Here is a 144,179-nt window from a genome sequence, read left to right on the forward strand (position 1 = left end):
GAATAAAACCATGTTCGAAATCATGTCACAGCTTGGGAGACTCCGCTGAGGCATGAGCAAGAGGTTAGTTATAATGTCTCCCCCACCCACAATCTACAAATAACTGCTGTAATGTCACTTATGTTCAAATATCAAGAGCGTCTCACGATTGTTCTGCTGTAGTTTTCAAACCTAGTCCCCCTATCTATTCTATCCCCCGTCTGCCCCCCCAAAACCTTTTTCTGTCTGGCTGCATTTTCGATCAACTTCAGAATAATTAAAAATTTTAAAATAAGCAGAGTGAGTGATTCAAACTTCCCTACAAAACTGTTCCAGCACAAAAGTATTACAGATCCACCAATCTCCAAAGCCAGGCAGCTGAACAGGTTATCAGAAAAAAAGGCTGATCTCCCCACCAATCTCCATAACAATGTGTTCCATCAGTGAAAAGTTAACATTCAGTGATTTCCATAACAAAATAAGGATGTTTCACAACATGGAAAACTAATGGACGATAATTCCCATTTAAACAAATTATTATTTTATTACTGTATTTTTGTTGCAGTTGCGCTAATGTAAAATATTGCATTTTGTTGTGAAGTTAGAGTTCAATGGAAAATTTAATATTTTTAATTTACATGAGGAACAAGGATGTTTTAGTAGTGCATAAAGGGTAAAATGAAAATAGTCCATCAAATATTATATGTTGTGTCAATGGTTACATAGAAAAGAATGTTGACACTGGTAGCTTTAGGTTCAGTAATCCAAAATGTGCTGAAACAAAATTTTCCACAGAAAAAAAAAACATTTTATATCTTCATCACTAGCTACCAGAACAAAATATACAAATGTAATGACAGTAAAATATTAAATATAACTGAAAACAATGTAGTCAATGTCTCTTTCAATGAGAACTTTTGAGACTTAAATAAAAATGCTTGGAAAATATTCAGCTCAAACCATTTTTGTGTCAACCCTAATGCATTATTGAAACTGCCAGTTGATACTGCAGATGGCTCTTTCACATACAGTAGTAATAAAGGTGTGCCTTTTACAGTCTGCATTAAGGAGAGAAGCTTTTGTCTTCAAACATCCTCTGGCAACCGTCCAACCTGTTGAGATAAAAATCACAGAAATAAATCGAAACAAATGCCCCCAAAAAAAAAACCCATTTTCATCAGTTCCAACATTAACTATCCTGTCTTTGTAGTGTATTCACTTGTACATCGTTTCAAAAGGCTTTTCAAATCATTGTATTTTTATTTTTACTCAACATCCCAACTGAATTAAAATTTGGGTTTGTACACATTTCAATTTAAAATTTTGGTCCAGATTTGGTCAAGAATCATATAAGTAATTATATATGATTTGCCTTTGCAGGCTACGTAAAATGATGTGGCAGACCAGAGCCGGCCTCGAGTTTGACACCTGTGTTATGAGGTGACCAGCGACCGTGGCCTTATGGAGTGTATAAGCCATTTTCAAATAATTTGATCAATAATGGTTAAGACAGATGGAATACATTTTAAATCAAATGCCTGCAATTTTTTACGTTAGTTAGTCCAATATGGGTAAATGTCTCCCATGATGAAACAGCCATGCTTCAAGTCCTATTTTCACAAAGTTATGGAAGTGAATAAAATCATAAAAGATATTATTTAAATATTTTAGCATTTCTGCAAAAGGCAATCCTGACTGACAGAGCAAATGGTAGTGTCCCACTAAAATACACTTCTTGCACGATAGATAGATAAAGAAGTAAAAAGCTTCTAAAAAATCATGCCTTGCTGTTCCAATCCTGCAAATACAAATGCATAAATGATCCTAACTTCTCATTAAACCCATTATACTCATCTTCGTATCGTGAATTTAATAATACCTGTGAAGACAAGCAATAGTTCTGACATTTTCACAAACATATCGATATTCCTTTATATCCCAGAAAGAACATTTATTTTGCCCTTTGCTATTGTGTGAATGCAAAATGGAGGCCTCATTCTGGCACTTGAACTCACAGAGATCCCTCTGATGTATTGCTAAACCAAAATGAGGCTCTCTCCAGTGGCATTAATGGTAAAGGCAGGTTAAAAAAAATGGAACTTATAAGACATGAGATGCATTTGTGTTAGTTTTCATTGAAAAGGTACAGTATAGGGTTAGGGTTAGTCCTCTTGTCATAGTTTAGTTGTTGCATTGTTTGGATTTTATTATTTGACCGATGGTACCCTCCAGTGGTGAAATCCATGGTGTAAGTCACCTCAGTCTTGTGGTGACACTTGTGTTCAAAGATATGTTTGAAGAGCAACAACAAGGCTGTTAGAACAGGTGAGTAGTAACGTGCTATATGCCATTACATTTACTCACTTAACAATTTTCATAAACTATACTTGTCAGAGGCGGTATGGTGGCACAGCTGTAAAGCGTTGGCTTCACAGTTCTGAGGACCAGGGTTGAATCCCGACCCTACCTGTTTGGTGTTTGTATGTTCTCCCTGTGCCTCCAAGGGTTTTCTCCAGTCACTCCCACATACAAAAACATGCAAAAATAACTGGACACTCTAAATTGCCCCTAGGTGTGATTCTGAGTGTGGCTGTTTGTCTCAATGAGCCCTGTGATTGGCTGGCAACTAGTTCAGAGTGTACCCCGCCTGCCCGTTGACAGCCGGGATAGGCTCCAGCACTCCCCGCGACCCTTGTGAGGCTAAGCAGCTAAGAAAATGGTTGGATGGATGGATGTACTTGTCAGAGTACTTTAAATGCACCATACATTTTACTATTAGTTGAGTATTTATGTGAAATACTGGATACTTTTACTCCATTACCATCGACATAGCGTTCCCTAGTATTATTTATTCTTGAGTGCGTGTCTATTTTCAATGCATCTTTGACTTCTATTGTTTCCTGCATGCATCAATCAAACAGGATCACTAATGCAATTTGAATTCAATTCACCAATCAGACAAAACAATGCAGTCAAATGGAAAAATTGAAACGGTTACAAATGTGTCGACTCACATATACAGGTATATAGCCATCCATCCTTTTTCTGAGCAGATCACGAGGGACGCAGGAGTGCTGGTAACAATTCCATCTGTCAATGGGCAGGGTACACCCTGAACTGGTTGCCAGCCAATCACAGGGGACATGGAGACAAACAACAGTCACACTCACAATCACACCTAGGGGCAATCTTGAATGTCCAATTAATGTTGCATGTTTTTGGGATGTGGGGGAAACTGGATTGCCCGGAGAAAACCCACGCAGAAACGAGGAGAACATGCAACCTCCACACAGGCGGAGCTGGAATTTGAACCCCGGTCCTCAGAACTGTGAGGCCAGCACTCTACAGCTGCGCCGTAAGTTAAAAGTTACTTTTGTAGTTTTTTAATTGAATGCTTTGTTACTCTTTACTCCAGTAAAGGTTTGGATTACTTTTGAAGTTATTATTCTAAAGTACCAGTACTCTTTTGTGAGTACAATATTTGGCGATACCCACCTCTGGCTGTGAGTTATTCTGTGAACCTTCAAAGTGCCCAGCTGCATTTGACAGCAGCGAGTCAGAATTTACTGAACCAGAGCATGATCCAGAGATTTAACCAGAAGTCAACGTTTGTCACAAAGTCAGCATTACACCTCCAACCTACAATGACTCAAAAGATTCTCATTCTCATCCAATTCGAGGTATGTCTCAACTTATAAAACTAGCAAGAAACAAGTCCAGCGCTTCATAACAAAACACTACAGGCCTTGAAGAACACTAGCTTGTCCCAAATTTCACTTGCTTGTCATTTTTTATATAGTTTAGTGGTTTATTCTTGCTGGAGGCATGAATATCTGTCAGTGCTGCAACCTAGAAGGAAATGGAGTCAAGACAAAGAAAATGTTCAAATGATAATGTCTCGTTAAAAGATGACCAAGCTAAAGTTAATGAAGAGCTGATTGGACTCAATAAAAACATCCCTATGACAAGACAAGAAGAATTTATTTCCTTGTAACAATTCTGACGTGTTGATGATGACAACTGGTAATTGTTGTCTTAAAAGTAAAATATCGTAATTTCTTGGGTGTAATGGACAAAATGTTCTAAAAATATTTATAAGATAGGATGGCGGCCTGCACAGGTGCAGCGGCACTTAGCTCTCCAGTTTGGTCCATATTCTTTATTATTATTTTGGTGCTACTTGTGGATTACTGTAAAGCCACAGTCAGTCACACATAGCTTCCAGGACCTGACTAATCTGGGACTGAAGGATAATTTATCAATAACAAAGAAATACCAAAAGGTAAACAATATTCTGGAGGACATCGCGAGACCACCGGGATCTCTGTAGATAACCGCTCTCAGCAAGCAACAGAGAAGGCGCAGGGAGCGTAAAGCAAAAACGAGGATGTTGGGCAAGCCTGGCTGCTAAGCTAAGGAAGCAACCTCAGAGACCTGGACTTCCAAGCATCTTTATAACCAATGCAAGATCCATCACCCACAAAATGGACGAATTGGAATTATAAATAGCCATGAGCAGTTTTGTCCGGAACCGCAGTATTATTTTCATCACGGAGACATGGCTACACCCACGAATCTCCGATACTGCTGTTTTGCTAGCATGCCGCATGCTACATCGACAAGACAGAACCAAAGACTATGGTAAGACCGGGGAGCTCTGTGTCTATGTCCGCAACGAATGGTGTTCTAACAGCAGAATCATCGACACACACTGTTCTCCTAATTTAGAGGTCCTTGCAGTCTTATGCAGACCCTTTTATTTACCAAGGGAGCTAACAGTAGTCATTGTGGTAGCTGTCTATATCCCGCCGGACGCTAACATTAGCGCAGTACTTAGCCATTTGCTCGTGCCTGTAAACATACAGCAGCTCGCCCACCCTGATGGAGTAGTGATTGTTGCTGGTGACTTCAACCAAGCGTGCTTAAAGACTGTCTTACCGAAATTCGTCCAGTATGTGGCGTGTCCCACCAGAGGAGACAAAACCCTGGACCATGTTTACTCTAACATTAAACGTGCATACAGGGCTCCTCCACTCCCCCATCTTGCTGGAACTGACCATGTCTGTGTCACCCTCATGCCCACATACATCCCCCTGCGTAAACAAATAAGGCCTTAAACAAAGACAATTAAAACATGGCCTGAGAATGCACGCAGAATCTCAACTGCAGGACTGTTTTTCATGTACTGTTTGGAAATTATTTGAATACCAGAACCTCCAGGAACACACAGATACAGTTCTGTTTTACATCAAAAACTGTATAGACAATGTGACTTTAAATAGACAGAACTGGGTTTTCCCCAACCAAAAACCCTGGATGACGCAAGAGACTAAGGCACTCCTGAGACACCGCAACACCGCCTGCAGGTCTGTGGACAAGGCACAGTGCAGTGCAGCTCGAGCAGACTTAAAGAGGGGCATCAGAATGGCCAAGGCGGCCTACAAAAGAAATTTTGAGGAGTGCTTCACAGAAAACAAACAAAAAAATGTGTGAGGGATTACAACACATCACAAACTACAACAGTAAGAAAAAGATGTGTGCTGGAAACACAGACGCCTCGCTGGGAGAGAAACTAAACCATTTCCTTGCCCATTTTGAGATGGACAGCTCAAACCCTGGCCCATCACAACCACCTTCCATCAGCAGCACACTGAGGCTTCAAGAACATGAAGTGAGAGGTGTGCTCAGGACTGTAAATACTAGGAAGGCTGCTGGCCCAGACGGAGTGCCGGGGGAAGGTACTGAAGGCCTGAGCTGTTCAGCTGACTGGTGTTTTCACAAAAAAAAAACAGATCCCTGCAACAATCAACCATTCCCTACTGCCTAAAATCTGCAACAATCATACCCATCCCAAAGAAAGGCTGGTTTTACGCCACATGAGGGGTTCACTTCCTCCCTCACTCCACCCCTACCAGTTTGCCTACAGCGGAAACCGGTCCAAGATGAAGATGCTATCACAATAGCTCTCCACACTGCACTGAGCCACCTGGAACGCCAAGGGAACTATGTCAGGATGCTTTTCATAGACTTTAATTCAGCCTTTAATATCATCATCCCAGGTATTTTGGTTGACAAACTCTCTCTCCTTGGACTATCTCCTTCCATTTGCTGCTGGATTAAAGACTTCCTCACAAACCGTTCAGAATCTGTCAGACTTGGCCCACACCCCTCTTCTTCAATCACCGTCAGTACTGGGTCCACCAAAGGCTGTGTACTGAGACCTCTGCTATACTCTCTGTACACATATGACTGCATACCATCCCATCCCAGCAACTCCATTATCAAGTTTGCTGATGATACCACCGTTATTCGGCTCATCTCAGAAGAAGATGAGTCTGCCTACAGAGACGAAATTGGTAAATTGTCAAAGTGGTGTTCTGCAAACAACCTTACACTGAACACCACAAAGACGAAGAAAATCATCCTGGACTTCCGGAAGTAGGGCGTCGATCCAGTCCCACTGTTCATCAATGGGGAGTTTGTGAAGAGGGTCCACTCCTTCAAATTTCTGTGAGTTTACATCACGGACAAACTCACTTGGACTGTAAACACAACTGCGGTGGTGAAAAAGGCCCAAAGGCGACTCCACTTTCTGAGATTTCTCAGGAAGAACAATTTAAGATAAGCCGCTGTAGACCTTCTACAGAACCACCGTGGAGAACATCCTCACATGCTGCATAACAGTGTGGTATGCTGTATGGACAACAGTGGACAGGAAAGCTCTCCAGAGAGTTGTCAACAGTGCCCAGAAGATCACTGGCTGCTCTCTGCCCTCCCGAGAGGACATTTCCATCTCCCGTTATCACAGCAGAGCCAATAATATTGGAACGGACTCTTCACATCCTGGTTATCACCTGTTTAACCAGCTGCCCTCTGGCAGGCGGTACAGGTCCTAAAAACACGGACAACCACATTCAAGGTCAGCTTTTTCCCCAGAGCTTTCAACTCCTTGAACTCAAACCACTGAAAAAACAGTACTGTAATAGAATATTATGCAACGGCACCTTTGTGCATTTAGAGTAAAGAAAATAAGTACAGTATTTGAACACTCTATTGCAAGTTCTCTCAACTCTCAGTCTGCAGCTCTTATGGTGCAACATGTCACTCCTTTTAATTCCTCCGTCAAATCAAATCAATCAAATAATAATCAAAAGCCGTTATTGTCATTATATGACAATACAATGAGATAATGAGCGCTTCTCCACAAGGTTGTTGAACCAATAGAATAAAATAGAACATCCAAAATATGAGGTAAAGTAACTCAGATTAAAAAAAAATATTTACACAAAGGCACAGTTATTGGTAAAAGAACTTGAAAATAGTCTATTTTGAGTCTTATTCCCCATGTCCAGGCATTGGTAACATTACCGTATTACCTACAGTAAAGAAAAATGAGTATTTGAACACACTGCTATATTGCAAGTTCTCCTATTTAGAAATCATGGAGGTGTCTGAAATTTTCATCGTAAGTCCATTTCCACTGTGAGAGAGATAATATAAAAAGAAATATCTAGAAATCACAATGTATGATTTATTTGTGTGATACAGCTGCAAATAAATATTTGAACACCTGAAAAGGTTAGGGTCATTACCATGTTGAAAGACCCAGCCACAACCCATCTTTAATGCTCTGACTGAGGGAAAGAGGTTGTTCCCCAAAATCTCACAATACATGGCCGCGGTCATCGTCTCCTTAATAGAGTGCAGTCCTCCTGTCCTATGTGCAGAAAAACACCCCCAAAGCATGATGCTACCACCCCCATGCTTCACAGTAGTGAAGGTGTTCTTGGGATGCAACTCAATATTCGTCTTCCTCCAAACACGGTTAATACAATTATGACCAAAAAGTTCCATGTTGGTCTCATCTGACCACAAAACCTTTTTACATGACTCCTCTGTATCATCAAAAAGGTCATTGGCAAACTTAAGACGGGCCTTGACTTGCGCTGATTTAAGCAGGGGAATCTTCCGTGCCATGCGTGATTTTAAACCATGACGTGTATTACCAACAGTAACCTTGGAACCGGTGGTCCAAGCTCTTTTCAGTTTATTGATCACGTCCTTTCGTGTAGTCCTGGGCTGATTCTCACTTTTCTAAGGATCATTGAGACCCCACGAGGTCATATCTTGCATGGGGCTCCACTCTGATTGAGATTGAACATCATGTTTAGGTTCTTCCATTTTCTAATGATTGCTCCAACAGTGGACCTTTTATCACCAAGCTGCTTGGGAATTTCTCCGTAGCACTTCCCAGCTGTGTGAAGTTGTACAATTTTGTCTCTGGTGTTTTGGACAGCTCTTTGGTCTTGGCCATGTTACAAGTTTGAGTCTTACTGATTGTATGTGGGGGACAGGTGTCTTCATGCAGCTAACGACCTCACACAGGTGCATCTGTTTCAGGATAATACATGGAGTGGAGGTGGACTTTTAAAGGCGGACTAACAGGTCTTTGAGGGTCAGAATTCCAGCTGATAGACAAGTGTTCAAATACTCATTTGCAGCTGTATCACACAAATACATCTAAAAAAAAAAAATCATACATTGGGATTTCTGGATTTTTCTTTTTCGATTATCTCTCTCACAGTGGACATGCAGCTACGATGAAAATTTCAGACCCCTCCATGACTTCGAAGTGTGAGAACTTGCAATACAGCAGGGTGTTGAAATACTTAATTTATCCGCATTATTTATTTATTTTAGCAATAACTGTGCCTTGATGTTTTACCTATTGCTTTTACCAAAGATGCTCTTTGATTTTTAATTCTATTTTATTGAACCCAGCACCTTCTGGAGAAGCACTCATTTCGTTGTATGCTTTTGATTTTGATTCAAAAAGTCAATAGAGCACATTATATTTCGGTATAGATTAAAAATAAAGAAATAAGAAAATAACATTCTATAGTTGTATACAGGTACATAGTGTGGTTAAAAAAAGGTATACGTTTACATTTCAATATGATATTCAATGTCTTATGGTACACATTTATGTGTATTACGGTAATGTGCACCGCCAACCTGAGCTTCCTAACCTGGTCGCGGGAGAGCCCAAACTACGTAGAAACAATGGTCATGGGCACATTTGAAAAAAGCGTGAGGGTGCACATAATTAAAATGCTTGCTTTTTTGTGGCCATTCCGCTCAGTTATATGTAGTATGAGCTCATTGTTTTGATAGCGAGCTGACGCGATGGAAGCGCTGCTATAGATTGTCGGCGGGCAAGAGGGTGCACTATTAGCACTGTGGATTTTGTGGAGCTTTGCCTCAAAGTGCTGACAAGAATGAGGAATAAAGAGACCAAAGACTTGGGGTTAAAAAAAAAATGTTTCCTCACAAACACCATGGATGGCACAGAGGATGACATGCTGGGATCACTGTTCATGATGCAATGCAGGAAGCACAGGAACTGGACCAAGTCATCAAAGATGAGTTCCACAGCGATGCACCAAAGGTAGCTACTATGTATCTTTTTCAGGTTGGAGATGAGTCAGATGGTTCTTTGAAGGCTTGGCCAAGGACCAAATTAAATCAAATCAAAAGCCTTTATTGTCATTATATGCTGTGCATATAACGGAATGATGAGTGCTTCTCCACAAGGTGCAATAAAATAGAATAAAAATTAAAGAACATAGAATGTAAAAAAAAACAGATAAAACATCAAGGCACAGTTGTTGCTAAAACAAATAAATAAATGCACAAACATGCAGTTCCAAAATACTACATTACATTGTTATTATGTTCAGTGGTCTGAGTTCAATGAGTTGATGGCTCTGGGGAAAAAGCTGTCCTTGAATCTGGTTGTCCATGTTTTGTAGGACCTGTACCGCCTGCCAGAGGACGGCAGGGTAAACAGGTGATGACCAGGATGCGAAGAGTCCTTTACAATATTAGTGGATCTCCAGTGATAATGTGAGTTGGCAATGTCCTCTCAGGAGGTCAGAGAGCAACCAGTGATCTTCTGGGCACTGTTGACCACTCTCTGCAGAGCTTTCCTGTCCCCTGCTCTCCATCCAGCATACCACACTGTTATGAAGCATGTGAGGATGTTCTCCACGGTGGTTCTGTAGAATGTCTACAGCGGCTTAGCTTAAATTGTTCTTCCTGAGAAATCTCAAGAAGTGGAGTCGCTGTTGGGCCTTTTCACCACCCCTGTTGTATTTACAGTCCAAGTGAGTTTGTCTGTGATGTAGACTCCCAGAAATTTGAAGGAATGGACCCTCTCCACACACTCCCCATTGATGAACAGTACATGTGTAATGTAGTAGATAATCGGCACTATATTACAAACGTTTTATGCACAGATATTTGATGAAAAAAATGTTTTTTCAACAAAGTTCAAGTTAAACAGTGTTAAATTGTTGATTGTGGGAGAGAGATTTTTTTTCAACAATTAAAGCACAAACAAAACTAATAACCCAATAAAATAGAAATACAGCATATTGGTGGTGAACATTGTATATTGTATTTTTTTTTTTAGGTCAATTTTGGGGGTGCGCATTATACTTCAGGATGCATTATAGATGAGAAATTACGGTAATTGATTTTCATTGAGTCGTCTTTTTTACTGATGACATTGTATGAAATTGTCCCTATCACAGATCAACTAAAAATTTGTTTTCAGCAAGAACAATTGTGCCTTTTTTCTTGAAGAACTTGTGAGGTAGCAGAGCATGAATAGATTTTATATTTGACCTAAAGCCACTTTGCCCATCTTTCAGTGGATACCATTAAAAATGAGTAAGGAGGGGATCATTATTAAAAAAACAAAAATCCTTTATGTGACAGAAGAGTCTCTGCTAGAATGAAGGGCAAAGTTTATTAAACAGTGGTGAGGCCGGCCATGATGTACAGACTACAGACGGTGGCACTGAAGAAACAACAGGAAGCAGAACTATATTTAACAGAAATTAAGATGTTGAGATTCTCGCTCGGAGTGAGCAAGTTGGATAGGATTAGAAATGAACTAATTAGGGGGACAGCCAAAGTTAGATGTTTTGGAGACAAGGTTCGAGAGAGCAGACTCCGATGGTTTGGACATGTCCAGAGGGCAGAGAGTGAGTATATCGGTAGAAGGGTGGTGAGGATGGAGCTGCCAGGCAAAAGAGCGAGAGGAAGACAAAAGAAAAGGTTGATGGATGTTGTTAGGGAGGATAAAAGTACAATGGGTGTTAGACAGGAAGATGCATTAGATAGGCTTAGATGGTAAAAGATGACATGCTGTGGCGACCCCTAACGGGACAAGCCGAAAGGAAAAGGAGAAGTATTGTGTGGAAATAAAAATCTAAGTTGAAGATGGAGGATGGAAAAAAAAAACAAGTTGAGACAGCTGTTAATCATTGACTTTGTCATACAAAGTCTTTGTACAAGCACTAAAGTAGGAAAATATAAGGGTCATTTTCCAAAGTTAAAGCAAGAACAGTAAACACACCATTGAATTCCATTTTGAAAATGAATAACTTTTTTTCATAAAATTAGAGAAACTATGAATATAAACATGTTTGCATTCTAATGCCATGAAATTAGTGTATTTTCAACTTTTGAACAAACTTTGAAAATGGTGTTGAAGGAAAACATTTTATAGATATAAAACCCAGGCAGCATGACATTAAGTTAGGAAAAAAACATTTTATTAATCGAATTCTATGGAAAATGAAAGCGTAAAATAAATTAAAACACACAGGTTCTGTGGAGTTGTTGTTGCTTTTTATTAGTTAAACAACCACACACTACATACAGTCCTTTAGAAGATACTGTAACTGATGCCTTGTCAATGATGCTGTAAAATAATTTAAAAAAAGAAACAAATGTGTTTTTCTGCTTGCTGTGTCTGTAGACGTGGTGTCTCTGAGAAAATTAAAAGAAACTATTCTTGCCAGACACTCACGCAGCTCTTCATCACACACAAACACACACGCACGGATGCACACACACGCACGCACACACGGACACACACACACGGACACACACACACACACCACACACACACACACACACACCACACACACACACACACCACACACACACACACACACCTCTTCCTACTCTCACCCCTTTTCACCAGCTGCTGCTGTCTGACAAACTGATGATGACAGTGTTTTTCCTCTCCTTGTTTCAAAGTATGCTGGAGCAGATGGTTTGGAGAGCCAGAGTGGGGGAATGTGTTGGAAGGGCTGCTGGGGAATGTGCCAAGTGTGTTGTATGTGTGTGCATGTGTGGTTTCAGTTCGCGTGCCTTTTCACTGCCCTCTGCCCTTCATGGCGCCAGCTCCACTTCCCTTCCACTCTAAACATCTGGTGTCTGGGACTTTGAGAACACACGTGCTCACGCTTTTTCTCTCTCTCTCTCTCTCTCACTCACACACTCACACACACACACACACACACACACACACACACACACACACACACACACACACACACACACACACACACACACGTACATAGCTATGCACGCAGATACACTCCTTGGAGAGTTTTTGTCTTGAGTAAAATATGAAGCTCAATACTAGAGTGGACTATGTGATAAATTATCGGGATTTTGTCTCACATATTGGTAGTTTTCATATAATTTGATACATAGTAGTAAAGGCATGGAGTTTCCTTTCGACAATCAATTAATTTCACTTATCTATCCATCAATCTACTGCTTATACGGGTCACGTTGTGGGGGAAGTAGGTTTAGCGGGGATGCCCAGACTTCCTTTTCCCCAGCCACTTCATCCAGGTCTTCCGGAGTAATCCCAAGGCGTTCTCAGGCCAGCCGAGACATGTAGCCTTTCCAGCCTATCCTGGGTTGTTTCCGGAGTTGGTCTCTTTCAGGTAAGTAGTGCCCAGAACACCTCATCTGCAAGGAGCTCGGGAGGCATCTGAATCAGATGCCCCAGCCATCATCAGCAGCTCCCTTCTGATACTCTCCAGGATGACCAAGCTTCTCATCCTATATCTAAGGAATTGGCCAGACACCATGGGGAGGAAACTCATTTAGGCTACTTGTATCCGGGATCTCATTCTTTCAGTCATGACCCACAGCTTGTGACCATAGTAGGAACATTCAGGGTAGGAACGTAGATTGACCGGTAAATTGATAGCTTCGCCTTTTGACATAACTCCGTGTTTACCACAATGGACTGATACAAACTGCATCGATCTCCCTGTTGATTTCCTGCTCCATTCTTACCTCACTTGTGAACAAGACCCCAACATACTTGAACTCCTCCACTTGGGGCAGCAACTCATCCCCAACCTGGAGAGGGCACGCCACCCTTTTCAAACTGAGGACCATGGTCTCAGATTTGGAGGTCCCTTTTCTCATCCTCAGCCACTTAACACTGTGCTGCAAACCACTTCAGTGAGAGCTGGATATCACGGCTTGATGAAGCCAACAGAACGACATCATCTGCAAAAAGCAGAGATGCAATACTGAGGTGACCAAACTGAACACTGTAAGCCTCAGCTGCGTCTCGAGATTTTGTCCATGAGTTATGAACAGAATCGGTGACAAAATAGGAAACGAGTCCGATTTACTGGTGGAAATGCGAACCAAACTCTGACATCGATTGTATAGGGACCAAACAGCCCATATCAGGGGATTCGGTACTGCATACCCCCTACGCCTTCCCCAAGTCCACAAAACACAAGTTGTTAGGCAAACCTCCATGCACCCTGGAGGACCCTGCCGAGGGTGTAGAGCTGGGCCACTGTTCCACGGCCAGGAAAAAAATAAATGGCTCCTCCTGAATCTGAGATCCGACTTCACAATGGACGCTTCTATCCAGCACTTCTGACGAGACCTTAACAGGGAGGGTGAGGAGTGTGATCCCCCTTAAGTTGGAACACACCTTCCAGTCCCCCTTCTTAAAAAGGGGGACCATGACCCAAGCCTGCCAATCCAGAGCCATGGTCCCCGATGTTCACATGATGTTGCAGAGGCATGTCAAAGAAGACACCCCCAAAACATCCAGAGCCTTTAGGAAATCTGGGTGAATCTCATCCACTCCCGGGGCCTTGCCAACGATGAGGTTTTTAACCACATGGTGACCTCAACCCCAGACATTAGAGAGCCCACCTCAGAGAAACAACACTCTGCTATCTCATGGGAAGGTGTGTCGGTGGAATTGAGGTCTTCAAAGTATTCTCCTCACTGACTCACAACTTCCCGAGTCAAGGTCAGCAGCACCCCGTCCTCACTATACATACACAGTGTTGACGGTGCACCCCTGAGACGCCAGATGGTAGACCAGAGTTTCCTCAAAGCCGTCTGGAAGTCTTTCTCTATGGCCTTACCGAACTCCTCCTATGCCATGCTTCTGCGACCATCAAAACTGGATTCCTTTTGGCCAGCCAGTACCCATCAGCTTCCTCAGGATTCCCACAGGCCAAAAAGGCCCAATAGGACTCCTTCTTCAGCTTGACAAAATTCCTCACCGTTTCATATCCACCAACAGGTTCAGGGATTTCCAACACAAGAAGCACCAACCGCCTTACGGCCACAGCTCCGATCTGCCACCTCAACATTGAAAGCATGGAACATGGTTCACTTGGAGCCAATGTCCACCGCATCCCTTGGATCATGTGTAAAGTACTTTCGGAGGTGGGAGCTGCAACAGGGGATTCTCTCAGACATTCCCAGCAGATCCTCACAATACATTTGGGGCTGCCATGTCGGACCAGCATCTTCCCCCACCATTGGAGCCAACTCTGCCCCTCCCTTTACTGAAATGTCCAAGACATTCGGTTGCAAATCTGCAATGTCAATCATCGAGCTGCAACCGAAGGGGACCTGATCCCGAGTGCACATGTGGACACGCTTATGCTTGAACATGGTGTTCATTATGGACAACCCATGATGAGCACAGAAGTCCAGTAACAGAACACTGGTCGGGTTCTGATGTGGGGGCGGTGAGGGCATTCTTCCCAATCATGCCCTTCCAGGTCTCACCGTCATTCCCCACTTTAGCATTGAAATCCCCCAGCAGAACATGGGGTCACAAGTAAGAGCCCAGAGTGGAAAAGAGTCCAACTCCTCTCATGAGGACTGGTACCAGAGCCCAAGGTGTGTTTGGGGTGAGCCCGACTATCTAGTCAGAACTTCTTGACCTCACACACCTCAACCTCCTTCCCTGCCAGAGAGGTGACATTCCATGTCAAAAGAGCCAGCTTCTTTAGCCGGGGTTCAGATCGCCAAAGTCTCTGCCTTTGGCCACTGCCCAGCTCACACTGCACCAGGGCCCTCCCACACTTGGTGAGCCTGTGGAATGGGGGACCCACGCTACCCTTTTGAACTGTGCCCGGCTGAGCCCCATGGGCGCAGGCCTGGCCAACAGGCGCTTGGCTTCAAGCCTCACTCCAGGCCTGACTCCAAAGAGGGGCCCAGTGACCCGCGTCTGGCCAAGGGAAACATCAATCCATTTAAGTCTTTCATCATTGGAGCCTCACAGCTGTGCTTTGTCTGGTCCCTCATCAGGGACCATTTTGCCGTGGGTGACCGTACCAGGGGTGTGAAGCCCCAGACACCTTAGCTCCTACGATCATTGGGACACGCAAACCCCTCCACCAAGATAAGGTGACGGGTCAAGGATTAGAACTCCACTGAGTATTTAAATGAATGACAGTCGTTATCCATCACAAGGGTCATACTTGTTTTGAAATAAAAAATATTCTAAAATATGTTTCTAACTTGTACTGTGTTACCTCGCTACAACGTGGTTCACTGTCAGCAGCCTCGCTATTCCACAAATTTTGTTGTCTAATTTTTTTACAATAGAGCAAGCTATTTTTCTTTAAATGCGCATTGTGATTTTTTTATCCTGATTCACATTCTGTGTGCCGATCCCAGCTTTAGTGGTCAAACTTAATCAAAGGGTGCAAGTCTGTTTCAAACAATATTCTCGCACGGAAGAAGAGCAGAGTCCAGAGCTGTTTTTCCACTCATAAAAAAGACCCCTGCACCAAAAACACTTCAGTAGAGCTTCACCAACTATGCTGCACTATTTTGAAAGTTTCTATATTGTGATTGCACTTCCGTTTGATCTAACCATATGAGACTTTCTTTTACATGTCTACTGAATCGAGGAAAAGTTCCTCTCCATGACGCGATAAAGTTGCACTTCCTGTTATACCTTGCTGTTGTTAAAAGAAACTCTCGCAAATGCACAATGTCACTGACATTATCTTGGTTAAAACAACAGCTGTTTATTAATTTTGAGAGTGAACGGAGTTGTCAGAATGCTAGACACAGCGGATTAATCATTTGTTCTGCAACAACTGCTTTGTCATTTCAACACTAAACCTGAGCTCCTCTGACTTTCAAGAGCTAGCGGCAAATTTGAAAAACACAGATATGTAACGGACACATAGCGAGGAGATGCAAGGCACAAACACCAGTTTAATATTTGGAACAGACCTTTATTTAAAAAACACAGAAGACCCCATGGAACTTTAAGTCAAGCGGATTAACCTGTGATGTATGAGATTGAACTGCATGCCATCATCGTGCCGTTAAAAACGCTTTAAACATGCATCCTCCCGAACACTCAAACACTTGTGTATGTCCACGACTCAGAGTAATAAACAATCCACCGTCAGTCTTATCGCATTCATGATCAACGCGTATCTCATGGAATGTTGTGCTAATGTTAGCTCACAGGCTGGCCCATGCTTCTGTTCTTGTTTATTGTTAGAGCAATACAGCCCCCAAAGGTCTGAGGTGTAAACTGATCCCTGAATATGGGTCTACGTGGACGGCAAAATAGCTTCGTCATGATAGCGCACTTTTTTTTTTTTTAAACGGCACAGAGATGTTCCATCGCCAAGTCTCCTTCTCTCCTTTCCTACCAGAAGCTACACAAAGTAATCTCCTGCATGTCTCTTTGATCGGCTTTTCTGTAGTAGTCCAGTTTTCCAGGAGCTCATCCTGTCCACGAAAAAGCCTGCCTCACCTCTTTCTTAAGAACCACACAAACACTCTTTCTTTCTAAGCCTCCATGGTTCCACATGGTTCTCAACTCTACCTTTGTCTTCTTAATGGTCCTCCCCACCACCACAGTCATCCTACACACCACAATCCTATGCTGTCTAGCTACACTCTCCCATACCTTACAGTTAGTAACTTTCTTCAGATAACATTGAACAAAATGTAATCCACCATTGTGCGTCACCCCATAAACTTCGAGCCTTACTACCATTCCACCTGGTCTCTTCAACATACATTATATCAACCTTTCTCCTAATCATCATATCAACCAACTCCAGAGTTTTTCCTGTCATAGTTCCAATATTAAATTCCCTACAACTGGGTGTAAGTTTGTGCTTTCCTCTTCTCTTTCTGCCGAAGAATCTGCTTTCTTTCTTTTTGTCGTCGACCCACAATAGCTGAATTTCCACCGACATCCTGCAGGTTAACGGTGACGGGGGTGGACATTGTTAACCCAGGCTACGATAAATCCTGTATGGGATTCTTTAGATGAACGTTCATATTTATTTGGCAACATTTTAAGATTGATGCCCTTCCTGACGCTACCCTCTTCATTTATCTGGGATTGTGACCAGCCTACAGACTGCAGTGGCTTGTCTTCCCTATGGGCTGCATTGTTAAAAACATATGGACAAGTCAGTAAACTACTGGGAGAATATAGTCTGGTTGTGTGAGATCAAAATTGAACTGTTTGAAGGCCATAATGCTTACCATGTTTGAGGAGAAATGGCACTGCACGTCATCCTAAAAACACCATACCAACAGTGAACTTCGGAGGTGGGAAGATGATAGTGTGGGGCTGCTTTTCAGCATATGGTACTGGTTACAATCACATGATTGAGGGAAGGTAGAATGGGCATATGTACCAAGACATTCTTGACAAAAATATGCTGCCATTTACAAGGATGATGAAAATTAAACAAAGTTGGATATTTCAGCAAGATAATCCAAAACATACTGCCAAGGAATCTCAATTTGTTTCAAAGAAAAAAAGATGGAAGAATGGTCCTGGCAATCACCTGAATTGAATCCAATCAATCTACGGACAGAACTGAGAGTTGAAAACTGCTTGTGTGCACAAATGGGCCAAAATCACACAAGAGAAATTAACTAGATTCTCCATACAGGAGGCATCTTGAAGGTGTCAATGCAAACAAAGGCTCCTATAGGAAAGTAATAAATAAATGTGTTGGCATGTTCAATAATTTTCTCCTGTCATTTCACATCATAACTTTATTATTTCTTTGTATGTCTTAGGTACTTGGATTGTTCCCAACATCTGCTGAAATTTTCATGCCAAGAGCACCTTTGGAAATATTTTTAATCTGAAATATTGTCAAAATTTGTTAAATATTTATTTCAGCCGCTGTATGATTCCCAAGATTTTTAGGAAAATATTATGAGGACTGCCGTGATGAAAGTGAGCTTTTCGAAAGGCTTGTGTCTCATCACATCTGGTGTAAATGTAGCACAAATGTAGAACGCCACAGTCAAACATGGTGGTGGTCGTGTGATGGTCAAAAATGACCCCATGACTAATCTAGAAGCTCAGAAAGGACTCAACACAATATATAAATAATTGCAGGCCTCCATTTTGACTATTTGGAGCTCAACGGACTTTGTATATAAGTCAAAATTTCATTTGAAAAACAAAAACCTTCATTTTGTCATCAAAGTGTTCAGGAAAGGGCACTCTGACATCCTTGACCCAGTTTTGCATCTGTCTTGACCATATTTGGCAAAGACCACCCCCTTTCCTCTGATTGGCTGCCTCAGTGTAAAAGACCCACTTTGAGACTCCAAGTGTTTATTTTAACAGCGCTCCTCCTGGAACAGAGAGGTACAGTGCAGGAAATAAGTATTTGAACACCCTGCTATATTGAAGGTTCTCCCACTTAAAAAATCATGGGGGGGGGGTTGAAATTTTCATTGTCGGTGCGTGTCCACTGTGAGAGAGATAATCTAAAAAGAAAATTTCAGAAATCACAACGTATGATTTTTTTATGATTTGTGTGATACAGTTGAAAATAAGTATTTGAACACCTGACTCAGCTAGAATTCTGACCCTCAAAGACCTGTTTGTCCGCCTTTAAAAGTCCACCTTCACTCCATTGATTATCCTGAACCAGATGCACCTGTGTGAGGTGGTTAGCAACATAAAGACACCTGTCCACCCCATACAATCAGTAAGACTCAAACTTGGAACATGGCCAAGACCAAAGAGCTGTCCAAAACACCAGAGACAAAATTGTACAACTTCACACAGCTGGGAAGTGCTACGGAGAAATTCCCAAGCAGCTTGGTGATAAAAGGTCCACTGTTGGAGCAATCATTAGAAAATGGAAGACACTAAACATTAACGGTCAATCTCAGTCGGAGTGGAGCCCCATGCAAGATATCACCTCGTGGGGTCTCAATGATTATTAGAAAGGTGAAGAATCAGCCAAGGACTAAACAACAGGACTTGGTCAATGACCTGAAAAGAGCTGGGACCACCGTTTCCAAGGTGACTGTTGGTATTACACAAAGACGTCATGGTTTGAAATCATGCATGGCACGGAAGTTTCCCCTGCTTAAACCAGCACGCCAAGGCCTGTCTTAAATTTGCCAATGACCATTTGGATGATACAGAGGAGTCATGGGAGAAAGTTTTGTGGTCATACAGTGAAGAAAATAAGTATTTGAACACCCGCTATACTGCAAGTTCTCCCATTTAGAAAACATGGAGGGGTCTGAAATGTTCATTGTAGGTGCATGTCCACTGTGAGAGAGATAATCTAAAAAGAAAAATCCAGAAATTACAGTGTATGATTTTTTTTTAAACGACATACTTGTGTGATACAGCTGCAAATAAGTATTTATTATTAAGTATTGGGGGTATTTTTCTGTCCATGGAACAGGACGACTGCACTGTATTAAGTATCTGCCACCTTTTTAGCTTTAGCTGAGATTTATTTTAGTAAAAAAAGTAACTGAAAAAGTATATTTTGGGATTACTCAGAAATTAAGATATTCGTCAATTATTAAATTGACAGTTTTACAATGTAATACAATATTTTTTTGGGATGCACACCTTTGTTTCATATTCTGAGCGCCCTATACATATTTAATGTATATTTTCCATTATATTTTAATTCTTGGAAAAGGTCTGTGTTACTGGAACCACTTCACAGTTTTGTTGAAGAATCAGATTATTTCATCATGCTTATCTGATGCTTGCTGATAGGCCACTGGGTCCTTTTATATTGATAGTGTTCATCTCAAAAGGCACCGGGGATCTGGGACACTTCAATGAGTTCACCCAGATTGTGTGGTGGTGAAGACAATTCGTTCGGCGGTTTTGATTGTCTGTTGCAGTCTGAGTTTGTCCATTTTTGTGGCAGCCCGAAACAAGACCGTGATGGAGGTACTGTGTACTTATTCGATCGTTGGTGATAACCACTGGCGACTTACAAGCTGAAAATTCCAATGAAGTTGGAGGTGTCATGGGCATGGCCTGGCCACTGCCGTGGGCGGCGCTTCCTGTGGAGGGCGTGGCCAGGCCACTGCTCTGGGCAGTGCCACCTTTGACAGCTGTCACAGCTGTGTTGCATTTGTGACTCTAATTGACCAAGTATTTAAGTGGTAAATGTGTCATCGGCATTTACCAGTTTGTTGCGAATGCTTTACTGCATTCTGGGATATTCCGCTACTGTGCGTAAATTAGTGTAGCGCAATCCTTTGTCACGGTGAGTCTGTGCCCTTTTAGTTTGACCACATCTTGTCATGTTTCTTGGTTTGCCTCATAGTCATCAGACCTTGTTTCATGTTTTTGGGATCGTGGCTAGCCTAGCGTTTTTGTGCCTCTACCTTCTTGGACTGCTTAAACTGTGTATGACCTTAGTTGGGAATTAACCCACGCTGAACATTATGCCGTTGCCTGGGAAAATCTGAATTTGGGACCGACCCCGTGCCGCTAGTTCATGACAAAACGAAATGGCCACAACTGGACCCAGCAGGGAAGACGCAGCGTCGCCGGCCACGCCATTTGCCTGCCTCCGAGCGCTCCAAGCCTGAGGACCAAGCTTCTCCTATCTGGGTGGTTTCCAGCTTGTTGTCCTCACTTAGCGCGCCATCTGCACCACCCACGTGTCCTGATTATTTTCCGACCACTACCCGCTCACCACCACATATTTTGTTGGATTCAGATTTTTCGGATTACGAGGACGGCCTGAATTCATACGACCGGCTGTGTGGTTCTGACGCAGAGACTGACTTGGGTTTTTCTCTCCCACTGATCAGTCCCAGTCAGTTTATTTTTCCGCCCATGCTTCCAGCCCTCTTCCTCCAGTCCTTTCTGGGAGACTCGTTTGGCCATCCATCCGGGCCCTCCGTGTGGTGGCCAGAGACCCCAAAGTAGGGTGCCTTCTTGTGCCTCCCGATGCTCTCCAACCAAGCCACACCAGACTATTGCTTCCGTCCCAGTGACGACCAAGCCACCGCCGACATCCGTTCACTCTTCGCTAGCAACTGAACCACAGCTGATTTCCATCCACGCCTCACCGGCAACAAAGCCACAGCGGACGTCCATACATGCCTCGTCAGTGACCGAGTCTCCGCAGACTGTCGCTCCCGCCGCAGCAGCAACCAAGCCACAGCCGACGTCCATACATGCCTCGTCAGTGACCGAGTCTCCGCAGACTGTCGCTCGCGCCGCACTGATGGCCAAGCCACAGCGGAATCCTGCTTCCGCTACAGCAACGGCCGGGCCGCGGCCGGCATCAATCCACGTCTCGCTGGCGACCAATCTGCAGCCGACCCACGTCCACGCCTCAGTGGGGACTGATCCGCAAACCGACCCACGTCCAAGCTTCAGTGGCGACCAAGCCGCTGCCGAGCCACACCAATGCCTCGGTGGCAACTGAGCCGCTGCTGAGCCATGTCCAATCCTCAGTGGCGAACGAGCCGCTGGCGAACCACAACCACACCTTGACGGCAACCGATCCTCGGCCCTCTGATGACCACGCTTCAGTGGCGACTGATCCTCGGCCACCCAATGACCACATCCATGCCTCGACAGCAACCGATCCTCGGCCACCCAATGACCATGTCTTGATGGCGACTGATCCTCGGCCGCCTTCCGCTCCTGTTTCGGCGGCGTCCGATTCCTAGACTCCTGATATCCACACCTCGATGGCGACCGATCCCCAGCCGCCTGATGACCACGTCTCAATGGTGATCAATCCTCAGCCTACTTCCACTCCTTTTCAGCAGCGGCCGAGGATCGGTTGCCATCGAGGCGTGGTCATCAGGCGGCCAAGAATCGGACGGGCAACCATGGACATGTCATCGACGAAGCTTGGTCATAGTCATCGGGCGGCCAAAGATTGGTCGCCGATGAGGCGTGGACGCGGTCATCAGGCGGCTGAGGATCGGTCGCCACCGAGGCCTGATCATCAGGAGGCTGGTAATCGGTCGCTGCCGAAACAGGAGTGGAAGGCGGCCAATGCTCAGTCACCATGAAGCGTGGTCATCAGGCGGCCGAGGATCGGACGCCACTGAAGCGTGGTCGTCGAGCAGCTGAGGATTGGTTGCCATCCAGACACTGCAGCCAAGAGGCTGCTATTCCAAGATGAGGTGCAAATGCTAATCAAGGAAGAATGAGTCAGCACAACAGTTGGAATGTTGCAACCTGGACAGGAAGGGAACAGGCAGGAGCAAAAATTCACACTGGCCAAGGTTTGGCCCTTGAGTAAAGGTTTGTGTTCATTCGCATAAATTATCATGATTAACCATATTACAAAAGTAACTGGTCCATTTTTAACAGGTGAATGCTGAAATGCTGTCTTCGTCACAAAACAATTATGCTGCTCGTTTGTGGATGGCACAGCATTCATTCTCTCGTGGGCCCTATTAAAATGTAGTGTGCTTGGCCTGGAGCATTATTTTATTTTTTTCGTCGATACTTATTAAAAAAATATTCCACCACCAACAAATAAAAAATATACATCCATTATCTGAAGCGCTTGTCCTGACAAGAGTTGCGGAGTGCTGGCGCCTATCCATGCTAACTTTGGGCAGGAGGCGATGCATCCCCTGAACTTGTTACCAGCCACTCGCTGGGCACATAGAGACAAACCAAAAACAAAATAAAGGGCAATTTAGAGTCTCCAATTAATGCATGTTTTTGGGATGTGGGAGAAAACCGGAGTGCCCAGAGAAAAGCAATGCAGGCACGGGGAGAATATGTAAACCACACAGGCGGGGGGTGGGATTTGAACCCTGATCCTCAGAACTGTGAAGTAGCGGCCGTAACCAGTAACCCCACCGTGCCGCCCCAATAAAAGCATCATTAAAAAAAACATTTAGTTTTCAGGATGTGAGACTAGAAAACTGAGAATATGAAGTCTCACCTTCCTCTTCTTGCTCCTGCCCTCAGCTTGCAGGGTCCTAGTGCACTGCTCCACACACTGGGAGAAGCTTTGACTACCGTGGTCAGGGCTGTAGTCCAGTTCAGCCAGTTGAGACAGGGACAGGATGTAGTTGCATGCTATTCGTAATATAGCCAATTTGGAAAGCTTCTGCCCATAAGAATAGCAAGGCACCTAGAATTAAATCATGGGAGAGGAGTAGAATAAGAGATTTCCTCATTTAGAATGGTACTTGTTTTTCTCACACAAAAAAAGAAGTGAACTAATTAGAAGTGAGGAAAATATGTTAACAGTTGGAAACTGGAAAATCCCAATTAAAACCATATACCAAACCATATATGTTCCAGAAAACCCCTGGAATAGATGAAACCTAAAAAGTACCAAACATCCATTATCTGAGGCGCTTATTCTCACAAGGGTCATTGGACTGCTGGAGCCTATCCCAGCTATCTTCAGGCAGGAGTGGGGATTGGTACACGCTTGCTGGTGTTCACATTGTCAGTACTCCAAAGCCTTCCTCCCTGTGCTGCCCGTAGATTCACACAACAGAGACACTCAAGGGAAAGTTAACTGTTTAGTAGTCACAAGTTAACAACCAAGCGAGTTAAGGAGCTAAATATCTCGGGCTACCGTGCTGATGTTATTTAAAACATCAGCGCTGTTGAAGTTGTTGTGTTAGTCCCAAATAACACAAACACAGGAAAGTTAAGTTTTTATCAACCATAGCCTTATTCCGCCAGTAGTTGACTCCAGTGAAGTTCTACGTATATTTGATTGACAGGTGACAGGTTCATTTTTAGTTGACCAAGCACACAGTAGGTGGGTTTACGTGGAGACTCTTTTGTCTTTCTGCTTTAAATCAGTCCGACTGAAGATCTCCAGTCAACTGTTTACATTTGATATGATCTATTCTGATTGGTTGATTGCCATATGATACGCGCACTTCGTCGTTAACATCTTGTTATTTATTAAGATGGAAGTCTGTCATCTATACAACACAGTATTTCGGATTATGTATTTATTTTTAAAAAACGCTTCACGAAAAACAACATAAGTAGTTGAAAAGCATATCTGCGTAGCACATGCGCTCCGTTCAGACCCACTATACTTACGCTATGCATAAACAATAAGCTCACTATACATTTTCGGCAAGATGCAACATGCACAGACAGAACGTTTCCTGGCTCTTTTTCCAAATGAAGGTTCACTTGGCAAAAATTTACTTCTGATCAGTCTGGCAAAAGGAATATTCTAACCCTGTGAAACCAAATGAAATTTCATTTGGATACAACCTTTTTATTCAGAGTAAGGGGTTTATATGGACCATTTTCATTTTGTTTCGGCTTCGATTATAATCAGAAAGAAGGCTGCATGTAAAACAGGCTTGTGCCGCAGCTCTTCATTCTTTATTTCAGACCCAGGGAAATCCATGTCACAGAGTGAAGAAAAATGTAATCCAGAAACGAGAGGGGAAATTATAACAACAATACTGATTCAAAAGCAAAAAATAAAAAATAATAGTCATGACAGGCAATGTTCCCCTAGGCGGTGCAATTGCGTAATTGCACACTGCTAATGTGGTCACTGCACAGACACTCTTTGCGCGTGCACACGACAAAAAAAATCCAACCCAAATTGAAGGTATAACATACTGTACAACTACGGTATTCAATTTGTTCCATTTTACATTGTGTTTCAATGACAGGCACTCTACACAAGCTAAAGCCTACAAAAAGCAGGTGTGGTCAGTTGCATGACATGAAAAATAACACATGCACATCCTATTAATGCCAATTTCCCAGATGAAGCATTTGGGACTGTGCTTCATAGTGACAGGCCCACCGGTGTAGTCAGTGCACCGCATGATGGAAATAGAGCCGGCAGATCCTGCTTCTTCAGAGAATACTTTGCGGTGCTGTTTTTAATTACAGTGATGTAGTTGCAGAAAATAAAGCTAAATATTGCTTTTTACTTGCTTTCTGTTTATAATGCAGCCCTATGGGGGCACAAACCAGTGCAATCTGTAGGCCGGTCCCAAGCCCGGCTAAATGCAGAGGATTGCGTCAGGAAGGGCATCCAGCGTAAAAAATGTGCCAAACAAATATGAGCGTTCATCTAAAGAATCCCATACCGGATCGGTCGTGGCCCGGGTTAACAACGCCCCCCCCCGGCACTGCTAACCTGCAGGGCGTCGGTGGAATTTCAGCTACTGTGGGTCGAAGACAAAGAAGAGGAGGAAACCGGATCCATCGTCAGAAGAAAAAGAGGAATGCACAGAGCCTACAACTGAGTGTAGGGACTTTGAATGTTGGGACTATGACAGGAAAAGCTCAGGAGTTGGTTGACATGATGATTTGGAGAAAGGTTGATATTCTGTGCATCCAAGAGAGCAGGTGGAAAGGTAGTAAGGCTAGAAGTTTAGGAGCAGGGTTTAAATTATTCTACCATGGAGTAGATGGGAAAAGAAATGGAGTAGGGGTTATTTTAAAGGAAGAGCTGGCTAAGAATGTCTTGGAGGTGAAAAGAGTATCAGATCGAGTGATGAGACTAAAATTTGAAATTATGTATAATGTGGTTAGCGGCTATGCCCCACAGGTAGGATGTGACCTAGAGTTGAAAGACAAATTCTGGAAGGAACTAGATGAAGTAGTTCTGAGCATCCCACACAGCGAGAGAGTTGTGATTGGTGCAGATTGTAATGGACATATTGGTAAAAGAAACAGGGCCGATGAAGAAGAGATGGGTAAGTACGGCATCCAGGAAAGGAACTTTGAGGGACAGATGGTGGTGGACTTTGCAAAAAGGATGGAGATGGCTGTAGTGAACACTTATTTCCAGAAGAGGGAGGAAAATATAGTGACCTACAAGAGCGGAGGTAGAAGCACGCAGGTGGATTATATTTTGAGCAGACGATGGAATCTGAAGGAGGTTATTGACTGTAAAGTAGTGGTAGGGGAGAGTGTAGCTCGACAGCATAGGATGGTAGTGTGTAGGATAACTCTGGTGGTGGGTAGGAAGATTAAGAAGACAAAGGTAGAGCAGAGAACCATGAAGTGGAAGCTGAGAAAGGAAGAATGTTGTGCGGCCTTTCGGAAAGAGGTAAAACAGGCTCTCGATGGACAGCAGAAGCTCCTGGAAGACTGGACAACGACAGCCAAGGTAATCAGAGAGACAGGCAGGAGAGTACTTGGTGTGTCCTTTGGTAGGAAAAAGGAGAAGGAGACTTGGTGGTGGAACCCCAAAATACAGGGAGTCATACAAGGAAAGAGATTAGCGAAGAAGAAGTGGGACACTGAGAAGACTGAGGAGACGTGAAAGTAGTACATTGAGATGTGACGAAGGGCAAAGGTAGAGGTGGTAAAGGCTAAACAAGAGGCATATGAAGACATGTACACCAGGTTGGACACGAAAGAAGGAGAAAAGGATCTCTACAGGTTGGCCAGACAGAGGGATAGAGATGGGAAGGATGTGCAGCAGGTAAGGGTGATTAAGGATAGAGATGGAAATCTGTTGACTGGTGCCAGTAGTGTGCTAAATAGATGGAAAGAATCCTTTGAAAGGTTGATGAATGAAGAAAATGAGAGAGAAGGAAGAGTTGAAGAAGCAATTGTGAAGGACCACGAAGTGGAAATGATTACTAAGGGGGAAGTCAGAAAGGCACTACAAAGAATGAAAAATGGAAAGGCAGTTGGTCCTCATGACATACCGGTAGAGGTATGGAAGCAATTTGGAGAGATGGCTGTGGAGTTTTTGGCCAACTTATTCAACATAATACTAGCGGGCGAAAAGATGCCTGAAGAATGGAGGAAAAGTGTTCTAGTCCCATTTTTAAGAACAAAGGGGATGTTCAGAGCTGTGGGAACTATAGACGAATAAAGTTGATGAGCCACACAATGAAGTTATGGGAAAGAGTAGTGGAGGCTAGACTCAGGACAGAAGTAAGTATCTGCGGGCAACAGTATGGTTTCATGCCGAGAAAGAGTACCACAGATGCATTATTTGCCTTGAGGATGCTAGTGGAAAAGTACAGAGAAGGTCAGAAGGAGCTACATTGTGTCTTTGTGGATCTAGAGAAAGCCTATGACAGAGTACCAAGAAAGGAACTGTGGTACTGCATGCGTAAGTTTGGTGTGGCAGAAAAGTATGTTAAAATAGTACAGGACGTGTATGATGGCAGCAGAACAATGGTGAGGTGTGCCTTAGGTGTGACAGAGGAATTTAAGGTGGAGGTGGGACTGCATTAGGGATCAGCTCTGAGCCCCTTCATGTTTGCAGGGGTAATGGACAGGCGGACAGATGAGGTTAGACTGGAATCCCCTTGGACCATGATGTTCGCAGATGATATTGTGATCTGCAAAGAAAGCAGAGAGCAGGTGCAGAAATAATTGGAAAGATAGAGGCATGCACCGGAGAGGAGAGGAATGAAGATTTGCTGAAGTAAAACAGAATATATGTGCGTGAATGAGAGAGGTGGAGAGGGAAGAGTGAGGATCCAGGGAAAAGAGATAGCAAGGGTGGACGACTTCAAATACTTAGGGTCAACAATCCAGAGCAATGGTGAGTGTGGTAACGCAGTGAAGAAAAGGGTCCAAGCAGGTTGGAACAGCTGGCGCAAGGTTTCTGGTGTGTTGTGTGACAGAAAAGTCTCTGCTAGGATGAAGGGCAAAATTTATAAAACAGTGGTGAGGCAGGCCATGATATATGGATTAGAGACGGTGGCAGTGAAGAGACGACAGGAAGCAGAACTGGAAATGGCAGAAATGAAGATGTTAAGGTTCTTGCTAGGAGTGAGCAGGTTGGACAGAATTAGAAATTAGCTTATTAGAGGGACAGCCAAAGTTAGATGTTTTGGAGACACGGTTCGAGAGAGCAGACTTCAATGGCTTGGACATGTCCAGAGGCGAGAGAGTGAGTATATTGGTAAAAGGGTGTTGAGGATGGAGCTGCCAGGCAAAAGAACATGAGGAAGACCTGAGAGAAGGTTGATGGATGTTTGTGAGGGAAGAGAGCACTTGGTGTTCGAGAGGAAGATGCAGGAGATTGGTGCACATGGAAAAAGATGACACACTGTGGTGACACCTAATGGGACAAGCTGAAAGGAAAATAAGAAGATGGTCTGCACTCCGAGGCCCCTCAACAACCGCAACCAGTTGACAAACTTATAAAAGGGGGCACCATACCTGTGATGCTGAATGAGTTAACTATGGGTTGTTCATGGGAAATCGAAGCCTCCCTTAACTTTGTGAGTCCACTTCACCCCTTCATCAATGGAACAGTTATGCCCTTCGAAACTTGTTCTGTGGACTCTCAGTGATCATGCAGGACTTCATAGTGACTTCTCGACAGAGCTGGCCCACTCCCTTGATGGCCGCTATGTCATCTTGCTTCTTTCATGACTTTCCCAAATGCATGTTGTCATCAACAAAAGACTTGTGGGTTTTGTCTCTTCTTGGAGATCTCGGACCTCTTGGGCACTCTGACACCAGAACTTGAAAAGTGCACCTCTGATTTTACACCTGGCCCACCCACCCTTTACTCCCTCACGCACCCAAGAATCTGCCCATAATGCACGATGCACGGAACTAAGGATGGCCTGGCCTATCAAGGAGGTCCACCTTCTGTGAAAGCATCCTTGCTACGCCAAGGACTACACCATGTCCTCCAACATATGTGCTCGACCAAGACTCATGTGAAACCGAATGTGCTGCTCCACCGCAAACCAAAAATATAACTGAAATAACAGGTACTTGCATCGCACCCACCAGTAAGTGACACTTGTTGCCTTAATACCATCAAAACGCAGCCTCGAGAAGACCAGTCCAAAGTTCTCAGCACATGAGAAAGCATGCCTGGCAAACTAACCAAGCCCTGGTTGCTAAGTAACACACTAAGAGTAGCCATATTAGTTCTCAACCTTTGGAGTGCAACCCTTAACCAAAGTAGGCAGCTCCTAATAGCTTGCTAGCATGGAATCGTCCAGTGTTCTGTTTTTTTAGAAGAGGTTTAACAGCAGCTACTTAAAGAGCTTTCGGAAACTGTATACAATGTGATTTTATTTTTAATCTATACAGAAATGTAATATGCTCTATTGACTTTTTGAAAATATTTTTGGAAAAGTTTGCGCATTATATACAAGAAATTAAAGTGCCATTGTCATGAAATGCATGATTTTTAGTATGTTAATAATGAAAAAACGACAGCCGACATGGATCCATGCGTTTTTTTTCAGCACAAAACATGATTTTGATGTATACATCTTTTTGTAACTCCCGCCATGAAAATCCTCTCGAGGGATTTGTTTTCAAGAAGAAGCAGGGAGTGACGTACAGGACAACCCTCAAGTGAACTTGTTTGTTTCCATTAGTTTTACCTCCGGGAAGGTAGCTTGTTGTTCCTTCGTGTTAGCCAAAATGCTGGCTCGTTGCATTGCTGGACATTGCTTGAACACTCGGGAGGCACAAATACAAATTCTGATGGAAACATATGAAGAGTTCAGATGCAAAAGCAGCTATATACATTTTTGTTGTTTCTAAGTGGATATATCTGCTTTTGCATCTGAACTCTTCATATTTTACCAAGAAAAAAAATATGATACTTCCAAAAGGCCTATTCAAATTATGACCATTGGGCAGGTACCACTGGCTGAGGGGCGGAGGCTGGCTACAAAGGAGGGTAGGTGTGTACAGTCTATTCGTCCAAATGTCAGTGAAGAGGAAACTTGCTTTCTAGACCTCCTCAGCTGTTTAAAAGCTGTGAAGTCCCAGGGCCTGACTACCAGCAGATGGCGGACGAGGAGATGCCACAGACTCCCTCCATGCCGGGTGAAGCACTCAAATTTGATCTCAGCACACAGTTCATGACATCCAGACTCAGCACACAACCCGAGACAACTGGAAAGACAGAGGTTCTTCTCAACAGCCTCAAGACTCATGAACATTACAAACTGAAGAGCGTGCAGACAACAAGAAAAAAGACAATAAAGATAGTAATGTAATGCATTTGCGCAGGAATAAACCTTGCCATTCTACCTTTGCTATGGCCAATGTCAGCCAGTATAGGTCCGATGATGCATAAAGGATGACAATTTGTAAAGCAGGAGTTTCAAGGGACACGTCAAGGTGAATGGAACGTTTTGCATATTTATGACACTTATGGGTGGCACTCGGGTTTCCTCCCACATCCCAAAAATGTGCGACAATTGGAGACTCTAAATTGCCCATAGGTGTGATTGTGAGCGAGAACCTCAACATCCTCATTTCTGCTACCTCTAGTTCTGCTTCCTGTTGTTTCTTCAGTGCCACCGTCTCTAATCCGTACATCATGGCCGGCCTCACCACTGTTTTATAAACTTAGCCCTTCATCCTGGCGCATACTCTTCTGTCACATAAAACACCTGACACCTTCCGCCAACTGTTCCACCCCGCTTGGACCCGTTTCTTCACTTCCTTACCACACTCACCATTGCTATGTATTGTTGACCCCGGGTATTTGAAGTCATCCACCTTCACGATCTTTTCTCCCTGTTGCTTCATTCTTCCTCCTCCATCCCTCTCATTCACGCACATATATTCTGTTTTACTTCGGCTAATCTTCATTCCTCTCCTTTCCAGTGCGTACCTCCATCTTTCTCACTGTTCATCCGCCTATTCCCTGCTGTCACTACAGATAACAATACCCCCAATACAGTAATCCCTCATTTTTTTGTTGTTAATTGTTACCAGACCCACCCGCGAAAAGTGAAAAACCGCAAAGTTGGGGTATATGGTGGTTTTTTTTTTTTGCTTCATAGGTCCTTGTCGTCTTGCTGGGGATGACGCATTTTCCCCAATCAATGCGGCTTCCCGCTACAGTACTGTACGAATGTATACTGGTGTTTTTTTTTTTTTTATTATTAATGAATTTATTTGCTTCATTGGTCCATGTTGTCACACCTGGGGATGGTGCACTGCCTTCCCCCGTAATATGAAGTACAGTACTGTACCAATGTATGCTTAATAATTATTTTTTTTTTGTTCCGGATATCCACAATGCACTGAATCTGCGATAGGTGATCCGGGAAGTAGAGAGGGATTACTGTCCTCAGACAAGTTTATTCCTCAACAACCGCTAGGATGAGAACTCTGAAGATGGCAAGGTGTATGGCACCAATATCATGTATATCTGCAGTTTATATTCAATGTTGTTTCTCTTCATGTGTGCAAATTATGTTCCTTGTTCCAGACATTTATATATATATATATATATATATATATATATATATATATATATATATATATATATATAATATTTATTTATATATTTATTTATATATTTTCTGAGCCACTTATCCTTACAAGTATTGTGGGATGCTGGAGCCTATCCCAGCTGTCAACGGGCAGGAGGCAGGGTACACCCTGAACTGGTTGCCAGCCAATCACAGGGCACATCGAGACAAAAAGTTGCATTCCCAATCATACCTATGAGCAATTTTGAGTCGTCAGTTAACCTACCATTTGATTGGTGTGCTCCTCCGTCAGCCTCACGCCCCCTCTCCAACACGTCATGGCGTGTTCTAGCAAGCTGCCCTTCAATTTATGGCAGTCGCACCCCGGTTGATCGTGAGGGGCTGGCTGCTTGAAAAGTATATCTTGAGGTAAAAACGTCTGGCCACCCTTGTTGTATATTCTCTATATCTAAACCTCGGAAAAGCATCAAACAAATCTCCACGGGCCATATAATGGGATTATTGTTCGTTGTCAGCGCCACCCCTCTTCTCCAACACTTCAAGTTCCACCTGTGTCTATTCTGGCTCAAACATATGGGCTTGAACATTGTACATTATACTATTTTTGTTTTGTTTGTTTGTAATTATTTTTCACAAAAATCAGCCACAAAATGCGAGCTAGTGGACATTCTCTGTTCACTGAAATGTGTGCACGAGCAATGGGGGTTCAGAACAGAAAACACTGCAGGCGTGGCAAATGCTGATTCCTTGTCAGTTTTCCAGCTGGGCTCATTGGAATGTCTGAGCGAGAGAGGAATTTCAATAATACGTTTCCAATTTAGAGATGTTTTTTGATGAAATCTGTGGACAGAACAAACACTGAACCCTCATCTACTAACTTTTAATGTGTGCTCCCATTCCTATTATTTCGACAAAGTGTTCCTTTAAGTCTTCCAGTAAACCTTGGCTTGTTATTAAACGTGCGAAAAGGTTTTTTAGTACACACACCTCACAGAAACTGACATATGATGTAAGAGCATTCGAATATTCGTTTAAGGTGCTAGTTGAATTTTCAAAGATATTATAGGCCGTGCAGTCGAAACAGATTTGAAGTTGTAATTCTACCTCATTGGTCCACTTTTTAGCGACACTTCAATTCTTGCCTGTCTGTAATTAAGATTAAGTAGTGGTCGGAGCAACCTAGGGCGGCGCGGAGAACAGCATGGTATACGTTGTTTGCTGTGTTACAGTGGTTAAAAGTGTTCATTTCCCTTGTTGGACAGTCTATGTGCTGCTTGTATTTAGGGAGTTTGTGGTTGAGTTTAACTTAATTAAAATCTCCTAAAATAATGGGGGGCGGGGGAGGGCGTACTCTGGGTGTTTACTTGTTCGGTGAGTGTTAGCAGAGCTGTGTTCATACTAGCTTGGGACGGAATGGAAACACAGGAAAGGATGAAAGAGGCAAACTCATGCGGCGAGTAAAATGGCTTACAGTCGCTAGGAAAGCAACTAAAAGTGGGCTGCAGTGTCTGTTGTGTGATGTGTGTGCACCATTTTTCATTGGTGTAGAAGTGTCTTCCACCACCTTTTGTTTAGGCTAACAAATAGCACCGGTCTTGTGGTTATGGCTATTTGATAATAAACAGGACAGCTAAACATCTAGGCAGGCAAAATAACAATACTCCCAACAATATATTCTTGATCCTTTCTGAAAATGAGTAATACACCTGCAGTCTACTGTGCACTGTCTCTGTGTCAGTTTGACAAAATGTGTTGTGTGGGTGTGCATATAAGATATTTCTCTCATAACCTACCCCAAAATGGAATATGACTGTGTAACCTGGTTAAAAGTTGGTACAGGTAAAATTTCAGTACAATAGAGTAGCAATTAAGTTATATGTTTTCGTTATGCAATGTGGTGTAATATCTGTTAAACTGTGTGTGCTGACTTTATTTTCTTTTGGAGGAATTTGTATTTAAATGTGTTTGATTCATTTGCGAAAAAGAAATACTTTTGTTTGCCATTTTATTGTTGAAACCATTGTTTAAGAAGGACAGGAAGTGACGTGTTGAGAAGACACAGAGAGAGAAAAAAAGGCTAGATGGAGTGCAACAGATGTGGTTGGAGGGCAACAAAAGGATAAAGTAAGTGAACGGTGGACATTTATCAAAAGTTGATTGACGTGTTCGACAAGGACTGTTGAAAGTTCAACTGGGATAGTGTGTTGTTTGAGTGGACTGCTCAAATCATGCCGTAACCTGGTGGAGTTAGCCGCTACCACAGGGGCTAAATGCCTGCATGGGACTTGGTTTGGGCGCTAACAACCAGCTAATGCTAGCTAGCCAGGCCTGTGTACTGGACCACGAAGGAGAGGACAAGGGCGCTAGCGTCGAGCTAACGCGGCTAGCGAGGCTCTGTTTAGACTTCACGGAAGAAAAAGGGACAAGGACCGTGAGGATGCCGGACAGAGAAAAAACCACCTTCACCTTTTTTCACTCCTGCCTTGGGAAGCAGTGACATTGGGGTTTGAATTTTGTTTGCTTTTTGGCTATATTAATATTTGTTTGGGCCCTGAGCATGTGTGCATTGTGTACCTGTTAAATTGACTTTGTTTATTTGACTGTTGTGTATACATGTTTGATTTTTCCATCCCTTATTTTGTTATTAAATGTCCACACTTTTTGTTACATAACCAGGTTTATTATTTGACTATCTGCAAGACAGTTAAAATAGTGGTGAGTTTATTTGGTAGTTTGATTATTTAAATTAGGATCATATTAACTCATAAGGGGAAATATTATTTCAGAGACTTTTGATAGAGAATTAAATGCACAAGTAAAGAGTAAAATTGTAATAGACATTTACAGTAATTAACATTGAGTTAATTTATTAGTTTCGTACTTTGGAGTAAGAAAAGAACTCAGGTGGCTACCTCGTTGAAGTATTTTATACTAGAGAGGGGCTACAAGTGCTCACATTAATATTAAAATATCAAATTTGCAAGATTTGTTAGCTTTACCCAGAACTGCACTTTTCCATGGTCCATGCAAAGATCTCTCTCCAGAGTTGACACTATTTCCAAGTGCAGATCTTATGTCCCTCTTTACAATACATAATGGGTTTTGTATGCACTGAAACTTATGTAAGATTGATTTGTCATGAAGTGAATAAAATAAAGGAGATCTCCTTGTTAATTTACAAGATGGTTAAAGTCCCACTGTTTTACTAACAAGTCTGTGATCTGTTTGCATTAAAACTAATTCAAGAATTATAGCATACATTTTACCCCCTAGTTGTTGAATTCAACCTGTTTGAGAGGGCATCCAAGATATGTCAGAGTATTGTCAGCATACTTTGTTATTGAATTGAGAAAGTACAGTATTCAGTCCTATTTAGTGGTGAACTATTCAAGCGACTAACGAAAAATGTATCAAGATTTCTGTAACATATTGTAGACTCCGAGACTCATTCCCAGCTGCAGTCAGACCTGGAGATATTTACCCCTATAAACACAGTCAGTCGTATGCAAACCCGCCACTGTCTGACCTTCCCAGCATTTTCACTTGTAAAGGCAGCACTTCATCCCAAGCTACCAAATTGCAGTTGTAAATTCAGTGTCTATGGATGTGGAGCATTGCAGCAGACACAAACACAAATGAACCCCACTCCCGACCCCTCAAGTACATAACCAAAAGAAATCACGTACAGTTAGAGATACAAGTTAAATTCAGTCCATGACCATGCTTGACTGCAAACACTTGTATCTCAAACCATATCTCTCAGTTGAAAAGAACTACCATAAATCCGCAGTTCAACATTACAATATTCTTCAGACAAACCGTAATGAAAAATTAAACGTTTTTTTCCACATTTTTACTTCACTTCAATGGACATTTGCTCTGTTCTATTGTGCCTTCACTACCTGTGGGCAATATTATTCAGTCAAACTGACAGAGATGGGTCCTCAGACCTCAGAATAAAAAAATTATGCTTGGGAGTACTGTTATATTGTCTGCCTAGACATCTAGAGTAGATGCAAAATTTCCATCCATCTAGCTTCTACCACTTTTCCAGGTCAGATCAGTTGGGGTGTGACTTAAGAAGGGATGCTCAGACTTCCCTTTCCCCAGCCGCTTCACACTCTGCTGTGAACCGCTCCAGTGAGCGTTGGCGATCACGGCTTGATGAACCCAACAGAACCACATCATCTGCAAAGAGCAGAAATGCAATGCTGAGGGCACCAAACAGGACAGTTGAACCCCTTCTCCAAGTCCACAAAACACAAGTACACTGGTTGGGCGAACTCCCATCCACCCTCAAGGATCCTGCCGAGAATTTAGAGCTGCATAATTTGTTTTCCAATCACCAAAACCACAATCCTTATACTATTCGTAAGCCTAAAATAGTCCATTAAGGTTATAAGTGTCAGACACTGATTGCTCTTGCATATAATTTATTTAGAGTCTAATAATTTACTACTAAGGAAAATTAAACTCAAATATTCGTTGCTTCATTTGCATGAGTACATATGGCATGTAATGATAAACATGCATCATCCCATTAACAATCATGTACACACAGTCGAGCAATGTCCAGGTTTTCTGATTAAAAAAAAAAATACCACGATAAATCATTTCAAAATGAATAATTATAAAAAGAGTGAACTCTACAATTGAGCTGCAAAGAATACCTGACCCTACTTGTGCTAGTATTATACCATTGAACTTTTTCTTCAAATGGAGCACTTGTAAACAGTTCCTAATACCTCACATTTAAAAAAAAAAAAAAAATAATAATTTACTTATTTTAAAGTACTTTAATATGTCTGTCCACATTTTGCATGCACTCTAAGAGCGTGTATGAATGTTTGTGTATTTTCAATACAGTATGCACCATCAATCTCACCTGTTTCCTCAGGGCCTCAAATGCAGCACTAATTGTGTGGACACGGGTTCTCTCACGGGCGTTAGCTAGGAGCCTCCTTGTCTGCTGGACAGCTTTGACCTCTGGAAGACGTCCAGTTCCATCAACGCTTATTCCAAACCTCTTCCTAGAAGACTCCTAGCAGGAGGGATCAAGAGAACAGCCCTACTAGTTATTAATCTGGTTAAAACTAGCATCAGCCCAGCCAATTATGATATTCTTGCAGACACAGGCACCCATACTGTAGTTCCTTTGTGCCGCTCAAGTATTAAACTCTTTTCTGTAACAAAAATTTACACTACAGAAATAATTCATTCAACCTTTTTACAGTACCTTAGGTGAGTGGCCCTGATGCGCTCCATGTTCACGGCCTTGAGGGATCAGAAGGGTTTGAGAGATGGGCCGAGGTGTAGTTTGGCCTGACAGAGATGAGTCCATGGAGAAGGTTTGACGAATGGGTGAAGTGCTGAGAATGTTACTGGATGACATTGTTACAGGGAAGGTGGAGCGGGAACCCGCTCTGAATCTGTTTGAGAGTGGCTGAGATATCGCTGCAGGCCAATGGACGATCTCTTGATTGGGAAACGAAGAGCTAGGTAACTGAGACAGTTTGGGAGTAATGGCGCTCCCAATCCTCATGTCTAAAGCACTGCTCTGCGGCGGCGCTACCATGACACCCGGTACAGCTGATAGGATCCTGGTGGAACTCTCCTCATGTGACACCGTTAGTTGTCTGTGGAGCGGAGCCAATCTGTTGACATTACAAGGTTCCATATGAGAGTCCTCCAGAATGTCCCCTTCTGATGTGGCCACTGTGTTTGCTTTCAAGCTTTCAGGTTCAAAGCCATTGAAAATTTTTTTTGGCTCACGAGACTTTCTCTTGAACTTTTTGTGAGAGCCTTGCATAGGAATAATCACTGCGTCTTTGCTGGGGGATTTCATCCAGTTATTGGCAAGTGGATGGGGGTTCTTCATTTTTCAAACAAATAATGTAATGACCCAAGCAAAATGTAATAAAAGCAAAATGTGACACTTGTGTCTTCTATGTTGCTCCTGGTAAAAATGTGAACTGTGCCACACTGACAGTCATGTGAATTAGTTGAAGTTTAGTAGCAGGTTTCGTGTGGCTCCACTCTGTCTGCATAGCAGCATCCTGAACAAGCCACCTTCGTACACAAAGCTGTGGAGCATATGCGAGTTGGCTGCGAGCACAGCATGGAGAAACAGAGACATAGCTTTCTCCTCAGTGTGTGGCGTGCTTTCTGTTTCTCTGTGGGAAAGCAGTCCAGGCCAGCACGCGCACACACAGAAACACACAAACTAGAGCTCCAGTGAAGTTGTCTGAGTGTGGCTCCAGCCAGTCTGCATAGCAGCACTGTGAATAACCCACACAGTTGCAAGCACGCACGCACACACACACACACAAACACACACACACACACACACAGTAGCTATAGTCAAGCTGCAGCTGCTCGGCTCAATAGAAAACAGTGCACCAACACTTATGGATAAAGTGAATTATCTTAGTAAAACAATTGAAATGAAAAATTAAGAAACTAATCTGCATTCAGTCATGCAAATCTCTTGACAGTGTCAGCAATAGTGACAGGTCAGAGTGGTGTGACACCATTCAAATGAACTTAGCTCCGTAGGGTGACATCCAGAACATGAAGCACGGGGTCTCTATATTCCCTGTCTATAGGCCGACTATCCAAGTGGGTCCATGTAGGTAGAAGTCCACCAGGAGAAGAGCAGCGTGTGTAGTGGTAGTAAAAACATTGAACCTGAGGCTGCCTTGGCGGCTCTCTCTCTCTCTCTCTCTCTCTCTCTCTCTCTACCTCACACATGCACACACTCACTCCCCCTCCCCTCCCTCTCCACAAAGACCTTCTACCATGATGTCACTCTAACTTCCAGGTGGCAAACCCAGAGCTTTCTCCATGGCACCTTTACGAAACCAACCCTTACATGCAGTTGTGTGCAGAATTAGGGTGGCGGTCTTTCAATGAAAAGTGTGAATAATGAAGTTTGTTTTCTGAAATGTCCACATCTGTTGATGAATAGTTTCTGATCGGGAAAAAGTGTCAGCGCACTTGGAGTGTAGTATACATATAGTATACACAGAAATACATGGAGTTATATGATTATAATATCTGGAGCCACTGGGATCTATACTTTTACCTCTGAGGGCCCCAGACAGAAAGCACAAAGGATGCGAGGGCCACTTTGAAATTGTTCACCTTAATTTATTAAGCGCTGTACAGTCAATGTAGGAAGTAATTGCCCTTATTTGTGTCTCATGTCTCATTCAAAATAAGCACCGCCAAAGTTGACCTAAAAATTCTGGAAAACCTTTCTACGTAAGTAAAATGCAATTTTATTGTGCATGGTTTTGCTTCTACCAATATTATCAAAAAATGAACTTTGATCTGTATTTTGTTCATTTTTCCAAATAATTATTCTGTAGTTCAGGTGTTTATTTGAAACAATACTACTACTTACTTGCTCTTATTTTAAAATCCACGGCCCTAGATTTCTCTAGTTCCTCTTCAATAGCTGCACTTGATATACCACATCATTTTCAACTTGTGTCTCCATCGTGCCTCAAAGTCTGCACAGACAAACTTGCTCCTGTCTTCACAAAGATCTTCAACAGGTCTCTACAATTGTGCGAAGTACCAACATACTTTAAATGCTCCACCATTATACCGGTCCCCAAAAAAGCAGCAATCTCAGGTCTTAATGACTACAAGCCTGTTGCCTTGACATCTGTGGTCATGAAGTCTTTGAACCCCTTGTGCTGGACACATCAAGAGTGTCACAGGCCCCCAGCTAGACCCAGTGCAGTTTGCCTATCGAGGAAACAGGTCTGCAGATGATTCCCTCAACATGGGCTTGCACTTCATCCATGAACATCTCGACAGCGGGGGCACCTATGTGAGGATACTGTTCGTGGACTTCAGCTTTGCGTTTAACACCATCGTCCCTGAACTACTCTCCTCCAAACTTCTCCGGCTCAGAGTCTCGCCTGCCATCTCAACTTCCTGATGGGCAGGACACAGCAGGTGAAGCTGGGTGACACCACCTCATCCACACACACTATCAGCACCGGGGCACCCCAAACTTGTGTCCTCTTCCCCCTCTGCTCTTCTCGCTCTACACTAAGGACTGCACCTCGTGGCATCCGACTATCGAACTCCTGAAGTTTGCAGATGACACCACGGTCATGGGCCTCATCAAAGACGGCAACGAGTCTGCATATCGACAGGAATTGGCGAGACTGGATCTTTAGTGTGGCCAACATAATCTGGCTTTGGACACTCTAAAGACTGTTGAGATGATTGTGGACTTCAGGAGGCATCCTTCACCACAGCTTCCCCTGACGCTGTTCAACTGCCTTGTGTCAACTGTCGAGACCTTCATGTTCTTGGGAATTACAGTCTCAAAGGACCTGAAGTGGGAGACTAACATGAACTCCATCCTCAAAAAAGCCAAACAAAGGATGTACTTCTTGTGGCTTCTGAGGAAGCATGGCCTGTCACCTGAGCTCCTGAGACATTTCTACACAGTGGTCATCCAATTAGTACTGTGCACCTCCATCACAGTCTGGTTTGTGGCCGCCACAAAAAAGGAGAAACTCCGACTCCAATGGGCAATCAAAATAGCTTAACGAATTATCAGCACGACTCTACCCACTATTGAGGACTTATATGCAACGCAAACTATGTCCAAAGCAGGCATGATCCGTTCGGATGCTCCACATCCTGGCCACCAACTCTTCCAGCTCCTTCCGTTGGGTAAGCTTGACAGATCAATGAAAGTCAAAACTAGCAGGCACGCAAACAATTTTTTCCCTCTGGCAATTAAGTCATTAAATTCTTGACCAAGCGAACCTACTATTTTCTGCCTTGTTCTATTTTTGGGATACTCACTCACATCCTACTGGTCCAATTAATATTAGTATTAGTAATATATTTTGTAGATTATCGCAAGATTCGTCACTTTAAACTGCTCTCTTTGTACAATGGTCATTGCACTATAATGGGAACCGCGAACGGGTAATGGGACTCTGTACAAGCTTAACACAATGTGGGATGTCGACACACTTATCTCTTACCTGTTCTAAATGAAGAACATTTTACATTTTGCGCAACTCTTATAAGGAATAGAGCCTATAAATAGAAATGTCTCTTATTTGTTGTTTTTGCTTTGTTGTTCTTTGTTCTCTATGTCGTACAGAGCAGCACCGAACACGACTGAGGACGTGATCCTCCTCATCCCGAAGTGACCACCACTTGCATCCTCATATTACGGGGCATGAGGAATTGAAGGACATCGCATGTGCCAGCCAGATTCTTCGACCAGCTGTAGAGGTCCTGGACAACAAGGCGGGGCCATTGCAACTGGAGTCCCTTAGTCTAACGGTCCAAAATGAGATGCGTGTCCATGCTCTGAACTTCCATAATCCTTGACCCAGGGAGAATGCAGTCTTTGGTGATACCTCTGAGGCCAGCTCCACATGCCAATACCCACCTCGCAGATCAAGGCAACTGAACCAGCGTGACGCAGCGATGTAGTCAAGGGCGTCAATGATATATGGCAGAGGATAAGAATCCTTGCATGTGAGTTTGTTGAGCCACCGATAGTCCACTCAGAACTGCCAGGTGCCATCCTTTTTCTTGACTAAGACAACTGGAGCTGGCCATGAATTGGAAGATAGCTCAATTACTGCGGACAATCTCTGTCCCTTACAGTAACAATGTCAGCGAAGCAGTCTGACAGTTCTAGCAGCAGATGGCTTGTCTGGTCTCAGAGCATGATGGCTGTGGATCTTGTATCATGGTCTTTGAAAGCGCACACCTTTCTGGCAACAGCAGCATAGGTGTGGGTAGTGATCCCTTTTCACCAGCTGTGTGCAGGGGAACCACCACAGAGCCCAGTGCCAGGTCCCAAATCCAGCTATGTTCTCCACCGCATTTCCTTTTGACAGTAAGTCCAGCCCTATGATCCAGGAGGCCTGGACTTGAGTCAACCAGAACTTGTGGTCCACCTGCTGCCCAGCCACTGTCACAGTGAGAGGCTCCACAAAGGCCTTGCACTACCTTTCCATTGTTGTTACAGTGCAAGTATAGTCCACACGCTGGCCCAAGGCAACCCAGGCGCAACCGTGAGTACAGTCTGGGTGGCAGGAGTACATGGGTTGCAATTTTCTCTCTGTGCCACCCCTCTCTAGTTTAACATCTTGCGACCAGGACTCTTTGGTGACGGGGGTGGGCAGTGGCGTGCAACATGCCCGGTTCTCCACAGCAAATCCATCCCTCTGTAGATCATCTGCGTCCCTCCTTGTTATGATGTTGCTCAGGTGCGGTGGCAACTTGCCACCCGGTGCCTCAGCCTGCCATACCCCCCACTGAAGATGTTGCTTGAGCTTCTGTTGTCAAAGGCACCAGATTAAATCTTGGAGGACAAGTTTTTTTGCACCTCAGTGTTGAACGTAGTGTAGCCTTGTCATACATGATTCTTCAGGTGTGCTGCATATGCATATAAGATCTTGTCACAGGGCCCAATTGAGTGCTTGCCAATTAAGCCGGTCATGTGACTGAAGGTGTCCGGTGGTCCTTCCCCACTGTAATGTGGCAGATTGGGTATCCCTCTCAGACTCGGCCTCCATGAAATCAGTTGGACCCATCATGCTTCTCGCCATGTTTTGCTCTTGGAGTGGGGGGTTGCTCATCGGCTCTTGAAGTTGCACCCTCTGGTTATTCCCCTCTGCTTGTAGTCTTTTTTTTCCTGCTTGTGTTTCTCGAGGGCAGCGCTCAACCTGTCCAGAAGGAAAGCCTCTTTCATTCGACTGTATGAGCACCATTGTCATCGTTCTTCTGAAAGCGCGAGATAAATCCTTCAATATCCACAATTGTTGCAATCCCACTTCTGACACCAATGTAGCGCTGATGGGGTATTGAGGAACGTGTGCACTTTTATTTTATAAGCAGAAAAAAACATCTTATCTCTCTCGATGACAGATGTCGGCAAGTCTATCTCCACGTCATTCTCAGCCATGGTCTCCCATCCTTACATGTTGGGAGCACATGTGGCCTACCAGCGACGCCACATACTCACTGACCAAAACGTTTTGCTTTTGTCTAATTTTAATTTTGTATTGAGTTGTTTGTCGGCAGTCACTGATGGGTTAGTCGTGGTACACTTGCCTGATTCGGTGTGAGTAAGGTGGGTTCAGTTCCCACTTAGTAACAGTGTGAATGTGAGTGTGAATCCTTGTCCAGGCCTATGTGCCCTGTGACTGATTGGTGACCAGCTCGGGCTGCAGTCCCCCGTTCGCACAATGTCAGCTGGGATAGGCTGCAGTACACTGTGACCCTAACCAGGATAAGAGGTGTTGAAGATGGTTGGATGGATGATAGTTCAAGAATTTTCATTCTTTAGGTTCGTCTCTAGCCATGAGGTGCTTGTAAGTGCACTGGCCTCTGCATTTTAATCAAATGTAGAATTTTGACAAATATCTCCAACAATACTAGAAAATGTATTAGAAGTTACGAGAGATATTACAAAAATTTATTATTTCTATATCGTCACGTGGCGGCACAGTGGATCAGCTGGTAAAGCGTTGGCATCACAGTTCTGAGGCCCCACCAGTGTGGAGTTTGCATGTTCTCCTCGTGTCTGCGTGGGTTTCCTACGGGCACTCCCGGTTTTCTCCCACATCTCAAAAACATGCAACATTAATTGGGCACTCTAAATTGCCCAAAGGTGAAATTCTGAGCGTGGCTGTTTGTCTCGATGTGCCCTGCGATCGGCTGTCAACCAGTTCAGGGTGTACCCCGCCTCCTGCCCGTTGACAGCTGGGATAAGGTCCAGCACTCCCCAGGACCCTCGAGAGGATAAACGGCGAAGAAATTGGATGGACATATAGTCACTTGCTAGCTTTAGGTTTCATTTTTTCAATTTTGTCTATGACGGCATGCGTGAGAGTTCTCTCAGATAATTTTGAAAGTGAATGGAAACTGAGTTTACCTCTCTCTCTGTTGAGATAAAAACAAATGTGAAAGTTCCCAAAACCTTTTTTTAATTGCATCTGGTAGTAGTTTGTTGTAACAGTGGTCCCCAACCACCGGGCCACGAAATGGTACCAGTCCATGTATCAATTGGCACTGAGCCGCTGAAGATATAATTAATTTGTTCCATTATCAAAGTCTGAACAATCATTTATTTTGAAAAATGACCGCATTCTCTTGGTTACATCTCGGTCACTTCAGCACCAAATTTACCCCCAGAAACTAGCAAAATGAGTAGAAAACACATCTTTGAAAAGTTTCTTTTCGAGGGGGAAAAGGCTAAGTCAAGAAACAGAAGAAGAGCCTACAACTTCCAAGAAAATAAAGTTATTAACAACATCAACGCACACACCCTTAATTTACGCCTTTTTGAGCTTTGTGAGGAAATGGACGGCAATAAGTTATCCAGAGGGAACTCACTCCCAAGTGTGTTTGAATTACGAGAGCCAATGCAAAGATTTCTTTTAGAAAAGAAGTCGCCACTGGCAGCACATTTCAGTGACGAGGGATGGGTCGCAAAACTGGCTTACTTGTGCATCATATTCAGCCTGCTGAATGAATCCAATCTGTCACTTCAGGCGAAAATGACAATGGTCTTCAAGATGGCAGATCAAGTGGCTGTAGTTAAAGCCACACTGGATTTGTGGAGACGGCGTGTGAATATAGGCATATTTAATGTCTCAAACATTAGCACTGATTTTGTGTTAGACTGAGCCTTCATTCTCACAGCTGGTGCACGATCAACTGTCTTTGCTATTAAAAGAGTTTGAGCGCTACTTCCCTACCAAAAATGACACACCAACTGCCAAGGGACGGAGCCGTGACTCATTTATCAACAAACCAGGTGAATCCAGCATGTCTGTGTAACAAGATCAACTGCTGGAGATGGCTAACGACGGTGGCTTTATTTATTTATAGAATTATTTTTGAAACAACAACTCTGCAGATGTTCTGGATTAAAGTCATGTCAGAATACCCGGAGATCGCCATCAAAGCACTGAAAACCCTGTTGCCTATCTGTGTCTGCAGGGTTTTCTGGAGTGACAGCAACCAAAACAAAACAACGGAAAAAAATGGACATAAGGAACACACTTACACCATTACCCGCAGATGGATGTGGAGCAGCACGACCAGCGTGGACCAGCGTGAGCCATTCGGGAGGCCAAAAAAACGGTTGACCATTCGTTTATGGGGTTCGAGACATTGGGCGTCTCCAGGGATGGAGAGGCGTGAAGCAGACACATAGATCCATCTCGAATGAGCACCTACCACGGGATTGCCGGCTACAAACCCAACATCGTCTCCAGTAGCCAAATACCAAAGACAACTCCCGCGGCCCATGAGATCGACGCTATCGCAACTCCGTTCGGGCTGGTGTCACAAGCTCAACAACTATCAGCATCGACTCGACAACAACATCGTCGACAAATGTCCATTGTGTGACGTCGCCCCCCCCCCACGATACGAATCATCTCTTCAACTGTGCTCAAAAACAGACCACGCTGTGGAGCGCCCCGGCTAATGTGGCTCACTTTTTGGACCTTGATACGGAATAATGACCATCGTACTTGTTACAACAACAACAACAACCCGCAGATGGGACCATCTCGTTGAAGAGAATCTAGCTCAGGTGTTAAGAGTTATGGTGAATTTAAATGTTCATACACTTTAAATTCATTTTCGTGGTGTATCTGTATCGTATTTTGAAGGCACGTTTAAACATTATTACAGTGACCGGTCGGAGAGCATTAAGACTGTGGCCAACAGAGTGAGTGAAGGGAGAGGGGAGAGGAGTTGGTTCAAACTGACAAATGTATTTAATCTATTGAAAAATAACATTCATGAGGTGTTTAATAATTAAAAAAAATGTAATTGTTGTGTAGGTATATTTACATTAGAGAAAGAACTGTGGAACTGCTGGTTCTTGTTTTTCCACGTATTTTATATTTATTTTCTATTTACATTTATTTCATTATTATATTATTCATTATCAGGTTTATCCATCCATCCATCCATCCATTTTCTTCACCGCTTATCCTCACGAGTGTCGCGGGAAGTGCTGGAGCCTATCCCAGCTGTCAACAGGCAGGAGGCGGGGTACACCCTGAACTGATTGCCAGCTAATCGCAGGGCACATTGAGACAAACAGCCGCACTCACAATCACACCTAAGGGCAATTTAGCGTGTCCAATTAATGCTGCATGTTTTTGGAATGTGGGAGGAAACCAAAGCGCCCAGAGGAAATCCACTCAGGCACGGGGAGAACATGCAAACTTCACACAGGTGGGTCTGGGATTGAACCCGGGACCTCAGAACTGTTAGGCTAATGCTTTACCAGCTGATCCACCGTGCTGCCCTGTCATGTTTATTATATTCAATTTTCACTACAAATGATATTCAATACATACCATCTACGAAACGCATCCTCCGTCCCGTTCTCGGTAAAAACTGTCAAAACATTGACCGGTTCCTAGTGATAAAAAAGGCGGGGAGCACTGTGTTATAGTACAGTAGTAGTTTCTTTCGACTTGTCCCTTTCGAGGTCGCCACAGCGTGTCATCTCAGATAAACGCACGTATTTGTTTGGCACAATTTTTACTCCCGATGCCCTTCCTGACGCAACCCTTCTCAGGGAGTGGTACACTTGGCTTTTAATGGCCAACGCCGATGGCTACTGCCATCTTGTGGGGTTGTTGCAGCGCTGCATAAATGACAACAACAACAAAAAAAAAAGATAAATACACCCATCCCATATGAATAAACCATAAAGGCATTAAAAACAGACACTTCGGTATTACCTTAAAGAGAACTGGTCTTTCATGTTTTTGCTTGTTGGCAGGAGCTCAAAAGTCCCCCAACCGCTTTATAAAAAAAAAAATTTCAATACAGTACTTGCATCACATTGTGAAAGCGCGCCAGTGTGTGTTCCATTGGTAATAATGGCATTTCATTTGCACTGAGGTGATCTATTTCAATAATGTCCCCCAAAACGGACTTGCCTGAATTTTTAGAATGTTTGTCTATTTATAAAGCAATCATCGGAAGGAATCCATCCTGTCTTTACTCACTGCTCAGCGGACATACCACCACCCGCACTCTCAGTTCCAGCAGTTTTATTCACCTTTGTTCGCAACTACTGCACAAGTGGTCGACCTTTTCAATTTCTTGCCCCTAACCACTTATCTCATTCATTCCACTATCAGTGAAATAGTTTGTGAGGGACACTACAATATCATTGCACCTAAGGTGGCTATTGCTATTAAAGGTCAAGTGTCATCCCTGTAAACATTCTAAAATAGATATTGTAATGAAAAATACATATAACATTATTCACTTCAATGTCTACGAAAAAATAAATATGAGTGGAGAGCGGGTCATCCATGCGCAAAGTTGCATAAGTGTCATTCGACATCCAAGTGGTCGCCATATTAGCTGCATCCACTGTCCATAACATCACCCCGGACATTCGCCATTGAAAACACGATGTGGCCCCTACTGTGGGAGAGGAACACGCTTTTGACACTGAAGCTCTTTTCGAAGAAGAAAACATCTCACAACCGAGTGAAGTTACCGGTGCAATATTACCATATTGTTTCGAGCCATTCTTAGATGGTATGCGATCACGGCCAAACCCCGTCCGATCCACTTCCACAGCGGAGATGACCCTGGCGCCGCGATGAGCTACCCTGGCCGACAAGGCTGGCGCCGGCTGCGATGTGCCACCCTGGCCGACAAATCCGGCAACTCCACCAACTAGCCTTTCAGGATACCTGTCGTCACTATTACAAAGTCCGTGACTACACCTCTTATCCATATTTTTTGTTAAATAACCCAAATACGCGATAAAACGCTAACTAAACCTATACTGGACCATTCAATGTTGTCAGAGAAAATGGCAGGAGCAAAAACGGGGTTTGGTCTGTGCAGATCACTGGCCTCTGATTGGTCAGTACAGGGATTGCGCAATATCCACGGCGGGGTCAATTGAGTGTCCCTCGACATCCAAGTGGTCGCCATATTAGTCGCGTCATCTGTCCTTGACGTCATCGTCACTTCCGCCGTTGAAAACTGCTACTATGGAAGCCGAACAACAGAGATCTTCAGATTTTTTCAAACGCCCCTTCTGACACGATAGCTCATTTCGAAAAGGACAACACCACACAACCGAGTGAAGTTACCGGGTCAAGAGTACACTATTGTTTCGATATCCGATCACAGCCAAACCACATCCCGTCCGATCCACTCCTGCTGCGGAGGTGAGTCATCGCGGGTCATCGCAGCCGGCTGGTGTGGCTTATGACAGAGCCGAGCGGTGCTGCTTTGGTCACAGTCGAGCCGGCTGAGTAACGCATTCTCGGCTGAGTTCTTCAGAGCCGCCCCCGTCGCAAAGCCTGACGCGCAGCCTTCGCAGAAGATGTGACCGCCGAACGCGGCGCCGCAGCCGGTGTGGCTGAGTTTCGGCCCGCCGTGCGATAGAAGGAGGGGGTGGAGCCGAGCTATGTTGCAGGGTGAGTGAAACATTGTTGGCTGGGCGACGCGCACATAGACACATTTCATACGCGGATCTTTTGTTACGTTATGAGAGACCGATTACGTGGTCCGCCCCAAACTATTTTTTTTAGTAGCTCTATACACGCCTACCTGTTATTTGGAACCCACGAAGCTCTCGTCCTTTGCACCCGTGCAATCCATTTTTCACAACGAACAGGGTCTCTTTCAAACTTATGAAGGGTAATTCCATTCTCCCGAGTGTTCAAGCAATGTCCAGCAATGCAACGAGCCGGCATTTTGGCTAGCACGAAGGAACAACGACCTACCTTCGCGGAGGTAAAACTAATGGAAACAAACAAGTCCACGAGGGGGCGCCACTGTCCTGTACGTCACTTCCTGCTTTTTCTCGACAAGAAATTCCTCGGAGGATTTTCATGGCGGGAGTTAGAAAAATCTGTATGTCAAAATCATGTTTGGTGGTGAAAAAACACATGGGACCATATTGGCTGTAGGTTTTTCATTAATAATATACCAAAAATCATCTGTTTCACAACACTTGAGCATTAAGGATGTCTTCCCAATGTCCTTATCCAGAGAGAGAGAGAGATTTACAGGGACTCGACTAAAAATGTTTCGACTTTACAACGCCCGTCTCCCATTCTCCATTTTGTGGTGTTAATGTGCATAGTGCTTGTACGTATTTTTGCACCGGGAGTATCTCTGCATTTTTAGACATGGCCCCAAAGAAGAAAACTGTCTTTTAGCAATGCTTCTGCAGCCAAAAGAAAAAATAAATTCCATGGAAATGAAACTCTAGATCATAAAAAGATCAGAGAAAGGAGAGACACCGACAAACATTGATAAAGAGCTAGGCTAGGCTTCAGTCGGTGGACAAAGCCCATATTTTAAAGCATGTAAAAGGATCTGTTCCCATGTCGGATGCAGTGATCACAAAACAGCGTTTTTTGATACTTTTCAAGATGGCGAGGTGATTTACATTATGGATTGAGGGCCAGATTCCTTTGCAGTAGCTGAGCACAGCCTCCCCTTCTTCTCCATCCATCTCTCAGCAGTAATAAGTACAACATCTTTATTTCAATGTATTTGTTTTTTATACCAATATTTTGACATAAATTCTGACTTTAATGGTGAAATCAAACTTACAACGAAATTTGAGTTACATTACATACAATGCATAGGAACAGAAGTTGTTCGTAACCAGAGGACTTCCTGTGTGTAAATGGAGACTGTAGATTCCAAAAACATGCAGCATTAATTGGACACTCTCTTGCCCATAGGTGTGATTGTGAGTGCAACTGTTGTCTGTCTATGTGCCCTGCAATTGGCTGGCAATCAGTTCAGGGTGTGCCCCGCCTCCTGCCTGATGACAGCTGGGATAGGCTCCAGCACTCCCATGACCCTTGTGAGGATTAACGGCTAAGAAAACAGATGGATACACACACACACACACACACACAGTAAATTACAATTATACCAGTGGGCCCAAGCTAGTATTTTCATGGAATTCTGTGTACACCACAAATACCTGCACAATCACCCCCCACACAGACACAATGAGGAACCGCCATTACAAATTTATTACCAGATGGGAGCCTTACATCATCGATGTTCAGCACAGAAATGGAAACAAGCAAATTGATAGTTGTGACAGCAGCTGAAATGACAATGTTAACCTTGGTATCCCTCCCAGGTGTCATTTTGACCCCAAACAAGTTATTCAACACACTTCTTGGCCCAGTAAATCCAAGAAAAAAAAAGAAGTGACCACATTACATAAATGCAAAATCTTACCATTGATCTTATTTCTAATGAAAACATAGCACTGTATTTCTTTTAAGACTTTTTTTTTTTTTTACTAAAGACAAAACTTAAGACAACATCTTACTAAAGAAATCTCAAAAAGTCATTGTAACCCCACTGGCAAATTCTTTTCACATAAAGCAAGTCTTTGTTCTTAAAAGTGGTAAAATCTGTCAATCAAATGAATATAAATTAATGTGAAGAAAGTCTTTAAATAAGTCTATCATGCTGAAATTTGGGAAATAAAGTCAAAGCCGTTTTAAAGAAGTACAGTAAGTGGTTTTCACTCAAAATTAGATAAATCCACTTGGTAAAATTATGCATTTGTTTTTGTAGAGAAGAGAAAGATGAGATTAGGAAGGCTCATTTTCATTAGGTGTCCCAACTAATACCACTGTGCACAGACGGCTTCATCTTCTTCTTGTAGCTGGGCCAGCGACAGACTGGGCAGCAATGTCGACCTGCGTCCAGCCACACCACAATGCACTGCCGGTGGAATGCGTGGCCGCAGGGTAAACCCATCAGTAGTTCTTCTCTCGCAAAGTTCTCCAGGCATACAACGCACTCTGAACACCGCAGAATGTTATGTGGCCACCCCAACCCGTCACTGTGCTCACACTGAGAGATGCTTTCCAGCACCCTATCAGCTGATGCGGAGTTGCCACCCTGGTCACATGATGAGCTCTCCTGGTGCTCAATGCTTTGTAAAGAGTCATCACTGAACTCACTGCTGTCTGGATCAGAGCGACAAATATCAAACTCATCTTCCTGCTTGTCTGCACCGCCACATCTGAACGTCCATACGGGCAGAGCTTTAATGTAATCCATGCTCACCAATGGGCGTAGCCAGAGATCAGGGAAAGCCAAACGGTCAAAAAGGAAGATGGGGTCATCCTCCCAGTCTGATGGCACTTGTTGTAGCGACGCAATCGGGTGGAGCAGATAGGATGTGTACCACTCCCACAAACTAGCCAGCCACTCCAAGTTAGTGCTACTGTCCTCTTGGCTCCCATTTCCACAGCGACGTTTTTTCTCAAAATAATCAACCAGAAGGCCATGGACCAGGTAGGTGCATAGAAAGAGAGCTGGGTGGGAAGAATAGAAGGTCCAGTCGGCTCTCACAATGCTAGCCAGTGTGGTGGTGTCAGCGTAGCGAAGCAACTTCAGACTGTAACCATAGAGACCGTCCAGGTAGGACAGCTGGAGGAGAGCCTTTGTGAAAAGAGGTGACCTAATTAATTATCAACTCAAGGGTTATTTTCATACAACTTGGTCAATAACGACAAACTAGGCCCACTGGATTTCCTTTTGAAAATCAATTAATTTTTATTATATGATTATTTTAACTATTGGCAGTTGTTAATTGTTTCAAGTATTTTAAAACTTTTAATTTAAAATGTTTTGACCATGAGGTTTTCCAAATGAGGTTTAATGATTTGCTTTCTGGAGATGCTCATTCCTCTTGCTTAATATACCCCGTCTATGAAAACGAACAAATAGATCTTGGGCTATGTACACAGTACAGGTCAATTCCATTTTTTTTCCCTTATGTGACATACATCCATCCATTCTCTGTTGCCCTTTATCCTCACGAGGGTCGCGGGGAGTGCTGGAGCCTATCCCAGCTGTCAACGGGCAGGAGGCGGGGTACACCCTGAACTGGTTGCCAGAAAATCGCAGGGCACATTGAGACAAACAGCCGCACTCACAATCACACCTAGGGGCCATTTAGAGTGTCCAATTAATGTTGCATGTTTTGGAATATGGGAGGAAACCCACGCAAGCACGGGCAGAACATGCAAACTCCACATAGGTGGGTCCGGGATTGAACCTGGGACCTCAGAACTGTGAGGCCAATGCTTTACCAGTTGAGCCCTTATGTGACATGTATCACAATTTATTATGTCAATGTGAACAGTATAATTTTTTCATATCCGTCTCAGGCCTCTTTGGTATGGTGATACAAAGTACTGTAAATCAGATATGTATCCGATGTGAGTGGAGTGTGGATGCTCCCTTCACTCTCATCCAATCTATACATCAAAAGGTGACAAGTGTCACAAAAATTCAACAAAATCAACACGCCATAAAAGCAATCGTGGACAAAGGAGTAAAAAACAGTTGGTAAAAAGATGATTTAGAACTGATAAATCTAATATGCCCACGCAGAGTTGGACAAAATGATTGAATTGCCACAAATGTGTCATGACGGGAACTACGCAAAGAGCCATATTTACTTCGGTAAGCACGTCACCTCATGTTTGTGCACATGTGCAGTGTGACATCACAGACCCACCCCATCCACAGTCGAAGTCACATTTATTTTTGCAATTTTGTAATGACTACATAAAATGATCCGATTTAACAAAAATTCTAAATTGGGAATCATGCCCTGCAGTGTGAATGTAGCCTTAGTGTCTACTTTTTGGGTTCTTTTAATAACGGTATTTCATTATCACTGGTGGGGTCCTCATTATGTTGTTCCAATACACCAGGGGATCTGTGAGTTGAAGTGCTACGACGAGGCAGCCATTTTTCATTCAAACAATAGCAGAAAATGAAATTAATGGCTTTCTTTCTGAGATATATGTATGAATTTGTGAAAGTTTGAGGACTATTGCCCATCTTTACGCTCTTTATACAGTTGTAATAACGGTAATGCTTTGAGTACTTAAAGCCTAAGTGTCATTCCTATAAACATTCTAAATTAGATACTGTAATGAAAAATGCATAACATCATTCACTTAAATGTCTATACGAAAAAATAAATATGAGCGGAGAGCACGTCATCCATGCGCAAAGTTGTGGAAGTCTCATTCGACATTCAGGTGGGAGCCATATTGACTGCATCTTCTGTCCGTGACGTCACACTGGGACATTCGCCATTGAAAACACACTGTGCCGCCTACTATGGGAGACGAACATGCCCATGCTGACACGGGAGCTCTTTTCGAAGAAGAGAACATCTTACAACCGAATGAAGTAACCGGGGTAATATGAACCTATGGTTTGAGCCATATTTAGTGGATATGCGGATCACGGCCAAACTGCATGCGGCCAAACCACGTCCCCGTACGATCCACCTCCGCGGCGGAGATGAGCCACTGCGGCCTGGCGCAGCGACGAGCCACCCCAGCCGAAGCCTTGTCGACAAGCGGCGGCGATCCACAAGGCCTGCAGAGGCCGTCCTTCAGCGACTGCGTAACGGAAGCCTTCTAATACGCACATCAACACATTTAGCACCCTTGATTTATTTATTTTTTTAGTAGCTGTATACACACCTACCTGTCATTTGGAACCCACGAAGCTCTCGTCCTTTGCACCTGTGCAATCCATTTTTCATGACGAAGCGGGTCTTTTGGAAAAGTATGAAGAGCGAATCCCTCCTCCTGAGTGTTTGAGCAATATCCAGCAATATAACGAGCCGGCATTTTGGCTAACACGAAGGAATAACGAGCTACCTTCCAGCAGGCAAAACTAGTATAAACATACAGACCGCTTGAGTGTCTACTGCCCTGTACGTCACTTCCTGCTTCTTCTCGAGAGGATTTTCATGGCGGGAGTTACAAAAAGCCACATACATCAAAATTATATTTTGTGGTGAAAAAAAATGGATGGATCCATACCGGTGGCCCTTTTTTTCATTAATAATTTAATAAACATGGATTTCATGACAGTGGACCTTTAAGATAATTCTGCAATTGTATCTACAGCATTTGAAGGGAAAGATGAAAATTCTGCAACTCACGGGATTTTTATTAAGTGATTTATGTCTTCAGTGTTAGGAGGGAAAAAAAAAATGGACCACCATCATTTGCACTATCAAGAAATATTGCCTTTACTTCTTCTTTTTACTTTTGGTTTGTCCCGATTAGGGGTCGCCACAGTGTGTATGCTTTTTCCATCTAAGCTTATCTCGTGCATCTCCTGCTCTAACCCGTACAGTCTTCATGTCGTCCCTCACAACATCCATCAATCTTTTCTTTGGTCTTCCTCTCACTCTTTTGCCTAGGAGCTCCATCCTCAGCACCCTTCTACCACTCTCACTATCTCGCCTCTGGACATGTTCAAACCATCGAAGTCTGTTCTCTCTAACCTTGTCTCCAAAACATCCAACTTTGGTTGTCCCTCTAATGAGCTCATTTCTAATCCTATCCAACCTGCTGACTCTGAGCGAGAACCTCAACATCTTAATTTCTGCTACCTCTAGTTCTGCTTCCAATTGTTTCTTCAGTGCCACAGTCTCGAATCCATACATCATGGCCGGCCTCACCGCTGTTTTAAAGACTTTGCCCTTCATCCTAGCGGAGACTTATGTCACAAAGAACACCAGACACCTTCCGCCAACTGTACCACCCCGCTTGGACCCGTTTCTTCACTTCCTTACCACACTCTCCATTCCTCTCTATTGTTGACCCCAAGTATTTGAAGTCGTGCAACCTTGCTATCTCTTCTCCCTGGAGCTTCACTGTTCCCCCACCGCACCTCTCATTCATGCACATATACTCTGTTTTACTTTGGCTAATATTCATTCCTCTCCTTTCCACTGCATGCCTCCATCTTTCTAATTGTTCCTCCACCTGCTCCCTGCTTTCACTGCAGATCACAATATCTGCAAACATTATGGTCCAAGGGGATTCCAGTCTAACCTCATTTGTCAGCCTATCCATGATTACCGCAAACAGAAAGGGGATCAGAGCGAATCTCTGATGCGAGTCCCACCTCCACCTTAAATTCTTCTGACACACTGACGGCACATCTCACCATTGTTCTGCTGCCATCATACATGTCCTGTACTATTCCAACATATTCCTCTTCCATACCAGATTTACGCATGCAGTAACACAGTTCCTCTCTTGGTACTCTGTCATAGGCTTTCTCTAGGCCTACAAAGACACAATGGAGCGCTGTACTTTTCCACAAGCATCCTCAAGGCAAATAATGCATTGTGGTACTCTTTCTAGGCATGAAACCATACTGTTGCTCGCTTTTACTTACTTCTGACCTGAATCTAGTTTCCACTACTCTTTCCCATAACTTTGTGTGGGTCATCTTTATTCCTCTGTAGTTCCCACAGTTCTAAACATCGACTTTGTTCTTAAAATTGGGAACTAGTACACTTTTCCTCCATTTTTCTGGCATCTTCTTTCCCGCTAGAATTCTATTGAATAAGTTGGTCAAAAACTCCACAGCCACCTCTCCAAATTGCTTCCATACCTCGACTGGTATGTCATCAGGACCAACTGTTTTTTCCCATTTTTCATCCTGTTCAGTGACTAACTCCTTTCCACACTCCTCAGTCCTCTCCGTGTCCCACTTCTTCTTCGCTAATCTTTTTCCTTGAATGACTTCCTGTATTTTGGGATTCCACCACCAAGTTTCCTTCTCCCCTTTCCTACCAGAAGACACCCCAAGTACTCTCCTGCCTGCTTCTCTGAAAACCTTCCAGTCTTCTGGGAGCGTTTCCTCTCCATTTAGAGTCTGTCTCACCTCTTTCTGAAAGGCCACACAACATTCTTCCTGTCTCAACTTCCACCACCTGATTCTCTGCTCTACCTTTGCCTTCTTAATCTTCCTACCCGCTACCAAAGTCATCTGATACACCACCATCCTATGCTGTCGAGCTACACTCTCTCCCATCCCTACCTTACAATCAGTAACCTTAAAACTACATCGTCTGCACAAAATATAATCCACCTGTGTGCTTCTACTTCCGCTCTTGTATGTCACTCTATGTTCCTGTCTCTTCTGGAAATAAGAGTTCTCCACTGCCAATTCCATCCTTTTTTGCGAAGTCCACCACCATTCGACCCTCAAAGTTCCTTTGCTGGATGCTGTACTTACCCATCACTTCTTCATCGTCCCTGTTTCCTTTGCCAACATTATTAAAATCTGCACCCATCACAACTAACTAACCGTAACCTCTACCCTCAAATTCACAGTTCATCCTCATCACTCGATCTGATACTCTTTTTACCTCCAATACATTCTTAGGCAGCCCTTCCTTTAGAATAACCCCTACTCCATTTATCTTACCCTCTTCTCCATGGCAAAATAATTTAAACCCTTCTCCTAAACATCTAGCCTTAGTCGTTTTCCACTTAGATGCATAATATATCAAGCTTTCTCCTAATCATCATGACAACTCGAGTTAGTTTCTGTAGCCGGGGATCGGATCGCCAAGGTCCCCGCCTCTGGCCACCGCCCAGCTCACATTGCACCTGACCCCTATGGCCCCTCTCACAGGTGGTGAGCCCATGGGAAGGGGGAGCCATGTTACTCTTTCGGGCTGTGCCCGGCTGAGCCCCATGGGTGCAGGCCCAGCCACCAGGCGCTCGCCTTCACCACCTCCAAGCCTGACTCTAGAGGGGGGCCCCGGTGACCCGCGTCCGGGCAAGGGAAACCAAGATCCAATTTTTGTAGTCATCGTAGGGGTTTTTGAGTCGTACTTTATCAGGTCCCTCACCTAGGACCTGTTTGCCATGGGTGACCCAACCAGGGGGATGAAGCCCCAGACAACTTAGGTTCTAGGATCATCAGGACACACAAACCCCTCCACCACGATAAACAGCTCGAGGAGGGGTGACGGCTCAAGGCTGGGATGAGAATCAGTACCTCCAAATCCGAGACTATGGTCCTCAGCCGGAAAAGGGGGGTGTGCACTCTCCAGGTCGGGATGAGATCTTTCCAAGTGGAGGAGTTTAAGTATTTTGGGGTCTTGTTCACAAGTAAGGGGAGAATGGAGCGGGAGATCGACAGACGGATCGGTGCAGCGTCTGGAGTGATGCGGACTTGGTATCGGTCCGTTGTGGTAAAGAGGGAGTGAAGTCAAAACGAGTAGTGAATCTGTCTATCAATTTACCAGTCAATCTACATTCCTACCCTCCCCTATGGGAATGAGCTGTGGATCGTGACTGAAAGAACAAGATCCCGGATACAAGCGGCCGAAATGAGTTTCCTCTGCAGGGTGTCCGGGGTCTCCCTTAGAGATCGGGTGAGAAGTGTCAGGAAGCTCAGTGTCGAGCCGCTACACCTCGGCATTGAGAGGAGCTAGATGAGGTGGCTGGGGCATCTGATTCGGATGCCTCCAAGACGCCTCCCTGGTGAGGTGCATGTCCTACTGGAAAGAGACCCCGAGGATGACCCAGGACACGCTGGAGACACATCTCTCTCGGCTGGCTTGGGAACACCCCGGGATCTCTCCGGAAGAGCTGGAAGAAGTGGCCGGGGAAAGGGAAGTCTGGGTATCCCTGCTGAACTACTTACCCCACGACCCGACCCGGAAAAGCGGTAGGTAATGGATGAATGGATGGATCATGTCAACAAACTCCTGAGCTATTCCTGTCATAGTCCCAACATTCAAAGTCCCTACACACAGCTGTACTTCTGCCGACTAAGCCACTTTCCACCTCTCTTTTGGCTTTGACCTAGATTATCTGAATTTCTACCTAAGATTGCAGATTAACAGATTTAAACGACAACAAAAAATATCGACTACAAGGGCTAGTTGTGCAGCCGGTTTTAAAAGAAATGTGTCTACTCCGGCCAATGACGCGGCCAAACCTGAAGCAAAATAACTTGAGTTGAAACTACGTAGTACGATCATGGGATCATTTAAAAAAAAACGGGATAGCGCACTCAATTAAAATGCACGCTTTAATTAAAAGTGCGCATTACGCTCATTACTACGTAGTTTGAGCTTTTGTTTTGATTGCGACCTGACGCTATGAAGAGCTGCTACAGATTGTAGCCGAACAGGTCAAACGGTGCGCTGCGGAACAAAAACTCTTGGGATTAAAAAAAAAACGTTCCCTCACAAACACCATGGATGGCACAGAGGATGACATGCTGTGGGAGCAAGATGGATCACTGTTCATGAATGCATGAAGCACCAGAATGAATGATGAGTTTGAAAGTGATGCACAAAAGGTAGCTACGAGGGATATTTTTCAGATTGGAGATGAGTCAGAGGTTTATTTTAGTTGGTTGAGGGATTCTGTTCTGACAATTGCAGGGACCAGGAAAAGCGTGTCCTGTAGCCTGTCCCGAGATATATATTACCGCTGCATCAGTACATGCACAAAGATTATTTTTTGAAAAACAACACAAGTACAAACAAAAGTACAAAAGTAGCAAAATAGAAATAGATAATTCCTAACATACTGAGCATATGGATAGCAGCAAATTGGTGGTGCGCATTGTACATTGATAGAAGGGTTTTCCTGATTTTTTAGGTCAACTTTGGGGGTGCGTATTATATTCAAGAAATTACGGTAATGGGCTCAGAATGCAGTATGAGTTTTATATTTTGCTGCGTAAGATACATTTACCTACCAGAAATGGAAGCCAGGACACCAACAGGATGGAGTTATAGGTCCCTAGTGTGCGGATTAGAACAACAAACCGTTTCACTGTTGCGCCCTGTGCACAAAGGTTATCACCATGAATGTACACCTCAAACGATGTGTATAATGAATCTAAATAGATTGAGTACTCGTAGTAAGACTCAAGTATTTGGAGCTGAGGTTTACCTGTGTAATAAAGAGATCCATCCAAGCCAACAGGTTGATGATGACAAGACTGAGGACAAAAAGGTCATTGACCTCTGGTTGGACTGATCGCAGGAAGGTGTCCATGGCTGCCACAGACAAGAACTCACCAGTACTGCAGAGAATGATGTAACAAAACAAACAAAAAAAAAAAAAACAGAGAAATGAAAATATAATCTTTGTTCTAATCTTATCTGATCTAATAGGATCTGTCCAACACCAAATGGTCACCTATTGCCATAGTGATATATGCCCTCTGGCATCTTCAGGATGTAGGCAGGGCTCTGCGTCACACCAATCTCTAATAGGCTGCTGTGGTTGTCCCAGCGACTCATGTCCACAAATATAAACTCAATTCTGCCGGTGAATTTAATAGAGAGTGAGGAGAAGAAAACAGGCGGCTGTGGCAGGGAGGCGAACAGAAACATCTTTAACGGGTGGAGCAGGTCAGGGCGCCACTCTTCCTGCAGTTTCTCCAAATGACTCAGTCTCTTCATGTGGTGAGACAAATGCGACGTCATCCACCGGAAGATATGTTCAGGTTCAACGCGACGGCCGTTGTATTCCTTCAGAATTACTTTTCCCTTAGATGCTGATGTCTGTGGAACTGACATGATGAGAGTGGAACGCTGCCAGCCACGTCTGATACAAGACCTTGTGGAAGGAACAGAATATATTTTCACATTCATCCAGTGATCTTTTCCAATTTGACATGTGAAAATGAGATGGGGTGGTCAAAATTTATCTGTCTGACAACTGAGAGACAGTGGTGGATATCACTTTATGAAATATAAAATACAAAGCTCATGTTTAGCGATGGACGAGTACCAATAACAGGTATCCATAACGGGCAATCTTGCAAAGGCTGCCGATATCTGTCAATAAGACTTAAGGCATTAAGCCATGTGTGTTTAGATGGTGCCACACATCCATCTTCTACCACTTCTCAGGGTCTGGTCACGTGGCAGTAGCTTGAGCAGGGATACCCAGACATCCCTTTACCCAGCCATTTCATTCATCGCTTCCAGAGTGATCCCAAGGTGTTCCCAGGAAAGCCAAGGATAGTATCTCCACCATGTCCTGGGTTGTCCCCAGGGTCTTTTTCCAGCGGGACATCCCCAGAACACCTCACCAGGGAAGCATCCGAGAGGCATACGGATCAGAACCCCCAGCCACCTCATCTGGCTCCTCTCAATGCGGAGGAGCACCGGGTCAACACTGAGCCCCTCCTGGATGACCGAGCTTCTCACCCTCTCTCTAAAGGAAAGCCCGGACACCCTGCAAAGGAAACTCATTTCGGCCGCTTGTATCCAGGCTCGTGTTCTTTTGGTCACAACAGCTTGTGAGGGTAGGAACATAGATTGACTGGTAAATTGTTGGCTTCACTTTTCGACTTCGCTCTTTCTTTACCACAATGGACAGATACAAAGTCTGCTTCACTGCAGACGCTGCACTGATCCCCTTGTCATTAATCTGCACCATTCTCCCCTCACTCGTGAACAAGACCCTAAAATACTCTACTTGGTGCAGGATCTCATCTCCAACCTGTTGAGGGAACGCTACTCTTTTCCGACTGAGGACCATGGTATCAGATTTGGGATGCTGATTCTTAGCCCTGCCGGTTCACACTTGGCTGCGAACCGTTTTAGCGTTTGAAATCACCCCTTGATGAAGCCAACAGAACCACATCCTCTGCAAAGAGCAGAGATGCAATGCTGAGGCCACCAAACCAGACACCCTCTACAACTCAGCTGCACAGATAAATTGTCCATAAAAGTTATGAATAAAATTGGTGACAAAGGGCAGCCTTGGCTGAGTCCAACGCTCATCAGAAAGCGAGTTCAGCTTACTGCCAGCAATGCGGACCAAATGCTGACACCGGTCGTACAGGGACCGAAGAGTCCGTATTAGGGGGTTCAGTACCCCATAATCCCGAAGAACACCACGCAGAACTCCCCAAGGGACACGGTCGAACGCCTTCTCCAAGTCCACAAAACACATGTAGACTGGTTGGGCAAACTCCCATTCACCTCGAGGATCATGCCAAGGATGTAGAGCTGGTCCACTGTTCCACAGCTAGGATGAAAACCACATTCTTAGTATTCTTCCTACCGACTCACAACATCCCGAGTTGAGGTCAGCAGTGCCCCATCCTCACTATAAACAGTGTTAATGGTGCACTCCTTCCCCCTCTTGAGAAGCAGGATGGTGGACCAGAAATTGCTCGAAGGCATCTTGAAGGCCGTGTTTTTGCCTCAGCGACCACTAAAGCTGCATTCCGTTTGGCCAGCCAGTCAATATCACCTGCTTCGGGAGTCCCACAGGCCAGAAATGCCCAATCGGACTCCTTCATCTTGACGGCATCCCTCATTGTTGGTGTCCACCAACGTCTTCAGGGATTGCCGCCACAAAAGGCACCGACCAATTTACCTCCACAGCTCTAGTCGGCCGCCTCAGCAATGGAGGCGCAGAACGTCATACACTTGGACTCAATGTCCCCCGCCTCCCCTGGAACATGAGCAAAGTTCTTTCGGAGATGGGAATTGAAATTCCTTTTGACAGGGGAATCTGACAGCCATTCCCAGCAGACCCTCACGATACGTTTGGGTCTACCACGTCAGACTGGCATCTTCCTCCACCATGGAGCAAACTCACCACCAGGGGGTGATCAGTTGACAGCTCCACCCATCTCTTCACCTGAGTCTCCAAGACATGCAACCGCAAGTACGATGACATGACCACAAAGTTGATAATCAAAATGCGACTTAGGGTGTCCTGGTGCCAAGTGCAATGTGTACACCCTTATGGCTGAACATGGTGTTCGTTGTGGAGAATCCATGATGAGTACAGAAGTCCAGTAACAGAACACCACTCAGATTTCTGATTTGGGGGGCTCTTCCCAATCACACCCTTCCACGTCTCACTATCATTGCCCACGTGGGCATTGAAGTCCCTCAACAGAATGATGGGTCCCCAGAGGAAGCTCTATCCAGCACTTCATCGAAGGACTCCAAAAAGGGTGGGTACTCTGAACTGTTGTTTGGTGAACAGAAACACACACATCAGTCAGGACCCGTCCCCCCACTCAAAGGTGGTGGGACGCTACCCTTTCATCCACCAGGGTGAACCATCTGCCCTGCCAGGGGACAATAAGTATACCCAACACCTGCTTGGCACCTCTCACTGTGGGCAACTCCAAAGTGGAACAGAGTCCAACCCCTCTCAAGAGGACTGGTACCAGAGCCCAAGCGGTGCGGAGAGGCGACTCCGATTATATCTAGTCGAAACCTCTCAACGTAATGCACCAGCTCAGGCTCGTTCCCTACCAGAGAGATGACATTCCATGTCCTAGAGGTAGTTTCTGTAGCCGGGGATCGGATCGCCAAGGTCCCTGGCTTTTTGCCACCGCCTACCTCAAATTGCACCCGACCCTTATGGGCCTTCGTACAGTTAGTGAAGAATGTTAATTACATACGTACTGCAATAAAAATGTTAATGTGCAGCGCACGGTTTTAATAAATAAAGCTTTAACTAGATACATACTGTTGAAAATGTTTTTCTCAAATATGCAAAGTGTAAATGCATACTGTAGATATATTTTAAACATTCTGGTACACACACACACACACACACACACACAAAACAACTCCCCATCTCAAAGCTTAAAAACTCCGCTATATCGCCACCGCCTCCAGCAGAAGAGGCTTCAGGTGATGAATGGTAACTATATGGTCATATATACAGTAAGTGTTTTGTAATTTATATTTGTATTATAAATTTATAATATTGTATATATTGTATTTTGAGATTTTATAATTGAATATTTAAATACCTCTATTTGTGTCAAATATGCAAAGTACAAATATTGTTTCCATATTTTAAACATTCTGATACCCACAAGCATAAATCTTGTGCTACTTTACGGTTTTTCAATTTTTGCACGTGGTTCTAGTCCTAATTAACCGCAAAAAACGAGCAATTACTGTACATCTGGAATATTCCAAATCCAGACCAAGAAAATTGACAATAGCACTTTGCAATTTTATTTTGATTGTAAATGAATGTGCAAATTAAAAAAAACTAAGCCTTTCCTGTAATTTACAGATAATTAGTTAAAATAAGTGCTTTTTTGTTATTGCATGGAGTCAACCGGTTTGACACCTGTCAACTGGTGTTCGAAAAAAAAAAGCAAACTGACGAGATACCACGATTCTACTATATTTCTTGGTTAGCCTCGGAAACAAAAACAGATTCAGACTCAAACAACTTATCGCATACAGCTCATTAGTTAAGTGAGTCACAAAAAACTAAAATCTTAAATTTTAATTTGTTGTATATGTTCTGAGTTACGAAACTATAATGAGCTCCTAAACTATAATAAAATTGTTTTGTCATCTTTTTCCCCCTTTTTCCTTTTCTTATGTCTACGAGTCATCATTGCAGAGGTTTCGATCAACAACAGAAATTTAAATGCTTCGGTTTCAATCGCTATTATTTATTTGAGAAATAATAAATCAATCATTGGAAACAACCAATTACATTTTGCTCTGGAATATTCCTCCTCATTGTAATGTTGTGATTCCCACCTGTGGTCAAGAGAACAGTTAAATGTTCCAGTTCGGATTCCAAACTGTGACACTTTCTGTACCATCTTCCCCCAATTGGACTTACTGAGCAGAGCTTCTCGATCCTGACCAATGACCTGCACAGACATGCAAATATACAGTATTTCAAAGGAGTCAGAAGAAAGGTCAACACAGTGGCGTACAAAGGGCAGGGAGGGTATAAATGGCCATTGAACCCATACACCATGGCAAATGTATTCCAATGGGGAAAAATTTTCCTCGGCACCCGCTGCACAGTACACAGGAACTAAAATGAAATGTTGCATCTTCTAATGCTACACAACCAACGAACGCGACAGATCTTCAGCACACGTCCATCGCATGGCAGATTTGGAAACACTGAACATGCATGCGCTTCTTCAGCACTGTAAACCCGGCAAAGACCGGGGCCTCTCCTTTGTGAGGCAGCGACATTTCTTTGCGGACGAGTTCAACTCATCCTAGTTTAGAGAGCTCGACGACCGAGGAGAATCTGCATGTACTCGTCTCATCCGTGTCATTCTCATCGCCCCGCATCAATTATAATCTAGCTGCCCAAAGTGCATTGACTTTCTATGGAATCACACCCAATCAAACACCTAATACACGTACGGCGAGAACTTAGCATAACTCTTGCCCAACAATAAACAATTCCTCCATGCTACATCTGAGGTTGTATACTGATGCATTTCTTCTCCTCACACACAAAATTAAGAACCAGCATTTAAATAGCAATGTTTTGTAAAAAAAATATTCACAGTGCCAAAAATTAAGATTACCTGAATCAACCAGACGCCATCTTTAGTGTCCTCCACTAATTCATAGAAGTGCATCTCTCCACTGAAATCTAAGCTGCTGGCATCACCTGCCTCTGTTTGCTCTGTCTCTTTTTTGATGGCAGAATAAAGCTCCCCGTGTGTCAACTCTCCTGTGGTTTTGAGAAGAACTCATTTCATCAAATGCTGCCAACATCTGTTGATACATGGCTAACAATTAAACAATGAACACAATTTGAATGAACTAGATAATTGTTGTAATCATTTAGTCTCCAAGCCATAAACAAAGCAGTAGGCCTGTTTTTGAAAGGTTTGTATTTTTAACAACAACAAAGAACCTAAAGTTGTAACCAGAAAGGTGAAGCAAAAAAAAACAATTCACGACAGCCTCTTCCAGAGGTTTTGGTGGATTATTCCCCTGTCTCCTCTTTTGTAAGAAAATACATGCTCTATAGGGTTTAAGACTGCTTTTGCACACCTGATGCCTCAGCCTGGCCTCTGGCTTGCTGGGGGGCTCCTCATCTGCTCTTTGGAGTGTGCTAGGTGCACCCTTGTTGGGAGGTACTGGTTTTGATGTGCTTTGTGTCGTGGGGTCATCTTTAAATATTTAGCCCTGTATGTTGTGGGGCTGGGGGAAGCAGTCTTTTGAAGGTTCAAACTTCTGGTCTACAGAAATCTGGCCTCTTAGATCACGTCATGCACTTAGTCCACATATACAGTACATACAGTTGAAGTCAGACGTTTACAGTGCATGTAAGCTGTCTTCAACTGTACATATGTATGTATACTGTAAATGAGGAACTTTTGAACAAAACCCATTCAAGGATTTCTGGGGTGGTGGTACTGGGCACGGATGGAGCTTCAGTACAATTAGGAGCCATTCCCTCCCTGGCATCACTGCTTCATTCCTCTGCCCTGCTTGTGGCCCAGTTTTCAAAAATTACTTATTTTCTGGAATGGTACTCAAAGGATGCAAGGTCATGAGAGATTCTGTATGAGAATATCATCAAAATGTTTTTCCAAAATTACATTTACAAGGACATACAGTGAAGAAAATAAGTATTTGAACACCTTGCTATATTACAAGTTCTCCCACTAAGAAATAAGAGGGGTCTGAAATTTTCGTCGTAGGTGCATGTGCACTGTGAGAGATAATCTATATGGAAAAATCCAGAAATCACAATGTATGATTTTTTTAATGATTTATTTGTGTGATACAGCTGCAAATAAGTATTTGAACACCTGAGAAAACCAATGTTAATATTTGGTACAGTAGCTTTTGTTCGCAATTACAGAGGTCAAACGTTTTCTGCAGTTGTTCACCAGGTTTGCACACACTGCAGGAGGAGTTTTGACCCACTCCTCCACAGAGATCTTCTCTAGATCAGACAGGTTTCTGGGCTGTCGCTGAGAAACACAGAGTTTCAGCTCCCCCAAAGATTTTCTGTTGCGTTTGGATCTGGAGACTGGCTAGGCCAAGCCAGAACCTTGATATGTTTCTTACGGAGCCACTCCTTGGTTTTCCTGGCTGTGTCCTTCAGGTCAATGTTGAAAGACCCAGCCACGACCCATCGTCAATGCTCTTACTGAGGGAAAGAGGTTGTTCCCCAAAATCTCACAATATATAGCCATGGTCATCCTCTTCTTAATACAGTGCAGTCGTCCTGTCCCATGTGCAGAAAAACACCCCCAAAGCATGAGGCTACCACCCGCATACTTCACAGTAGGGATGGTGTTCTTGGGATGCAACTCATCATTTGCCTTCCTCCAAACACGGTTAGTGGAATTATGATCAAAAAGTTCCATTTGGGTCTCGTCTAACCACAAAACTTTCTCCCATGACTGCTCTCTATCTTTCAAATGGTCAATGGCAAACTTAAGATGGGCCTTGACGTATGCTGGTTTAATCAGGGGAACTTTCAGTGCCATTCATGATTTCAAACCATGACGTCTTAATGTATTACCAAGAGTCACCTTGGAAACGTACCAAGTCACCTTGGAAACGGTGGCCCCAGCTCTTTTCAGGTCATTGACCAGGTCCTGTCGTGTAGTCCTGGGCTGATTCCTCACCTTTCTAAGGATCACTGAGACCCCACGAGGTGATATCTGCCACGGGGCTCCACTCCGATTGAGATTGACCGTCATGTTTAGCTTCTTCCATTTCCTAATGATTGCTCCAACAGTGGACCTTTTTTTAACCAACCTTTTTGGCAATTTCTCCGTAGCCCTTTCCAGCCATGTGGAGTTGTACAATTTTGTCTTTGGACAGCTCTTTGGTCTTGACCATGTTACAAGTTTGAGTCTTACTGATTGTATGGGGTGGACAGGTGTCTTCATGCAGCTAACTACCTCACACAGGTGCATCTGATTTAGGATAATACATGGAGTGGAGGCGGACTTTTAAAGGCGGTCTAACAGGTTTTTGAGGGTCCGAATTGTGGCTGATAGATGTGTTCCAATACTTATTTGATATATCACACAAATAAATTGTTAAAAAATTACAATTTCTGAATTTTTCTTTTTACATGATCTCTCCCACAGTGGAAATGCACCTACAATGAAAATTTCAGACCCCTCCATGATTTCTAAGTGTGAGAACTTGCAATATAGCAGGTTGTTCAAATACTTATTTTTTTTTCACTGTATGTCCCTGTAAATGTAATTTTGGAAAACCTTTTTGATGATAATCATTTTTTTTAAAGGGTGTATAGTCTCTCCATGTTTCTTCAGTAAATGTGTGAAATATGAATTAAAATCATCCATCCACTCTTGAGTCCAAAACTTTTTTCTGTTGGGGGCCTTGAAATCAGGTACTGTAATTCAAATTTCTCAAGGTTAGCTTTCCACTCCTCAGCCATCGCTGTCAACATTACAAACATCTTCGAGACATAGGCAACAGATCAGAAGAAAGTGGACGGTTTCACCCAAATATAGACCATCCAGGTACAAAACTAGATCAAACAGAGTTGAGTTTCTAAGTTTTTTTTTTTTTTTTTTTTTGCGGACACCCATATGACAAAACCAATTGAATAAAATTGTCGCCTTTATAAATACTCCATGTTAGCAAGTCACTCTGTGGAGGTCTTAACAGCCAAAACATTGTGACTTTTAAGTTTCCATTTTTTGGTACATGGTGATCATCATCTCTTTTCCTTTAAACTCAGTTTTTTGCACCACTAAATGTAGAAGCTCTATTTGTTTTGCCACGCCTCGAGTTCTGTCACAGTTTGAAGTTTCAAGCATGGAAAATAATTTTATCTGGCTTTCAAGTAACCATGGGCATTGATAGACCATTTTTGAGAGATCTCGAGCACCACGAACTGGACTCTCATTTCCTACACCCCTAAAATTTGAGAGATTATTTTTTATTAATCATACCGCTTCCTAACTAGGCTCTGAGCCTGCTACATGCACAGTGCAACTCTTCCAGATGATCAGAGACAGCACAACTTTCCACTATTTGAAATAGAATGAGAGAAGTTAACCTTTGTGGCATGTATGTTAATATATTAAAGCCAAGGTCCTATTGACAAGGTAAATAATTGGATGCCCATGAACATTAGAGTATGTTAGTATTCAAAGTACAATGGACCACCACTATTTGTGGACAGAACTGGACTGTGAACACCAAAAATCTGCAGATAACTGACATGCATCACAAATGCATTCATTATTTTTTAAACCCAGTAAGAGTCTTGAATAATCAGTGATAAACCAACAAAAGGCATTTTCAGAGTTGGGTTTCACTCCCATAAAAAGAAAAAAAAACATGGAAAATATTTTGGGGAGGAAAAAAGTGGAAGAAAAAGGAAAAATATTGGGGAAAAACTAACCAAGAGTATGCAGGACTCTACTGTACACCATTCATAAATATACATTTCTGTTAGTGTTTTACATGTTGTGATATTGCATTTCTGATAAAAGTCCAAGTTACATTTTTGCTATGTTATGTCACATTCATTTTAGGGGGCTGTGATACTCCAGAAAAAAATGCATACTGTTAAAGTGTATGTAGAGATGCTGCTGTGTCAAAATACTTCGCATGCACTCCTCCAGAAATACAGAAAAAAATGGTTACAATAACGTTTGTAAATCCAATCCATTCTTCTTTTGCTGTGGATGGACATTTAAATAACCTTGTTCAACTGCGATAGTTTAAACGCTGACTTCCCCCATCAGTGTTAAGCCTGCAATACAAAAAAAAATAAGAGGCACTGGAATAGTGTTAAAATATCCAAAAGAGCTCAATGTATCGACACTGATACGAACATTGGAAAGGATGATGGCAAATTTGACAAGCGTAAATTTGATCTCCAGACACTGGAGATTGCGGTGTATTTCGTGGACGTACGTGCCCGTGGAATTGGCGTCTACCTGAATTGTGTAGCAGCTGGCTGACATCCTTCTTATCGGCCAGCCCGGCGTATCCCAGGCCCCGACACTCCAAGATAATCTTCAGCTTCTTCACGCTAAGGGAAAGCGGGTCGACCAGCTGTGAGGCCAAAACTCCGGTCTCATACCAAACCACCGCTTCAAATATGCGAGCTAGCGTAAACAAAAACATGAAATACAAGAGTAAGAAGAACAACTTGAGCCACATCGTACGGCTGGACGGCGGCGCGGCGTGGCGCCCGAGACAATTCCTTCGTCAGGCTGCACACGACCACGCATGAGCTTGCCAAACGTTCCTGGGTAGACTGGCAAGATACTTTCTCAAAAGGAAGTCTTTGCGCCGTACGCGTTCATTGTTGGTCAGGGCCTGCCTGCCTGCTTGTTACAGCCCATTAGCTTAGGAAGCAGGCTCAGGTGGCTTTCAGGCCGTAATGGTGGCTTCTCCTGTCGGCTGCACAAGAACGCTAAAGACAGGAACGCAACGAAATTCAGCTCGGACACCTTCCAACGACAAAAAAAAAATACAAGGATACAAATGAAAGCGGTCCCATCAGCTGACGTTGGGATGTGGCGTCATTTCCGTCCAAAGCATTGCATAAACGCCTTCCAAAACAAAACAGGTTCTGTTTGTTCTTGTTTTGGCAGAAAATAAACAAAAATTGCGTCTTTCAAAACACTGGCAGAACTTTATAAATATGATCTGTGGAAAAAAATAAAACAGAGTCGTACAACAATGTCCCTCCAAATTAATTTTCATGCAAAGAAAGAGGCCCTGTAGCTCAGTGGTTAGAGCACTAGTTTGGTAAACCAAGAGTTGTGGGTTCATATCCCATTGGGGCCTCCACTCCCTGAGAAGGGTTGCATCAGGAAGGGCATCCGGAGTAAAAATTGTGCCAAACACATATATGTGTTCATCTGAGATGACAAGCTCTGGCTATAATAACAGTAAATAGTATTGGTATGAAGATTTCCTGAAGGAAACACACACCATAAGCAAAGAAAAACAACCAATAAGGCCTTTTCCCTTATTTGTGACGGTTATTATAACAGTAAATAGTATTGGTTTGAAGATGTATTTTGTGCTACCCTGTGGGAGTTGATCCTGAAATCAGCCTGTTTATGAGTGCACGAAAATTGAGTGACACCTCATAAGTCATGCTTTCTGTCATAGTTTTTCTCCTGGGTGCAGTAGTTTCTTGAAAATCAAACTAAAGACACAAGATGGCCACAGAGTGTGATTTTTTTTTTAAAGAAGATATTTATCATGTACCCCTCCTCGAGCCATCACCTTATTGTGGTCTAGGGGTTTATGTGTCCCAATGATTCTAGGAGCTAAGTTGTCTGGGGCTTCGCGTCCCTGGTAGGGTCACCATGACAAACAAGTTGTAGGTGAGGGACCAGACAAAGTACGGCTCCATAAACTACTATGACGAATAAAATTCATGAATTCAGGTCTCCCTTGCCCGGACGCAGATCAACAGGGCCCCTCTCAGGAGCCCGGCCTGGATGTCGGGCTCAAAGGTGAGCACCTGGTGGCCAGGCCTCCACCCATGGGGCTCGGCTGGGCACAGACCGAGAGGGCAACATGGGTGCCCCTTACCATGGGCTCACCAACTGAGAGAGGGGCCACGGGGGTCGGGTGCAATGTAAGTTGGGCGGTAGCCGAAGATGGGGGCCTTGGCAATCCGATCCCCGGCTACAGAAACTAGCTCTAGGGACATGGAATGTCACCTCTTTGGCAGTGATGGAGTCCGAGAAGTTCCAACTAGATATAGTCGGATTCGCCTCTACGCACCGCTTGGGCTCTGACACCACTCCTCTTGAGAGGGGTTGGACACCGTTCCACTCTGGAGTTGCCCACGGTGAGAGACGCCGAGCAGGTGTGGGTATAATTATTACTCCCTGCCTCGGTGCCTGTACATTAGGGTACACCCCGGTGGATGAGAGGGTAGCCTCCCTCCACCTTCGGGTGGGGGGACGGGTCCTGACTGTTGTTTGTCCCTATACACCAAACAACAGTTCAGAGAACCCAAGCTTTTTAGAGTCTTGAGAGGTAATGCTGGAGAGTGCTCCCTCTGGGGACTCCATTATTCTATTGGGGGACTTCAATGCCCACATGGGCAATGACATTGAGAACTGGAAGGGCGTGATTGGGAAGAACGCTCTTCTCCCCGATCAGAACCCGAATGGTGTTCTTTTACTGGACTTCTGTGCTCATCACGGATTGTCCACAACAAACACCATGTTCAGGCATAATGGTGTCCACATGTGATCCATGCTTCCATTGCTGAGGTGGCCATCCGGAGCTGTGGTCATAAGGTGGTCAGTGCCTGTCATGGCGGCAATCCCAAACATGTTGGTGGACTCCAACAGTGAGGGATGCTGTCAAGGTGAAGAAGGATTTCTGTCGGGCAATTCTGGCTGATGCTCCCGAAGCAGCTGATTCGTACTGGCTGGCAAAACTGAATGCAGCTCCGGTGGTCGCTGAGACAAAAACCCGGGCGTGGGAGGAGTTTGGTGAGGCCAGGGAGAACAACTTCAAGATGGCTTTGATGAAATTCTGGTATACCGTCCACGTCTCAGGAGTGGGAAGCAGTGCACCGTCAACACTGTATCAGCACTGTGTACCACTGTCAGAGTTTGGTCCGCATTGGTGGCAATAAATCAGACTTGTTTCCGGTGAGAGTTAGAATCCGCCAAGGCTGCCCTTTGTCACCGATTTTGTTCAGAACTTTTATGAATGGAATTCCTAGGCGCAACTGAGACATAGAGGGTGTATGGTTTGGTGGATTGAGCTTTGCATCTCTGCTCTTTGCAGATGATCTGGTTCTGTTGCCTTCATCAAGTTGTGATCACCAACACTCACTGGAGAGATTTGCAGCAGACTGTAAAATGGCTGGAATGAGAATCAGCACCTCCAAATCTGAGACCATGGACATTAGTCGGAAAAGGGTGGTGTGCCCTCTGTGGATAGGAGATGAGCTCCTGCACCAAGTGGAGGAGTTCAAGTATCTTGGGGTCCTGTTTACAAGTGAGGAATGAACGGAGTGGGAGATCAAGAGGCAGATTGGTGCAGCGTCTGCACTGATGCAGACTTTGTATCTTTCCATTGTAGTAAAGAGGGAGCTAAGTCAAAAGGTGAAGCTCTATATATACCAGTCGATGTACATTCCTACCCTCACCTATGCTCACGAGCTGTGGGTCTTGACCGAAACAACGAAATCCTGGATACAAGCAGCCGAAATGAGTTTCTTCGACAGGGTGTCCGGGCTCTCCCTTTGAGATCGGGTGAGAACCTCGGTTAGCCAGGAGGGGCTCAGTGTCGAACTGCTGCTCCTCCCAATCGAGAGAAGCCAGATGAGGTGGCTGGGGCTTCTGATCCAGATGACTACCTGGTGAGGTGTTCCAGGCACGTCCCACCGGAAAGAGACCTTGGGGCGACCCAGAACAAGCTGGAGAGAGTGTCTCTTGGCTAGCGCGGGAACACCTCGGGATCCCTCTGGATGAGCTGGATGAGGTGGCTGGGGAAAGAGAAGTCTGTCCATCTCTGCTAAAGCGACTGCCCCTGCGACCCAACCCAGAAAAGTGGTAGACGACGGATGGACTTTTGTCATGGACAAGTGTTAATATGAAAAAAAATCCAAGAAATTATATTGGAAGATTTTTAAACCATTTATCTGTTTATTCTTGTGGAAAGTATTTGGAAGCCCAGCAACCATAAAGAAGGTGGAAACATCCTGCTTTGGGGGTGGTTTTCTGCAAAGGGTATGTCAGAAATGTTCCGATGGAAACAGCTAAGACAGGCCTGAGGACTGTAGAGAGTGAACTCAAACCAACCAAGATTGTCTTTCTCCCGAGGGACACCAGGGAGACCCAATACATGAGTGCGCTCCCTCAGACTGCCAAAGTGGTAGTCCCTGTCTGCTCTTTTTATTGCTTTCTCAGGTCAAAAGGTTACATGGTGACAAGCTCAAACGGTGAAAATGCTAACACAGATGGCTACACCAACAGCACATAAACACTAAGGTACATGTTTCTTCAAGGATGAAAGAGTGTCCTGATAAACTCACAAGAGAAAAAGCAGGGCATTGTTTAAAGACATGTTTATGGCATTTGGGTGTATCAAGATTAATGGGGGCATCTATCATCTCATTTTGAACAAAAACCTGCTTCCCTCCGTGAGAGGATTGAAGATGAAACTTACAGGGTCTTCCACCATGACAAAGATCACCTTTCCCAAATTTGTGGGTAGTCTCAGTGACTGTGATTTAACAACGGGGTCAATTACTTTTTCACAAAGCCTCAGAAAAGTTTGGATTTTTTTGTGCCTTAATAAATTGAATAGTCATTTGAAAGCTGCATTTTGTATTTCCTTGGGTTGTCTCTTGTCTTTGATGTCCCTTTTCAAATCATGTTATCAGAATCAGCTTTATTGGCTAAGTGTGTAAAAAAAACAAAAGGAAAAGAAGAAGAAGAGGAGTCGGTGCTGCCCTGGTACGACATTCAGAACAAAGAACCACAAAGTAACAAGAACAAAGATCAAGAGACATTTCTGTGTTTAGGAACTATTCCTTAAAAGAGTCACAGATGTGCAAGATGAAAAATCTTCTTCATTTTGAACAGGTAAACGATAAGAATGTGTCAACGTCCTACATTGTGAGGAACAAGGCAGAGGAGCGCAACCTGGACCCAAGCCACCACTACAACCCACCATAGAGAAGAAGATCCAGGGGTGTAGGCCATTGATCAAATGGCCAAATGCCTGTGACAAGGCTTTGTGGAAAAAGTCAACATTGATCTCTGCAGAATTTTAGAAGGGATTAGAGGCACCAGTACAAAGAAGCTGGAAAGGATGAGTGGCCTCATTTATACATATGGAGCGGAAAAATTTGGAGTGGTGGAAGGCAAACAGACTGCCCCAGCTATCCCCCAAAAGTCGAGAAGGCAGAAATAGATAGATTGCCTGATCAAGGAGAGGAGGCAGCTCAAGAAGTTGTGGAGGAAGGCGACAGAAGAGGAGAAGGAGGACATAAATCTGTTGCAGGAAGAAGTCCAGGATAGGCTGGCAGCACTGAGGAGAGCTAAAAACCTTTGGAAAAAAATCCAGGAGGAAAGAGCATGCAAGATCATGCATCTATAAAGATCCCTTCAAATTTGCGAGTCTCTTTACAAAGGAGAAAAGCGGAAGTCTCTCTGTGACGAAAGCCATCCTGGAAGAACACCTGAAAAATTCCTGCACAGATGATTGCTGTCATGAAGAAGTTCTGCTTCCACCGGATATGCCACCAGGCGATCCACCAGAGAACGAGCTGGACGTCAGTCCACTCAGGTGGGGTGAGGTAATCCGTATTCTGTGTAGCGCAAGGGCTGCATCAGCATCTGGTCCCAATGGCGTTCCAAACAGGCTCGACAAAAACACACCAGATGTCCTGCGATTCCTCACTGGAGGCTGATGAGGGTCGTATGGCAGAAGAGGGAGATACCAACTGCCTGGCATAGAGCTGGAGGAATTCTTATTCCAAAGGAGAAGGACTCTTCAGATATTGCGCAGTTCCAACTGATCAGCTTCCTAAATGTCGAAAGGAAAACATTTTTCAGCATGCTTGCTCATAGGCTAGCAGAATACCTGAGAGGTAACAACCTGATTGACATGTCAATCCAGAAAGCAGGAATACCTGGCTTCTCCGGATGCATAGAACACACTAGCGTCATCTAGCATCAGATCCAAGTCGCCAAAAAAGAGGGAAGAGATCTTAATGTGGTGTTCCTGGACCTAGCAAATGGCTTTGGCTCAGTACCTCATAATCTTATGTGGACAGCGCTTGACTATTTCAGGGTCCCAGTGGCGCTTTCAACCTTGGTTTGAGCCTACTTCAAGGATATCCAGCTCTGTGTTACAACAGCAGGGTATACCACTGCATGGAAGCACCTGGAAGTGGGAATCATGGCTGGAGGTCATCCTCCGAGCCTCTCGCTGGGTAATTGGTGGGCAGCGAATAAGACCTGGAGTGAGGCTGCGTCCAGTTAGAGCTTTCATGGATGACCTCACCACACCTACCACAACTAAGGCGTGCACTGCACGGCTGTTAAAAAAGCTCCAGGAAATCATTGAGCTGGCTCACATGAAGCTCAAGCCTAGTAAATCCAAAAGCATCTCCGTTGTCAAGGGAAAACTGTCAAACATTGGTGAGGAACCAATTCCAACTGTCTCCGAGAAGCCTGTGAAGAGCTTAGGCCGGTGGTATGATGCCTCTCTTAAGGACAAAGAGCAAGTAGCGCACCTCTGAAATGAGGTTGCCAGTGGCCTGGAAAGAATTGACAGAACCCTGCTTCATGGGAAGTTGAAGCTCTGGTGCTTGCAGTACAGGTTACTTCCTCGACTCCTTTGGCCACTCACCCTCTATGAGATCCCACTCTCAAAAGAAAAAGAGCTGGAGAGACCGATCAGCTCGTTTGTGAGGATATGGCTTGGCCTTCCCAGGTGCCTCAGCAGTATTGGGCTTTACGGTAAAGGGATGCTAGACTTGCCCATTTCCAGCCTGGCAGAGGAGTATAAGTGCGTCAAAGTAAGATTGGAAGAGAAGAGAAAGCACAAAGGTGCGCCCAACCTGTGTCGCAGGCCAAGCAAGGGCAGTGGTTGGCCTGGGAAGGAGTGGAGGCAAGGAAGATCACCTGGAAAGAGCTTTGAGAGATGGGCAAGCTTTACCATCAGAGCTGTATATGACGTCTTGTCTTTTCCCACGAACCTAAACCAGTGCAATGCCAAAGATCCCAAGTGCCTGTTATGCCCAAGTCCTGCAACACTGAAACACATCCTGGTTGGTTGCAAGACCAGTCTTACTCAAGGCCGTTACACCTGGCGGCACAACCAAGTGCTGAAGTGTCTTGCTGGTGTTCTGGAGAACCAGCGGATGAGGGTGAATACCCGCCCACCCTTGTCAGCCAACTGGCAACTAAGGCTGTTTGTTCGGGAGGGTGAGAGTCAAACCACCGACATCAACAAGCCACCAGAAAGCGGACAGCTGGGCAGTGCACGAGACTGGAAACTGCTGGCAGACGTGGACAAGAAGCTCTGCTTTCCAGTTGAGATTGCAACTACCACCCTACAACCAGATCTAGTACTTTGGTCTGCCTCTCTCAAGCTCGTCTACATCATCGATCTCACAGTGCCCTGGGAGGGGGCAGTCGAGGAGGGGTATGAGCGGAAGCGGCTGAGGTATGCAGGATTTGTGGCCGAAGTGAAACAGCAAGGCTGGAGAGCTGAGGTATGCCCGGTGGAAGTTGGCTGCAGAGGGTTTATAGCCTCCTCAACATCCAGGGTACTCGGAGAGATGGGAGTCCGAGGGAAGGCCCATCGGCAGGCAGTCAGAGATCTCTCCTAGGCGGTGGAAAAGGCCAGCCAGTGGCTATGGATAAAGAGGAAAGACCCCAAATGGGCCTTCATGAGAATTGATGGCACCTAAAGGGTGAACCTGGGACGCTGGGATTCACTGCTGAACCCTCTCGGGAGTGTCGTGTTCCAGCATGTACTGTACCTCCTTCCGCAGAATCTCTCTCTTTGCAGGATACATTCGATATTGGTGTTGTTTCACAGGCACAGCATCACCCACATCCATATGATGACTAACCAGGCATGTGCGGCCAGGCACATCTGGAAACAGGTGAGAAAACTCAAATGCAAATGTGACATTTCAGCTTTCTGGACAAATGTGCCAATTTTTCAGCATTGTGAGTTAGCACATCAGAATTGCACATCTTTGGTGAAGAATTATTACTCAATTCATCAAACTTGACATTGCTTACAACATCATCAACTGCACAATCAGTAACTGGGGAGGAGAATATTGTTGCAATACAACTGACTTGTTTGGTTTCAACCCCATCATGATATTTCTTAATCATGTTCACGACATAATCTTTTGTGTTTACGATGGCCAGGAGTCAGGACAATTTAGTCTGTGTCGCTAACCTTTTTGTTTATTAGATATGGACCATGATATCTAGCTCTGAGAGATTGGCCAGGAATAGAAAGTAAGACTAACTCTTTTTCACCAGGAATGAAATGTTTTTCTTTTGAATTTTTGTCATAATAATGTATCATTTTGGCTTGAGAAGTTTTCAGGTTTTTGTCGGGCCAACTCAAAAGCTTTCAAAAGCCTGTTATGTAGAAACATAGTCAAAAAGGTTCATATTAGGATTGCGACTTAGTCATTGCTCTTTCAGATGCCAGCATACATTGTGACCAAAAACTAGCTCAAAGGGACTGAACCTTAAACTTTCCTGAACTGATTCCCTGAGAGCAAACAACAAATGCAACAAATGCACGCCCTCATCCCAATCTTTCTCTTTCTCAAAACAATAAATCTTGATCATATTCTCCAATGTTTAATGAAACCTCTCCAATGCTCCTTGCACTGGACTTAACCTGTTCTATGCCCAACTGATACATTGCTTGTTGAAATAACTTAGACATAAAATTTTAGCCCTGATCAGACTGGACAACTTTAGGCAACCCAACTAAGGTGAAAATTTTGATCAAAGCCTTGATGATCACAGGAGCAACAATCCGACAAATAGGAATGGCCTCCAGAAATCTGGTAGAAGCACACATGATAGTGGGAAGATACTGATTAACGGATTTGGTTTTTGGCACTGGACCAACACAATCAACGATAACGCGACTCAAAAGCTCTTCAAAAGCCGGATTAGGTCTTAAAGGAGCAGGAGGAATTTTCCTGCTGCTATTGGACAAGTTGTTCGAGTTTGGTGACTATACGTTTAGTTAGCTAGTGAGCTCGTGTGACATGCTACTAAACTGTCTTTGTACTTCCGTTTCATCGTTTTGTGTTGTATTGTATTGTGTGAGTGGTAGGAAAGTGAAGAAACGGGTCCAAGCAGGTTGGAACAGTTGGCGGAAGGTGTCTGGTGTGTTATGTGACAGAAGAGTCTCTGCTAGAATGAAGGGCAAAGTTTACAAAAATGTGGTGAGGCCGGCCATGATGTACGGGTTAGAGACGGTGGCACTGAAGAAACAACAAGAAGCAGAACTGGAGGTAGCAGAAATTAAGATGTTGAGGTTCTCGCTCAGAGTGAGCAGGTTGGATAGGATTAGAAATGACCTCATTAGAGGGACAGCCAAAGTTGGATGTTTTGGAGACAAGATTCGAGAGACCAGAGTTCGATGGTTTGGACATGTTCAGAGGCGAGAGAGTGAGTATATTGGTGGAAGGGTGCTGAGGATGGAGCTGCCAGGCAAAAGATAGAGAGGAAGACCAAAGAGAAGATTGAGGGATGTGGTGAGGGAAGACATGAGGGTAGTTGGGGTTAGAGAGGAAGATGCAGGAGATAAGCTAAGATGGAAAAAGATGACACGCTGTGGCGACCCCTAACGGGACAAGCCGAAAGGAAAAGAAGAAAATTGTATTGTGTGATTAAATTGTCTTAAACGCAATACAAGTGCTTTGTTATACTGTATATTGCTGGTTTGACCAAGGGGACTTATTCTAAATTCACACGTAATATATGCTATAAACTGTGTTATTTCTTTTAAATAGCTCTATACACACCTACCTGTCATTTAGAACCCACAAAGCTCTTGTCCTTTGCACCTGTGCACTCATGATTTGGAAAAGTATGAAGAGTGAATCCATCCTCCTGAGTGTTCGAGCAAGATCCAGCAATACGACGAGCCAGCATTTTAGCTAACACGATGAAATAAACAAGCAATTATTCACCGGGACAATAGGTATAAACCAATATAAACACTCGACCCCGCTACTGTAATAAATGGCACTTCTTGGTTCTTCTCCAACACAAATGCCTCAAGAGGATTTTCATGGAAGGAGAAACGGATGGGTCCATGCCTTTTTTTTTTTTTGAATGAATAACAAACTAAAAATCATGCTTTTACGTGCCGGTAGCCCTTTAAACTAGGCCAAAAGAAATGTGCTAAAATTTTCTCACAAGTTTTGTTTACCCCTAGATGACCTGCCAAGGGACCTTCATGTGCCATTGAAAGTACATGCTCTCAAAAAATGTTTGGAACCACAATTTGATGTAATTTCCATTCATCATCTGCAGGAATTTCTGGCAACCTATACTTCTTCATCAAAATACCATCCTCGAAGTAATAACAAACTGGAACCTTACTAGCCTCTTCAAAATAAACACCATTGGTTGCTAACTTCTGCAGCGCAACATCATCACTCTGTGCACTAATAAGTTGCTTTCTCGACAAAACGTGATCACCACTAAACAAATTTTCAGACTAATTAGTAAGACCTGAAGAGTTTGAAGATAAGTCATCAGCCTCTGAGACTAAAGAATGAACCATAAATGTATTTGATAAATCACAAATGCAATAATTCAGCAAAGAAGTCTTGGAAGGAATGTCTTTTGACATCAAACGAGTCACTGCACAGGACGGAAAACTACCTGGAAAGTCACACTCCAACTTCTCTGTACTGGGTGAATACTCTGGAGAAATAGTGACAATAGGATCAGCGCCAACTGCAGCCCCCATAAGATAATTGCCGATCAACAAATCAACACCCGGAACTGGAAGAGAGTCAAGAACACCAATCTCGATGGTGTCAGAAACCAGATCAGAAGTCAAATTCACGAAATGTAAAGGAGCAAGAGAACTGCCACTTATACCCTTAAGTATAACATCTGAGTTAGCTGAAGACTCTGCAGAAAAAGGCAAAACATCCTTGAAAATCAGAGATTGAAGAGCTCCAGTCTCCCTCAGAATAGTAACGGCCCTTGGGTTAGAATTATCTCCCATAAGTGAAACTGAACCATTGTGAATAAAAGGCAAATACTTCTCCGGAACTTCAGAATCTGAAAGTTTATTGTTAGAAACAAAACTCTCCTCAGAACCACCTGGCCAAGGAAGGCTGAGATGCAATAGATACACAAGCATTTGGGAAACTAGTGGACTGATTTTTGTACTTGAGCTTTTTGGAAGCAGAAATCAAGTGACCAGGGTTCTTACAATAAGCACAGACAGGACCAGAGTCACAAGAGTCACTAGAAGACTTGGGTTTGGAAGAATGTGACTGCTTGTCAGATGAATTTGAACCTGCCTTATCACTTGAGCCTGTATGATATTTTGGCGAAAACACTTGGAATTGCCAGGAAATTGAAAAGAACTCGTGAGTCAAAAAATAATTATCTCCCAACACCGCTGCATCATGTACGACTTTAACATTCTGTTCATCCAAATAAGTCCTGAGATCAGAATGAACACACTGCTTAAATTCCTCCATCAAAACTAAGTGCCTCAAATGCTGCCAATCTGAAACCCTCTTTGAATGACACCACGTATCAAACAAAGTTTCCTTTTCCTTAGCAAACTATACAAAGCTCTCATTGTCCCTTTTTTGAGTATTTCTAAATTTCTGATGGTACGCTTCGGGCACTAACTCATAAGCTTCCAGTAGGGTCTTTTTGACAAAATCATAATCAGAACTTTGCTCAACAGAAAGGGCTGAATATGCATCCTGAGCTTTTCCCTTTAAGACTATTTGCAATAGCATAGTCCATGATTCTTTAGGCCACTTGAGGTTTTTCAGCAACTTTCTCAAAGTAGAGAAATAACTTATCAACTACTTTCTCATTGGAAGAGGGACCATTTTGGCATACCGTGTAATATCAAAAGATGACGACCTAACTGAATCAGAAGAGCTTTCAAGTTTTTTAAAGGAAGACTTTGTCAAAAGTAATGGGCATGGGAGAACACATTAAAAGTTAGCAGATGAGGGTTCAGTATTTCGTTTAATGCCAGAGTTATCCACAGATGTAACCAAGAAAGATCTCTAAATTGAAAATGTATTATCGAAATTCCTCTCTCGCTCAGACATTCCAATATGCCCGGCTGGAAAACTGACAACCAATCAGCGTTTGCCACCCCTGGAGTGCTTCCTGTTCTGAACCCCCATTACCTGTCGATACGTTTAACCGAACAGAGAACGTCCACTATCTCACATTTTGTGGCCGATTTATTTTTGTAAAAAATAATTACAAACAAAGAAAACAAAAATAGCATAATGTACAATGTTCAAGCCCATGTGTTTGAGCCAGAATACACACAGGCGGAACTTGATATGTTGGAGAGGGTGTGTGCCGCTGACGACAAACAATAATCCCATTATATGGACCGCGGAGATTTGTTTGATGCTTTTCTGAGGAGTTGGTTTAGATGTAGAGAATATACATCGGGGGTGGCCAGACTTTTAGACGTGATTTAACCCTGTTACTTAGAACTGTGAGGCCAACACTTTCCAACTGAACCACTGTGCCGCCCATCCCTAAAACATGCATCATTAATTGGACACTATAAGTGTGATTGTGAGTGTGTCTGTTGTCTGACTCCATGTGCCCTCCAATTGGCTGGTAACCAGTTCAGGATGTACCGTGCCTCCTGCCTGCTGACAGCTGGGATAAGATGGTCCACCACTCCCGCAACCCTTGTGATAAGCGACTCAGAAAATGGATATATATATACACACAGTGAAAAAAAATAGTATTTGAACATTTCTAAGGATCATTGTGACCCTACGAGGTGATATCTTCCATGGGGGTCCACTCCGATTGAGATTGACCGTCATGTTAAGCTTCTTCCATTTTCTAATGATTGCTCCAACAGTGGAACTTTTTTCACCAAGCTGCTTGGCAGTTTCTCCATAGCCCTTTCCAGCCCTGTGGAGTTGTACAATTTTGTCTCTGGTGACAACTCTTTGTCTATGCCATGTTACAAGTTTGAGTCTTACTAATTGTATGGGGGAGGGGGGGGGCAAGTGTCTTTATGCAGCTAAGAACCTCACACAGGTGCATCTGATTCAGGATAATACATGAGGTGGACTTTTAAAGGCAAACTAAAAAGGTCTTTGAGGGTCAGAATTGTAGCTGATAGACAGGTGTTCAAATACTTATTTGCAGCCGTATCACAAAATAAATCGGCCAAAAAAATCATACATTGTGATTTCTGGATTTTTCTTTTTAGATTATCTCTCTCACAGTGGACATGCACCTACAATGAAAATTTCAGACCCCTCCATGATTTCTAAGTGGGAGAACTTGCAAAATAGCAGGGTGTTCAAATACTTGTTTTCTTTACTGTATGGGAAATACTTCAACAATGGGAGCTCTTATTTTTATTGCCAGTGTAGTAGACGCTTATCCTCACAAGGGTCGCGGGAGTGCTAGAGCCTATCCCAGCTGTCAATGGGCAGGAGCCAGGGTATACCCTGAACTGGGTGCCAGCCAATTGCAGGACACATAGACTGCCGCACTCACAATCACACCTAGGGGCAATTTAAAGTGTCCAATTAATGTTGCATGTTTTTGGGATGTGGGACGAAACCGGAGTGCCCAGAGAAAACCCAGGCAGGTGTGGAGAGAACATGCAAACTCCACATGGAGGCCTGGGATTGAACCTGGGTCCTCAGAACTGTGAGGCTAACTGAAATTTCTTATGCATTCACCATTATCATGTCATCACTCCCGCCTTACACCAAGCCAAAGATCACTTCATTATTATTATTATTATTATCATTATTATTGGACCCCGTCCACCCTGTTGGCTGCAACAGCTCCAGGTTCAAATCTGTACGGATATATTCCTCCGTCTTCCCGATCAACTGATACTGCCATTTCTTCATCAGATGAGGATAAATCCGAGAAATCAGCGCTGTGATTGTGTAGGAATTGATCTGTAACTAAGCCTTTGTTTATGCACGTTATACGTCACTTCCTGTTTTTTAAGTCATGTGATCTTGTAAAAATAGTCAAAATGACAACAATCATACAAAAATGTGATTACTTGGATGAAAGAGTGCATTAAAGTTATTATTTGCATTTTCTGGATATGCTTATATTTATAATGGATTAACAAAATAATCGGCATTTCGTCAAGGTAAGCATTGATCGGAGCTTTCCTTTAAAATGAAACGAAACTGTAAGTAATGCAGGCATCGCTTCCCGGCTTGATTTTTTTCTCCAAAATTAATGTTTTTTAGTAAACCCTCATAGACTGTATGCTACACTACTATGGTAAAGCATGAATAGAAGTCATGGAAAATATAAAAACTTACATAAGTATACTATACTAGGCTTATTAATAATAACAAAATAATAAAACACACATCATTGGTGAAACAAGAAAGGGGTTCTTCAAGCACTGTCATGACCAGAACACAAGGCTGAACCCAAAATGCAAGACTCACAAGACCAGGTACAGTTCTGGAGATGCCTTTATTCAATTCACACGCGGTACACGGGCAGGCAGTCCAACGAGGCAGCACTAACAGAATCATCGGGCGTAAGAGGAAGGTCAAGAATGAGGCAGGGTTCAGTACACGAAATAGCAAGGACGTAGACAAAGGGTTGCGGGAATGTGACACAAGTCCAACAATCTGGCAAAGACCAGACCACACACGTGGCGAGATATATAAGTGATCCGTAATCACTAAGACGAGACGCGGGTACGCGCTGCATCAGGGACAGACACACCAATGGTAAGCAGAAGTAGAAGGTTGTAGACTGTCCAAATAAATTGCCAGAATTCCATCCATCCATTTTCTTAGCTGCTTATCCTCACGAGGGTGCTGCAGCCTATCCCAGATGTCAACGGGCAGGAGGCGGGGTACACCCTAAACTGATTGTAAGCCAATCGCAGGGCACTTGGAGACAGACAACAGTCGCACTCACAATCACACCTAGGGACAATTTAGAGTGGCTGGAGAAAACCCTTGGAGGCACGGGGAGAACATGCAAACTCCAGACAGGCAAGGCTGGGAATGAACCCTGGTCATCAGAACTGACGCCAACAGCTGTTCCACAGTGCCACAATTGCTAAATTTATATTTGGAAATATGTGCTGAACCATTGCTCTTGTATGACATTCATATTTGTCAAACCTAAATGTTTTGTGTCGACAGCAAAAATGCAGGAATTCTTCCATCACTCTTGACGTACGTTTGAAGGACAGTCGAGCCCTATTTACTCTGTCAATCTTCCTACATGCTCTTTATCTGCCTCTGAATTCAACACAGCTGCGTTTTATGCTACAGGTCCTGCTGTATGTGCATGAGTCTTCTGTGACTTCTACTTCCTCCACAAAAACTGCAAATCTATCCATCCATTTTATATGCATCTGATCCTCACTAGGGTAGTAGGTGTGGCACATTGTGAGAGGTGGGGCACACCAAGGACTGGTTGTCAGCGATGCGCAAATATTTAATCTTGAAAACTTTTTCTTGTTGAGTAACAACAGTTCCTGATCAGAGTTATTGATCATGTCGACGGTTCCCATAGCATAGCTTGCCAGTGACAGTTCTAGGGTGAAGGGGACATGATGGAGAGTTTCTTTGGATAAAACCACCTTCAGCCAGTTATTGGGAAACCGATGGCCCTGAGGACACCTATGAGGCAATATAAAGATGAATAATTTTTCTAACAATGGTATAAGCCAAAGGATAATTTAACATTAACTTTAACTTATACCACCTTATAAGAGTGGTCAAGCAGGTTAAGGTAGAGTAAAAATCAAGAAAGTAATCATTTATGACATTCTGTGTACATAAGGGGGAAAACATCTGTAGTAAAACTTCGAGACAGGTTGTGAAGGTCAATTTATTCAGATATCTCTTTGCTCCAGACAAGACAAACAATAGAAGGCTACCCTCTAATATGAGTTGAAAACTTCGATAAGCACAAAAGCAATCCTTTACAATGACAAAATTGATGTGATAAATTTTAATAGATAATTGTAAATTTAATATTATGAAAATGAACAGGACACTTTTCTTTTCATAGTTAACTTGGTCCACTGTAGCACCATAGGCATCACCACTCCCCAAACAAACACATTCTTGGAGATTCATCTTATGGTTTGAAATGATGAGTCATGTTAAGACAAGTTGAGGATTGGCATACTGTAGCACATTTTTAGCCAAGTGGGTGAACAGGCAAAATTTTTAACAAAGGGTACCAAAAAACAGTTTTCGGTTTATACTGTGATGACAAGAGAAGCCTTTAAGAGATAAAAGAGGTAACATGGTATTCTACTTACGGATGTACAAAAAAAAAGAACAATGCACTGAATTGTACTAAAATAGCATGACTTATGAAATTTATATTGTTCCAAAATTAGTTATGGTCAAATTCAAATGTACATCCACTTTTGTTTGTACTGAACAATGTTTTTGTTTTTTGATTGAATTTAGTGCAGACTCCCTCCACCCCTAAAAAGCTTGTACCTTTTAAAAATATCAGTGACAGAAATGTAATTTAAAATACTTGAGAAAATGAAATCACGTCAAAATTAACAATACCAAATAACACTCTTTAATAAAAAAACCACCATACATTTGGAAAAATTGTATTGTTCTAAATTTGCACAATTTAGATAACATATTGGGACTTGTTTGCAAATAAGGACCATGGAAGAAATGGTATAGTAATTCTAAATGGGGTTGAGGGTAAACAAGAAGGTGTAGGATAACAAGGTTTCTGTCAATTGCAGTACAAGTTACACAACAATGCAGTAAAGCATGACAATAAATGTTTTAAAACATCCATGAAAACAAATTGTTTTGGTTGGCAAAATGTGAGTTATAGAGAAGTTATAATATTTATTACAATCTCTTTACATGAAAAAGTTTTAAGCTGCACAATTACATTCTCTAATACAGGCTGAGATAAATTGCAAGTGGATTGTGGGGAAGGACTGTAAAATTGAACTATAGAAAATACACACACGCCAGAGCATGCATGGACGGATGTGCGCACACAGTGCAAGTTGCTGTTACACGGATAAGGGCATCAACACTGCTAAAGCTAGAGGAGGTGAGGATACTTCTGGCAGAATCTGGTGAATGCATCATAGATAGCCTGTCTAGGGGGGGGAAAGAGAATACATTAGAATAACACAAGTAAATAGTTACTATTAGGACCAAGAGAAGCATAAAAAATCAAAACACCATTACTTTTGAAAGGACTTTTCTAATGTTCTGAACACTGGCACCAACAGTGCAGTGAGAAAGTATTTGCCCTCCTCCTGATGTCAGGTTTTTTTTTTTTTTTTGCTCATCTATCACACACAAAGCTTTCACATCATCAATCCAATTTTAATATCACTCAGAGACAACCCAAGAAAATACAAAATGTAGTTTTCAAATGACAATTCAGTTTATTAAGACACAAAATAATCCAAACCTTTCTGACCCCTCTGTGAAAAAGTAATTGGTCCCTTTGTTAAATCACAATGTCAATGTAACTATGCCAGTGGTTCTCAAAGAGTGGGGCGGGGGAGCACAGTGCAATGCTAGGGGGTGACCCCAGGGAACATGCTCTTTTTTTGTACAAAAATAAAGTGTAATTGTACATCCACTAGAGTAGGTGGCAGTGACTCCCTCACTCTTAGAGAGAATTAGCTCAATGTGAAAACATTAAGTTTTTTTTTTTTTAAAACAAGGACGAAAGGAGAGGCTAAGAGAGACAGAAACAATGAGAGGAAGGAAAGTCTCCTGAAAGCTAAGTCGAGGAAGTATGATGAAGCACTTGGCTTCACTGTGACTACGATGTGAAACGAACAAAGACTGATGTTTACACTGTCTAAAAACATTGGCTGCGGACCGCATGAAGCCAAATAAATTAAGGTGTCACTTAAAGAAATTCACACCCCGATCACACTGATAAGCTGCTTGAGTTTTTTCAGTGAAAACTGAGCAAATATTGCGAACAATCATCCCGCTTTGTGAACGCTACTTCAATAAACCTGTGAGCTCTGTTAGCGTCATATAAGGTGGCGTACCAAATTGCAAAAAAAAAAAAAAAAAAAAAAAAAAAAAACCACACCATAGCAGAGGAACTAAAACTACCTGCACCATTTGACATGTTCTCTGTAACGCTGGATGACGACAGTGCTACAAAACTAAAAACTATCCCTCCATCGAATGACATTGCTAACGATCTTCAAGAACAGCTGGTAGATACAGTAAACTCAAAGACAAACATTTTTCCCGACGATTTGATGATGCAACTGACAGCAATAAAGAATATTTGTTCATTGCTTATGTACGTTTGACTTGACAAAATTTTTTTTGTAAATATGTCAGAGACAAAGCTACAGCTGAAGAGCTAATTAAAATGCTGGAGTGCTTCTTGATTGAGAATAGGCTGAAGTGGAAGAACTGCATTGGTGTTTGCAATGACGGTGAATAAACCATGGCAGGGAAGAGAAAAGGACTTCACTCATCAAAAAGGCCTCACCAAAATCTGAATTCATTTTTGTTTTGTAAGTAAATGTTTTATATATTGTGCTCCTGAATTGATATTGCTGATCAATTTGAATTTATTATTATTTGGTGATTTTAATGTAACTTTATTTTTCGGTATCAAATGGTTCCAATTGTTGGTCAAAAAATGTTTAGTTTGATTAAGGATAATCTTAAAATTTAAGGGAAATTGATGTACATTTAAATCTTTTTGTTGAAAGACTACAAAATTGTTAAAGTTATTCCTTGTTGGAAGTTGATCTAAATTTCTTCCTTATTTTGTATTATTATTTATTTTGTAAAAAGAAAAATCCAGATTTATTTGTGTGATATAGCTGCAAATAAGTATTTGAACACCTGTCTATCAGCTAGAATTCTGACCCTCAAAGACCTGTTAGTCCGCCATTAAAAGTCCACTTCCTCCTTCTTCTTTTCCTTTCGGCTTCTGCCGTGAGGGGTCGCCACAGCGTGTCATCTTTTTCCATCAAAGCCTATCTCGTGCATCTTCCTCTCTAACACCTACAGTCCTTATGTCCTCCCTCACAACATCCATTAACCTTTTCTTTGGTCTTCCTCTCATTCTTTTGGCTGGCAGCTCCATCCTCAGCACCCTTCTACCAATATACTCACTCTCTTGCCTCTGGACATATCCAAACCATCGAAGTCTGCTTTCTCTAACCTTGTCTTCAAAACATCCAACTTTGGCTGTCCCTCTAACGAGCTCATTTCTAATTCTATCCTACCTACTGACCCGAGCGAGAACCTCAAGATCTTCATTTCCTACCACCAGTTCTGCTTCCTGTTGTCTCTTTAGTGCCACAGTCTCTAATCCATACGTTATGGCTGGCCTCACCACTGTTTTATAAACTTTGCCCTTCATCCTCACGGAAACTCTTCTGTCACATAGAACACCAGACACCTTGCGCCAACTGTTCTACCCTGGTTGAACCAGTTTCTTCACTTCCTTACCACACTCACTATTGCTCTGAATTGTTGACCCCAAGCATTTCAAGTTCTCCACCCTCGCTATCTCTTCTCCATGGAGCTTCACTCTTCCCTCCTCCGTCCCTCTCATTTATGCACGTACAGTGTATATTTTGTTTTCCTTCAGCTAATCTTCATTCCTCTACTTTCCAGTGCGTGCCTCCATCTTTCTAATTGTCAAATGTATGGTGTTTTTTTTTTCTTAAAGACTGTTATTTGGTATTGTTAATTTTGACGTATTTTCTTTTTCTCCGCGTGTTCCCTGCTTTCACTGCAGATCACAATATCATCTGCAAACATCATAGTCCAAAGGGATTCCAGTCTAACCTCAGCCTATCCATTACTACCACAAGCAGCAAGGGGCTCAGAGCAGATCCCTGATGCAGTCCCACCTCCACCTTAATCTATGTCATTCTACGACATCCAAGTGGTCGCCATATTGGCTGCATCCCCTGTCCGTGACGTCACCTGGACATTCGCCAATGAAAACACGCGGTGGACCCGACTATGGGAGACGAACATGCCCCTGACATGGAAGCTCTGCACGGAAGAAGAGAACCGAGTGAAGTTACCGAGGCATTACCCTATTGTTTCGAGCCATATTCAGATGATATGCATTACGGCCAAACCATATCCCCGTCCGATCCACTTCCGCAGTGGACATGAGTCATCGCAGCTCATCGCAGCCGGGTGGTGTGGCTCATTATCGGCGCCCAGGTGGCTTAATACGGAGCCGAGCCATGCTGATTTAGTGGGTTGTTCATAGCCGCCGCAGTATGCGATGAACAACACCTTCGAGCCAGGGCGCTTTACTGCGTTGTCGTCGCACACAGCTGAGTGAGGCATTGTCGGCTGCGTTCTTCAGAGCCGCCGCCGTCCGTAAGACCGACGCGCAGCCTTCGCCGAAGCCGTGACCAGTGAACATGGCGCCTCAGCCGGTGTGGCTCATTTTCGGGGCCGAGGTGGCTGATCACGGAGCCGAGCTGGGCTGCTTTAGGGCGTTGTCCATAGCCGCCGCCGTCCGCAATGAACAACACCGTCAAGCCGGGGCTCTTTACGGCGTTGTCGTCACATGTGGCTGAGTTTGGCATTGTCTGCAGCATTGTTCAGAGCCGACACATTTAGCACTCCTGTCATACGTACATGGATCTTTTGTTACATTATGAGAGAAAGATTACGTGGTCCGCCCCAAACAATTTTTTTTTTTTAGTAGCTGGATACACACCTACCTGTCATTTGGAACCCACGAAGCACTCGTCCTCTGCACCCGTGCAATCCATTTTTCACGACAAACCGTGTCTCTTCCAAACTTATGAAGGGTAAATCCATCCTCCCGAGTGTTCAAGCAATGTCCAGCAATGCAATGAGCCGACATTTTGGCGAACACAAAGGAACAACGAGCTACCTTCCCGGAGGTAAAACTAATAGAAACAAACGAGTCCACTTGAGGCCGGTCCTGTCTTGTACGTCACTTCCTGCTTCTTCTCGAAAACAAATCCCTCAAGAGGATTTTCATGGCGGGAGTTACAAAAAGCTGGATATGTCAAAATCATATTTTGTGGTGAAAAAAACACATGGGACCATGTCAGCTGCCGTTTTTTCATTAATAACATACTAAAAAACATGCATTTCATGACAGTGGCCCTTTAAATTCTTCTGACACCTACAGCACATCCCACTATTGTTCTGCTGTTCTCATATATGTACTGTACTATTCTAACATATTTCTCCATCACACCGGACTTACGCATGCAGTACCACAGTTCCTCTCTTGGCACTCTGTACTCTGTCATAGGCTTTCTCTCGGTCTACAAAGACACAATGTAGCTCCTTCTGACCTTCTCTGTAGTTTTCCACGAGCATCCTCAAGGCAAATAATCCATCTGTGGTACTCTTTCTAAGCATGAAACCATATTGTTGCTCGCAGATACTTACTTCTGTCCTGAGTCTAGTCTCCAGTACTCTTTCCCATAACTTCATTGTGTGGCTCATCATCTTTATTCCTCTATGGTTTCCACAGTTCTGAACATCGCCTTTGTTCTTAAAAATGGGAACTAGCACACTTTTCCTACATTCTTCTGGCATCTTCTCTTCTGCTACTATTCTATTGAATAAGTTGGTCAAAAACTCCACAGCCACCTCTCCAAATTGCTTCCATACTTCCACGGGTATGTCTACAGGACCAACTGTCTTTCCATTTTTCATCCTGTTCAGTGCCTTTTTTAACTTCCCTCTAACTAATCCTTGCCGATTCCTGTTCATTCACGTTTGCCTCTTCCACTCTTTCTTCTCTTTTTTCTTCATTCATTAAGCTCTAAAAGTCCTCCTTCCATGTACTTAGGACACTACTGGCACCATTCAATATCTTTCTATCGCTATCCTTAATCACCTTTACTTGCTACACATCCTTCCCATCTCTCTCCCTCTGTCTGGCCAACGTCAAGACATCCTTTTCTCCTTCTTTCGTATCCAACCTGGAGTACATGTTCGTCATATGCCACTTGTTTAGCCTTCGCCACCTCTACCTTTGCCCTCCGACGCATCTAAATGTTTTCCTTACGCCTTTCCTCAGTCCTCTCCATGTTCCACTTCTTCTTCGCTAATCTCTTTCCTTGTATGACTTCCTGTATTTTGGGGTTCCACCATCGAGTGTCCTTCCCCCCTTTCCTACCAGAAGACACCCCAAATACTCTCCTGCCTGCCTCTCTGAATGCCTTAGCAGTAGTATTCCAATCTTCTGGGAGCTCTTCCTGTCCATCTACAGTCTGTCTCTGTCTCTTTAAAAGTCCACCTCTACTCCATGTATTATCCTGAATCAGATCCACCTGTGTGAGGTCATTAGCTGCATAAAGGCACCTGTCCACCTCATACAATCAGCAAGACTCAAACTCGGAATATGGCCACGACCAAAGAGCTATCCAAAGACACCAGAGACAAAATTGTACAACTCCACACAGCTGGAAAGGGCTACGGAGAAATTGCTAAGCAGGTTGGTGAAAAAAGGTCCACTGTTGGAGCAATCATTAGAAAATTTAAGAAGCTAAACATGATGGTCAATCTCAATCGGAGTGGAGCCCCATCCAAGATATCACCTCGTGGCATCTCATTGATCCTTAGGCACGGAAGATTCCCCAACTTAAACCAGCACAAGTCAAGGCCCGTCCTAAGTTTGCCAATGACAATTTGGATGGTACAGAGTAGTCACTCGGAATATGGCCACGACCAAAGAGCTATCCAAAGACACCAGAGACAAAATTGTACAACTCCACACAGCTGGAAAGGGCTACGGAGAAATTGCTAAGCAGGTTGGTGAAAAAAGGTCCACTGTTGGAGCAATCATTAGAAAATTTAAGAAGCTAAACATGATGGTCAATCTCAATCGGAGTGGAGCCCCATCCAAGATATCACCTCGTGGCATCTCATTGATCCTTAGGCACGGAAGATTCCCCAACTTAAACCAGCACAAGTCAAGGCCCGTCCTAAGTTTGCCAATGACAATTTGGATGGTACAGAGTAGTCATGGGAGAAGGTTTTGTGGTCATATGAGACCAAAATGGAACTTTTTGGTCATAATTCCACTAACCGTGTTTGGAGGAAGATGAATGATGAGTTCCATCCCATGAACACCATCCCTACTGTGAAGCATGGGGGTGGTAGCATCATGCGTTGGGGGGGGTTTTCTGCACATGTGAGAGGACGACTGCACTGAATAAAGTAGAGGATGACCACGGCCATGTATTGTGAGATTTTGGGGAACAACCTCTTTCCCTCAGTCAGAGCATTGACGATGGATCGTGCCTCGGTCTTTCAACATGACAATGACCCTAAGCACACATCCAGGAAAACCAAGGAGTGGCTCCGTAAGAAGCATATCTAGGTTCTAGCCAGTCTCCAGAACTAAACCCAATAGAAAATCTTTGGAAGATGCTGAAACTCCATGTTCCTCAGTGACAGCCCAGAAACCCATCTGATCTAGAGAAGATTTGTGTGGAGGAGTGGGCCAAAATCCCTCCTGCAGTGTGTGCAAACCTGGTGAACAACTGCAGGAAACGTTTGACCTCTGTAATTGCAACCAAAGGCTACAGTACTAAATATTAACATTGGTTTTCTCAGGTAATCAAATACTTATTTGCAGCTGTATCACACAAATAAATTGTTAAAAAAAAAAAAAAAAATCATACATTGTGATTTCGGGATTTGTCTTTTTAGATTATCTCTCACAGTGGACATGCACCTATGATGAAAATTTCATACCCCTCCATCATTTCTCAGTGGGAGAACTTGCAATATAGCAGGGTGTTCAAATACTTATTTTTTTCACTGTATAGATATCTACCAGAATTACTACTGTTAGCTCCCTCGGTAGAAAAAAAGAGTCTACATGAGACTGCAAGAACTTCTAAATCTGGAGGGCAGTGGGTTTCGATGACTTTGGTTCTGTTTTGCCGATGCAGCATACGGTCCGCTAGTGAAACTAGCTGTACTATACATCAGGGATTCGCAGATGTAGCCACGTCACCGTGATAAAAATAACATTGCCGTTCCAGACACAAACTGCTCATGGCGAGTTGTAATTCCAATTCATGCATTTTGTGGGTAGTGGGTCTTGCGCTGGTTAGAAGGATGGTTGGTATTGGTGGTCTGTGAGGTTACTTCCTTAGCTTATCAGCCAAGCCCGACTGACATCCTTGATTTCATTTTCGCTCCCTCCCCTTTCTCTGTTCCTTGCTGGGTAGACCGACTATTCATGGAGGTCCAGGTGGTCTTGTGATGTCCATAGAATATTGTTTTTCCTTCTGATACTTGTTAGTGATTGATAAATTATGCTCCAGTCCCAGATCAATGAGGTCCTGGGCGCTATAGGTGAACGTGGGTTTACAAAAATCCAAAAATAGCGCCAAAATAATGAAAAAGACATGCACCAAACTGGAGAGCAAAGAGCCACCGCACCTGTGCATGCCGCCATCTTGGAATCTTGGAGTTTTGATGATCTTCAAGACTTTTGGAGAAACATATTGTGGACTGGTGGGTCAAAAATTGAGCTTTTTGGAAGATGGGCAGCCCATTACATTTGGTATAAAAATGGTACAGCATTTGATAAAAAGAAAGTGCCAAAAGTGAAGCATGGTGGTGGAGGTCTGGGGCTGCATTTCTACCTCAGGAACAGGACAACTTGCTGTGTGATTGATGGAACAATGAATTCTCCTGTGTACAAGAAAATTCTGAAGAACATCTGGGCATCAGTTTGTGACCTCAAACTCAAGTGGTCTTGCATCATGCAGCAGGACAATGATCCGAAACACACTAGCAAGTCAACCTCTGAATGGCAAAAAAATAAAAATTCAAAAAAGGTTTTGAAGTGGCTGAGTCAAAGTTGTGTGTGACCTTAAACGGGCCGCTCATGCTATAAAGCCATCCAATATGGTGGAGTCGAAACATTTCTGCAAAGAGTGGGACAAAAAGTGATGCAAAAGACTAATCACCAATTACCGCAAACACGTGATTTCAGTTATTGCTGCCAAGGGTGGCACAACACATTAAGTTCCGGGGGTTGTTACTTTTTCACAGACGGTCAGAAGGGTTTGAATTTTTTTTGTGCCTTGATAAATGGAATTGTCATTTGAAAACTGCATATTTGTATTTCCTTGGGTTGTCTTGGGTTGAGTGATATTAAAATTGGTTTGATGATTTGAAACCTGTGTGTGATAGATATGCAAAAAAAAAAAAAAAAAGGCTGAAATCAGGAAGGCAGAAGGCGGGCTGCCAACTCTGGCAGCGGGCTGCGACCCGAGCTTCGACATCCGGGGAGGCTGTTACTCAAGCTTCGGCGGAGGCCTTGAGCCTAGCTTTGGTGTCCGGGCCTAACAGCCTCCCCCGCCTGGAAGTTCGGCTCACGGCCCACCGCCGGAGCTTGCTCGTCAGTGCCAGTGTCATTCCCGTCCGAAGAACCATCTGCGGCTGCCGGACCGGAGCTCTGGGTGCCTTTGGTTATGCAGTTATGTCCCGTGCGTAGGCCTCTGAGTAATCAGACTCCACGTCATTCTGCCCGAAGAACCATCCAAAAATTCAACATTTACACCCACAGGTTAAAATCTGTATGGAAGTATTTTCTCCGTCTTCCTGATCAACCGATACTACTGTTTCTTCATCAGTTGAGGATATAGCCGAGAAATCACCGCTAGGCATAAATGGTGTCCTATGTAATCGAGCCTTTGTTGCGGCATGGTACACATCACATACGCACACGTTTGTCATGTGACTTGCGAAAATGTCAGCGTCCCTGAAAATTCGTAATTGTCGATAAAAATCTTCTCAAAACACTTAAATGAGAGAGGATTTAACATCACATTGTCAAAATAGGGTACTTATTACATGACCTATTGTTCATGCAAAACACTAGATTTCCCCTTTAAGACAATGAGTGAAAATAGTGAGGTTTAATACAGTACGAGTAGGGTTGCGTCAGGAAGGGCATCCGGCGTAAAAATTGTGCCAAACATATGTGCGTTCATCTGAGATGACACGCTGTGGCGACCCCGAAAGGGACAAGCCGAAAGAAACTTTAATACAGTACGAGTAGGCTCGTTTTGTTGAAATTGATCGTTATAATGCTTTGTTGCAAAAGGAAGATGGGATATGAGGTAAGTGCTTGAAGATCAATTTCCGCATGTATACACAGGTTTTGTCGGCTCAATGCTGTGTAATCCTTTACTGACCTTTGAAAAACAGTTTGGGAAGATGACATACCACAGGCATTTGTGTTTGTAAACTTAAAAGGCTTTTTTTTGTACAGGGGTAGTGATGTGAGACCATGCCTGACTTTAAAGGCGGGCTGGCAATGTGTTTGTACCATTTTAATCGTTTACACAGTAATAAATTACCATTTTTTTAACATATTAAATTAGCAAATGAACATTTTTGGAGAGCTGTTGTGTTGATGTGTGCAATGGGAAATGATACGAATATACGGTATAACTGTACAGTAATACCAATTTAAAGCAATGTTTAGAAACTCAAGCAAGACATTTTTTTTTAAATTCCTGAAACGCTGTCATTTTGGAGGTGTAATTTCAGCGATTACATAAAATATGAGTTGACACTGCTATTTTATACTAAATGAACATCCCTTGTCCACGCCAGCAATAGAGCTCGTGCACGTTACATCACAGTTTGCGCGGCGCCATATTGGCGGTCAAAACCAGCTGTTCTGCAGTGCAGGGGCCGTTGAACATGAGCAGATTTTTCAAATTGCTAGAGATCTGGCGTGCTATTGGTGGTCACAATAGACGACATAGTTCTTCAAAGATATCATTTTATAGAATACCAGCTTAAAAGACCAGAAAAGATCGATGGGTAGCCGGTCAAACAAAGCTGCTTGGGTGTCGCATTTTTCCGAATGCCCGAGACCCACTGTGCTGTTGGTTGTCACAATTGATGAGACAATTCTTCAAAGAGATCATTCTATGGAATACCAGCTGAAAAGATGAGAAAAGATCGATGGATTTCAGCAATTAAACAGGATGCCTAGTGCCCAATGAAATACACACACCTGTGAAGCGATCACTTAATTTCAAGTAGGAATTATTCTTAAACTCAAATTACTAAGAAGTATTTATAATGCTAAGTTGACTTATTTGAGAACAATGAGTATTTAAAAAAAGAAAATAAACTGTCACAGAGAGGTTTACGGGTGTGGGAGCGATACACTTCCGTCTATGGAGGAGCTGACTCCCTGTCCTCTTTTTTTGTGTGTGTAAAACCAGGGGTCATTTATTTAAATATTAGTATTGGAAGAAATCCAAGTGGATCCGCGACTATGTGGGATTTATTCCTGATGGAGAACAGATCCAGCAACAAAGTATTTATATTCGTCCAGACTTTTATACGCTTTTGAACTTTTCTGTGTAAATCCGACTTACTCACCACATATCTATATCCAGTTGTCCAAGACACGTGGAAGCGAACTCACAGTCCACTTTATCGGCGAAAACATTGACTACGGCATTAAATATGGGTACTCTATGCCAAGTGCCTCTCTTTTTTCCATGTACCTTCGTTTATTATCACCTTCTAAATGTTGAATAATATTGGACAAAACTCTGGGTGTTGTGCTATAGGACATATTTTCGTTTCGTCTCAGAATTAACTTGCAACAATGCTTTATTTGAGCGGCAATATGGCAAGTCATGTGATTTTATGACGTAGGTGCACAATCTCTATACAGTGAATTTACTTCCCAGTTCAGTCACTGACGTCGCTCCTAACCCGTGATGGTGTATTGATTTTGATGAGGAAAAAGTGGCATTTGCAGGGCAATTCGTTACGTACAGATTGCTACAAAACAGACGGATATGACTTGAAATTCCGGCAAGTGTCTTTTTTTTTTTTTTACGCAAAAGTACAATGAGAACCTGTGGGTAAAATAGAGCATCTGGATGCCATAGGTCCTTTAAAGGGACCATATGTTAGGAAATGGCCTTTTTCAGTTGTGTGTGCAAATACAGGTGCTACAGTGCCTTGTGAAAGTATTCAGCCCCCTTGAACTTTTCAACCTTTTCGCCACATTTTAGGCTTCAAAGATAAAGATATATATATTTTTTGTCAAGAATCAATAAGAAGTGGGACAGAATCGTGAGGTGGAATGAGATTTATTGGATATTTTTAACTTTTTTAACATATAAAAACCTAAAAAGTGGGGCGTGCAATATTATTTGGCCCCCTTGCATTAATACTAGGTTTGCTTGGAGAGCGTTTATGAACAGCAGTCTTCAGCTCTGCCCACAGATTCTCGATTGGATTCAGGTCTGGACTTTGACTTGGCCATTCTAACACCTGGATATGTTTGTGAACCACTCCATTGGAGATTTGGATTTATGTTTTGGATCACTGTCGTATTGGAAGATAAATCTCCATCCCAGTCTCAGGTCTTTGGAAGACTTCAACAGGTTTTCATCCAGAATGGTCCTGTATTTGGCTCCATTCATCTTCCCATCAATTTTAACTATCTTCCCTGTCCCTGCTGAAGAAAACCAGGCCCAAACCATGACGCTGCCATCACCATGCTTGACAGTGGGGGTGGTGTGTTCACGGTGATGAGCTCTGTTGCTTTTACACCAAACATATCATTTTACAGTGTGGCCTAAAGGTCGATTTTGGTTTCATCTGATCAGAGCCCCTTCTTCCACATGTTTGGTGTGTATCCCAGGTGGCTTGTGGCAAACTTTAAACGAGACTTTTTATGGATATCTTTGAGAAATGGCTTTCTTCTCGCCACTCTTCCATTAAGGCCAGATTTGTGCAGTGTACAACTTATTGTTGTCTTATGGACAGACTCTCCCACCTCAGGTGTAGATCTCTGCAGGTCATCCAGAGTGATCATGGGCCCCTTGGCTACATCTCTGATCAGTCTTCTCCCTGTTCAAGGTAAAAGTTTAGAGGCCATGTCTTGCTAGATTTGCAGTGGTCTGATACTCGTTCCTTTTCAATATGACTGCTTGTGCAGTGCTCCTTCAGATATTTAAAGCTTGCAAAAACGTTTTGTATCCAATTCCGGCTTTAAACTTCTCCACAACAGTATCTCAGACCTGCCCACTATTCAGTTTTTTTATTCGTAAAAAAAAGTTTAAAATATCCAATAAATTTCATTCCATTCCCAATTGTGTCCCACTTGCTGTTGATTCTTGACAAAAAAAACAATTTTATTTTTTTACGTTTGACGCCTAAAATGTGTCAAAAGGTTGAAAAGGGGCCGAATACTTTCACAAGGCACTGTACTTGGTTCAATTACTCACTTGAATGTGTATGTAAAACACAATGACCAGCCAACGATAATGTACAGTGGTACCTCTACTAATAAAAGTCTCTACTAATGAAAGATTCAGCTTACAAAAAGCCTCCCAGGATAATTTTTGTCTCTAGTTACGAAAGAAGATATGGAAGGAAAAAAATGGCACTGGATTCCACAAATGTAAACATCCTGTACTGTATCTTGGTTTGAAAGTGGGGTGATAGAGCTCCTCTCCCATTGGCCACCGCCGGAGCATCTTCCTGACATCACATTGGCTAGGAGAGATGTCAATCTTAAGACACCGCGCATCCTGTCTCTTGGTATGTGTGGCACAATAGAGCAGCTCTTATTTGAAGTAAGCATCTTACTGGCATCACATTGGCAACAAGCAATGGAAATCTTTTTTGGGGGGGTGGGGTGGGATTGGTGGACGTCGATCTTTACCTGTGACGCAATTTCTGTATCTTCGTCACCGAATCCATTGTCATACACTTGTGCACACTCATACTGTACAACTTTTTTGCAAATGTATTCATCTTTTTTCACCAGGGACCACAAGAAATTGATGGCTAGTGCCAGTGAGAAGATGAGAATTGTTTTGTCCCCCTCCAAAAAAAACCAAGAAATCGTCGAGAAATATGAAAAAGATGTGTGCATGTGGCCTCATGCTGCTGCCGCTGCTCTTCCACAGGAATTTGAGAGGCTTTGAAGTGGAGGTTGAACGTGAAATTGAGGAAATTATTTCACTGGGAAAGACTGAGGACATCGACGAGTTGGTTCAGGAGCACCCCGAAGATGTTTTGATGAAAAAGGAGCTGGAGGTGATGCAACACACGACAATGCAGGAGCAGTTTGTGGCGTTGAGGAGGAGGCAGTCACTATTCCGTCAGCCAGAATAGAAAAAAAAGTGTTGACAAAATTCCATGACATTTCCGAATTTATTCAAAAGAATCATCTGGGAAATGTGTTTACTAGTCGGGCTATCACTCACTCCGATGACGTTTGCCTTGCACATTTCCATAAAATTATTAAAAGCCGTCAAAGGTAAAACATCTTTGAATTGGTACTTCACGAAACATTGAAAGTTAATATTTGTTTTGAATTCATAGTTTGTGGAATTTATTAATTTTAGTGGAATTAAGTTGTGTTTATGGCTCCACCTCTCATGATGCCACGATGCCTTTATGCGCTCCACTCACTCTTCTCTTCACTTTGTTGTTCAACAATGAACATAATTGAATGAATTGAACATCATTGAATTGAATGTTTGTTTTTCAGGTCAATGAACATAATTTTGCACTATTCTTTATATTATGGGGATTTGGGGGGCTGGGCAAAGATTACACTATTTACATGTAAAATGTGTTTCGACTTATGAAAGTTTCACATGACGAAACGACTTCTGGAACAGATTAATTTTGTAAGTAGAGGTACCACTTTCATCATAATCACAGTGATATTTGTTCAAAACATTTCTCGGCCATAGATATAAAACAATCAAAGGAAAAACACTAAATACGGTATAAACATGCAGTTTGACCTTACGTGGATATTTCATATAATTTTCTTACAGAGTTGGTCAAAATACTTGGTGTTACCTGAAGATGTTCTGTTTGAACAGATAAGCACTGATATGTCCTCCATTCAGATAACGGATTTCACAGCCAGGCCAAATCTCCTGGAGACTAAGGACCCCTGCACGAGGGATATAGGCATCTTCTTTGGCCTGCACCACGATGATCAGACTGGTGTCAACGGGGACTATAAGAGAAAAAAGAAAAGACTATCTGTTGTGACATTATCAAACGTTGTTAAAGTCTGATTCTCAAAGTGACGTACGCAAGTTCCCTCTGGTGGTGCGGCAAATAATCGTGTCAGTTGTATTAAAATGCAAATGCAGTGCATTGTACTAAAATGTTCAGCTTTAGGAACCATTTATTTTTACGCTCCAAAATGGACGGGATGCTGAAAAAGATGCACAATAAAGACACAAAAACCCAGCAAAAGAAAAAAGTTGAACAAAAAGACACCAAGAGACATACAATAACCCACGTAGACACACAAAAATGCAAAAAATCCCGCACAAAATGATATGGTGACATGCAAAGACTCACAAGAGGACCAGTAAAGATGCACAAAAATCTGCAAAAAAGATAAACAGATGTAGAAATGAAGAACAAAATTAGCAAAAGACACCAAAAAGTATACAAGATCAACAAAATGTTGACACGCAGAAAGACATACAAGATGCCACAGATGCACAAAAAGTTACAAAAAAGACAAATCACAAGTACAAATATATACTTGTGTTCAAAATAAGACCAGTCCATTGTGACGAACCAGATTAACTGATTGAATGCTACGCTGTTATTTTTTCAATAGCCTTACAAGCGCGTATATCATGAATACTTTTCAAAGGGCAAATTCTACTATTCTAATTGTAGACTACAACTCAATTTCATTGTGGCTTGTTTGTTAGATAATATTGTACTTTTTAGAGATGGTGAATTTGAGTTTTTGTTTGCTGTAAAATATAATCATCTAAATCAGGGGTGCACACACCTATTTGTCCCAAGATTGAATTTTCAAGCAGCCAGCCTCTCGCGATTTACCGTTGTGTGTTGGGGGGGGACAAGAGACAGATGGTAAATAAAGCTTGTGGAGGTTACATCACAGTTTGCACGGGGCCACATTGCCGATCAAACCTAGCTGCTCTGCAATGCTGGAGTTGTTGAACTGGAGCAGATTTTTGCCCGAGACCTGTTGTGCTGTTGGTTGTCACAATAGACGAGACAGTTCTTCAAAGAGATCATTCTACGGAATACCAGCTGAAAAGACAAGAAAAGATCGATGGATTTCGGTAATTAAACGGGGTGGATGGTACCCAACGAAATACACACGCTTGTGTAGCGAGCATTTCATTTCAGGTAGGGGTTACTCTTCTCAATCTTGAATTATCAAAAAGTACAGTGACGAAAATTAGTATTTGAACACCCTGCTATATTGCAAGTTCTCCCACTTAGAAATCATGGAAGGGTCTGAAATTTTCATCTTATGTACATGTCCACTGTGAGAGAATCTAAAAAGAAAAATCCAGAAATCACAATGTATAATTTTTTTAACGATCTATTTGTGTGATACACCTGCAAATAGGTATTTGAACACCTGCCTGTCAGCTAGAATTCTGACCCCCAATGACCTTTTAGTCTGCCTATATAAGTCCACCTCCACTACATGTATTATCCTGAATCAGATGCACGTGTGAGGTCGTTAGCTGCATAAAGACACCTGTCCACCCCATACAATCGGTAAGATTCAAACTTGTAACATGGCCAAGACCAAACAGCTATCCAAAGACACCGGAGACAAAATTGTACAGCTCCACACAGCCGGAAAGGGCTACGGAGAAATTGCTAAGCAGCTTGGTAAAAAAAAGGTCCACTGTTGGAGCAATCATTAGAAGCTAATCATGATGGTCAATCTCACTCAGAGTGGAGCCCCATGCAAGATATCACCATGTGGGGTCTCAATGATCCTTAGAAAGTTGAGGAATCAGCCCAGGACTACACGACAGGACGTGATCAATAAACTGAAAAGAGCTTGGACCACCGTTTCCAAGGTTACTGTTGGTAATACACGTCATGGTTTAAAATCACGCATGGCACGGAAGATTCCCCTGCTTAAATCAGCACAAGTCAAGGCCCGTTTTAAGTTTGCCAATGACAATTTGGATGATACAGAGGAGTCATGTAAGAAGGTTTTGTGGTCAGATGAGACCAAAATGGAACTTTGTGGTCATAATTGTATTAACCGTGTTTGGAGGAAGACGAATAATGAGTTGCATCCCAAGAACACCTTCACTACTGTGAAGAATGGGGGTGGTAGCATCATGCTTTGGGGGTGTTTTTCTGCACATGGGACAGGACATGCACTGTATTAAGGAGAGGATGACCATGGCCATGTATTGTGAGATTTTCAGGAACAACCTCTGTCCCTCAGTCAGAGCATTGACGATGGGTCGTGGCTGGGTCTTTCAACAGGACAATGACCCGAAGCACATACCCAGGAAAACCAAGGAGTGGCTCCATAAGGAGCATATCAAGGTTCTAGCGCGGCCTAGCCAGTCTCCAGATCCAAACCCAATAGAAAATCTTTGGAGGGAGCTGAAACTCTGTGTTTCTCAGCAAGAGGATCTGTGTGGAGGGGTGGCCAAAAATCCCTCCTGCAGTGTGTGCAAAACTGGTGAACAACTACAGGAAACGTTTGACCTCTGTAATTGCAAACAAAGGCTACTGTACTAAATATTAACATTGTTTTTCTCAGGTGTTCCAATACTTATTTGCAGCTGTATCACACAAATAAATTGTTAAAAAAAAAAAAAAAAAATCATACATTGTGATTTCGGGATTTGTCTTTTTAGATTATCTCTCACAGTGGACATGCACCTATGATGAAAATTTCATACCCCTCCATCATTTCTCAGTGGGAGGCAGCTGTATCACACAAATAAATTATGAAAAAAAATTAATCTTTGTGATGTCTGGACTTTTCTTTTTCACCTACAATGAAAATTTCAAACCCCTCTATGATTTCTAAGTGGGAGAACTTGCAATATAGCAGGGTGTTGAAATACTTCTTTTCTGTATATTTCATGCCAAGTTGACTCATTTGAGCACAATGCATATTTTTTCCATCAAAGCCCATCTTGTGCATCACGCTCTCTATCACCCATAGTCATTACAACATCCATCAACCTTTTCTTTGGTCTTGCTCTCGCTCTTTTTCCTGGCAGCTCCATCCTCAGTACCCTTCTACCAATATACTCACTTTCTCGCCTCTGGACATGTCCAAACCATCGAAGTCTGCTCTCTCTAACCTTGTCTCCAAAACATCCAACTTTGGCTGGCCCTCTAATGAGCTCATTTCTAATCCTATCCATTCTGCTCACTCCAAGCTAGACCCTAACATCTTCATTTCTGCTACCTCCAGTTCTGTTTCCTCTTGTTTCTTCAGTGCCACTATCTCTCATCCTTACATCATGGCCGGCCTCACCACTGTTTTATAAACTTTGCCCTTCAAACTAGCGGATACTCTTCTGTCACATAGAACACCAGCCAACTGTTCCATCCCGCTTGGACCGTTTTCTTCACTTCATTACCACACTCACCATTGCTCTGTATTCCTGACCAAGTATTTGAAGTCGTCCACCCTCACTATCTCTTCTCCCTGGAACTTCACTCTTCCACCTCCGCCCCTCTCATTCACACACATATATTTTGTTTTACTTCTGCTGGTTTCACTGCAGATCACAATATCATCTGCGAACATCAAGGTCCAAGGGGATTCCAGTCTACCCTCGTCTGTCAGCCTATCCATTACTACTGCAAAAAGGAAGTAGAGATGAAAGTGGACTTTCATGAAAATTCCTGAAAATACAAATCCGAGCACTGAAGGTGTGAAGTCCTGCTCGGGAGGTCCGGGGGTATGCACCCCGTGAAAATTTTTTTAAAAAATTGATGGCTGTGGTGCATTTTGGCTCTATCTGTGGACAAAATTCAGACAAAAATTGAAAGTAAAGAATCACACGACCACATTGCTCACTATCTTAGATATAGATCTCGTTGTACTAATAGGATACTGAGTTCCCTTTAATATTTTGATATATACATACAGTCACTCACATTTGAAAAATGTACGGGTGTGATCAGTCATGCTCGCAGGTAAAGTTGCGGGTGCGATTCGGGATGGAATCTCAAGACCTTAAAATAACTTAATGGATGAAAACAACATAACTCTATATTACAAATAAATTAAAAACAAACACATAACTAAAATATAAAACCACAATTTCAAACTCAGCAATGATCATTTCCAATTTCAACTGATATTAGTAGAACATGATATAAAAAGGTATTTAAAATTTTTCATCAATAAAAATTCTTGCTCTGACAAACTATCTGACGAAACGTTAAATGCACCGGCCTGTCAAGGAATAAACACGAATGGTCTATACCCGCAATGTTTTGAAAATGCTGAAAGTTTAGTTCAACATCATAGGTGTTCATGGCAACAAGCGAGCGAAACATTGCAATAAACATTCCTGTCGGTAATCGTTATGTATTGTTGTGGGAGGGGGAGGAGCACGCATCGCGGGACTGCCGTAAATAGGAGGCCGGCTTGCTAGAACGCGCCTTTATGTGCATGCGCTCGACGTATTGGCCACATATGAATCAAGCGACGAGGTGGATGATAGTCTAACATCTTTTTTGGAGGGGGGGGGGCACGCCGTCACACTGCCTTGCGATCGAATACCGGTTGTTTTGGAGCAGGCTTCTTTCGTTAACGTTTATGAAATAAACACGTAAATTAATGTCAAGACGACACAAAATAAGTGACTTCTTAAGAGAATGCGGAGGGGTGGTGGGGGGCAATTTTTCTCAATTTTCATGAAAACTTGAAAATCTGGAAATCCGGAGGACTTTCATCACTGAGGAAGGGACTCAGAGCGGAACCCTGATGCAGTCCAATCTCCACCTTAAATTCGACACATCTGTTCTGCTGCCCTCATAAATGTCCTGTACTATTCTAACATATTTCTGTGTCACACCAGACTTGCGCATGGAGTACCACAGTTCCTCTCTTGGTACTCTGTCATAAGCTTTCTGTAGGTCTACAAAGACACAATGTAGCTCCTTCTGACCTTCTCTGTAGTTTTCCACGAGCATCCTCAAGGCAAATAATGCAACTGTGGTACTCTTTCTAGGCATGAAACCATACTGTTGCTCGCAGATACTTCCGTCATGAGTCCAGCCTTCACTACTCTTTCCCATAACTTCAATGTGTGGTTCATCATCTTTATTCCTCTGTACTTTCCACAGTTCTGAACATCACCTTTGTTCTTAAAAATGGGGACGAGCAAACTTTTCCTCCATTTTTCTGGCATCCTCTCTCCCCCTAGTATTCTATTGAATAAGTTGGTCAAAAACTCCACAGCCACCTCACCAATTCCCTCTGCCTCTCCTCAGTCCTCTCTGTGTCCCACTTCTTCTTCGCTAATCTCTTTCCTTGGATGATTTCCTGTATTTTGGGGTTCCACCACCAAGTGTCCTCCCCTTTCCTACCAGAAGACACACCTAGTACTCTCCTGACTGCCTCTCTGAATACCTTGGCCGTAGTATTCCAGTCTTCTGGGAGCTCTTCCTGACCATTTTGAGCCTGTCTCACCTCTTTCCGAAAGGACACACAACATTCTTTCTTTCTCAACTTCCACCACCTGATTCTCTGCTCTACTTTTGTCTTCTTAATCTTCCTACCCACTACCAAAGTCATCCTACACACCAACATGCAATGCTGTCGAGGCACACTCTCCCCCACCACTACCTCACAGTTGCTAACCTCCTTCAGATTACATCGTCTGCACAAAATATAATCCACCTGCGTGCTTCTACCTCCACTCTTGTAGGTCACTCTGTTCCTGTGTCTTCTGGAAATAAGTGTTCACCACTGCCAATTCCATCCTTTTTGCAAAGTCCATCACCATCTGTCCCTCAAAGTTCCTTTGCTGAATGCCGTACATAACCGTCACGTCTTCATCTCCCCTGTTTCCTTCTCCAACATGTCCAGCGAAATCTGCACCAATCACAACTCTCTCTCCTTCTGGGATGCTCAGGACTGGTTCGTCTTGTTCCTTCCATAAATTCTCTTTCAACTCGAGGTCAAATCCTACCAGTGGGGCATTGCCACTAACCACATTATACATAACATCCTCAATTTTAAGTTTCATCATCATCAGTTGATCTGATACTCTTTTCACCTCCAAGACATTCTTAGCCAGCTTTTCTCTTAAAATAATCCCTACTCCATGTCTCTTCCAATCTATTCCATAATAAAATTATTTAAACCCTGCACCTGAACTTCTAGCCTTACTCCCTTTCCACTTGCTCTCTTGGATGCACAATATATGAACCTTTTTCGTAATCATCATGTCAAGTAACTCCAAAGGTTTTCCTGTCATAGTCTCAACATTCAAAGTCCCTACACACAGCCTGGTCGTTGCATTCCTCTTCTTCTTCTGCCAACCAAGCCGCTTTCCTCCTCTTTTTTGTCTTCAACCTATATTATCTGAATTTCTACCTACGCCTTGCAGATTAACATTTCCAGGATGCCCGGGCCAAAACCTAACCATTATGGAATTCGTATCATGAAGGCTCATATATGTTTGGCACAGTTTTATGCCGGATGCCCTTCCTCACGCAACCCTCTGCATTTATCCGGGCTTGGAACCGGCCGACAGGTAGCACAATATTGTGATTCCCAACGGGCTGCAGATAGTCAAAATGAAGAAGCAATAAAAAAAAAACAGTCAGCACATAAAATACACAATTCACATACTATCTAATCTATGTTAAAGTTAAGATCAAATGAAAGCAATTAAATAAACAGCCAGCATATAAGGTACACAAATCACATACTACCTGTGTGTAAATATAAAGGATTTGACAATTTAAAGGATATGTGGATGGAAGGGATTCAAACCACAATGGCACTCACTCTCGTAGTTGAAGGTGAGTCCACGTTTGATCTTTGGTCCTTGTTGTATACTCGATGTAGGTAATGTTGTTAGCGCGCTAGGCTAACTTGGGCCGAGCAGCTTCAACGCGAACGATACGGCACCAATTTGGGTACTAAGATGTACTGAGATAAGACCAGTTCAATTTCCGATAAGTCCTCACGGCCCTCATCGTACAAGTTATGAAGTTACTCCCGTTCGATGTTTCTTCAACATCCATGACTTGATCACAAACGCATCTTGTTGTTAGCAAGCTAAGCTCAGGAATACTAGGCCAATAAGCAAGTTTAATTTAACGTTTAAGTTAACGAACAATACGGCTCCAATTTGGGTACTAAGATTTCACAGATGGTGATTTTAGTCCACCGAAGTCGTCGCCAGGAGCGTCCCACGTCGAGTATTCACAACATTCGGTCCAAATTCTGCATGATTTATTGAATTATGATTGGGCTGGCCAGAGCCACCTGTTTAAGCTGCTACCAGTTTGATGACCGGAAGCAAAAGCCTCAAAAAAAACTTTTGAACTGAACTACCTCACAAAATTACACTTTTAACACTGATCAAATTTAATGAGATGTATTGTCGTTAACTCCGTATGCACCTCAGCACTAACCGGAGAAATTGGCCATGTGTGTAAACTCATCCATCACTCCCTTCATGAAGCTTATCGACTCGTTGTGTAATGATGGCCTGCAGATTTTGGCTGAATCTTCCTTTGTGCCAGTCAACCATTTCTTTGCTTGGAAGCCCCTGATAAAAAAAAAAAAATGTATGAGCGAAAGCTGAATAAATTACAGTAATGTTGCATTCTAGCTGTACACCATTCAACATACTGTATGATGAGAGCTGACTACAAATGACTATCAGTGTTGAAAAGGACAATATTCACATTAGCAACAAGTGATCACCTTGGCAAAGAGTCTAAACGTGTCTTGGTGTTGTCCACTGATGATAATATGTCGAGTTTGTCTGTAACCATGCCCTCTCCAATCCACAGGCCAGGCCCAATTTCTGCCTTTCCTCCTGTCCTTGAGGAACAGTCCATTGACACCGTGTCTCCTCTTGGCTGGTCTAGCAGATGATCGAAAGAATCCCCTCTACCCGAAGAACATTTTACAAAGTCTTGAGACATCTTGAAGGAGTCAGCCTAAGCGATGAAGACAAACCTGAATATCTTACATGTCTAAATATTAATCGGGCTATAGATTTTGGATGAGCTGGAAAAAACAAACAAACCCCACAATACTCCAACAGCTTAATGATCTCTTCTTCATACACTGAATTAATGGCATATTGCTTCTCCAGCTCCGACCAATTCACTGCTTTACTTAGCACACCCTACACAAGCGCAAAAAAAAAAAAAAAAAGTCAAGGTTTAACAGTTCTTGAAATGTATTTGCAATTGGCATTCCAGGGAAAGATAATTATTTGAATATCTCTAATGTCCAATATAAATAAACTTGTACATGTAAAATTACCTCTTACGCACATTGATACAGTGAAGAAAATGTCTACATGTCCATTCTGAGAGAGATAATCTAAAAAGAAAAATCCAAAAATCGCAATGTATGATTTTTTTAACTGATTTATTTGTGTGATATAGCTGCAAATAAGTATTTGAACACCTATCAGAAAGAATTCTGACCCTCAAAGACCTGTTAGTCCACCTTTATAAGTCCACCTCCACTCCATGTATTATCCTGAATCAGATGTACCTGTGTGAGGTCGTTTGCTGTATAAAGACACCTGTCCACCCCATACAATCAATAAGACTCAAACTTGTAACATGGTCAAGACCAAAGAGCTGTCCAAAGACACCAGGGACAAAATTGTACAACTCCACAGGGCTGGAAAGGGCTAAGGAGAAAATGTGAAGCAGCTTGGTGGAAAAAAGGTTAACAGTTGGAGCAATCATTAGAAAATTGAAGAAGCTAAACACAACAGTTAATGTCAATCGGAGTGGAGCCCCATGCAAGATATCACCTCGTGGGGTCTCAATGATCCTTAAAAAGGTGAGGAATCAGCCCAGGACTACATGACAGGATTTCAATGATCTGAAAAGAGCTGGGACCACTGTTTCCAAGGTGACTGTTGGTAATACACGAAGACGTCATGGTTTGAAATCATGCATGGTACGGAAGGTTCTCCTACTTAAAGCAGCATATGTCAAGGGCCGTTTTAAGTTTGCCAATGACCATTTTGATGATACAGAGAACTCATGGGAGAGCGTTTTATGGTCAGATGAGACCAATATGGAACTTTTTGGTCAGAATTCCAGTGTGTAAGGAGGAAGACGAATGCTGAGTTCCATCCCATGAACACCATCCCTACTGTGAAGCATGGGGTGGTAGCATCATGCTTTGGGGGTGTTTTTCTGCACATGGGACAGGACGACTGCACTGTATTAAGGAGAGGATGACCGCATGTGTTGTGACATTTTGGGGAATAACCTCTTTCCCTCAGTCATAGCATTGAAGATGGGTCGTGGCTGGGTCTTTCAACATGAAAATGACTCAAAGCACACAGCCAGGAAAACCAAAAAGTGGCTCTGGAAGAAGCAGGTCAAGGTTCTGGCGTGGACTAGCCAGTCTCCAGACCTAAACCCAACAGAAAATCTTTGGGGAGAGCTGAAACGCTGTGTTTCTCAGTGATAGCCCAGAAACCTGTCTGATTTAGAGAAGATGTGTGGAGGGGTGGGCCAAAATCCCTCCTGCAGTGTGTGCAAACCTGGTAAAGTACAGGAAACAATTGAACTCTGTAATTGCAAACAAAGGCTACTGTACCAGGGCGGCATGGTGGTCTCAGCTGGAAAAGCGTTGGCCTCACAGTTCTGAGGTCCCGGGTTCAATCCCCGCCTTTGTGGAGTTTGCATGTTCTCCCCATGCCTGCGTGGGTTTTCTCCGGGCACTCTTTTTTTCACGTTCTCCAGTTTCCTCCCACATCTCAAAAACATGCAATATTAATTGGACACTCTAAATTGCCCCGTGATTGTGAGTGTGGCTGTTTGTCTTGATGTGCCCTGCGATTGGATGGCAACCAGTTCAGGGTATACCCCGCCTCCTGCCCGTTGACAGCTGGCATAGGCTCCAGCACTCCCTGCGACCCTCGTGAGGATAAGCGGTGAAGAAAATGGATGGATGGGCTACTGTACCAAATATTAACATCGGTTTTCTCAGGTGTTCAAATACATATTTGCAGCTGTATCACATGAATAAATTGTTAAAAAAAAAAAAAATCATACATTGGGATTTCTGGATTTTTCTTTTTAGATTATCTCTCTTCTTACGGCCATGCTACCATGAGAATGACCGATCTCGTCAGATCTCGAAAGCTAAGCGGGTTTGGCCCTGGTTAGTCCTTGGATGGGAGACCGCCTGGGAATACCAGGTGGTGTAAGCTTCTCTCCCCAGCTAAATGCAGAGGGGTTGTGTCAGGAAGGGCATACAGTGTAAAACTGTGCCAAATAAATATGCATTAATCTGAGATGACACGCTGTGGCTACCTCTAACGGGACAAGCCAAAAGGAAAAGAAGATTATCTCTCTCACAGTGAACATGCAGTACGATGAAAATTTCAGACCTCTCCATGATTTCTAAGTGGGAGAACTTCCAATATAGCAGGGTGTTCAAAGGCTTATTTTCTTCACTGTAAAATGTCAAAACAAAATATAATGCAGCATGCAAAGGAGTGCATCAACAATTAATCAGACATTTAAGTATCACCATTTCCACCTTGCTTAATCTGAGTGTGAGGATTACCGTGGTGAAGACACTCGAGGCAGTGGACCATGACAGGCATGGAATGAGAGGGATAGGCTTCGGCCAATTAGTCACTGCTAATGACGACATCTTGAGGCAAACACAAACCATTAACACATTAAAATAGAATTTGTATTGTTTGACCACTTCTATCTAATATTGCTCATCTGATTAGAGAAGTAAAATAAATCTGGATTCATTTGTCCTACACTCATGTTCCCAAGTAAATTTAAGATTCGTTTTTCATTAGTCTCAGTGAGGCAGCAAGATGTATCAGCTGGAAAGCGTTGGCCTCACAGTTCTGAGGTCGAGAGGGTTCGATCCAGGCTGCGCCTGTCTGGAGTTTCCATTTTCTCCCCGGGCCTGCGTGGGATTTCTCCGGAGACGCCAGTTTCCTCCCACATCCCAAAAACATGCGACATTAATTGGACATTTTAAATTGCCCCAAGAAGTGATTGTGAGTACGGCTTTTTGTCTTTATGTGCCCTGCGATTGGTTGGCAACCAGGTTAAGATGTACTAAATGTGTCAATGTGCGTGTTGGCGTTGGGTCCACCGAGCTTGGCTTCAGCCAGGGTGGCTCATCGTGTCGCCGAGCTGGGCCGCTTTATGGCGTTTTTGTCACTCACGGCTAAATACGCCATCGTTGACAGCATTATTCATCCGTCGCCGTTGTTCATCGCCCGGCCGCGACGAGCCAATCGCGGTTTTGGCTGGGGTGGCTCATCGTGGCAGCGAGCCGGGCTTAAAGTGTTGTCGTCGTTCGCGGCTGAGTGTGCCATTGGCGGCGGCGTTGTTCATCCGTCAGCGTTGTTCATCGCCCCTTCATCCTAGCAGAGACTCTTCTGTCACATAACACACCAGACACCTTCCGCCAGCTATTCCAACCTGCTTGGACCCGTTTCTTCACTTCCTTACCACACTCACCATTGCTCTGGATTGTTGACCCCAAGTATTTGAAGTCGTCCTTACTCTTTCCCCTCCATCCCTCTCATTCACGCACATATATTCCGTTTTGGCTAATCTTCATTCCTCTACTTTCCACTGCATGCCTCCATCTTTTTAATTCTTCCTCCACCTGCTCCCTGCTTTTACTGCATATCATACATACATACATACATACATGCATACTACCTAAAAAAACAAAAAAAAAAACAAAAAAAAAAGTGCCTCATTGTAATAATGTTATACTGGACAACCCCCTAACCCCCATTAACCTGTTCTATCAAGGTTTAAAAGCATATGTATAAATTTAATTCCCTCAAATAGTTAAACGAATAGAAAGATTTTAATGACAGAATGTGGAATGATTGTCACTTACATATCCCCCCATGGAAATACCAGTCATTCCAACCGGTGAGTACCCCTCGCTTTCAAGCCAATGAAGCAGCACAGAGGACTCCAAGATCAGAGCTCCACCCATCACAAACAGGTCTGAGACATTCTTGAGACAGGATCGTCTAAAAAACAGAAGCAGATATCATGTAGTTCTCGATTAGCATAAATATATGTTAGAGACTTGGGATTTAAAAACTCTAAAATACAGTGAGTAAGCAATTGAAATAACTCATACACTGCCATGGAGAATTGCGTTCATCAACTGGAATGCACGTATTTATAAACTACAGATGTAAGAGGGTCTCACCAATCTTGTCTGTGAAATATTGGTTTGTAAACCACTGTAATCACAAACAGATCCCTAGAGATGACGTATTGCATCACTTTCGATTTCAGAACAGAACAATTTTTGAGGAGAATATCAAGATTGGGCTCGGCTCTCACCCAATCAATTAGTCAGTTATTTGGGAGAAAAATGCCAAAAAGTTGGCAGTCAGACAAGTTTAGGTACACAACACTTGAACAGAGTATGAATATCTGGTATAAACAGCATGTGTTGTGGCAGGTTGTAGAAAGTGTGAGAAACTGTGAGAAAAGATGACAGTCCATGAAACTCAAGTTCTTGAGTATTGTGGTGAGTCAGCATCACTCACAGTCCATTTCTTAGTTTTATGTATGTAATATGTTTTTAATTTCCATCAAAATCCCATTTTCTATTTTATTTTGTTGATTAATAGAAGTCACAAAAGCAAAAAAAAAAATATTAGCACTGCTGATTATTAAAAAAAAAGCTAGAAACAATTGTGAAAGAAGGTTGTTTAACCTTTTGGTAGGTTGACTGCTAATATTATCATCTCAAACACAATATTCTATGGGTTTTGATTGTTAAAAAATTAAAACAGCACAATATGGTAAATGTTGGTTTGAAAACAGCTGTCCGATGAGTCAATGATTTTGTTGCTAAACGAGATTTGAATCATGACTACACATCATGGCTAACTGGGTGTAGAGATGTCAATGTGTATGGATAGTTGTATGTTTCAGTGTGTAAAGAGTTCTACACTTACAACTGGTCTTTTGGTTTACGATAGCCATGTGAAAAAGTAAGTCAAAGGAAAACATTTTTGGAAGCAGAAAGACAATGAAACAAAAACACATGACCAGTAGAAATAATTCTGATAATCTATTCAATGGTACAAAAATTTATGAACAAGAACATTTTAACACTGCATAATGAAAGGGCAGCTTGTGTAAAAATATTTGTATTACAGTGGAGTGACACAAACTGGAAACGGGACAACTATGTCTCTTTCACTCCAAAAACTCCAAAGAAAGCTTAGGGTTAACCTTGTAACATCATGCAACATCATCTGTCAGTCCATCCGTCAATCTATCCATCCATCCATTTTCTCATCCACTTATCCTCACAAGGGTCGCAGGAGTGGTGGAGCCTATCCAAGCTGTCAACTGACGGTACACCCCGAACTGATTGCCAGCCAATCGCAGGGCTCATGGAGATAGACAACAGTCGCACTCACAATCAGACCTAGAGGCAATTTGGAGTGTCCAATTGTTGTTGCAAGTTTTGGGGATCTGTGAGGAAACTGGAGTTCCCAGAGAAAACCCACACAGGCACGGGGAGAACATGTAAACTCCACAGAACAGATGGAGCCGGGATTGAATCCAGATCCTCAGAACTATAAGGCCAAAGCTTTCCAACTGCGCCACCGTGCTGCCCACTTAACATCAATATTTCACTAGAGTCACGGGTGTGATGGACCCAGGTGACTCTTGGCGAGAGGAGGGTACACCCTGAACTGGTACCCAGTCAATCGTCTGGCAGATTTAAAAACAAAAACAACCATTCACACTCACATTCACAGCTGAGGGCAATTTAGAGTCCTCAATTAACATCCTATGCATGTTTTGGGATGTCAGAGGAAACATGAGTACCCGTAAGAAAAATGATACAGGCATGGGAAGAACATACAAACTCTACACAAGCGAGGGCGGATTTGAACCTGGGTCTTCAGAACTGTGAAGCATATGTGCTTACCATTTTTCACTTTTCCGTCTCATGGACACATGATTTTACTGAAAACATTTCCAGAGTGCAAAAAAAACAAGAGAAGGATATAATATGGGTTCTCCAAAAGTAGGGAAGCCATTCCTGCTTCTTTGACCATGGGCCTGGCCATCAGGGTCCTTCGACGCCAGAAAAACTACAATGAGCAAATCAGGTTAAAATGACATTAAGTGTATGTGCATTTATACAAGTACATCCAACAATAAAGGATCTTACATGGTCCCCAGTGCCAGCCAAGTGGATACATACTGGTCTGTTGCCTTGCCATCTTTTAGGAACTATAAATTGGAACCTGAAAATGTGCACAAGCATCAATGTAAGTCAGAGTGTTTTGAATCACATCCATTCATTTTCTCTACTGCTTATCCTCACCAGGGTCACAGCGTGCTGGAGCCCATCCCAGGTATCTTCGGGCAACAGGCAGAGAAGACCCTGAACTAGTCGCATACAGTGGGTATGGAAAGTATTCAAACCCCCTTACATTTTTCACTCAGTTATAGCGGGGATTTGATAAAACCATTGAATTTAACTTTCCCCCCATTAACACTTCATACATACATTAATGTATGGCTGAACTCCAGACATGCAGTCCCGAGATGGGATTAAGTTCTATAAAGTGAATCCTCACTGCAGCCCTCCACCAGTTGAGGCTTTATGGCAGAGAAGCTTGACAAAAGCCTCTCCTCAGTGCAAGAGACATGAAAGCCTGAGTGGAGTTTTCTAAAAAACACCTGAAGGAGTCCATGATGGTGAGAAATAAGATTCTCTGGTCTGATGACACCAAAAACTGACTTGACTATTGGAACAGATGAGGCTATTTACGTGTAAAATGCATTTCTACTAATGAAAGTTTCACGTTACGAAACAACTTCCGGAACGGATTAATTTCATAAGTCGAGGTACCACAGCACATTGACAAACTGGTTTCACTAAAGGTCCGAACACCCCCCGTCAGGTGACGTATTGACAAAGTTGCCTTTGGTAAGTCATATGGTCATTGGATCGCAACTTTACAGAACTCACCCAAAGCAACTGTCACCACAAATGAGGTTATATCACAAATATTCAGTGCAAAGTGGAACTTGACAAGGATGCTCATTCTCACCCCGCTATTCCTATTGCAATGGTACCTCTACTTACGAAATTAATTTGTTCCGGAAATCATTTCGTCATGAGAACTTTTCGTAAGTAGAAGCGCTTTTTACATAAAAATCACTTAATCTGATCCAAGCCCACCCCTCGGCCAAAAATAAGCATTCAAAGTACATGATCAGAATCAGAATCATCTTAAATGGCAAAGTGTTTTAAAAAAAACACAAGGAATTTTCTCCGGCAGTCGGTACTGCTCTGCTATGACATTCAGAACAAAGACCAACATAGCAACAAGAACAAAGAACAACAGACATTTCTGTGTATAGGAACTGTACATATATAAGACGTGCAAAATGTAAAATCTATATAGATAAATGTGTTAATAGTGTCAATTGTGGAAAGGGAGAAGTTAAAAGGGACAAATCATGCGGTCTACAAAATAAAATAAATACATCCATACGTAAATATAATTATATATATATATATATATATATATATATATATATCCATTATCTACCGCTTTTCAGGGTCAGGTTGCAGGGGAAGTAGCTTCAGCAGGGATAACACAGACTTCCCTTTCCACAGCCACTTCTTCCAGCTCTTCCGGAGGGATCCCGAGGCGTTCCCAAGCCCGCCGAAAGACAGCCTCTCCAGCATGTCCTGGGTTGTCCTCTGGGTCTCTTTCCAGTGGGACATGCCCAGAACACCTCACTAGGACGGCATCCTGGAGGCATCCGAATCAGATCCCCCATCCACATCATTTGGGTCCTCTCAATGCGGAGGAGTATCGGCTTGACACTGAGCCTCTCCTGGATGGCCAAGCTTCTCACCCTACCTCTAAGGGAGAGCCCAGACAGCCTGCAGAGGAAACTCATTTCGGCTCCTTGTATCCGGGATCTTGTTCTTTCGGTCAAGACCCACAGCCCATGCCCGTAGGTGAGGGTAGGAACGTAGATCGACTGGTAAATTGAGAGCTTCGCATTTCGACTTAGCTCCCTCTTTACCACAACAGACCGATACAAAGTCCGCATCACTGCAGACGCTGCACCGATCTGTCAGTCAATCTCCATTCTTCCCTCATTCATGAACAAGACCCCAAGATACTTGAACTCCTCCACTTGGGGAAGGATCTCATCTTTAACCTGGAGAGGGCACGCCACCCTTTTCCAATTGAGGACCATAATCTCGGATTTGGAGGTGATGATTCTCATCCCAGCCGCCTCACACTCGACTGCGAATCGCTCCAGTGAGAGCTGGAGATCACGGCTTGATGAAGCCAACAGAACCACATCATCTGCAAAGAGCAGAGATGCGATGCAGAGGACATCAAACCGGACACCCCCTACGCCTCGACTGCACTTACAAATTCTGTCCATAAAAGTTAGGAACAAAATCGGTGTCAAAGGGGAGCCTTGGCGTAGTCCAACTCTAAATCGGAAACGAGTATGACTCATTGCCGGGAATGCGAACCAAACCCTGACAGCGGTTGTACAGGGACCGAACAGCTCGTATCAGGGGGTTCGGGACCCCATACTTCTGAAGATCCCAACAGGACTCCCGAGGGACACGGTTGAATGGCTTCTCCAAGTCCACAAAACACATGTAGACTGGTTGGGCGAACTCCCATGCACCCTCGAGGATCCTGCTGAGAGCTGGTCCACTGCTCCACGGCCAGGACAAATACCACATTGCTCCTCCTGAATCAGAGGCTTGACATCCCGACAGACCCTTCTCTTCAATACCCCTGAGTAGCCCTAACCAAGGAGGCTGAGGAGTGTGATCCCTCTATAGTTGGAACACACCTTCCGGTCACCGTTCTTGAAAAGGGGACCACCACCCAATTCTGCCAATCCAGAGGCACTGTCCCCAATATCCCCACGATTTTGCAGAGGCGTGTCAACCAGGACAGCCCTACAACATCCGGAGCCTTTAGGAACTCCTGGGGAACCTCATCCACCCCCGGGCCCCTGCCAACAAGGAGTTTTTTTAACCACCTTGGTGACCTCAATCCCAGAGATAGAAGAGCCCGCCTCAGAGCAGCAAGACTCAGCTTCCTTGTGGGATGGCATGTTGGTGGATTTGCGGAGGTCTCCGAAGTATTGTCCCCACTGACTCACAACATCCCGAGTTGAGCGTCCCCACTATACACAGTGTTGATGGTGCACTGCTTCCACCTCCTGAGACGCTTAACGGTGGACCAGAATTTCCTCAAGGCCGTCCTGAAGTCGTTCTGCATGGCCTCACCAAACTCCTCCCACGCCCGGATTATTCCTCAGCGACCACCGAAGCTGCATTCCGCTCCGCCAGCCAATATCTATTCAGTTGCCTCGGGAGTCCCACAGGCCAGAAATGGCCGAAAGGACTTCTACTTAAGCTTGACAGCATCCCTCGCTGTTGCTATCCAGTTCGTGGGTTGCCGCCATCACAGGCACCGACCACCTTACGGCCACAGCTCCAGTCGGCCACCTCAGCAATGGAGGGGCAGAACATCGTCCACTCGGACTCAATGTCCCCCACCTCCTCCGGGATGTGTGCAAAGTTCTTTCAGAGGTCTAAGTTGAAATACCTTCTGACAGCCGTCCCCAGCAGACCCTTCATAATACGTTTGGGCCTGCCACGTCGGACTGGCATCTTCCCCCACCATCGGAGCCAACTCAAGACTAGGTGGTGATCAGTTGACAGCTCTGCCTCTCTCTTCACCTAAGTGTCCAAGACATGCGGTCACAAGTCTGATGACACGACCACAAAGTCGATGATCGAACTGCGACCCAGGGTGTCCTGGTCCCAAGTGGACATGTGACCACCCTTATGCCTGAACATTGTGTTTGTTATGGACAATCCGTGATAAGCAGAGAAGTACAGTAAAAGAACACCACTCGAGTACTGATAGGGGGGGGGGGGGTCTTCCCAATCACCCTCTTCCAGGTCTCGCCATCATTGCCCACGTGGGCATTGAAGTCCCCCAGAAGAATGATGGAGTCGCCAGAGGGGGGGGCTCTCCAGCACTCCCTCTACGGACTCCAAAAAGGGTGGGTACTCTGCACTGCTGTTTGGTGTATAAGCACAAACAATAGTCAGGCCCTGTCCCCCTACCTGCAGACAGAGGGAGGCTACCCTCTCATCCACCAGGGTAAAACCCAACTTACAGGCCCCGAGCCGGGGGGCAATAAGTATACCCACACTTGCTTGGCGTCTCTCCCTGTGGGAAACTCCAGAGTGGAACAGAGTCCAATCCCTCTCAAGAGGAGTGGTGCCAGAGCCAAAGCGGTGCGTAGAGGCGAGTCGAACTATATCAAGTCGGAACTTCTCGACCTCACGCACCAACTCGGGCTCTTTCCCTGCCAAAGAGGTGACATTCCATGTCCCTAGAGCTAGTTTCTGGAGCCGGGGATCGGATCACCAAGGTCCCCGCCTTTGGCCACCACCCAACTCACATTGCACCCAACCCCTATGGCTCCTCTCACAGGTGGTGAGGCCATGGGAAAGGGGACCCATGTTACCCTTTCGAGCTGTGCTCGGCCGAGCACCATGGGTGCAGGCCCGGCCACCAGGGGCTCGCCTTCGAGGCCCACCTCCAGGCCTGGCTCTCGAGGGTGGCTCCGGTGACCCGCGTCTGGTCAAGGGAAACCAAGATCCAATTTTTGTGAAGATCATGGGGGTTTTGGAGTCGTACTTTGTCTGTTCCCTCACCTAGGACCTGTTAGCCATGGGTGACCCTAGCAAGGGCATGAAGCACCAGCCACGCCTGTGTGGAGTTTGCATGTTCTCCCCGTGCCTGCGTGGGTTTTCTCCGGGCACTCCGGTTTTCTCCCACATCCCAAAAACATGCAACATTAAATGGACCCTCTAAATTGCCCATAGGTGTGATTGTGGCTGTTTTTCTCTATGTGGCCGGTGATTGGCTGGCAGCCAGTTCAGAGTGCACCCCGCCTCCTGTCCGTTGACAGCTGGGATCAGTTCCAGCACCCACCCTCGTGAGGATAAGCGACAAAGTGTATATTAAATGTAAATGTATATTACTAATACAAATACTGATTGGACCATCAGGATGTGAGTGTCATAACATGGCACGAGGCAGAAAAATAGTAGGTTCGCTGATCAAGAATTTAATGACTTAATTGCCAGAGGGGGGAAAATGCTCCCATGCCTGCTAATTTGACTTTTATTGATCTGTAGCGTTTTCCCAACGGAAGGAGCTAGAAGAGCTAGTGGCAAGGATGTGGAGGGTCTGAACGGATCCTGCCTGCTCTGGACCTGGTTTGCATTGCGTCCAAGTCCTCAATTGTGGGTAGTGTGGTATGCAGTCAAGATGATAAAAATTATGCTCATTTACCTTTGCCGTTGGGTGACTATGCAAAGAGAAGGGTGAGTGACGAGCAAAAGGCATCGCGGGGGAGACAGAGGAAGAGGAAAACGTTTGACAACTGAGAGAAAACATACGTACAAATGGAAGCAAACAAACAAATTAACTCCACTAAAGTCTCTTGGGGCCCATGGTGAAGAAAGATGAATCCACTTGCAGTAAACACCACTGAAAAACTCTGCAAGTCTGTCACAAAGTGTGTGCAAGGGCTAGTGTGTGATTCATGGACACTTGAGTGTTGAAGGGAAACGAAAAGCATCATGGGTAAAGATTGGTGTCCCTCCTAGTCAATGGGATGCTAGGAAGATATTACGGCAATAGCCAAGAAGAAAGCGGCTCTATTGCGCCACTTTCAAATCAAGATACAGGATGTTTACGTTTGGTGGAATTTGGCGGCTGTGAATCAAACGCCTATTTTCATTTTATATTTTTTTCTTCTGAACTAGAAACAATATTTTTCAGAGGAGGCATTTCTTAACCTGAATTTTTCATTACTAGACCTGTTTGTAAGTAGAGGTACCACTGTATTTATTGAACCACTGGCAAAAGTGATAAGGCAGAACAGTAGTATGAAAAGGTACCTGCTATTGTCTCTAAACACAAAATCGACAATATCCTTAATTTACAAGAACCCAAATCATCACTTCAAACAGTTTCCAAGACAATTAAGACATTTTCGCAACTACCAGAAAATGGAATCACCTAGTAAAAATCAACAATCCTCCCTAAAATGATAAACTCATCTTTGGACCAAAATCTACTTTCCTATTCCTATAGGGAATATCGCATATCTAGGCATAGGGGAAGGAAACACCCAATTTCAAACCTTCAGGAGTAAGCCTCGAGAAAAAAAATCCACTGGTCCCAAATTGTAGCCACCTAGTCATTCCTCTGGTCCCATCAGTGTCGTGCCTTGCTGCATCGGCAACAACTACAATACCCAGGCTGACATCCGACAACACCACGCCACTAACCTGAAAAGGACAATCCAGCTTCACCTCAACTGTCGAAACACCTTGGAGAACGTCAGCTACCAGTGATAAGTCATTGGTCAATTGACAGAACATGGTACCAGCCAGGGGTCGTTCTCTTTGGTGGGAGGGATTTTCTACACCCATTGGCCAGCTACTGACACCTCAAACTGGGTAGCCCCCAGCCAATAAATTGCTGTCCCACCACGGTCTGCTTTCCTCATTGGGTGCAAGGGGATTAGGAAAAATCTGACAGGCAGTTCACAACCACTGCACCAGGAAATAAATCAAAACATCAAGAGAGCCGAACTCAAAAACTGGGAAGCTGGAATGTATGGACAATGCTGACCGACCTTTCTGACAACCTACAGGATGTCAGCGACTAGAAAAACTGCTGTCATCAATGATGAGCTTCAACGTAGATTGTTTTATTGAATATCGTTTCTATTGAAAATCGAAAATAATAAACATGATCATGAATAATAATGAAATAAAATTTTAAAAATACATGGGGAAAAATAAAGAACAAGAACCAGCAATTGTCTAATACTTTTTCTTTGATCTATATACAGCTACACAACAGTTCAATTTTTTTTTCAATTATTAAACACTCCATGAATTATATTTTTCAACAGCTGAAATAAATTGGTCAATTTGAACCATCTCCCCTCCTATCCCCTCTGCCTCATTTCACTCTGTTGGCGACCACAGTCCTAACGCTCTGACTGGTCACTATAATAACGTTTAAACATGCCTTCAAAAGAAGACACTGATACACAACGAAAATTAATTTAAAGTGTATGAAAATTTTAACTCACCATATTGCAAACATCTAAGCTTGTACCTCTGTAACGAGATGGTCCCATCTGCGAGTAATGGGAGTGTGTGTTTCTAAAGTGTGTTTCTTATGTCCAGTTTATGCCGTTGTTTTGTTGCAGTTGCGTCACTGCAGAAAGCCCCGCTTCACACAGATAGGATGTCAGAAATGGCAACAGGGTTTTCAGTGCTTTGTTGGCAATCTCCGGGTATTCCGACATGACTTTAATCCAGAACATGGGCAGAGTTGTTGTCTCGAGAATACTTTTAAAACCACCATCGGTTGCAATCTCCAGCAGTTGATCTTGTTGCACAGACATGGTGGATTCACCTGGTTTGTTGATAAATGGGTCACGGATCCATCCCCTGGCAGTTTGTGGGTCCTATTTAGTTGGGAAGTAGCGCTTGAACTCTTTTAATAAAGACAGCTGATCATGCATCAGCTGGGAGAATGAAAGCTCAGTCTCACTCAAAATCACCGCTAATGTTTGAAACGTCAAATATTCCTCTGTTCACGTACCGTCACCACAAATCCAGTATGGCTTTAAAAGCAGCTACTTGCCAACCTGAAGACTGTTGTCATTTTCCCCAGAAGTGACAGATTGAATTCAACGAGCGGGCTGAATATATTGCACAACTAAGCCAGTTTTGTGACCCATCCCTCGTCACAGAAATGTGCTGCTAGTGGCGAATTCTTCTCAGAGAGAAATCTTTGCATTGGCTCTCTAATTCAAACACTCTTGGGAGAGATTTCACTGAGGACAACTTCTTATTTCCGTGTAAAAGAGAAACCGTGTGCTTCGCGTCCATCTCCTCAAAAAGGGGTGAGTAAAGGACATGTGCTTTGATGTTGTTTATTTTCCTTTCTTGGAAGTTGTAGGCTCTTTTTCTCTCTTCACTGAGCCTTTTCCCCTTCAAAAAGAAATTTTCCAAATACGTGTTTTTTACTTATTTTGCAAGCTTGTTGGGGTAAATTTTGGTGCTGAAGTGACCAAGAAAATCCGGTCATTTTTCAAAATAAAAGTTAGTTCAGACTTGGATAATGGATACAACAGAACTAATTGATTATTTCTTTGGCGACCTGGTACCAATTGACCCCTCCGTACAGGGCACTTAACCACGCCTCCTGAAGTGACGTCACGCCACGTGCGCTAACGTCAGACAAACAATTAGCAAAAAGGGCGGCGCAGCAAGAAAAGAATAAAGCGAAACTGTCCCATTTACTGGCTGATTTCTCACTCGCATTCTTAGCTAACAGTAAAATATCGTTGAAAAGCAGACAGCAGGGCTTCAAGTATTTCAGCGAGGGGTATTTCAATGGTATTTACATGCATATCGACGGAGAAACCATTGATATTAGCGCGAGATCTTTCCGGAGTCAGAGGAAGACTGAGAAGCCACATAATATAATATATTATAACCCAAAGACGAATTTGTCATTGACAGTTTCCTATTTTCGTGTTACCTATCACACTTGTGTGCAGAATCTGTATGTATATCTGTATAGCCATTTGTGAACCGCCGTATGAAGGGAAAGAAGGCGAGGCTTGATTTAAGAGTTGTTTCTCTCGTTTTCTTTGTGTAACGTCACGCACTCCCCTCAATAATTATTCTTGAATTAGTGCCGAACCTACGTAAGTCCCGACCGAGTACGACAATCACTACTTTAGTGTCCTCAAACATCCTTCCTTCAGTCTTGGTGTCTCGGTGCACGTCGAAGGCTTTTAGGACTGCTAGTCCGGTTTATCTTAGCTCACCGCCAACAAAGCGACACATTTGTGCAGTCAGATCATCGTAAAATATCGCTCAACACTGATCAAGTGTGTCAATCATTCACACGTAGCTATATTATGCAAGCGAAGAACTGCTAATTCATTTATATGAGACATGTATTGAAAATCAAATATAGGGCATACCTTCGTGCAAACACAGTCCGGTTTACCGTAGCCGGCAACAAAGCGACATGTTTGTGCAGTCAGATCGCAAAATATCGCTCAACACAGATCAAGTCTGTCAATCATTCACATGTAGCTATGTTATGCAAGCGAACAACTGATAATTCATTTATATGAGACATGTATTGAAAATCAAATATAGGGCATACCTTCATGCAAACACAGTCCGGTTTACCATAGCCGGCAACAAAGCGACACGTTTGTGCAGTCAGATCATCGCAAAATATCGCTTAACACAGATTAAGTGTGTCAATCATTCACACGTAGCTATATTATGCAAGCGAAGAACTGCTAATTAATTTATATGAGACATGTATTGAAAATCAAATATAGGGCTTACCTTCGTGCAAACATATCTGTTCCGGTTGATGGATTCAGTTGATCATGCGGTCTTCCACAAAGTTTGATCCATCGAAGAGATTTTTCGTACTGGGTCTTCGGTTTTGGAAAGGGTACGAATTGAACTCCACCAACTTGCCTTTCAGGATACCTGTCGTAACTATTATAAAGTCCGTGACTACATCTCTTAACCATATCTATTGTTAAAGAAGCCAAATACGCGATAAAACGCTAACAAAAGCTATACTGGACCATGCAACGTTGTCTGAGGGAACTGCGGGTCCAGAAAAGGGGAGTGGTTTATGCAGATCTCTGGCCTCTGATTGGTCAGCGACGCGGCTGACGCAATTTCTACAGAGGGGTCAATTGATCCATGGACCGGTATCAGTCCGCAGCCCGGTGGTTGGGGACCACTGCTGTAGATCACAATATACTGCTAAATAGGATGGATATGCGGGTAGGACTAAATGTATCCATCCATCCAGCAATTTTCTTCACCGCTTATCCTTTATGCCTTCTCCTCTCAAATCATCTCAATGTCCCCTGGTATTCAATTTATTCTTATTATGGTCGCTAAAAGCGGGATGTTTTTTTTAACCTTTTTTACGGCAGCCTCTTTGAAAAGTTTGCTGCAAATCTCCTTTGTTGCAGGCAAAATCAGTTCTTCTCCAATAGGAGAGGGCTTCTTAGCTTGACCAATGCGATCCCCAACCAGGAATGATGTTCAAATAGTATCCTTCAATAACTGGTTCTGTCTTTAATGTTCCTGTTTTTTTCTTTCAAAATGTTATTAGGACTTTTCTTTCAATACAAAAAGAGATCTGATGGTTTCATGGCTTCACAAGCAAGTCTGTCATCGCATGTTACACAGAGTGGGTGTGGGGCTTGTGAATCACCTGCTGGGATGAACCCATAACACAGATAGGATTCTTGGATGATCACCCGCAACCATCACCCCATCCAGGCAAACCAGCCCCCAAAATATGTGGGAATGTAGAGTATGTGGTGGATTAAAAATTGACAGTGGAAAGGCATGGCGGGCCAAAGAGCACAGCCAAGTAGCCGAGTGTCCTCAAGTAGAGGAGTTCAAGTATCTTGGGTTCTTATTCACAATTGAGGGACTAATCAAACAGGAGATCGACAGGTGGACCGGTGTATCATTTGCAGTGACGACACTTTCTCTTGGTCCAATGTGGTGAGGAAGCAGCAAAGCCGAAAGGCAAAACACTCAATTTATTGGTGGATATATTGTATTGCCTCGCCAATGGTCACAAACTAGTGACGATAGGTGTGACCAAATGAACAAGATACTAGATAAAAGCTTCCAAAATTAGTTTCCTCTGCAGGGTGGTCTTCCTTGGACAGTGGGTGAGGAGTTTGGTCATCGAGGATAGGCTCAGTTGAGCCGCTGCTCCTCCGTATTTTGAGTAGCCAGATGAGATGGCTCAGGCATCTGATTTGGCTGCTTTCTGGACATTTCCCTGGTGATGAATTCCGGGAACATCCCACAGGAAGAAGACCCCAGGGACAACACAGGACACACTCTGGAGAGACAGCCATGGGATCTCCCTGGAAGAGCTGGATGAAGTGAATGGGGAGAGGGAAGTCTGGGCTTCCCTGCTAAGCTACTGCCCCTGTGACACTACCTCAAAAAAGCAAAAGAAAATGGGTAGATGGATGGATGTCTTCTTTGTTTTATTATTTCAATACATACCATCACATTCACTGGGTAAAAAAACAAAACAAAACATTGTTATCCCCCCCTGTCCCACAATATTGTGCAGCACTATTTCATACCTTGCTTTCACAGCCTCAGTTGGCAGGATCCCAGGAACTAAGTTCTCCAGAGGTGAAATGAAGAAACCGTCATGGATGTAACAATCAGTCTCCCTCTCTGTCTGGGAGTAAATGCAAAGAACACACTTATAGCTACATTTAATACAATATGGGAAATACAGTTCTAGAGTATTTGAAGTGAAAAAAACTGGAGTACCTTGTTTATATACACTGGATAGTCCTTGGGTACCAGAGACCTACATCTCTCTCGATCAGCAATGATCTTACGGAACTCAAAAATTCTGCAGAGGACAACCCCACAAGTTTAACATCAGTACAAATCCTTCTGCTCCATCGTTGATCATCAACGATATCTCACGGAACTCATTTAGTGATTCATTCACAAAATCAAATTGATTTAGTTCAACAATACATTTGTTTGAAATACGTAAATATATACATTTTCCCATTGTGGAAGTGATAAAGGTTATGTTCTCAAAAGACTCAAAAATTGTCACCCTGGCACACAGCCTTTTCATTTTCATCAAAGTTAGGAAAGTATTTATTGTGTATAGTTCGGGGTATAGCTTACACTGCTATAGGCTGGCAACCAGTTTTGGGTGTACTCCGCCTACAGCCCGAGAATGGCAGGGATAGGGACAATTACAAAATGGGCTGAGGGTATTGACTGTTTTTCACAAATTGTTTTGAAAATATTTGAACACCATAACCTTTGGAAATAAAAATATACTGTTCTTTCCTCTATCAAAAACTGCATCCACACTAACTCTCAATAGATAGATCAGATTTTTCCCCCCAATAAAAAACCCTAGATTTCCCGGGAAACTCCGGTACTCCTGCAACGCCGTAACGCTGCCTTCAGTCAGGGTACAAGGCATAGTACAGCGCTGCCAGAGCTGATTTAAAGGGGAAATCTAGTGCTTTGGATGAACAGTGTATCCAATAGATATGTAATATGTACCCTATTTTGACAAAGTGATGTTAAAACACCTCATTTAATAGTGTTTTGAGAAGATTTTTATTGACAATTAGAAATTTTCAGCCTCGCTGCCATTTTCGCGGAGGTAACGTGTACCGTGGCGCAACAAAGGCTCGATTACATGGGACACCATTTATGCCCAGCACTGATTTCTTGGATTTATCCTCATCTGATGAAGAAATAGGAGTATCGGTTGATGAAGAAGATGGAGGAATACTTCCATACAGATTTGAACCTGTGGCTGTAAATATTGAATATTTGGATGGTTCTTCGGGCAGAATGACGCAGAGTCTGACTAGTCGGAGACCTATGCGCATGACATAAGTGCCTAAATAAAGGCCCCCGGAGCTCCGGGCTGGCAGCTACGCATGGTTCTTTGAACGGGATTGTGCGGAGTTTGATGCGCGAACTCCGCCGCCAGGCCGCGAGCAGAGCTTCCAGGCAGCGGAGGTTGCCAGCCAATCGCAGGGCACATCGAGACAAACAGCCTCACACACAATCACACCTAGGGGCAATTTAGAGAGTGTCCAATTAATGTTGCATGTTTTTGGAATGTGGGAGGAAACCGGAGCACCCATGCAGGCACGGGAAGAACATGCAAACTCCACACAGGCAGGTCGGGATTGAACCCAGGACCTCAGAACCGTGAGGCCAAGGCTTTACCAGCTGACCCACAGTGCCGCCCCCCCCCCCTTTTTTTTAAAATAAAATCATACTAAAAATCACGCCATTCGTGTCGGTCGACCTTCAAAGAACATGGGGATGACCAGATGATGAGGTCATGGCTTTGGAAGCACCTCAGAGGTTAACCGACATGAGTCAATTGACAGCATACCTGGGAATGTATTCAAGACCACAACTCAAACACACTGCTTCCTTGTTTGAAATAATGGGAAAATCACTCGAAATAAGCCAGGAAATCAGAGAAAGAATTGTGGAGGTCCACAAGCCTGCTCATCCTTGGGTGCAATTTCCAGATGGTTGAAGATACCATTCTCATTTGCAAAATTGTTTTATGCAAGTATAAACATCAAGGGAATGTCCAGCCATCACACTTTTCAGACACCTCTCTGTGACTCAGAGATGAAAGTGTTTTGGTCTGAAATGTGCGATCAAGCCCAGCATAAAATCAAAAGACCTTGTGAAGATGCTGCATGAAGCTGGTGAGAAAAAGTCAGTCTCCACAGTGAAACAAGCCTCCACTGACATGGGCTGAGAGGCCACTCCCTGAAAATGAAGCCATTATTCCAAAAGAAATGGAGGAAAAAAAAGCCAGATTTCAGTTTGCAAAAAGACACCAAGATAACGATCTTAACTTCTGGAGACATGTCCTGAAGTGGACCTGTTCGGCCATAATGACCAATGTTACATCTAGAGGAAGAAGGGGGAAGTTTGTGGACCCGAGAACACCATACCAACTGTGAAAAATGGAGCTGGCACCATCATTTTGTGGGGCTGTTTTGCTGCAACATAAACTTGAGCTCTTCATAAGATAAATGGCATCATGAAGAAAGAACATTATATGGACAATCAGACAACAGCTCAAGACATGGCCAGGAAGCTAAAACTTGGCCGCAAATGTACAACGACCCGAAGCATACCGCCAAAATGGTTAAAAAAATGACTTTAAGTCAATATCTTGGAGTGGTCATCAAAAAGCCTGATCTAAATTCCATCAAGAATTTGCAGAAAAAAATCTGAAAAGGCATGTGAGAGCAAGGCAACCACAAAACCTAACTTAGTTACACCAGTTCTGTCAGGCGAAATGGGCCAGGATTCCAGCAGAGTATTGTCAGAAGCTTGTGGGAGGGCAGCCAAAATGTTTGACGCAAGTAATGCAGTTCAAAGGAAATGCTACTCAATACTAAGGATATACATGTAAACGTTTGACCTCAAAGAAAATACAGTCGTACCTGTACTTACAAAAGTCTCTACTCACAAAAGATTCAGGTTACAAAAAGCATGCTGGAGCCAATCGCAGCTGTCACCGGGCAGGAGGCAGGGTACACCCAGAACTGGTTGCCAGTCAATCGCAAAGCACATGGAGATAGACAACCGTCGCACTCACAATCACATTTAGGGGCAATTAAGAATCTCCAATCTTTCCAATGAATGCAAGCTTTTGGGATGTGGGAGGAAACGGGAGTGCCCAGAGAAAACCCACACAGACACGGGGAGAGGATATAAATTCCATACAGCTGGTTACGGGATAGAATCATATTTCTCAGAACTGTAAGGCCAATGCTTTAAAGCTGACACATCGTCCCACCGTGAAAAACCCATGTATCTAAAAATGTTGCAATTCCTTACCTTCATTTCAGACACATAAGTGTCAACACATTTCTCTGTTAAAAATTTGAAAAATACTACTTTGAATTTTTTTTCTTACAGTATATAAAATAAAACAAATTGAATAACAGTCAATAATTCAAATACTCATGTCAGTAAAATTAATAGATTTCCAAAAGGAAATTGAGTGTGGTATATCTTTGGCTAGATGTATTTTGTGAACTTGGAGAAGGCATTCGACCGTGTCCCTCAGGGAGTCCTGTTGGGGGATCTTCAGGAGTATGGGGTACCGAACCCCCTGATACGAGCTGTTCAGTCTCTGTACGACCGCTGTCAGAGTTTGGTCTGCACTGCCGGCAATAAGTCGGCTCATTTCCGGTGAGAGCCCTTTGTCACCGATTTTGTTCATAACTTTTATGGACAGAATTTCTAGGCACAGTCGAGGCGTGGAAGGTGTCCGTTTTGGTTGCCTCAGCGTCGCATCGCTGCCCTTTGCAGATGATGTGGTTCTGTTGGCTTCATCAAGCTGTGATCTCCAACTCTCACTGGAGTGATTCGCAGCCGAGTGTGAAGCGGCTGGGATGAGAATCAGCACCACCAAATCTGAGACTATGGTCCTCAGTCGGAAAAGGGTGGCATGGATTCTCCAGGTCAGGGATGAGATCCTTCCCCAAGTGAAGGAGTTCAAGTATCTTGGAGTCTTGTTCACAAGTGAGGGAAGAATGGAGCAGGAGATCGACAGACGGATGAGTGTAGCGTCTGCAGTGATGCGGACTTTGTATCAGTCCGTTGTGGTAAAGGGGGAGCTAAGTCAAAAGGCGAAGCTCTCAATTTACCAGTCGATCTATGTTCCGACCCTCACACATGGGCATGAGCTGTGGGTCGTGACCGAAAGAACAAGATCTCGGATACAAGCGGCCGAAATGAGTTTCCTCTGCAGGGTGTCCAGGGTCTCCCTTAGAAACAGGATGAGAAGCTTGGTCATCTGGGAGTGGCTCATGTCGAGCCGCTACTCCTCCGCATTGAGAGGAGCCAGATGAGGTGGCTGGGGCATCTGATTCGGATGCCTCCTGGACGCCTCCCTGGTGAGGTGTTCAGGGCATGTCCCACCGGAAAGAGACCCCGAGGACGACCCTGGACACGCTGGAGAGACTATGTCTCTCGGCTGGCTTGGGAACGGCTTGGGTTCCCTCCGAAAGAGCTGGAAGAAGTGGCTGGGGAAAAGGGAAGTGTGGGTTTTCCTGCTGAAGCTCCTTCCCCCGTGACCCGACCCGGATGAATGTTGATGAAACTATATGAAAATGACCCATACAGTCGTCCAACTCACTTGAAATCACAGTTTACATTCCATTATTTTTAGTTATCAGTTTATCATGCCCTTGCATGATTTGCTTCAGTACCTCTTGAGGTCTTCAGGCTTTCCCCAACCTCCAATGAAGAGTTTGCCAAGGAGCAGCCTTCTGTAAAATACATCCAGTCGACTCAGACCCATGGACCAGCACCAGGCATCTAAACACACAAAGATCAAATATTTTCAACTGGGTGCCACTAACTCTCGTGAACTTGGATATTGTTTAGGCAGTTTTAAAACGAAGTAATACAGAAAAATAATCAGTCGCATCATCCCTATGACTAATCTACTACTTTGTTTGGGTGATCTTCTTTCGTGAGCATCCATCCATTTTCTAAATCGCTAATCCTCACGATTGTCACGGGAGCGTTGAAGCCAATCCCAGCAGTCATCGGGCAGGAGGGAGGGTACATCCTGAACTGGTTGGCAGCCAATAGCAGGGCACATCGAGACATACAACAGTCACACTCACAATCACACCTCGGGCAATTTAAAGTCCCCAAATTAATGCATGTTTTTGGGTTGTGGGAGGAAACCGGAGGGGTCGGAGAAAACCCACACAAACAGGGAAAACATGCAAACGCCACACAGGCATTACCGGGATTTGCCGCTCTTTCGTGAGCAAGTGGCCACAATTAACAGTCAAATACAAGGTCAGGTGAAACATTGACTTCGTTGCGTGTTGACCTTTAAACGAAATTTAGTGCAACTACCGTCCCACTGCAGAAATATTCGCAGCAACAATTTGCACTCCATGTCCACACAGAACTTAATAATAATAATAAAACATTTCGCGTTAAAAAAATATGTAGTTAACTCGCAACATGACAAAAACAACTTGTTGCTCCGAATGCAAGCATTTCAGTGACTTCGATACGTAAGTTCTTGAAAAAAAGAGCGTTCACGCATTTTATTTCCGCGTCAAGAGAAAACGTGTTTCTAGTCCAAAGTTTTGTTTTGAGCTACCGCGAGTTTAGCATTGCTCCTTTATTCTTGAAGCTTTTTAGGTGCCCTACACTGGGATGGGTGAACAAACATGCGCACATATTTCCGATACAAAGTCATAATGAACAATACCTCACAGTGTGTAGAAACGTTGGCGTCTATGCCGTGAATTCAATTTGTAAAACGGATTGACAATACCCGAAAGATAGTCTGCCATGCCCACGGACGTTCTATAGTACTAGACAATAACTTGGCCTCTGTATGGTACGTCAATATCACCACCATATTGTATGTGGCCAAGTTGAGTAATTTTCTCAATAGAAACGTGCCAAATGCTCAGACCTGTTGGATATTTTATTTCTAAATCATCATAAACGTAAGTTAGTAATCTGACTCCAATTTGTGACCTTACCCAACTGCCACTCATCCAACAATACGCGCGCTCGTTCTGCAATAGAAAGGTATCAGGAAGCCGGCATTTTCACACACGAGTGGATTTGTTCCTTCAACACACACCTGGGTCTCGGGTCCACCTCATTACAACCCTGTACGTCTCTGTTCACTCAGCCGACGTACTCTACATCCGAGTTTCCCAGAACAATTTTAAAGTACAATCTACTGATTCACTATTGGTTCTGTGTCTTCTTCAGGTATCCTTGGCGCTCCCTCATTGGTCTCCTTTGGTCCGCCGGATGTTGGCCCGACTCCTCCCCTGCAGACTCGCGTGCTGGCTCTTCCTGGTGGTGGTTTCCTGACAGTAGTTTTTCCACCAACTGCCTCTGAGTCCTGTCGTCTCCGCATCCTCCTTGCAGTTAGCACCGTCTGTTCTAAAACATTCCATTCTTGCACCACATACCCTGTTTCGTTCCACCAGTCACACGCTCAGCACTTTACAGTCTCACACTATCATACACAGGATGCAGCAACATCTAATGAACTACTTTAAGCTCAAACTCTTATATTCCTTTAGTAGAAAATATCAGTTTATCATTTACTGCCTAAGTTGTTGGATAAACACTTTTCCATTTCTGACAAGTGGTGTTAGGAGTTGTTTTAGTCATTACCTCCAGGGTACATTGTGTTGGGATTTCTGTTGGAATGACACGCATTAGTGGCCTAGGGCCCATGCATGTGATGTAACTATAGTTTACCTTGTTAGCTGCATTCTACATTAATAACAACCAGTTTTGTAATAATTTGTAATAATGAAAAAATGTTCCACAGGCTTTTTCGGTTAAAATACTCCCTCAATAGTATACGTACTATTTTGTATGGCATTCGGGTTTAAGGTAGCATTAAATTGGCAAATGGTGAGAAGAAAGTGGGGGTTTCCTTTAGCATAAGCCCACAGATAAAATCCCCAGCAATTAGACTCTGCCAAGGAATTGAAAAGTTCTGAACTGATTCACTGGGAGGCACATATGGAGTCCTCCTCTCATGCCTCGGTGACTCCCGCATAGTTGTTTACCAATGTTATTTGAAATGAGGTTGCGCTTCTTCATGTTATGTGTGGTAAGCATAGTTGACTGAGTATAATTATTGGTTCTGTTGTTATGTATTTTTGTCAGCTTTACAGGTGTCCAAAAGAAGCATATGAACAAAAATATCATTCCGGCTGTCAATGTTGCAGCCCAACATGCTATCCTATTATTTAGCCATTTTGAAGTCATGTCGACCAAGTCACCCCTAAATGAGTCAAGTCTCTTTTAAATCTTCACCAGCCTTCAGGTATTTTCAGATACTATAAATCTGCACTCACCGTATGCTGGTCTTTGCTCACTTTGCCCTTGGGTGACTCAGCTGAGATGACGTTTTACAGTGTGTAAGGTGTATCCACGTGTTTCTTTCTGCTATTTTGTCCATGTCATTCAGCTCTTGCTCAGTCAATGCCAGTGTTCGGATAAAACTGCATGTACAGTAGAAATTAATTCATAAACAGACATAGGATGAATAAACAAATGGTAGTAATAAGGTTATTAAAGCACAGTAACTTGTTCCATTTTTTTTTTTTTTTTTGGTGTAGTGCAGGGATGTCGAACTCATTTCTCTTGAGGGCCACGTTGTAGTTCAGGTTTCCCTCAGAGGGACATTTCGAGTGAAGGCAGCGTGGGATCGATTCCCGCTCAGTGATGGTGTCGACATCTGCACTGCGACTGGCTGGCAACCAGTTCGGCGTGTAGTCTGCCGCTGCCCGAAGTTAGCTGGGATTGGCTCCAGCTCTCTCTCCAAATAAATGCAGAAGGGTTGCGTCAGGAAAGGCATCCGGCGTAAAAAAAATAAAAAATACAGTTACTGCCGCACCACCATGACAGTGGCACAAAAATGGCTTCACACATCAATGCTGATAAAATTCCCAATTTGTTTCTAGTCCTATCAAATTGATGCATATGAAATTTCCTAGTGACACGCCATTAGAAAACATTTTTTTTTGTTTTTCAAGAGAAGTTAATGGATACACAGAATCCCTCAACTTTTTTTTTTTTTGCATTCGTTATCAATTAATAGCATTGGTATTATATCTGGATCTGTGCAAACACTACAATCTTTTGGACACATTTTTTTTGTACGTAGTTATCCAATTTGTTTTCTTTTTATTTTATTTTATTTTTTATTTTTTTGGGGAGTGGGACCTTGAGTGTGTCCCACAGGTACCACTCAAACAGAAAAATGAAAATAATGGGTAGCGTTTTCATCCAACACCCAACAGTAAAATTTAACTGTTTAGTTGCCATTATGACAGCAGTCTCACTCCCATGTGTAACCGGACTACAGCGACCTTGGCAGTGGGAATGAGAACAGCTTTCTTACAAGTGGCCAATAAAAACAAATTAGTTTTGTTTGTGTTAACAATGGTTTCAAAAGCAAAAACTTTCCTACAATGAACAAATGAACTCAAGTACCCCTTTTTGCAATTTTTTAAGCTGTTTGGGGTTGTTAATAACTCCTGAAAGGGACCCACTTGTGTTTTTTTTCCTTTATCATTCGTCTATCTCTCATTGTGTGGAAAATATTGGTAAATTGTATGGTCTCTCAAACAGTGTTTTGAATGGAATGAGGCCCTTACGTCCTTGTAATGTATGTATAGTTAATAAATCTAAATCATCATTGTGTTGTATCTATCATTGTGTCCAAATTCCCCCTTTTTTATTACGTGTGATTGTGAGTGCGGCTGTTTGTCTCCATGTGACCTGCAATTGGCTGACAACCAGGTCAGGGTGTACTTTGCCTCCTGCCCGTTGACAGCTGGGATAGGCTCCAGCCCTCCCTGCGACCCTTGTGAGGATAAGCGGCTAAGAAACTGGATGGAGGGATGAATGGATGTGGAGCTTGAGGAAAATGACCACATTTTGCATGCACATTCCCTTGTGGATTATGTCGCACACAGATCAAACAAGCCCTACAAAAAACTTTTTTGCATACAAGTTAAATCCATGGATCATGAAATGCCTTTGTGCCAGGGTTACCATTCCCCCTGTTGAGACCTGAGCCACTTTTACCATGGACCCATACATATAAAAACCTTGTGTTACAGAGCAGTTTTTGTCTTCTTCTTTGGTTATTCTGCCAGATGACACACGTCTCATGAGCAGCAGATACCTAAATAAGACCCGGACGTCTGTATTGCACATTCCTTTGTAATAAATCCATTTGCTGTTAACTTTTTCTAATCATTGGTCACATCTTCCTCGACCCGTGAACACGCGTAGGGTCCAAACTCGCAAATGCCTTCAGTATCTATACCATAGGTGTCAAACTCTGGCCCGCAGGCCAAGTGTAATTATATTTGGCCCACGAGGCAATTTCAAATTAATATTAGAGCTGGCAAACTGGTATTACAAGTATTACACATGTTTGGTTCCATATTAAAAGGTTCAATTGTTCAACCTCATGATGCGGCTTTGTTCAATTTAAAATTTTGGCCCACTGTGAATTTGAGTTTGACACCCCTGATCTACACGTCCTGCAAAACCTACGTATCGTATACAACGAGGATTATGAGTACTCATAAGTTGGGCGAGTGGAAACGTCAACTTATATTTAGCTTGCTCACAACGAGACGCGTTTGTGATCAATTCATTGATGTTGAAAAAACATCGAACGTGCACTCCACCTTCGACAACTAGAGTGAAAGCCATTGTGATTTGAATCTCTTCCATCCCTGTATCCTTTTAATCTCCATATCCTTTATATTTTCACACAGGTAGTATGTGAATTGTGTATCTTATATGGTGACTTGGTTTATTTGATTGCTCCTTCTTTTTGACTATCTGCAGCCCGTTGGGCAGCACAATATTGTGCTACCTGTCGGCCGGTCCCAAGCCCGGATAAATGCAGAGGGTTACGTCAGGAAGGGCCTCCGGCGTTAAACTGTGCCAAACATCATACAAATTCCATAACTGTTAGGTCGTGGCCCGGGCTTCCTACGCCCACCCCCAGAACTGTTAATCTGCAAGGCATAGGTAGAAATTCAGATAATGTAGGTCGAAGACAAAAAAGAGGAGGAAAGCGGGTTAGTCGGCAGAAGAAGAAGAGGAATGCACAGAGAATACAGCTGTGCATAGGGACTTTGCATATTGGGACTATGTCAGGAAAAGCTCAGCTGTTAGTTTACATGATAATTAGGAGAAAGGTTGATATATTGTGCATCCAAGAGATCAAGTGAAAAGGGAGGAAGACTAGTAGTTTAGATGCAGGGTTTAAATTATTTTATCATGGAGTAGATAAAATGAGAACTCAAGTAGGGGTTATTTTAAAAGAAGAGCTGGCTAAGAATGTGAAAAAAAGGTGAAAAGAGTATCAGATCGAGAGATGATGATGAAATTCGAAATTGAGGGTATTATGTATAATGTGATTAGCGGCTATGCCCCACAGCTCGGATGTGATCTCGAGTTGTAAGAGAAATTCTGGAAGGAACTATATGGAGTAGTCCTGAACATCCCAGACAGAGAGAGAGTTGTGATTGGTGCAGATTTCAATGGACATGTTGGAGAAGGAAACAGAGGCGATGATGAAGTGATGGGTAAGTAGAGCATTAGGCAAAGGAACTTTGAGAGGCAGATGGTGGTGGACTTCGCAAAAATGATGGAATTGGCAGTGGTGGACTCTTATTTCCAGATGAGACAGGAACATCGAGTGACCTACAAGAGTGGAGGTAGAAGCACGCAGGTGGATTATATTTTGTGCAGACGATATAATCTGAAGGAGGTCACCGACTGTAAGGTAGTGGTGGTGGAGAGTGTGGCTCAACAGCATAGGATGGTGGTGTGGAGGATGACTCAGGCAGCGGGTAGGAATATTAGAAGGCAAAGGTAGAGCAAAGAATCAGGTGGTGGAAGTTGAGAAAAGAAAAATGTTGTGTGGCCTTTCAGAAATAAGTGGGACAGGCTCTTGATCAGGGGTGCCAGTTAACGTTCTCCGTTAATATCAAAAGTAACCATAAGCAGCATGTGTAACTTGTCTTGGCTCTAAGTTGCCTGACTGTGTTGCGAACTAAAGCAGCGGTGGTGGACACTGTCATTATAAAACACATTGGTGGGCTGCGTAAGTACTGTAACATTTTTAATTACATCTTTAAGCGGGGGGTTAAGATAGGAAAAAAAGAATGTGGCGAGCAGCAGTCGTTGTTAGAAAAATTTCCGTGCTGCCTGGAAGAAAAGTTTATTTTCGGCACCACACGGTGCTTGCAGTGGCGTCTTTTCATTTTTTATAGTACGTATGTGAATTGTGCCATTGGATGTAACGACCAGTCATCCATCACTCATTGAATCACATTGCAAAATGCCACAAACTGAATACCTGTATGTTATACTTTTACTTTCCATTGGATTATTTCTTTTTTTGATTGCAACGCAGAATATTTGCGAAAAGACTGCATCAGCGGTACACAATTGCGCAAGCGCGCAGTTTCAAGGGAACATTGGCTCTTTTTTTTTTTTTGGCACGCCGTCCGGTGAGTGACCAAGACTGCCTCATGGTTGACTGGAATACGACTGCCAAGGTATTCATAGAGGCAGGCAGGAGAGTACTTGGGGTGTCCTCTGGGAGGAAAGGGAGAAGGAGACTTGGTGGTGGAACCCAAAAATACAGGAAGTCATCCAAGGGAAGAGATTAGTGAAGAAGAAGTGGGACATGGAGAGGACATCCACTAGGATGAAGGGCAAAGTTTTAAAACAGTGATGAGGCCAGCCATGATGTACAGATTAGAGACAGTGACTCTGAAGAAACAACAGGAAGCAGAACTGGAGGTAGCAGAAATGAAGATGCTGAGGTTCTTGCTTGGTGTGAAAAGGCTGGATAGGATTAAAAATGAGGTCATTAGAGGGACAGCCAAAGTTGGATGTTTTGGAGACAAGGTTAGAGAGAGCAGACTTCGAAGGTTTGGACATGTTCAGAGGAAAGAGAGTCAGTATATTGGCAGAAGGGTGTTGAGGATGGAGCTGCTAGGCAAAAGAGTGAGAGGAAGACCAAAGAAAATGTTGATGGATGTTGTGAGGGAGGACATGAGGACAGACAGTGGGTGTTAGAGAGGAAAATGCACGAGATAGGCTCAGATAGAAAAAGATGACACACTGTGGCAATCCCTAACGGGACAAACCAAAAGAAAAAGAGGAAGGTCTCTGGTCATTCTTAAACATTATACAGCATACTTTTCCAAATATGACCTTGAAGTGGCAAACTGTGGAATAACATTGTTTTTCTTGGGAGATTTGGAAAAGTTTACACTCATACAGTAGTTAGACTTTAAAACACATAAAAGAAGACCGACTTTTGAACAGTTTCATCTGTATGATTTGGGACTTTTGAAGGAACATTTATTTATCTGGTTTGTCATAAAGCAAGATCTGAATCTGTTATTAGGTGGACATGGGATCATGTTTTCCACATGCTGTTTATATATAGTGCAATACATTTTTATTATGTATTTACATTTCCTAATGCTTTGTTAGCAGTTTATTATTGGTATAAAAAAAACAAATGGGCCGTTATTTACAAAATAATGATCTATGGTTCATATCCATGTTTTTAGAGGATACATGCAAGGGTTCTGTTCCTACATTCATAGAGAATTAACAAAAGTAATCAAAATATTGTATAGTATTACTTCAAGAAAGTAATTTATATAGTTGCACTATTATTACATACTCTACTGGTTAAATTGTAATTGCAACCTATTACATTTTCAAATAATCACCCCAACACTGGACAAAACAAATAGGATTAAGACAGAACAATTACTTTTGATTGTATTCGGCCATTATAACGTTTTGTGAGCATAATTTGCTGAATTTGTGACGATGAAGTCCCATGAGTATTGAGTACATCTTGCATCATACTGTATGAGTGGCAGTCAAAAAGTAATGAACCCAATTTAATGAAACCTACTAATGGAGTAGCTTCGCAACTGGAAGGCTTATCGTATTAAAAAGTGCAGTCTCAGTTGCAGGTGCAATTTCAGTATTCAAAACATACGCAGGGCATACCGTATTATTGGGCGCAGGCATGGTGGGGTTCACGAGACAGAGAGGCCCAATTGTACCGAAGCACATGCTCATACTTTTATCTCCCACTATGACCGGTGAAAGCAAGTCACCAGTCAACACACCATCCTCACTCACAGTGTCACACCAAACCAAAATCATTACACCACAGCAAACAGAACAGCACAACCAGCAGACAAGAAAACAACTAAAACGATGTGCAAAGAAATAATTTACACAAAACATGCACTTCAAACACTGTTTACAAACATGTATAGCGCTGCAAAGGATATAGCTATATATAGTAGCGACACTATCTTAAAACATATGGTAGCATGCATGCACAGCATTTAAAAAGGCACCAGGAGCAAAACTGAGTTAGGTTGTAATTTATTGAAGTATTTAACAATGTATGTACTCACATGTTTTTTTAATTAATTCTCATCCACAAATCCATCAAAGTCCTCATCCTCTGTATCCGAAATGAGCACCTGTGCAAGTTCTTCATCAAACACGCCAGGTTCCCTCTCGTCATTGTCAGAGTCAGTGGCAGTGTTGTTGCCATACGGCTCTTCAGATATGAGACCGGTTTTTTGAATAACAGTGTAAAGGAATATAAGAGTTTGAGCTTAAAGTAGTTCATTAGATGTTGCTGCATCCTGTGTATGAAAGTGTGAGACTGTAAAGTGCTGAGCGTGTGACTGGTGTAACGAAACAGGGTATGTGGTGCAAGAATGGAACGTTTTAGAACAGACGGTGCTAACTGCAAGGAGGATGCGGAGACGACAGGACTCAGAGGCAGTTGGTGGAAAAACTACTGTCAGGAAACCACCACCAGGAAGAGCCAGCACGCGAGTCTGCAGGGGAGGAGTCGGGCCAACATCCGGCGGACCAAAGGAGACCAATGAGAGAGCGCCAAGGATACCTGAAGAAGACACAGAACCAATAGTGAATCAGTAGATTGTACTTTAAAATTGTTCTGGGAAACTCGGATGTAGAGTACGTCGGCTGAGGGAACAGAGATGTACAGGGTTGTAATGAGATGGACCCGAGACCCAGGTGTGTGTTGAAGGAATAAATCCACTCGTGTGTGAAAATGCCGGCTTCCTGATACCTTTCTATTGCAGAACGAGCGCGCATATTGTTGGATGAGTGGCAGTTGGGTAAGGTCAAAAAATGGAGTCAGATTACTAACTTAAGTTTATGATGATTTAGAAATATAAAATTTCCAACAAGTGGAAGCAGACACGTTAGCCCAAGCATCCACAATCCATTCACATATTGTGGAGAAAGCTGTCTTCGATATTTCATCGATCACTCCCACACCTCTCACATGTTCACTTTGTACACCTTATTTGCACCGATGTCCAGCGGTTGAAGTTGCTTCGTCAAGCCTCCCGGAATAATAGCAAGCTCCGACTTCTTTTGCTGCGCATGTTTTTTTCTCTCACTGCGGTTATTTGTTCTTTGATCATTGCTCGAGTTGTTCTTCGAACTCAGGCCACTTCGCCTGGCATTAGCGTCCTCTCCCACGCCCACACTTCCCCCTGGAACGTTCGCATGCTGTCCTCTCACACTTCTGCTTTTCCTCTATACAAGCAGCGTGTTGGCAGGAAATGCCAACAGCCAGTTAGAGCTTTGGAACATGAAGGTGCTCCGCACTCTAAGGCGCCTCATCCATTTAGGAGTAAATTCAAGACATTTCAATGCGTATTATAGTTGTGAAAATACGGTAATTTAAAGATTTTCTCCAACTTTCACGGTTTGTAGTTTAATTACAAGGTTTTACTATTATTATTATTATCCATCCAGCCATCCAGCCATCCAGACATCCAGACATCCATTATCTACTGCTTTTCCGGGTCGGGTCGCGGGGGAAGTGGCTTCAGCAGGGATACCCAGGACTTCCCTTTCCCCAGCCACTTCCAGCTCTTCCTGAGGGATCCCGGGGCATTCCCAAGCCAGCCAAGAGACAGTCTCTCCAGCGTGTCCTGGGTTGTCTCCTGGGTCTCTTTCCAGTGGGACATGCCCAGAACATCTCACCAGGGAGGCATTCAGGAGGCATCCGAATCAGATGCCCCAGCCACCTCATCTGGCTCCTCTCAATGCAGAGGAGTAGCAGTTCGACACTGAGCCCCTCCCGGATGACCGACCTTCTCACCCTATCTCTAAGGGAGAGCCCGGACACCCTGCGGTGGAAACTAATTTCGGCCACTTGTATCCGAGATCTTTTTCTTTCGGTCACGACCCACAGCTCATGCCCATATGTGAGGGTAGGAACATAGATCGACTGGTAAATTGAGAGCTTCGCCTTTCGACTTAGCTCCCTCTTTACCACAACAGACTGAGACAAAGTCCGAATCACTGCAGACGCTGCAACGATCCGTCTGTCAATCTCAAACTCCATTCTTCCCTCACTCGTGAACAAGACCCCAAGATATTTGAACTCCTCCACTTGGGGAAGGATCTAATCTCTAACCTGGCACGCCACCCTTTTCCAACTGAGGACCATAGTCTCTGATTTGGAGGTGCTTATTCTCGTCCCAGCCACTCCACACTCGGCTGTGGATCGCTCCAGTGGGAGCTGGAGACCACGGCTCGATGAAGCCAACAGAACCACATCATCTGCAAAGAGCAGAGATGCGATGCTGAGGCCACCAAACCGGACACCCTCCGTGCCTCGGCTGCGCCTAGAAATTCTGTCCATAAAAGTTAGGAACAAAATCGGTGACAAAGGGCAGCCTTGGCGGAGTCTAACTCTCACCGGAAATGAGTCCGACTTATTGCCGGCAATGTGGACCAAACTCTGACAGCGGTCGTACGGGGACCGAACACCTCATATCAGGGGGTTCGGTAGCCCATACTCCCGAAGAACCCCCCACAGGACTCCTCGAGGGACAGGGTTCTTTTAGCAACTGTGCATGGGTAACCGGTTTTCCTGTTGACGTAAACATTCCTCTATTTGCCCAGTATTTGGCGAATACATGCACAGTTGAATAAGCGTATTGGCGATCTGTATAAATTGTTGCTTTTTTTCTTTTCATTAATTTACACGCTTCCGTTAGTGCCACTAATTATGCTGGTTGTGGTGAATAAGGTGGTGGTAATGATTCTGCTTTCAGTACTGTGTCTTGTGTAACTACTACATAGCCAGTTTTGTTTTTTCCAAATTCATCTTTACGAGATGAACCGTCTACAAAAAGTATATGACCATCATTTAATGGGTGATCTGTTAAATCTGGTCTGTTTGTTCTGCTTCTGCTTGACAGTTATGAGGTTCCCCGTCTTGGGGGAGAGGTATTAAGGTTGCTTGGTTTAATGTTGTGCATCTTTCTAAAGTGAGATGTGTTTGAGACAGTAATGTTGTCATACAAGACAAATGTCTTGCAGGTGGCCTTTGCGCGTTAAGTACAACTATTTTTCTATCATCTAAAATTGTTCTTCCCCCTGCACTAAGGTTGTGTCCTAAGTACTTAACTTGCCATTTACAAATTTGAAGTTTGTTTTTACTAACCTTGTGTCCCTCCTGTGGTAAATGTTTCAACAATGCCATTGTATCTTTTTTGCACGTTTCTTCATCAGGTGATGCAAGCAAAATGTCATCTACATAAAGCAGAATTTGACTTCCACCGGGTGGTTCAAATGTGGATATACTCGCCATCATAACTTGTGAATAAATTGTTGGAATTTCACTGTACCCTTGAGGTAGTCTTGCAAACTGATATTTTTTGCCTTCAAATGTGAATGCAAACCAATATTGACTACTTTTATCTACAGGGATAGAGAAGAATGCATTACTAATGTCCACTGCCGTAAAAACCTTTACATCTGGTCTTAATGAATTCAGTAATGTGTGAGGATCTGGGAAACAAGGTGCTCGCTGTATCACAGCAGCGTTTACCACTTGTAAATCCTGGACCATGCTCCAACCTGTAGAGGGTGGAGCTTTCTTTACTGGAAAAATAGGCGTGTTGCAGGGAGAATCTGGGCATTCGATTATCACCCCTGCATTAAGTAATGATTTAATAACAGGTTTTATGCCTTCTAAGTCATCTGGTTTTAATGGATATTGTCTCATGCATGGTCTGTATTCTGTTTATGGTCTAATCTGTACAGGTTGTGCTCTTCTGATAAGTCCCACATCTGATGGTCCATTTGACCACAGGTCTTTTGGGACCTGTTTTAAAAATGTTTCCTCTTCCTCTGTTAAGAAGTAAAAGTCAACATGACATTCCTGCTAGAAGTGGCGGCCTGCGTTAACTTGACATTGCACTATTTTCTGTGCATGGATTTCCCTTGTCTGGTTTCCAATCTGTTACTGTTTGGCCTTTTTTTACAAAGCTTCTCAGTCACTCCCAAAATGAGTCATACTATTTAAACAATGACACATGCGGTACCGTTATTCCCCTGTAGTAGTCCTTCAAAGCCTGTGGAAGTCTGACTCCCGCGGTAGCAGTCCCCAGATTATCCATGTACAGATAATCAATTATTATTTTTTTGGGAGTGCATTGCTTCAGTTTATTTTCACACTGAAAATCTGACCTTGGGTTTTTTTTTGTACCACATTGTTACGTGAAGAGAGTCTTCATTCATTTTATCCTGCTTTTTTGTTAGGAAATAATCTGCCTGTTCTAGTAATGCTTTTCCCCCACAAAGCAGTGGTTTATTTGTCATGTCTAGTGAATAATAAAGGAGTGGCTCACCAAAACCGTGTATTACACACAAGTCTGACTCTGTTACTTCATTTTAGCTTTTTACAACCATATTGCTGTCGGGTGTCGGCAGTAATGCCAATCCCAAAATGTACAAACAATCCCTTCCCAGTAAATTCACAGGACAATTTGGTACTTTGAAAATAGAAAGTTTACAGGACTTCCCTTCTGGGTCTCGGATCCATACTGGCTCTAGTTTCTACTGTGAGCCCGAGCTGCCCATTTGCTGCTCTGACATCTGCGTGGTTTCCTGACTGTTTTGAGCAAGGAATTCTTTCTTTCCAGGCAGTCCTGCATAAAAATTTCATGGGTTTACCGTTCATCAAAAGTGTAATTATTGGTCTCTCTGTCTCTAAGGAGAAGAGATCTTGTAAGTTTATTTCCACTTCCTGGTTATGTAATTGTATGTCCTGCATTTGTCGTTGGGGAGGTGACCTGTCTAGTCATGCCTGTGTGTCAAATCCTTTACTTCAGTGCAGTCACGTGCCATATGACGCCTTTTTCCCGCAACACCAACATTCCGGGCCATCAAAGGCTCTGCCGTGGTTCCTGGGGTAGCCTCTTCCTCTGATGTCACCTCCTGTGGGGGACTCTTTTCAGGTCTTTGTTCCTTTCTTGATAATAAACTTCGGTTGGTGACCCTTGATAAAAGGTATCAGCGTGTGCTCGTTTCTTATCTTTTACGATTTTTTCCGCATGGAGGAGATGATTAACATACTCCTCTAGGCTGCCAATAGGCAGGTCAATATAATATTTAATTACCCAATCCCTGATAGTCTTTTGATCCAGCATGCAGGGAGTTTTTAAATTGTTGCTGGAACGGCCCATTTACGTCCGAGTTTTCTTGGAGACCACTATGTGTTTTAAAAACAGTAGTCATTCTAACTCTATAGTCCTCACAAGTTTCTTCTTTTGTTTAACCCTACTTATTTCAGTGTAATTTGCTCTCTGTCTGAAACGCCGAGTGCAGCGTTCAACGAGGCTGTGCATTGCAACAGGTAATTCCTGACTGCTATGATGTAGTATGCCCAGTGAATTACACGGCTCCCAGTTTCCTTTCACATTGTGCCACTCAGGTCCCAATGCTGCCATCCAGATTTGCTGCACTTCAGCGCCATTAAGGTGATAGGACCTTCTTATATTTTCCATATTTTCAACAAATTGTTGAACATTTTCTTTATAAGGTGTAATACCATATACGGCCTTTTTTACATCCTCCATTGTCCATGTTCTATAAACCAAAATTGTTGGGCTTCTATCCTGTTGGACGTTGGGGTTTGCAACTAAATATTTATTTTTTTCTGGGCTTTGTGCCTCGACAAATTTCCAATCTCTACAAGTTAATTTATTTCTTAACTTTTGTTTACTGCTGTTTTTCCCCATTTTGAGAATTTGGAGCCTACACGCTACACCTATCATGTACTAAAGTTGGCTTTTGTATTAGACAGGGTGACTGTTCAAAATTTTCGTTTATTTCTCAAGCTTCTACCCAGCAGGGCGGAGAAATCTTGCCTGTGCTTCCAAACGAGCTGTCATTTGAGATCCTGTCTCTCACTCAATATTTACACAGACACACACGCACCACTCGATGTTATTATATTATATCGATGTTATTTACGTATTAAAGTATTGTTTAATATGGTATTTAAGTGCGCAACCCGAGCCCGCGCTCGTTTATTTACACAACTTTTACCACCCTCGTTACACGGAATTTAAATGTGTCATATATAGACGAGTCTGCCCTCGTTACACAGAATTTAACTGTGTCCTATACATGAGTCCGCCCTCGTCACGTGGAATTTAACTGTGTCCTATACAGACAAGTCCGCCTTCGTTACACGGAATTTAACTGCACCTCCTACACGTTGCCTTCGGAAAGACTGTGGAGGAGCCTTCGCGCGGATTTTTATGTTGATACTCTCATTCATACCCCACAAGGAAAATGATTCTTAGCAAGACGTCTTTTCCCTCGGATTTCCGTCAACCTTCAGACCCCAGTTTGGGAGTTCGAGGACCAGTCCATTAACAGGTCTGTCTTGCCGTGGCCACGGTCTTCCTGGAGGTAGACTCTGAAGCTGGGATCCTCGGGTATGTTGGAAT

At 43.4% G+C, this 144,179-nt stretch overlaps 2 protein-coding genes, 1 long non-coding RNA gene and 1 pseudogene across 34 annotated transcripts in view; 2 read left to right on the forward strand and 2 right to left on the reverse strand.

Annotated features, from left to right (window-relative positions):
- Nucleotides 1–296: 296 nt before the first annotated feature.
- On the reverse strand, nt 297–68,885 carry rnf103 (ring finger protein 103). 14 transcript variants are annotated; one of them, XM_061834154.1, is made up of 9 exons: nt 68,173–68,791; nt 63,802–63,950; nt 63,005–63,120; nt 58,650–59,072; nt 58,401–58,533; nt 58,204–58,290; nt 36,467–36,622; nt 23,340–23,531; nt 297–1,091 (listed from the first exon to the last, which is right to left on the reverse strand). In XM_061834154.1, exons 1-9 carry the CDS (start codon nt 68,396–68,398, stop codon nt 1,065–1,067), a joined length of 1,509 nt encoding a protein of 502 aa, XP_061690138.1. In that variant the 5' UTR covers nt 68,399–68,791; the 3' UTR covers nt 297–1,064. The 14 variants fall into 14 exon arrangements, with proteins under 14 accessions (XP_061690138.1, XP_061690139.1, XP_061690146.1 ...); XM_061834155.1 differs by lacking the exons at nt 297–1,091; nt 23,340–23,531 and adding an exon at nt 31,642–35,769 and having other exon boundaries at nt 68,173–68,864; XM_061834151.1 differs by lacking the exons at nt 297–1,091; nt 23,340–23,531; nt 36,467–36,622 and adding exons at nt 49,631–51,081; nt 67,935–67,985 and having other exon boundaries at nt 68,173–68,311.
- A 15,049-nt stretch (nt 68,886–83,934) lies between these two features.
- abhd18 (abhydrolase domain containing 18) lies at nt 83,935–130,784 on the reverse strand. 19 transcript variants are annotated; one of them, XM_061834169.1, is made up of 15 exons: nt 130,406–130,772; nt 128,994–129,102; nt 124,522–124,606; nt 124,326–124,426; nt 113,209–113,284; nt 113,042–113,128; nt 111,974–111,999; nt 110,890–111,028; nt 109,570–109,659; nt 107,048–107,149; nt 106,720–106,958; nt 106,425–106,561; nt 98,841–99,003; nt 96,796–96,869; nt 84,954–85,090 (listed from the first exon to the last, which is right to left on the reverse strand). In XM_061834169.1, exons 1-14 carry the CDS (start codon nt 130,425–130,427, stop codon nt 96,818–96,820), a joined length of 1,428 nt encoding a protein of 475 aa, XP_061690153.1. In that variant the 5' UTR covers nt 130,428–130,772; the 3' UTR covers nt 84,954–85,090; nt 96,796–96,817. The 19 variants fall into 19 exon arrangements, 12 of the variants coding, with proteins under 12 accessions (XP_061690149.1, XP_061690152.1, XP_061690151.1 ...); XM_061834170.1 differs by having other exon boundaries at nt 85,069–85,086; XM_061834172.1 differs by lacking the exons at nt 84,954–85,090; nt 96,796–96,869 and adding exons at nt 99,082–99,207; nt 99,357–99,384 and having other exon boundaries at nt 98,863–99,003; nt 130,406–130,776.
- On the forward strand, nt 109,092–109,210 carry LOC133509293 (5S ribosomal RNA; annotated as a pseudogene).
- Nucleotides 130,785–142,655: 11,871 nt separating the features above from the next.
- LOC133509243 (uncharacterized) overlaps nt 142,656–144,179 on the forward strand; it is a 1,692-nt gene continuing 168 nt past the window's right edge. The window contains exons 1-4 of the long non-coding RNA XR_009797285.1: nt 142,656–142,731; nt 143,015–143,077; nt 143,156–143,201; nt 143,899–144,179. The exon at nt 143,899–144,179 is cut by the window's right edge and continues 168 nt beyond it. This is a non-coding gene — a long non-coding RNA (uncharacterized LOC133509243). The remainder of the gene's footprint in view (nt 142,732–143,014; nt 143,078–143,155; nt 143,202–143,898) is intronic.

This window comes from Syngnathoides biaculeatus, chromosome 11, assembly GCF_019802595.1.
Source record: "Syngnathoides biaculeatus isolate LvHL_M chromosome 11, ASM1980259v1, whole genome shotgun sequence".
Classification (NCBI taxonomy): Eukaryota; Metazoa; Chordata; class Actinopteri; order Syngnathiformes; family Syngnathidae; genus Syngnathoides; species Syngnathoides biaculeatus.

Excerpts from the sequence above, each read along its gene's own strand:
- rnf103 (XM_061834149.1), bottom strand. The coding sequence starts at position 68,398 with ATGTGGCTCAAGTTGTTCTTCTTACTCTTGTATTTCATGTTTTTGTTT. Across the intron at positions 58,534-58,649 it reads ATATATCACTATGGCAATAG|TACTGGTGAGTTCTTGTCTG; the intron begins GTGACCATTTGG and ends CATTCTCTGCAG. Across the intron at positions 58,291-58,400 it reads TGGATCTCTTTATTACACAG|GGCGCAACAGTGAAACGGTT; the intron begins GTAAACCTCAGC and ends CTTTGTGCACAG.
- abhd18 (XM_061834165.1), bottom strand. The coding sequence starts at position 130,427 with ATGAGGTGGACCCGAGACCCAG. Across the intron at positions 111,029-111,973 it reads CGTAAACCAAAAGACCAGTT|ACGATCCTGTCTCAAGAATG; the intron begins GTAAGTGTAGAA and ends TCTGTTTTTTAG. Across the intron at positions 107,150-109,569 it reads CCTCGAGTGTCTTCACCACG|GGTGTGCTAAGTAAAGCAGT; the intron begins GTAATCCTCACA and ends GCGCTTGTGTAG.